At 39.5% G+C, this 144,179-nt stretch overlaps 3 protein-coding genes across 3 annotated transcripts in view; 2 read left to right on the forward strand and 1 right to left on the reverse strand.

The window, feature by feature from the left end:
- Positions 1–1,677, forward strand: part of CPED1 (cadherin like and PC-esterase domain containing 1) — a 313,542-nt gene extending 311,865 nt beyond the window's left edge. Inside the window, exon 23 of the mRNA XM_043463564.1 lies at positions 1–1,677. This exon is cut by the window's left edge and continues 355 nt beyond it. The gene's annotated coding sequence lies outside the window, so the exon portion shown is untranslated.
- A 23,253-nt stretch (positions 1,678–24,930) lies between these two features.
- WNT16 (Wnt family member 16) lies at positions 24,931–36,915 on the forward strand. Its single transcript, XM_043463565.1, has 4 exons — positions 24,931–25,353; positions 25,546–25,787; positions 27,574–27,860; positions 34,517–36,915. The coding sequence occupies exons 1-4, from the start codon at positions 24,944–24,946 to the stop codon at positions 34,979–34,981; spliced, it is 1,404 nt and encodes a 467-aa protein (XP_043319500.1). The 5' UTR covers positions 24,931–24,943; the 3' UTR covers positions 34,982–36,915.
- Positions 36,916–47,961: 11,046 nt separating this feature from the next.
- FAM3C (FAM3 metabolism regulating signaling molecule C) lies at positions 47,962–100,685 on the reverse strand. Its single transcript, XM_043463567.1, has 10 exons — positions 100,523–100,685; positions 83,540–83,594; positions 80,204–80,308; positions 71,774–71,803; positions 71,016–71,139; positions 61,922–61,980; positions 58,149–58,199; positions 55,931–56,015; positions 51,301–51,427; positions 47,962–50,443 (listed from the first exon to the last, which is right to left on the reverse strand). Exons 2-10 carry the CDS (start codon positions 83,550–83,552, stop codon positions 50,354–50,356), a joined length of 684 nt encoding a protein of 227 aa, XP_043319502.1. The 5' UTR covers positions 83,553–83,594; positions 100,523–100,685; the 3' UTR covers positions 47,962–50,353.
- Between the last annotated feature and the right edge of the window lie 43,494 nt (positions 100,686–144,179).

Below are 144,179 nucleotides of genomic sequence, written 5' to 3' on the forward strand. Positions count from 1 at the left end.
CACTGATGCACATTTAGCTAAAAAAAAAGTCATTACACTTTTTCCTACAGCTTTATAAAATCAGGATGTGCACTTGGAAATCAGTTGGTTTCAAGATGAAAGACAGAACTAGAAAAAGGTGACCTGAAATATAATCATAAACTAGATCCACTGCGGGCCGGTATTGCACTGTGATGATAAACAGAAATATAGACATTTGATAAGTGGGGGATAAGATCATGTTCTTGAGTATTGTGTTATCATCTTTAATGGTACCTTAATATTGAAAACGGTTTGAGGAATTACATTTTACCTGCCAGCTGGGATTGTGCTGTGCTTGTCCTTACCAGGAGAAAATGTGGCATAGATGAGGGTTTAGGCTTTGTGAATCTAATGCTTATGAAAACAGTTTCTTCCTAGATTTTTAAATCCTTTAACTGAAAGGAAAAGAACAGGAATGTTCCTCCAGGGAATTCTAAGAGATTCTATGAAAGAAATAGGAAGTATAATATTTTACAGTTAAAACACCAATGTATTTAACTTTGCACTCTTTCTACTTTTCATAAACATTCCCTCCTAGCCTGTCCATGAACTTGGATGGGTAAGTGAAGTCTGAGTTGATTAAGTATGTAATATTAAAGTGAGAAAAACAAGATACAGTTCCTTATGGGTTACTTTATTATGTTTCATTGACGATATTACTTAAGAAAAAAGCTTTTGTTTGCTATTAGAGCCCTATATAATTTAAGACTGTGATTATATTAATATTTTATGTAAATATTTTGCAAAGTATTAAGCATTCTCAACTGCATAGGCATTTATATCCAGAAAGCATTCATATATGTCCACAAATACTACTATGTTGCTAGTAAACATATTTTGATTTTCTTGAGAAAGTGTATCTAATCCAAATTTAGAATAGACATACAATTAGTTTTTATAAAACTGTGGCATATATGTATAGCATATCTAATCCTAGTAATTGAAAACTTTCTCTTCTATATTTTAAAATGGTAAATTTCTTTATTGTGCAAAAGCTTTGTTGTGAGATAACATCTCACAGTTACAATGACTCTTAAAGGATTATTTTTCTTTTGGGGAAAAAATACTGAGAGGGCTAATTCAGTGCTTAGCTGAAATTACCAAACGCACAAATACCTCAATTCCAATACTATACCAAAAACAAATCTATTTTGATTCATCAGTTCCTTAGTATGAATATAAACTTCCTTTAAATACTCTATTTTTATATATATTTTTATATGAAGGTAAACATAAATTTATATTTAACGGTCTTAAATTATATCTAAGCACAAATATCACTTGATATAAACAATTAATACCTGTGTCTAAAAACAGGTGATAAATTTTTTAAATGAGCGGTACAGAATTAACTTTTAAAATGAAATATTTTCTAGTATCTACAGTTATGTGTAAGCATCATTTTTTGGTTTTGAGTGCTTTTTTAATGATATAAAATGTTGCCAATTCATGTAGCTCCTCCATCCTGTTTTAATGTATTACATATTCTGTAACAGAATTATAGTCAGTGAATGTTTCTTATAATTTACTGCCAACCTAACTGTAATACACTTCTGACCGAAGTTAGCTTTGCATTTACCTCTTTACCATTGAAATAGTAGTGGATTTTAGAAACAACTGTAATAATACAATTAATAAATGTCTTACTAGTAATAATCCATGTTTGGAGAATATGCTTTATTTTCCTTTTTACTGGAGGTATACACCATATAGGAATTCCTTCCTAGCTCTGTTGGTAGAGAATCCGCTGGCGATGCAGGAGACCTGGTTACAATTCCTGGGTGGAAGAGATCTCCTGGAGAAGGAAATGGGAACCCACTCCAGTATTCTTGCCTGGATAATCCCATGGACAGAGCAGCTGATGGGGTTGCAAGAGTCAGACCTGACTTAGCGACTAAAGAACCACCACCATACACTAAAAATATCATCCTGTGGACTCAACTACTAAAGTATAGTTTAATAATATGACCATATACTTCCTTCCAACTCCAATATTCTATAAATTTTGATCATATATATAAATCCCTGCTCTACAATGACAAAGCTTTTGAATACAATACAGTGGTAAGTTTTGTCTGCAAGGCACTGAAATGCGAAGAATCATTTTAGTTAACTCTTTGATTGAAAAAGAAACACTTTTTACTTACCTTAAGCAAATAGGTGCATGTTTGTTTGTGCATGTGTATTTGTGTGTGTTTGACAAGTTCATAATTTGAATGAGAAAAATAGAGTAGGTATTTTAATGTATTTTTGAGGCAAAAGTTAAAGCTAAATGAATTATTTTTAGCAAGAACTGATTGGTATCCAATCTAAGCTAAAGAAAACATTTATAATATTAAAAGTCAAAAATAACTGCAATAGCATTCCCAAGCATCCTTGTTGACTGTGCATGTGTGTGTGTGTGTTTAAAGGCACAGTACACTATTTGCCAGCCATCCAAGTAAGCAAAGAGGATCCCCTAGGGACATGCAAACAAGACAGTTCACCATCAGCTTTACATTGGATCATTTAATCCTCTTCAAGTAGGTGCCTCTGTGCTGCAGTCTGCCCTACAGAACAATTCCCACTATGAAAGCACTGGATAAAATCACCAATTTTTGAGATGGAAATCGTTCTGGTAATGTTTATGGAGAAAAAATATAATGCTGTTCTGCACCTGAACTTTCTTTTTTTAGTTTCATCTCACTGAATGATTCCAAGAAGAAATACAGAAACTGGTCAAAAATTATGTAACCCAGTAAGAGTTATTTCAAAGCCACAATGCTTTGCTGGGAGAGGGTGCGTGGTGGGAGAGGGTGAACGGGAGTGGCTGGTGTCTAATACAGCAATGAGTTCAGAATGTAGAGAGATGATCAGGGCGAGGATCTTACTAAATATTATTTTATGAGCTCCTTAGTTTGAGCAAGTACTGAAAGAATCATCAGTATCTAAAGTTTTCTCTGCGAATTTTCATCTTATAAAAAAAAGACCAAAATGTCATCAAAATCAGTGACTAGGATTCAGTTCAGTCAGTTCAGTCGCTCAGTCATGTCCGACTCTCTGCAACCCCATGAACCGCCAGCACACCAAGCCTCCCTGTCCATCACCAACTCCCGGAGTCTAGCCAAACCCATGTCCATCGAGTTGGTGATGCCATCCAACCATCTCATGCTCTGTCGTCCCCTTCTCCTCCTGCCCCCAATCCCTCCCAGCATCAGGGTCTTTTCCAATAAGTCAGCTCTTCACATCAGGTGGCCAAAGTATTGGAGTTTCAGCTTCAACATCAGTCCCTCCAATGAACATCCAGGACTGATCTCCTTTAGGATGGACTGGTTGCATCTCCTTGCAGTCCAAGGGACTCTCAAGAGTCTTCTACAACACCACAGTTCAAAAGCATCAATTCATCAGCGCTCAGCTTTCTTTATAGTCCAACTCTCACATCCATACATGACCACTGGAAAAACCATAGCCTTGATTAGACGGACCTTTGTTGGCAAAGTAATGTCTGTGCTTTTTAAGATGCTGTCTAGGTTGGTCATAACTTTCCTTCCAAGGAGTAAGCATCTTTTAATTTCATGGCTGCAGTTACTATCTGCAGTGATTTTGGAGCCCAGAAAAATAAAGTCAACCACTGTTTCCACCGTTTCCCCATCTATCTGCCATTAAGTAGTGGGACCGGATGCCATGATCTTAGTTTTCTGAATGCCGAGTTTTAAGCCAACTTTTTCACTCTCCTCTTTCACTTTCATACTTAAAATGAACAAACAAGATTTTGAGTAAGTTCATACGGACTGATAACTTCAAAAACACGTATCCAAGTACAAAATGATATTACACTACAGCAGATTTTGACCAAAGCAAGGAGTAATTGCTCTGCCAATACTGCTGTATTGTTGTTTTAAAATATGTATATAAAGCTCAAATGATTTTGACTACTCTTCAAAACTAAGGCATTTTGAAAGATCAGTTCAACTTATGGAGATGAACCAAAAGCTGTCAGAAACCCCAAAGACGTACTAAAGACAGCAGGATACTGCCAGCCCTTACAAACTAGATTTTGTATTTGGCACAGCTTCCAGGCCTTCATACTGTCAAAGAGCCTTTTATCATGTTTTTATTGCTGGAGTAACTGTTATTATCAACTTCCATATTTCTTTCATGGTTCAGTCACTTGGTGTAGGGAGCTGTAGAACTTATTTTTTTCTAACTGATTCAGACCATACAGTCCCCTCCTGAAAATCATGCTCCATTTGTTTTCTTTATGTTTATTGAAATATAAAGAATTTGTTTTATAGCTCTATTAAATGTTGGACCACTATGCTTTAACATACTCAATACACAATCAAACTACAAATTCTTAAAACTTATGGAGAGTATTTACAATTTGTAAGTCTCTCTGCAGTGTAAATAAAGATAATTACTTAAACCCAGCTAATGGCAGGAGCAAAATGAAAGCAGCCATGATTAGAAAAAACACTATAAAAGGATCATCATATTTAGGTATATCAGGTTTTGAATTTGATTTATGCTGACTGGTATTTTCTCCCAAGTCCGTAGCACTCTCTGCAAAAAACTGTTTTCACTTAGTTTTTTAAAAGTCTTTTTTCCAACTCTTTGTGTAATATATCTGGGGGAAAACTACCTTTTAGATTAGGTTATGAGGAGACATTTAATATATCTAATCAAGTTATTTTCATAAGAAATGTTTGTGTAGGTTCTTATTATTTTTATTACATGCAAAAGTAATTCTTATAAAAATCATTAAAATGTTTAGATTTTTTTAAAAGCAAAGTGATTACAGTTGACCATAGGTACATCAGAATTCAGAAACAACATGGTGTCATAAGTATCAAATGTATTCAACTGATTCTCAACAACTTCATAGTGATTTTTCTTATTTTATGGTTGGCTGGTGAAATACATCAATTTGATGTGGCTTTTAATGCTAGTTTAAATGATTTAATGGTGATGGTATGTGATTTATTTACATATGTTATTCAATTGTATTTCCATCTTTTTAAATAATAAAATCTGTTCAAAATCTATAGATTAAAATCTTAGTCTATGGCATCAAGGTCAAAATTTTTATTTTATTTACAGTCTATAATTTAATTTTTTATTTGGCCTATAATTTGTCTGCTCTTAAAATTAAATTATTGATTCAAACATTAGAAAAAAAATTTAACATGAACATAAAATGGGCATATGTTGTAACATATGTTCAAACATATATCCACTAATCTCCACTTCGGTATAAGAGGTTGTTTGGTCTCCTGTAACTTTTCTTATGTTAACAGCTGAAGGTTTGGTATTCAAGACTCTTGACGTCAATACGTGCAATCAATACATGGAGATGAGAGGATGGTATAAAATGTCAGCACTGAAACCAGTATGGCTTATGTTTATGCATTAGGCCCATCATCATGAGACTTGGTCAGAAAAGGGGGCTACATAGAGAAGAGAGCTTCTTCCCACAATGGCTTCTGGGATGGATAAAAATTATGAACACCCTCTCCAGCTGTCTTTGACAGACTCTGGACATCTCTTCAAACCTCTTCTTAATACACAAGTCACTTGGAGGGTTTCATTCCTAAGGAAAAAATAAATAATAATTTTCAAACTTTATTGGACCAAAAATTATAACTTAGACTAACCAAGTAGCAACTGAATGTGCCTTTAATGATATCTTCTTATTTACAATCAGAAAAAATAGAAAGTGACCTCTAACCACCAATATAGTATAACCTCTGGAGAACTTGAAAGAGCAATCCATTTTTCAATTCATTTCTTTTTTTCACCTATGGCTTCGTTCACTCTACTGTTTATCCTTAGCTTTGCCTTTGAAATGGAATGTGTGTGTTATTTTATGCATGCATTTAGTATGTAATACAAGATACATTTTAAGACTTACACTTTTACTCTCTCCTCCTCACCTTAATTACATGTAACATGAAGCTTATGTTTTAATGGGCATGAGCACACCAGTTTTACAATATCATAAAAAGAGTTTATGAGCCTTTTGTTAAAAATTGGTGCCCATGTCATTGGCAAGGCATGAAATTATTTGCAGCTACTTCTTCTACTTATAAGATAAATTTGGTCTGAATTAAGAATCACACAGAAGGGAATTGAAACAATGCCTTTGTAGCCTAAAATGAGTTTAGTCATCAAATGACACAGATTTGGGTTCACCAGTTTCCATCACATGTGCATACCCCCTGGGGAGAACCTGGTCTCTGTCCATACTTGTCTCTAAAGAGTCCCCATTCCAATGTTCGCATTAGTTATGCAGAATCAATGGCATGTTTTTAAAAGGGTGTGGATACAACCTTAGCACAATTACTCCTGCCAAGAACAGGAATCATTTCAATAGGATGGAATTTCCGGGGCCTTGTTATTAGTAAACAACCAGAACTCTTTTGGCCACCTATTCTATCAATAAATGGAAATCTTCCATGAATTATTTATGGATTCTGAGATGAAGCTGATACAGACATTGTATCTCAAGTGTCCACTTCCCAGAAGGATGGGCAGTCTCAAGTGGGTGATTGGCCTAAGTAGTGTTTTTCTGTTACCTGGGGTCGTCATGAGCCTTTGAAGTACTGAGTTGCTGAAAGTCGATTTCTCTTCCAATGGAAGCTTCCCTGGGCAGCATCTTCAGTAAACTGTTATCAATTACAGTGAAAATAAATGCCTTCCCTTTCACTGAGCGCAGACTTGTTATCCTGTGTCTGCAGACATGAAAGCACAAACTTGGAGGCCAAAATCAAGCCTTCTCTGGTTTGTGTCTGGGCAGAGCACGTGTGTCAAATAAGGGATTCAGAAACAGGAATTCTGGATTATTTTAAACAAAAGTTCATACTGGAAAAAAATACACATATGTGTTCAAATATATGTGTCCTTGTGTGCGTACACATGCACACAAAATTAAATAGATAGCTGAGAGGTACCAAATATCGTATAAACGTATTCATTTCTTTAAAACTTTCCTCTTATTTTTGATTTATAACCTGTAGAAAACCTTTAGGATAGCAGGTTCTCCATCTCTGGAGGCCTCAGGCAGGTGCTCGTCCAGACACGTGGGGAATGCGACTGGAGGCGTCTGCCAAGCAGAGCCCTGAGGGGTGTGCAAGGGGAGGTTTCTGGCAGATGTCTCTCTCGGGAAGTGACAAGCGACCGAACTGCCAGAAGCGATCAGCAGAAGAAGATGCTAGCAAAGCTTGGAATCCATTAAGATGATAAAGTGAGCTTGGAGAAAAAGAACTGGGCAGCTCCAAGCTCTGTTGAGAATAAAAATGGATCACTAGGGCTCCCTGAGGGGAATTACTCTTTGTCGGGGATCCCTTGATGTGCCCTATCCCTCACCTCCTCCCCACTCTCCATCTCACATCTTCCTTAAGCTGCTCTGATCTTGCAGGTCTTTCCCACAGGTAAAGGTAGACATAGACGGGAGGGAGCGGGTAGCTTGACTGAATCCTGGGTCTTCACCGACGACTGGCTTGCAATGCAGGAGACACAGCAGAAGTGAGTTCGAACCCCCTGGGTTGGGAAGATCCCCTCGAGGCAGAAATAGCAACCCATTCCAGTATTCTTGCCTGAAAAATCCCATGGACAGAGGAGCCTGGCGGGCTATAGTCCATAGGGTTGCACAGAGTCGGACAGAACTAAGTAATGAGCAGGAGCAAGCTGGGGTGAGGTCAGGTTGCATAGAAGGCACTGGGAAGATCACAGTTCTACAGCTCATTAGGCCAAAATGGAACTGCCTCCTTCAGGTGGATTATTTTCCCCTTTTTGATACTTCCGCAGCGCCTATATTCAACTCTGTCATTGCACTACCACATAATGTAATAACTATCTATAATGTCCTATTTACATGCTCCCGCCACTAACCTGAGCTTATCAAGGCCTGGGATTAACTCTTCCTCATGTTTCTACCATGTAATTCCTAACACAGAGTTGGAGCTCAGCATATATTTCTCTCTCATCCTCCTTCCTCTGGCTACTGCCTCTCAGCTGAGATGTCATCTCCTCTGGAAATCCTCTTCTGATTCCCCAAATACTAGTCAAAGTGGGCTTTCTTAGTGTTTCCCCAGAGCTCTTGGCTTCACACCACCCCCATCTCAACATTTCTCTTTCTTTGTCTGTTTAATAATCTGTACCCACTGGAATATCAACCCCACAAGGAAGGAACTGAGTTTTTTGCTTGTTTGGTTGTGCTTATTTACTATTTCCTTTTAACTGTTTATTGAGATATAGTTTGAATGTGTTCATGTGTGCATAATAAATCACTTCAGTCATGTCTGACTCTGCGACCCTATGGACTGTAGGCCCCCAGGCTCCTCTGTCCATGGGATTCTCCAGGCAAGAATACCGGAGTGGGTTGCCATGCCCTCCTCCAGGGGATCTTCTGACCCAGGTATCAAACCCCCTACTCTAGTCCCCTGCATTGGCAGGTGGGTACTTCACCACTAGTGCCACCCAGGAAACCTGAGATATAGTTTACATACCATAAAATGTGTTCATTTCAAGTGTGCAATTCAATGGTTTTTAGTGAATTTACTTATTTGCAACCATCACTATAATCTAAACTTAGAACTTTTTTGTCCCCCTAAAAAGAAATACAGGGGTTTCTCTCCCCCCTTTTCTCTTCTCCACCCCAGCCTTAGACAACTGCTCATCTGCTTTGTGTATCTATAGATCAACCTGCCCTGAGTGTGTCCTGTGCATGGAGTCATACAATATGTGTTCTTTTGCAGCTGGCTTCTTTCATTTAGTATTTTTATCTTTGGGTTCTCAGTTTAGAAATAAATTGCATAGCACAGAAAAGACATTCAGTGAATTTTTCTAACATGAAAAAATAAATGCACTACCCAATTCTACCATTTTTTGGGAGTTAGAAATCATTCTCAAAATAGAACTCGTCCAAGAGGCTTTGACAAAGCATTATGTTAGAAATAGCGTTGAAAGTTGAAAGTATTAGTCGCTCAGTCAAGTCCGACTCTTTGCAACCCCATGGACTTAGCCTGCCAGGCTCCTCTGTTCATGGGATTCTCCAGGCAAGAATACTGGAGTGGGTTGCCATTCCCTTCTCCAGGGAATCTTCCCAACCCAGGGATCGAACCCATGTCTCCTGTGTCTCCTGCATTGCAGGTGGATTCTTTACTGCTGAGCCCCCTGGGAAGCCCAATAAATGGTGTTAGTGCTTCTTAAACCCCTTCTAGTTGTTGGTCTGTTCCCATGGAACCCCTTGAACTAAGGTAAGACCCAGAAGAGGGAGCTGGGGTAGGTGTGAGCCACACATGGAAGCTGTCCGCCTGGGCTCTGGGGGACGCTGTTAGGCACTCGGGGAGCTGCTGACCGTTGAGTGCCAGGCCTTAAGGTTTGCAGTCTGTGCAAGACAGAGGTGCTCCTGCCTTCTGTTTGCTGTCCCCTCTCATTGCTCATCTCAGCAGTTGCTTCCCTGCCTGTACCAAAACTCGAGAGGGTCTGATGAAATTATGCCCAGGTTCAATGAAACATGAGGGCCAATACCTCAAACCCTCACAAGGGTACTGAAGTTTTGAGAGAACAAAGTCAGACATTTTTAGTTGGGGAATTTCAGATATCAGCTAACCAGAAGTGGGGCTGTTGGAAGAAGTGAGGAACATCACATAACTATCTCAAAGATTCTGCCATTCCCAAGAACAGAGGAGACAAGAGACAGGCTTGTAGAGATGGCCTCACCCAGAGTTGTCTGCTACCTGGACCCTGGGGTATGTGGGAAGATGCCCCTTCCAGCGTGCATACCAGTGAGGCACGGCTTCTGATCTATAGAAAGATTTCTATTAACTTTCTTTTTCTACCGTGCTATTGTCAAATGCAATATTAATGTAGCATCAAAATTTACCATTTTTATGTCATAAATCTTCCTTTAATTTTATATATAATAAGTGCTTACAGATGCAAATCATGTTTGAATGGAAGGACATAATGCTTAAAAGAAGTATTGGCCATATTGTAGTAATTTTGCAAACAGCTGTTTCAAGTTAACATATATGTATTCCCAGTCTTGTGTATATGAGATACAAGTTAATGTCAACAGTACATTAACAATGCAACTGAATCTAATTATGGAATTGAAAGTGCTATGCATAGAGGGATAACATTTTTACTGAAAAGCATAGGTAGACATCTGTTTCTGGTGAGTTTCAAATAGGTACTTGCATCTTTTACACTCATCAATTCCATAATTTCTTGCAACAGTGGATTAACTAAAAGATTTGTCTGCATATTTTTTCCTAAAACTAGATGGCAGATATATTCTTCAGCAATTTAGTTTTGCGAGTGGCATTATATATGCCTTTTAAATATGCATATGGGAGGTGTAAAGAGGGCTGCAAATGATGCTCTTACTTCTGCACAGTTGATTGGAATTTAGGGCAAAAGGAAAGCTTCCTTGCTTTGTTACCAGATGGCTCCCCACTGTGTCGGCAATTCCTTATTTTACTAGATTCTTCTGTTGGAAATCCTTTCAGTTAGTGAAATCACTTACATTAACCTTCAGGGTCTCTTAAGATGCTAATATCCTTGGAACATTGGGGCTGTTAGACCCTTCAAGTATGAGTGATTTTATTCACACAGTTTTTCTCCCAGTCGCTAGCTAAACTCAATGCACTGGGTAAATAGAGGAATGGGGTATGATTTTGAGGGAAACCCCGTGGCAAAGAAGATTCCTCAGAGAAAAAAAATGTGCCTGAGGAGCAAGGGGCGTTGGCTGCCAATGTGCCCAAGTGTCACGCCAAGTTCACTTCTAAAAACTGAAATCTAAATCATGTATCCTTGATCAGCAAACTTGGAATATAGTACCTTTGTGGAACTGTTAAAGGAATTCAAATTTTTCACCTGGAAAGGTGAAGATTTCAGAGATGGCCTGATTGGGCTATTCCCATTACCTACCATTGTTTCCCATGTTATAAATTTAGCTTAGTCAGAAGACCTAGCTTGAAGACCCACATTTTTTCCCCTTCCAGCTCTTCATTTGCAGGTTTCCACTGCCCAAGGCAAACTAAAAATTGCTTAGCCAAGAATATAATGACAGTGGTCCTCTCAGCCGCCTAGAGCTTCCAAACAAACCCCTCCAGATCATTCAGATGATAAAGCAATGAAAGATTGTGCTTTTGTTTACACTGCATTTTTAAGCTGGAGGCCCAATGCATCCAAAGGCAGGCCATTTTTAGACGGTTGCCAAAGACGTATAGCATTGTTAAATGGAGACGATCACTCATCGGCTTAACTGTTGATGGAAACAAAAAGCTTATGTTCCTCCTTTATTGCTTAGAGGATTTGAATATCAGTGCAATCGGGCTATGATGCCAACTATCTCAGGGACTGCCAACAACAATTTGTCTCATCTGGTAAGTTGTGTCCTAAGTGTTTTATCCATTCTCATCGTTCTGTGCAGGTGCATTTTTCAGAGAGAGAAAATGAATTACTTAGTCAAGTGTACAATGACAGTAGTCCTCGCCCCCAGAGCTTCTACACAAACTCCTCCAGATCATTTATATGAGAACGTATGTTCATCAAGCTTCTAAGATGTGAATAGTCACTGGTAAACAAGGCAGATTAAAGAACACAGTGGTGAAATTCCATGTTGTAAAGGACTTTAAAGGATTTTAAAAATTTGACCGTGTATCTGGTCTCCAGAAAAGTAGGTATTTTAGTGGCCTGAGGGTAAACTACAAAAAACTTCTATTCTTCCCGTCTCTCCCCTGCAAATACAAAGCATAGCTGTTAGCCTAAACAGAGTATGCTCAACTTTGCAGTGTTTATTTCTACATTGCACTGAAAGATGACCACTGGCCAAAGTTTTCTTGGGGGAACAGGATTCAAACACTTAAACCACCAATTCTTGCAGTTCCAGAAAGATCAGGGTTGTTTTGTTTTGTTTTTTGGCTAGTACACCATTTGGGAAGGCAAGCCAGTTTTGGTCATCAGGTTACAAGAAGGAAAGAAAACTAAAAAGAGGGAGCAAGAGAACATGAGAATAAAGGAAAGAAAGGAATGGGAGCAAGAAAGAAAGAGGGGGTTTAGAAACCTTGTGAAGTGGTAGCAGATGTCATTTGGTGTCATGATTATCCGTCAGCCAAAATGCTCTAAAAGTTAACCACAAATTCAGCAAATGGAACTTAGAGGCTGTGCCACAAACAGGCAACAATGGGTCATCGTCTCCAATTGGAAGCTAACATTTTCAATTATCCAGATGTGTGTTTGATTTTATAGCCATTAGGTAACTGCATTGCTAACAATATACAGAGATGCTCTTAATCAGAGAGAGGCTAATTATAGTCGAAAAAGAAAAATGTCATATTTTTTACTGACTAATCTGATTAGTGGTACTTTTGAAAAGGACTAATCCTTTTCTTAGCTTAGTCTTCAGAATCATGAGAGTTTTCTTGTTTTGAGAATAAACCTAACCATGGTCACTCCTTTGCTAACTGTACTTCTTAACATTTCCTAGTAATAAAAATTGTCCTTTATTTTGAGTCAAGTGATTCCAGTGTGGAAGCTTAACCCTTTAAGTTACCAAGATATTTCAGTGAGGTCTTTATTAGATTTTCTGTACAAGGCTAGTCATACTGAAACAAACAAACCCACACAATATTTAAATGGCAAACCTCTCAAGTCCTCCCCTCTGCTAGACTGAAAAACATTAGCCAATATCACCAAAACAGGAGACTGGGATAGTCTTTTGGGGGGCTCCTGACTAGTCTAAGAGACAAGACAAACATACTGGTATTAAAGATTCGCTACCAAAACGACCCATTGAGATCACTCTAACAGAAAATCCAAAATCAGTAAGCCCTACCCATATGCTCAGAGCTAACTGACTACACCACTCGTAAGCCTGAGCATCTGAGGCAAGCTTCTATAATGACAGATAGAGACAAAACAGACTGAAGAAAGCAATAAGCAGGGGTAAGAAAATTGCAAATAATATCATTAATATACTATGTTAGACAGAATAATGGCCCCCCAAATATGTCCACATCTGTACTGGTTTTTCAGAGTTGTCATAACAAAATACCACAGAGTGCCTTAAAAACAGCAGAACTTTGTTCGCTCACAGTTTTGCAGACCAGAAATCCGAAAAAAAATGATGTCAGTAGGGCTAGAGTCCCAGTGCAGGCTCTAGAGGAGAATACTTCCTTGCCTCCAGCTTTTTTTTTTTTTTTTTAATATTTATTTATTTATTTTTGGCTGCATCAAATCTTAGCTGTGGCACATGAGATCTGCTTCTTTCTCATAGTGGTGCCCAGGCTTAGTTGCCCTGAAGCACACAGGATCTTAGTTGCCCAACCAGGGATTGAACCCGTGTCCCCTGCATTGGAATGTGGATTCTTAACCACTGAACCACCAGGGAAGTCCCCCTCCTCCAGCTGCTGGTGGCTCCAGATGTTCCCTGTCGCACTGCTCCAAGGTCCTCCTCTGTCTTCACACAGCCTCCTCCCTTTCCTCTTTGTCTTCTCTGCCATCTTTCATGAGGGCTCTTGTCATTGGGTTTGGGGCCCAACCAGATTACCCATGACAATATCATTTAAGATTCTGAATTTAATTACGTCTGCAAAGAAATATAATTCAGAAAAATCCAAATAAGATCATATTCACAGGTCCTGGGTATGAGGCAGTGGAGGTATTTTTTGGAGGGGACACCACTCAACCCACTGCAATGTTCTGAGTCTTAGGATGTATTTGTGTGTTACCTTACGTGACAAAAGAGATTTTGCAGGTGTAATTAAGGTCAGAATCTTGAAAGGGAGAGATATTCCTAGGTTTTCCACATGATCCCAACATAATCAGCAAAGTCCTTATGAGAGGGAGACAGGAGGGTCATAGTCAGGGAAGGAGGTCAGAGGTCATAGAACCAGAGGTCAGAGTGACTTGAGGCAGCCAAAGAATGCAGGCAGCCTCTAGAAGCTAGAAATGGCAAGAAAGAGATTTTCCCCTTGAGCCTTCAGAAGGAGCGCCACCCTGCTGACCCACAGATCAACCCTATAGACATCTGAGGAGATGTACTGTAATATAATGTATGCTCGGTTGCTTCAGTCATGTCCAACTCTTTGTGACCCCGTGGACTGTAGCCTGCAAGGCTCCTCTGTCCATGGAATTTTCCCAGTAAAGAATACTGGAGTGGGTTTCCATTTCCTCCTCCAGGGGATCTTCTTGATCCAGGGATGGAACTTGCATCTCCTGCATTGGTAGGCAGATTCTTTACCACTGAGCCACCAGGAAAGCCCCTGTAACATAATAAATAGATGTTATTTTAAGTCACTAAAATTGTGAGAATTTCTACAGCAGTAATAAGAAACTAATACATATACTAAAAATGGCAAGAAGATACCACACCCTTAAAATCACCACAGGATATTAATTAATTTTGAAATGAAACATGCAGAGAATGTAAAGACGATCTCTTGGAAATCACACACATGCACATATTCACATATCCACATGTATACTAGCAGAAATGAAAAATTCAATAGAAGCAAAAAATGATACAACTGAGAAACTCTCGTAGAAATCAGAGGGAAAAAAAGATATGACATTAGAACAGAGTAGTTACAAAATTTACAGAACCAGAAAGTTGCTCCAACCCTCACAAAATAAAAGTTCTAAAAAAGGAGAAAGGACACAGAGGAAAGAAAATCATCAATGAAACAATTTTAAAATGTTTTTCCTATAAAAACCTAATTTTCACATTGAGATGGTCTACTGAGAGTCTAGAGTAGGTGAAAAGACACCAAAATCTAGCCACACCATCATGAAATTTTCAAACATCATACAGAAAGAGATTTTAAAAGATATCAAAGGAAAAAATTAATTCATATACAAAAGGATCTGGAATTATAGTACATTCTGGTATTTTGATAGTAAAAATGGGAGCTAGAAAACAATGGACAAGTGTGTTCAAAATTCTGAAAGGAAATTATCCCTAACCTAGAATGTAATACTAGTCAAACTGCTAGAATGGGAAACAGCTATTCTAAGACAGGCAAGTTCTCATAAAGCTTAGTTTATCTCCCATTCACTCTTTCTTCGGAAGCTACAGGAGTATGTGCTCCCCTAGAATAGAGGAATATAACAATAATGGGAAATAGATAAGATTCAGAAACTGAGGTTTCTACAAAGACACAAGAAAAATGTGATCTCTGTGATGATGGTGAAGCAGATCACAGATGTGGAGGCAACCAATCCAGGTGGGGGCAGGTCACAGGACATGGGGACACACTGCCAAAAATATAGAACTGATGAAACTTCTGATTCATCTGGGGCTGCTCTGGTGGCTCAGTGGTAAAGAATCCGCCCCCAGTGCAGAAGCCGCAGGCGATTCAGTTTCAATTCCTGGGTCAAGAAGATCCCCTGGAGGAGGGCATGGTAACCCACTCCTGTATTCTTGCCTGGAGAATCCCATGGAAAGAGGAGGCTGATGGGCTACATTCCATAGGGTTCCAAAGAGTCAGACACTATTGAAGGGACTCAGCAAGCACACACATGCCCTGACTCATCTGAGGACATTTAGAAAATTGGGAGGCTTGGGGTTAGATTTGTGATAAGCACATAGAAGCCAGGAAAATAGGGGCCTTCCTCGGTGGTCCAGGGTTAAGTCTCGGGGCTTTCACTATAGGGGGTGAGAGTTAGATCCCTTGTCCAGGAACTAAGATCCCACAAGAGCAAGATATGGTCAAAAAACAAATTAAAAAAACGAAAGCAAAACAGGAAAATAGGGAGAAAAGGCAAGTAAAGAAAAGAAAGGAAATAATCATGGTATGCTACATAGCTTAGCATCAATAACATTATGTGCCACAATAATAGAAAAACTGACTGCTGATCTAACCACAATTTTTTGACATCTGTATTGGGAATATAAAGGCTACAAAAATATGTATGAGGGAGTAGGGCTGGGGAAACAGAGCAAATCCTCAACTTCCACAGTGGAAAGTTACAGACAATGCCTAAAATTTTCGAAATTAAGAAGTAACAGTACAAGGATGATACTTAACAAGTTGGAGCAAAATACCAAAAGAATTCAGCTAAAAGAGCTGAAAGTTATTATTCTTACAGAATGATATATGGCAAATGGGGAAGTAGGACACTGCTGTTTTTTTTTTGTTGTTGTTACAAGGCTTAGATAATTGTTTAATTATGTCATACAAATAATTTTTAAAAACAGGTAGTAGTGTGAGAATTTTAGTAGAAGGATGATTTTATTTAAGTTGTTTTGCAAAGTTCCCTTGATTTTCTATTGTACTATTTTGATTAGATTACACAATGATAGATATAGTTTAAATATGAGGAAAAGAAGCACAGAAAGATTACAAGAAAGAAAGAGTCCAAGAGGCTACTGAATAGAACTCAGTCAGAAAGGTAAATAATGCTGTGTGACCTTAATCTTTCTAAGTGGTTCTTCTGTTTTCTCTAGCTGTGAAATATATTTATGATTTTCAACTCCTTTCTTTTGCTTTGGAATTCCAAGTCAAGACACACCCTAAAGCAAACAATTAACAAAAATAACCCTCCATTATGTGTTATCAAATGACTTAAATTATCCTGAAAAAATATAGCTTATTTCTTTATATGCAATCATAAGCAGCTCTAACGTGTTTTGTCTGGTCTAAAGTTGTATGCAACTTATCAACAAACAATTATGCATATGAAATTATTCAAAATATTTCTTCAGCATTTTAATGAACATCCATCTACATCCATAGGACAATATAGTTTTCAAATTTATCCTCCCATGTTAAGCCTCCTGTTGATGACCCATTTTGTGACTTCTCCTCGTCTACCTTTCTAACCTTGTATTGATTACTGTAGACCACCCAACATGTTTCTAGGCCACTTCCCTGAGATGAAGACAACCTGTGAGGGACAATGAATTAATTTTACAGTTACCAATGGAAACTACAAGCCAAAAAATAAACCAAATAATTTGCTCTGAGGTTAAATAAGTGGAGGAGGATGGCCTTATTCAGGGACACTATGATTTTTGGTGAATTCATCCATCTGCTCCTCTGGGTTCGTCAGCACAATCAAGAGTGTCTTCCAAGAGCACAGGGGGCTAGGGCTGCAATGAGCGTTGTTGTGCCCCTGACTCACAGCTCCCTACATCGATGCTAATCATCACTGCATAGCTTGCCTTTTCTCAAAATACAGTCCACAGCCTTTATAGTTCTCCTGCCCATAGCTCCCATGAGAGTTCTTCATCTGCCTGGGCATCTATCTTGAGGGCTTGCAATGCTACATTTTACAGAAGGCAGCAGACTGATTATCCGCTGATTATCAGTAGGTAGAGAGCTGATTATCTTGCTCTCTCTGCCCCAGGAAGTGAAAACATCCTTCAAGTACCTGCACTCTCATTTCTTTCTTCCATGATGAGGAAATCTGTACCTTATTTCCTATCTCATGGTTACTCCTCCCCTGCAGAGAAAAGAGTGGCCAGTCAATTGGTCCCTGATACCACTGAGGTCCCTCCAAAGCAAGATAGCCCCACATGCTCTCTTCACAGGCCTGGTGGACATGCTTTGGGAGAGTGAGCTGCCCTCTCCACTTCCAGTGGCCTCCTGCCAGCCTCCTCTCTCAGGCCAGCTTCTCAGCGTGAGACTGGGTGGATCTATGGGCTCTGCCTTGCTATCTTCAATTCAGGGGGAAGGAATAGAAAACTTCACTTTGCATAATCAAAGCTCGACTAATAAACCTGATACTTTGCCCAAACTGGTTCTGTTCTCTGTGTGCATGCTTTATTCATCAGAACCCCTGGGGCAGGGAGAGGAGGGAAGTAGCAAAGGGGAAGATTCCAGAGCCGAACCCCACCCTGGACTGCCAACAATCACTCCAAGATTAAGATATGCTGAAGGCCAAATCAGTTCCTGAAGGAAAACTCCATTCTGCCGAAGCCTGCCATAACTCAGTTAACCTATAAGGCAAATATTAGCTCTCTCCCCAAAACAGCATTAAAAAGTGGCTCCACTGTGTTTGTCTGGTGCTGGTTTCGTGAGTGTGCCCCGGGGACTGCAGACAACACGCTGGTGCTAAAGTAGCAACTGGAATCCTTTACCCAGTCGGCTGGACTCAGGCTCTGTTCTGGCATGCAGCCCAGCATATCAATATTGTGGTTTTTAGCACATTTTGGAAGCTGCTTCCCTAAGCCATGTGACAACCCCAGAAGTTGGTCTGGCACCAGAAGACTTCATCAGATTGCGAACTTGAGAGCCCTCGAACCGGCTGTTTTTGTATTGATGCCTCCCTTCCCGTAATCACTAACAGAAGGTGAGAGGGCTGCAGTTGGAACACGCCTCGCACCTTCTCCGCCATCCGTGTTTATGTCTCTGAACGCTTGTAAATCTCCTGGGCTCTGAGCACTTGCCGACTGGAATAAAAGCCGTCTCTGGAGACAGCTCCAGTAAGAGTCGGAGTTATTAGCAGAGCTCAACAGACATACCTGGAAAGAGCACGTGGCAGGGCTACAGATTTGTCAGAAAGATTTAAGAGTATCCGTTTATTTACTGATTTTAACACTAGCAGAAACCGAAGCTGTGAATACTCTAGACCTAGCAATCTGGTGGTCCCCTTGGAAACTGTGCAAACCACGTGGCCCGCACTAATGCAGCGTCCTAGGTACAAATCATGGCGAATTTCCAATAGAAAAGTGGCAAATTAGTAGATGATATCAAAGCTGACAGTTTTCGACTTTATGCTTCACTTATTCCAGCATTAAAAGAGATGCTTTATCTATTAAAACAACAACCACACAACCAATATCAAGTATCTACTACACATTTGCCTGGTTGTAGGCATTGAGACGGATGCAAAACAAGTCCTTGTATTCTTTGATTTGAAGAGGTTTATAATCTAATTGGTGACTTACAATGAAGGCATGTTAAACCCTCAGAAAGCAGAAGTAAATTAAAGGATACATTTTCTGGTAGGTACCTCGGGTGAAGTAGAAGACAGAGAGGCTTTAATATGGTGAACTGTGGAAGGCTTCCTGAAGAAATGTGACATAAAGAATGGGTAGGTGGGCTTGGGAGGAAAGGGAAAAAATTCTAGGCATGGAGAGAGAGTGTTTCTCAAGTAATGGAAATAGAAACATGCAGACTTTGCTTGTGGAAAAGGGAAGAAAGAAGCTGGGCTGCCTAGAGGGAATAAGCATGAGGAAATAGAGTGAATTTAATAAAAAATGACAGCTATGGACAAATCCTGAGCGAAGGATTTTTAAAAGTCAAACCAAAGGGTTTAAAAGAGTAAATAAGAAGTCATTAAAGGTTTCAGTCCGGAAAGTGAACAAATGAAAGCTAAATTTAAATGTGATTCACCACTGGGTGAAGAAGAGTAAACACGAAATGATAACTGTCAGTTGACCAGACTTAACAAACCCACTTCCACACGCTGCCCATCATAATGAAGATAGTATCCAATGGTTAAATGTAGGAACAGCCTCCAATATACAGTTTCAGCATTTATTGATTTTTGACTGGCATTTTGTTGACAGCAGGATATTTATTACATCACAACAATTAAATGTATTATGCAGACCAACAGTTGGAATAAGATAGACACTGTCAGTTCTTTCTAAAACTACTTTTCCCTTGAAGTTTTTTCCCTTAAAGTTTGAGACGGCTCAATTTTAGTAAAAAAGAAAGGAAAAAAGAGAGAAAATTTATTTTTTTCCATTATAGACAGCCCAGTGCTCTCTCCATAAACAGTACTCCTTAAAAAAATAAAAGTCCAGATTTTCTGAAGTAGTTTTCATGATAACTTATTAAGGTCAATAACAATTCATTAATTGAGTTGCTTTGTTTTGCAGAATTCAGGAAAAAAAAAAAAATGAAAAGGGGTATGAAGAGATTTAACGTTCTCCACAGATTTCAGTTTTGACAAATAGTGACCAGTCCTGCTTGTCAAGGATCGTATTTTACTTTTATTCCCTCATTCTGAAAGACTGCATAACCAGTACAAAATATCATTAGAGATAAGCCACTTTCTAATAAACACTTAATGAGGTTTCTTCAATCTTAATTTCTAGGACAAGTAAACAAAAAAACCTTTTTTTTTTTTTACTTTCAAAGTTGTGAAAAATTTAAAAGCAAGACAAGAGAGCATCCTTCTCCACCCCTTGCCCCTTCTCCTGGTTTCATTACTCGTGTCGCCTCTGCTGCTCCAAGTCGGGCTTTTCAGGCCACCAAAGGGCAGCAGGACATCCAGAATGCCATTCCCCGCCCCCTCCTGAGAGCCAGTGGTCACAAGCCTGTGCTCCGATCCACACTGGTAGCATCCAGGTGGAATTTAAAATAGAATGGATGAGGACCCAGTTATGTCAAAAGTCACCTCTGCTCTTCTGTTCCATCATGGGAGTTAAGACCAGCTGGGGTGCTTCTGGTATCAGTTTCCAGTACATAAGTCTCTGTGATCTGCAGCAGAAATTCTTACAACAAGGCCCTTAGAAGTCTCGTTCTCTGATGGACTGCCAAAGGCAGAGTCCAAGGCATATCTGTTCAGGCAGACTTTTTGCTGAGTTTCTCAGGGACTGGGAAAAACAACCAGAAGGCACAGACTCCGCTGGGTTCAACAACTAATAATCTACAATTGTCCTGGGCGGGAGGTGGGATTTATTGCTATGTAGCTACTTCTCTTGGTTCAACTGGCCCGGCCGGTGAGATTCAGTTTCTCAGAAGAGCTTCTTTGAGTGAAGTATTTCCTCTGACTCTCCCTCCTACATCCTCTTTTCTAGAATGTAGCTAAAAACACCTTACTCCTGCTACAGAAACAAATCAAGTACTTCCTTGCTGCATCAAAAAACTACAGATGCTTCAGTAACCTGTGCAAACTTGGAATTACACTGTGCTTTGCTTAACGGCATTAATCAAATTTTAGATAGCTGGGCTCAGATCACGAGATGATATAATTGCAGCTCCCATTTTATGAACAATTAATGGCATTATCTTTATATCATTTCTAGAAAGCTTGCATAAGACAATAAGCACCATATTATACCCTGTTGACCAGTTAATATTGCATTCTCTCTCCCAATTACAAACCAAAAATAATAGATAGGAAATGAGACTCCTTCTCACTGCTAAAGAAATAAGCAATTTGAAACATGTAGTTGTGGATATGTTTGGATTCGACTCATCATTAACTTTATTCTTTAGCTTTAATTTAAAGCTAAAGAGAGCATAATCTCCACTAGTGATACTAGATATGAACCACTTCTAATTAATAAGAGGTACCAATTAGATTCTGAAGGAACCCTTTACCTTCATATTTCAAGATAAAGAAGATATCTGTAACTTTTTACATCTTCTAAAGTTTCATGTGACCTGATCAGATTACAAAAATTATATTATTATAAATTATAAATATGAAAATGATAATTTATATAATTATAAATTTAACATAAATTGTACATTTATATAATACATAATACTTCTGTCAATAATTAGTTTAAATTGAAATCCACAAGGAAAAGTGGAACTGAAGGTAAAAAATGGAAGGCAAAACACCCTAGCCTGTGCCATCCTAAGACCAGGGGCCCGTCTCTGTTTGCCAGACCCAATAGCTAAGGTTCCTCCTCCTAGGAGTGCAAATTCATTAGCAAAGCGAGTCCCTCGCACCCTCCCACACACAGGCATACACAATCACACATAACCCTCTCTCCAGCCCTGTGGGAACTCCAATTAGAGTTTTAGAACCGAAAGAGCTTTTCATCATTTTACAAGTGAGAAAACTGAGACTCAAAGTTGAAATTGACTGTGCAAGATGAAAACCTGCTGACTGGAAGCCCCATCACCCAACTCAGCCCCATGCTGTTTCCACTCTTTCCCCCAGTGCACACAATCCAAACAGCAAAAAGTGGGAAACAGAAAGACATCCACGCAGACCACCATTCACCTCTGAGAAACTGGACTTCGGGGAGACCTCCTCAGGAGGCCCACCTATCCATTGAGGGTTTTTTTTTTTTAATCTTCAGAGAACAGAACAACTCTTTTGACTGAGAGACCAGTGAACTGTGGTATAAAGATCACTGAAGAGGAATTCGGACCTTGAGACCAGATACCTGTGATTTGGTCCAAAAAAAAAAAAAGAGAGAGAGAGAGCAAGCAATCAGTACTTTTAAATCAGGTTCTGCAGCAGTATGGTGTGGTAGAAAGCGCAAAACTTCCAAAATCAGATCTATTTTTGACTCTACTATTTTCTAACTGAGTGGTCTTAAGCAAGTTTCTTCATCTCTCTAAGTTCATTTCTTTATCTATAAAATGAGTACCAACTTGAGGAGTTTGAATCTTTGTGTGGAGTGAGAAGAGAAAGACAGAGAGTTAAGAGAAAACCCAGGGTGGCGAGAGGGGCAAGGGGTGAGGAGATGTAGGGTCTCAGTGCATGAGAATTCGAGACGCCTGATGCAAAATAAGCACTTAAATGTCTGCTCATTGAATGATAAGCTTGATTCTTCAGTTGGACCAACTTCTAGAAATGTTTTCTTTGCTTTAAAGGTATGGACAGAATGATCCCTGAGGCCTCAGATTATACACAAGAGGTATAAGGCCCTGAAACTGTGTCTTGGACTTGAAAATAGTTGACCCAGTGACTCTAAGAATAGAATGCTGTGAGTGGCCCTCTCATGGTTTATCTGGATGCCTGGACAGTGCTTGACCACAAGAGTAGCAACAAAGGCAACATTCAAGTCACCCCGTTCCCAAACTAGATTAAGTAATCCCCCTGCGTGTTCCTGGCGCGCCATGTGTCCCTAGTGCGCTCACCACACTGGCTATGACCCCCTGCCTCTCTGTCAGTCTTGTCAATGGGGCTGTGAACTCCACTACTATTTAACTCAGTGTTATCTAGCCCCACTTTTTAACCCATAACAGAGGCTCAGTATATCTTTCTTAAAGAAAAAAATCCAGCAACTCCCTTAAAACATGTATCATAATTGGCTCGAAAAATCACCCTCAAGTATTCATGTTCTCCAATCCCTCAGTTCCCCTGCAGAGGAAGCCTCTTCTCTAATTACACCATCTCGGCCACTTAGGTATCTGCTCAGGATGTTCCTCACCACGTTAATCCCTTCAGTAAGTTGTGTTCAAAACCAGAATCTGGTGTACTGGGCCCCATGGCAGGGATTCAGCAGGGAGTGCTCCACGATGCCTCCTGGAGAGGCCCCCAGAATAAAGTGAGCTTGGATGAAGGCTCTGATTCTCAGAGAGGCCACTAGCCATTAGCCAAAATATTTCTGGATCCGTAACTGCACCCTATCATCAACTTGACTCTCTAAAAATTACAATGTGGCTTTAGGACCTGGTACATAGCGTTCACTCAATAAATATTTGTTGGATAAAGGAATGAATGGGAGAAGATGGGAATTTCAGTGAGTTTTTATTGTTCTGGGCCAATAGGATATACAGCAAATAAAATACTTTATTTGCTGATAGAGCAAATAAAGTAAATCTTTACTTTGAGTAAGTCTGGAATTTGGAACCTACTAAGCTGGGCTTCCCTGGTGGCTCAGATGGTGAAGAATCTGCTTCAAGCAGGAGACCTGGGTTCAAACCCTGGGTCAGGAAGATCCCCTGGAGAAGGGAATGGCTACCCACTCCAGTATTCTTGTCTGGAGAATTCCATGGAGAGAGGAGCCTGGTGGGCTAAAGCCCATAAGGTTACAAAGAGTCGGACATGACTGAATGACACACACACAAGTTGGTATAGCCTGAGATTTCATTAACATTTCAGAAGTCCTCTGAGGAGTAGGTGATGCCTCTCATACACATTTCCTGTTGCCAGTTAGGTGAGACAGAGTTTTCTGATATCACAGCTAAAAGCATGTGCCACCTGACTTCAGAGTTCTCCCCAGAGATCTTCTATCCTGGAAAACACTGGTTAGCTAATCTTTCTAAACTGCCAGGCACCAGAACATTCTCCTGCATCTGAACTCTTTGCCTCCAGAAGAGTAACTTGCTGGATTCTATGTTTTTCTTTATTAATAATCTCAAATTAATTTGTTTCAGACTTGTCTCTATGGCTGGTTTGTGCCTCTAAGGAAAGAGATCTTATCTTCAGAAATTCCCACAGTACTGGACACACAGTAGGTGTTTCATAAATAAGTTTCTAAAATTTGTCTTCAGTATGTCCAAATTCCCTGAGAAAGGCATAGTGTGCATTGAGGAGAACAGGACCGTCAATTTTTTTAGAACTCTCCAGACAGTTCTCACTCACATCCACTCTCTGCCCTCCGTCTCTGACAGTGCTCTCAAAGATCACAGAAAAAAAAGACAAATCGGCAAAATGAAATCACCTAACACAATTTAAATACGATAGATTATTAATAGATGCTAGGCTAGAATCTTCCCTTTTGATAAAAGTAAATGTCTGCACAGATGACGACAGATGTCAAGCTTGACAGTATTTCTCTCATTCTCGAGTCTGCTGACATGTTGAGACCTCAGTCAGGGTGTGGACAAGTCAACTTTTTGGTACCAACCCAGACTCAAAAAATTATTCTTCTGTGGGGTAAAGGAGAGGAAAGAAAGGTGAGCAGTGAGAATTTCCAGCCGCTCCACCCAGAGTGTAATTAATCCATATGCGACTGGGGTGGGTGGCTCTCTAACATCGCCCGTTCAACCCACACCTTCGCCCAGGTTTATTAAGACAGAAGCACCCCTATAGTCTTCGGCTTGTATCAATATTCCTCCCGCAGAGACCCACTCTCCGGAGACTGAGACGGGAGGAAAGGTCGGGAACACAGGGGTCTGGACCTGCTGTCAGGAAGCAGCGGGCCCGAGCGCCCCCCGCGGAGTCCGCTCTCAGCCAATGGGAGCCTGAAGTCCGGGGATGATGAGATGAGGGGCTGCTGCTGGGCCAATCAGGTTCCAGGCGCAGCCAGGGTGGGGGGAGGAGATGGGAGGAGAGGCCGGGGGCGATGGAGACAGAGCTACATCAACAGAAGTTTCTCACCTTGGAATGCGACGGACGCTCCCGCATCTCCTGCACATCTCCAACTTGGCGCCGGAGGAGGGCCCCAGGCTACTTTCTCAACTTCCTCACGCTGCTCCCCGCTCGCGAGGGGAAAGCTGCTTTGAACACCTACTACGGCTGGCCTTCTTTTTACGTTGTCTGCAGGGACAAGGGAGGCGAGGGACAACTTGGTGCGGGGGAACTGACCTGGCCTGGCCGGCCTCTGGGTGGGGAGGGTCGAAGAGGAGTGGCTGGGGCTGGGGGACTCCATGCGGGGGCCATGGACAGAGCAGCGCTCCTGGGACTGTCCCGCCTGTGCGCGCTGTGGGCAGCCGTGTTCGCGCTGTTCCCCTGCGGAGCCCAAGGAAACTGGATGTGAGTATGGGGGCAGCAGGGGCGCACGGGATTTGTGGCAAAAGGGGGTGCCCAGCCTCAGAGAACTCTCAGCTGGGGCGGGGGAGAAGGGGCGGGAGCCCTAGGGCGGGTGACCTAAATTTCGGGTAAACATCTGGGCATGGGGAGGAGAGCAGGGCAGCGGCTTACGCTAGGGGCGGCCGTGTCTTACAGGTGGTTGGGCATCGCCTCCTTTGGGGTTCCGGAGAAGCTGGGCTGTGCCAACTTGCCTCTGAACAGCCGCCAGAAGGAGCTGTGCAAGAAGAAACCGTACCTGCTGCCCAGCATCCGCGAGGGCGCCCGGCTGGGCATTCAGGAGTGCAGAAGCCAGTTCAGGCACGAGAGATGGAACTGCCTGGTGGCCGCCGCCGCCCCTCCGGGCGCCAGCCCTCTCTTTGGCTACGAGCTGAGCAGCGGTGAGTCCCGGGACTCTCGCGGCTGGAAGTTCCTGTAAACTAAACAGTGCTCGGACGGTCCCGTCGCTCTTTAAATTCCCCAGAGAGGTCCTTTAGTGGAAGGAAATTAGGGGGCGACGGAAGCCAGATCCGGGTGCAGGTGCGGTCCTGGGTGGGGGTGGGGTGACACCCCAGGTCCGGAGCGCAGCGCGTGGAAGTGTAGCTCTTCCTCCTTCCCGCGGCCCCCGGCTGGAGCTGGAAGAAAAACTCTGACGCTCCACCCCGCCGACCCCTCGGACCCCGTAGCGCCCCCCTACGTGGGGGACCAGCTGGAGAAACATGATGTCGGCTGCAGGGAATGCCGAGGCCGCATCTGCTTTGATTTAAGCAGCTCCGCTGCGCGCTGAGCCCTGGACAAGTGGCTAATTGCAGCGAAACCCCACGGTGGTTGGTTCCCGGGAACACCGCGTAGACGGAATAATGGCGATTTTAAAGGGACTTTCCCGGACAACCCTCGTGAGGCTAACTCGAGCACGACTTTGGTTTTCCCCTCTATTCCTTTCCTTCTACCCTTTCTCCTGTGCGCACATCCGAGGCGCGGGAATCCGCAGGGAAACAAAGTTCCACTCCCACGTGCCTAGCGACTTAGTAAGGATAAAGGTACAGAGGTGTCAGCAGATTCAAAGAATTTCAGAACCTGGGCTCTGAAAGATTCTTAGTCGTTTTTCATATTCATTTCCGTTCCCCTTCCACCTTTGACCCTTCCCCGCCGGGTCCCTACACTCACCGCCGCCAAACATCGCTTTTGCCCCGCTGCGCTTTGGCTGTCACACCCTTTCGAAAGAGAACCGACTCCCTGCAAAAAGAAAAAAAGAGAATGTGTTCTTCACAGTTGCTGAAATGTAGAGGCATCAGCTGTTGAAAAGGTTTATTGGACAACGGCGTGATAACGTTTCTACTTCAATCTGTACATCTCTAAGGACGGGGAAAGTCGCCTGCTGGGTCCCTTCTGGTCCATTTTACTAATATTTTAATAGGACTTCAATTTTCAAAAATTTTAGCTGGAAACCTATTGCAGATGTGTTATATACATAGTCAGTGTTCAACGGTTTTCCATAACAATTCTTTTTTTTTTGCTGATGACATTTCAATTATCTTTAATTGCCCTTAGTAGTGTGAGAGGATATAACATTGTATATAGGAATATGAATATAATATTTAACTTTCACATTAATATTGTTATTCAGTATATCATTAAAACATCTTTGATGTGAAAGTAAACTATAACGTTTATCTCCTAATTGCTTTAGTATTTGCTTAATTTTAGTTTGCATCTTGACATGTATTTTTTTTGTAGAAACAAAAGTGACACCAATTTTTCAGCCTGTGTTTTGTGATAATGTTTTAAGTTTAAAGAGAAAGGTAAGCGGGGCTCCTTGGGGCGTTGTCTTACTATTTACGGTGTCCATGCAAGAGATTTTGAATTCAATGTGTATTTGTTGTATTTTCATTGTCTATTAAGTGCTGAGCTGGGTGCTGACAGACATCTCAAATTGAAAATACAAACAGATGATTTTAGAGTATGAGGACAATTAATGACATACAATAAAGGAAAATCATGCTGAAAATTAATGTTGCTTTTTTAAAACATGAGAACAATATGAAATTGTCCTTTGTAAATGTGTACTCATGAAAGCATCCCTTGAGAAGTTGCTTTCCTGATAAGAGGGTAAGGAGGCGGCTTTGTTATGAACATAAGCAGAGAGTGGTATGGCTCATTCATTTAGCAACTTATTTCTTATTCTAGGCACCAAGGAAACGGCATTTATTTATGCTGTGATGGCTGCAGGCCTGGTGCATTCTGTGACCAGGTCATGCAGCGCAGGCAACATGACCGAGTGTTCCTGTGACACCACCTTGCAGAACGGCGGCTCAGCGAGTGAAGGCTGGCACTGGGGGGGCTGCTCCGATGATGTCCAGTATGGCATGTGGTTCAGCAGAAAGTTCCTAGATTTCCCCATCAGAAACACCACGGCAAAGGAAAGCAAAGTACTGTTAGCAATGAACCTACATAACAATGAAGCTGGAAGGCAGGTATGTATTAGAAAATGGAATAGAAATCCAGTGCCTTTAGGCATAATAGCACTAGGGTTACATTTCTGGATCAATCTGACCAAATAGTCGAATGATTTAAAAACTAAAACTCTTTCAGGCAAAAAAAAAAAATATATATATATATATATGAAATTTTTATTATATATGTATAACAGCAACTATATATATAAATATATTTTTTTTCTTTCATGAGCCTGTACTGACCACATTGATTTAGTTTAAGTTTCCATCTGATGTGACTTGAATCTTGTTATAGAATGTATTAATATATGTGATTGTATATTCGTATACCTAAAACGCCAATTATAAAATAATAGAAGTACTAGTGCCGACTGGGTCGTTTTATTCCACCCCTTTAGATGATTAGTTGTAGAAACCCAAATAAGACTTACAGTATCTGCCTTTCTAACGGGACCGAATCAAATTTCATTTTCTCAAATTTGAATTTGCATTATTGTTTTAAATATATTTTTTCAAATATATTTTTTCATTGGCAATGGCATCTTAAAGAAGTTATCAGTCTGTCCTTTGTCTAGCAAAATGTTCTCAAATACATTACAGAATACATAGCTCAATAATTTTTGTAAAAAACAAAATTTATTTAAAGGAAGTAGTTATTATAAAGCAATGTAGATTCATTGTAAAAACAGAAGTATCGATAAATGTAAAAAACTATAGATGTATTAAATATTTGGGTATTTTAAAATATAGATATATTAAAGTTTCAAGGAGAGGAAAATTTGAAGAACTACCATCTAATTAACCTTATAAATGAATTTTTAATACTAAATTTTCTTAAGAGGGAGTAATTTGTAGCTTAATTTAACTTTTATATACTTATTTTAATGAATATTGATGCAATAAGCTTTGAGTTCTACAGCATAGTTGAATTACTTGGCAATTCATAGTGACTTTCCAAAAACAGTTAAAACCTCTCTTAGGAATATATATTTCCTATTTTGTAATAATCTTTTCAGGATGGGAATATCACCACATATCCTATATTATTGTAAATATTCAATAACCTGCAACGGTCCCAAAGTAGTCGTTACAATCTGCCACATTCTCCTGCAATAAATTAAAGTAAGTTGCGGTATCTCTCAGGAATATTTAAAGTATATGTTGCATTTGTTTTACATTTTTGGAAAGTGAATAAATGGAACCCGCTTGGAATAGTTGCAAGTTTCTGCCAGTTTTCTTTACTTAACCACTTTGGTTTAAAATACTAAAACTGAAAACTCAATATATCACTATAACATTTCAAATTCAAATTTGAATATTCAGTTCAATTTGAATATTGATTCAAAATGGAAAATTAGGAAATAGGAAAATCAGTAAATAGCTATGTAAGCTTTTCACTTTTTTGTTTTGAAATTCTAAGTTATTTCACTAAAGTTACTCCTGCTGACACCATGTCTCTTCTTGATAAAGTCTTACATTTAAAAAGATTAAATGAATGAGTTTTCACTTCAGTTTAAATAATATCTAGTAAAGGAATTTTTATTATTTCTAACATATTGATGTAAAAGAGATTAGATGTAATTAACATGTGTTCTTTAAAGCTCTAGAGTTAAACTAGAGAAAAACTCCAGGTCAAATTAGTGTGTTTTAAAAACAAGAAAACAATTAAATGAATATTTATTGTCACCTTAGATCTTAAATCTTCTTTAGTCATTCTTTGAATAGCTGGGTAGAGACAAAAAAGACTTTAATCAGATCACAAAACTTGGAAATTCATTTGATAATTCATTCTTTTGAATAAAGTTGTCTCCAACCTTATGAAAAGTCCCAAAGTATTCTAAAATGTATTTTTATTAGTGATATTAGGCAGTTATTTAATCTTATTCCATCTTATGTGTTTTTTTTTTAATTAGGTAGTAATATTTGCCTCTAACTATTAACTTTGATCTGATCTATTTATATTCTGATTTTATTAAAAACATACAACTATTCAGCATCAATTTAAATCCACTGTTTGTTGGCAATAAAACAATCTCCTCACTTTACTGAGGTTTTTGCTATTTTTCTAATTATGAAGCAAAAATTCAGCTTATAGATATATATGCATTTTGGATAAATTTCAGTTTTTTCACTGAATCTCATTTTTTCCACATTGGTCAACATGGAATCTTAAAATATTACAAAATATTACCTGGATATTTTGAGGGTACTACATTGATGTTTTTGTTGGTCTTTTCTCATGAAGTATTACAATTCAAAACATTTTAATATTTTTCTTTCCATTGGTGGTCAAAAAAAAAAAAACCACCATCACCACCATTACCGCAGCAACAACAAAAATCAACCAGGTTTCCAAGATATTATCTAACATGGAAGAACAAACAACTGCATTTTCAATATTGGCCATTAGGATTTTAATCTAATAGGCATATTCTTCTGTGTAAGGTTTTGAGGTCTGCATTCAATTGAGTTGATTTTCCTCATCTCAAAATCCCAAGCTCCAAATGTAGGAACGCGTTCAGAGCAATGTGGGTACTGGCGCTTAGTAGTGCTGTGAGCAGAATAGATTATTTTCTAACCGCTGACCTTAAATACTCTAATTCCCACTTGGTTTCTGACACCATTCCTAAAGTTATGACTCCAAGAATAATGTTGCTGAATGGTGATTGGCTAACAGAATGATGTGATGTCTTCCAAGGGCAGAACTTCTGGGAATAATGTGACTTGGAATATTTATGGGTATTTCTTTTGGTGTGCTTAAAATATTTCCATTCTTCCCATGTCCACCTCATAAACTTTTAAGTTTCCCTACCCCATAATTTGTTTTATGATGAGTAACTCAAAAAAGTGGCATGGGCCCCACCCCCAAATTTCATTGACCTGTTTCAAGAATATTTATAAGTACTTGAATAACATGCAAATGTTTTGCTTTTCAGCAGATACAAATATATTTTTGAACTGAAAGGGACAAAATGGATCAGAGAAATAGGAATTCTGCATATAGTCATACAATTTATGTCACCGTTTTCATAAAAACTTAAAACAGATCATCTGATAGTGGACAAAATGAAATGTCACAAAATGTTCCATAATGGTTTTTTTTTTTTTGTCATTTCTGTGAAGTTTGGATAACGCAATATACTGGAAAACAGTCACCTCCAGCTGTGTTACCTCTGAGTCAAAGTTGTGGGGCCAGTCACTTCTTAGACCACTTCTCAAGCGGTTTCTATTTTTACATTAAGTGTTAATGATGCATCTTTCCTATTTCACTTCATCATAAATTTATCAAACCAAAACTTAACACAGGGAGCCCAGTAGATTAAATGCTACGCTCCTAATTGCTCTCCCCTAGTTTAAAAATATTATACCAAAATGTGCACATCTGTTTGCAATAGTTAATAAAACATTCCTCTGTTAATATCGTTATAAACCTTAACAACTCAACTAAGTAGAGAAAGGAATTTTCTCATAACCACACACAACTCATTCGCTTGCTATTCTCTTACTTTTCCTGTTAGAAAATCACTCTGCTATCATTGCAGCTCAGAATGGCTATTTGACATCAATTAAAACTCCCAGCTGAAAAACTTCAGAATATGTATTTTTGGAGTGTTTTGGAGTGTTCTTAAATATACTTGAATTTTCGACTTTCATTTTTCTTTGTTCTACCGAAATTATCCTGCTGCATATAAAGACTTCATATCATATATTTCCAGTTTTCCTTACGGAAGACAAATGTCTTAACCAGGCTATTAATTTTTCTGTCAAATTGGAATAATAAGCAGGTACATGTTCTTCATTAACTACCTACTATATGCAAGGGATTTTTTTCTTATTAAGCTAAATCAAGTAAAATAATTTATGAAAATGTGCTCTGAGGAACACTGAGCTCCGTAGAGTTAAATCCTGTGTGTATGTGTGTCTGCATGTTATCTGCTCTTGAACTCTGCATTTCATCAAATTCTCCTTGTGGTGATTGCATTGCTTTGTCTTATCTGTATTTGCCCAAGTTTCTTCCTTGGAGTCTTACAAAGGTATCATCATTTAAATTGTGTGTCACGTTATTTGTCTTTCTATTCTAGAATATAAATGTGAATAATATTCACATGTATAATAAAAATGCTTTCTTTTCTTATACTTATTTTTAAGGACAAAAGAGTAATGGAATTAAAAGATAGTAGAATAACATTCCTTAAAAATATCTTTGGAAAATTTAGTTAACTCCAGGTATTTAAAAGTATCTTGTTTTCTACGGCAGGAAACTCACCCCAAATTTCAGCACAAATTCAGCAGGTGTTATCCCCATATTCAAAATCAGTCTTCTCTTTTATCCTTCAAACCTGGGTGGTAGTGTGTCAGATTTGGACTTTGTGGGCTGAGGAATTGCGGGAAAACCTGCCAGATCAGAGTCTCCCAATATCATTGAGTTCCTAGCAGTGTCTCATTTGTTGAAGAAGTTGGTCTTTATTGCATCCTCTTGATGCAGTTTACCGATAGAAGAGAGTTAAAATGGTTCAAAAGTGTTTTGGTGAGCATCCGTTCTGTCCTCCATGCCTTGCAAATTGGCAACACCTTACATGATGCCTGAACTGCTTAATAAAAAGAAAAAGTGAGCTCCTCAGTCAAGAATCTGAGCAAGAAGCAGTCCTAAATCACAAGTGATGACTGTAACGAACGATGATCAGGTTTCAACGCATAAACTTACATTCTTAGATTTTTGGTTTTCTTTGGACAATTTGTTTTATGGCTACCTGGCATTGATTGAGCTCTCATTTTCTTACATCCTTCGGACACTTAAAATCTGAACAAAGTTGGCAGATCACAATATTTTAACATTTATTTGCCTGGAGATATTTTAAAGAATTGAAGGTTTTGTGAATATCAAATGCCATCAATTTAACTGAATCAGTTTGTGTACCATACTCTATGAATTGTTTTCATATTATTGAAAGATAAATTTTACTGAAGATAACAAGAAATAGACATATCTATTTGCTCCTTAGTTTTATAAATTCAAAAAATCATATGTGTTGCATTCTATAAAGGGCAATGTTTAAATGTTGTTTGGTTTATTATTTTAAACACTAATAAAAACTATTGAATATTACATAAATCAATACTATATGCTCTCATTCAAGTCTGCAAATATAATAAATTGTTTGAAATACTCTGTCTCATTAGATAGTACAGAAACTTTAGTTAATTTGTTAAGAAATGTAACATTCCACATACATGTCAATGTCAAGTGTGGTAGAAAATTGCTAAGTATAAACCCCTGTCATTTTGTATAGTTTTGATAAGAACTGTAAGTGGAATTTAAGCTGTGGGGTTTTTTCTTTCTTTGGAGGATTACACACATAACTTCTAAGTTATTGAATGAATAGATCATTTTTTATTTTACCCGGCATGTTGACAGAATGTCAACTCTCCAGTTAGTCCTAACAATTTATTAATCTGCTCTGCCATCCTCTGGGGATTGAAGGAAGTTACGCCGACTAGCCCGGTATGTAAGAAATTAGAATTCTAAAACTTCTGTTTTAGAAATCTCTGTATTGTTTTCGCTTGGTTAGCTCTATTTGAAATTTTATCTCATCTCTTCCTATACTTTCCTCCTCAGGGGAAGGGGCATTTATTTTGACATAAATGTGTGTCAGGCAGTGGGCTCTTACCGATGTATGTAATCTCATTTAATTCCTCAGTCTGAATAAAATAACTCAGCACTTAGAAGTGAAAAATCATATAAATATTATTCCTTTTCCATGTTAGAATGGTGCTACCTATCCGTCAAGAATAGGACATATGTTTTGAATTAATTTTCCAGAAGAGGGGGAAGAATTGGTTGGGAGCAGCCACACTCTCCAGCCTCATCTTTTTTGGACCAATTTAGGTTTCTCATGTGGTCTGTGACTAGGGGATAGCATGCCCCGCCTCCAAACCCCTGTGAATATAACTGGTTTTTGCAGTGATAAAAACCAAGCACACTCACTTTGGTAGATCTCATCCTCGGATGCTCTTGGAATCATCTGCGTAGCCTTGTAGAAGTCATTGCCTTGACCCCACCCTGACAAATTAAGTGAGAATCTCAGGGGTTATTTGTAAAGTTCCACAGGTATTTCTGCGTGTATACAAGTCACCCGAGGATCTTACAAAGATGTAGATTTTGATTCTGCAGGTTTGGTGGGGGGCTCAGAGTCTGCATGTCTGTGCTGGTGCTGTTGGTCCATGAACCACACTCCAAGTAGCAAGATGCTAAAATGAATGGTATCAGGAACATGGAGGCATGAATGAACATCCTCTGACACCCAAGATTAAGTGAGAGATTAGAAATAAAAGTAGCTTCCCTTTGTTATCTCAGCTCATCTCTGATGACATTATTAGCCTGGCCTGCAGTTTTAAACTAGAAAGGTTTGCTCTGTAGGGTCAAGAGAAGGACCAAACATTTGGGTTCTAAGCGATCCAAAAGATTTTTTAGGTCCAAAAACATCCTTATTTTAAAATTATTTTATTTTCTTATTTAATTAAAGTATTTTAAAAATCATTTTATTATTTTCATTGAAATATATAACCATTGCTTTTATATAGGAGGAAATAGAGTCAGATTAGGTGGGTGGTGCTTTTGTTGTTGGGTAAAACAGTTCATGAACGATGTTTCACTCAATTCCTGTTGGTTGCAGGCTGTCGCCAAGTTGATGTCTTTAGACTGCCGTTGTCACGGAGTTTCCGGCTCCTGTGCTGTGAAAACATGCTGGAAAACCATGTCTTCTTTTGAAAAGATTGGCCATCTGTTGAAGGATAAATATGAAAACAGTGTCCAAATCTCAGACAAAATAAAGAGGAAAATGCACAGGAGAGAAAAAGATCAGAGGAAAATACCAATCCGCAAGGATGATCTGCTCTACGTCAATAAGTCTCCCAATTACTGTGTTGAGGATAAGAAACTCGGGATTCCAGGGACTCAAGGCAGAGAGTGCAACCGCACGTCGGAGGGCGCCGATGGCTGCAACCTCCTCTGCTGTGGCCGAGGCTACAACACCCATGTGGTCAGGCACGTGGAGAGATGTGAATGCAAATTTATCTGGTGCTGTTATGTCCGCTGCAGGAGGTGTGAAAGCATGACTGATGTCCACACTTGCAAATAACCACTCCATCCAGCCTTGGGCAAGAGTCCTCCTTGACAGAAGTATAATGGGAATACCACCCAGAGGGTGCCTCCCACTGTGCAGAGCTGGGGAAGTTGACTCCTGCCTCCTCCTCAGAATTCCCAGATCCTCCAGCCTCTCACAGAGGTCCTCTTATCTGATATCTAATCACACACCAAGCATGTGGATTTCTTGGGATTCTGAAATGGAAAAAGTTTGGGTTCACATTTTGGTGGTTTAGGGAATATAAATTGAAATACAAGGAAGATCATCTGTCTCGTAAGGAAGAACGGAAAATAGTCTTCATGCCAAGAGACCTGGTCCATACTCAGGATAAGATCCTGGACTATGGAACTCAGTTATTTAACTCAGTAGTGGTGGGTGAATATTAGTCACTTTTTAAAACACCTATTGTAGCAACAAGGAACAGTAAACATGAATCTCATTTATTCTTTCAGCAGTTTTTTGTGAAGAAATAATAGTTTGTGCATTGAAACAGAAGATGGTGACAGGTTAACAGAAGTGGTAGATGCCTACTTAAACTTTCATTCATTTCAAAAGAAAGAATCTTCCTAAGTGATACAACATCTCTTAAAGCATGTTTATTAGAGTTATTTAGTGACAAAACAAAAGAAGCAAAATGTAAAAAGTAAAATGTATGATTTGGATTTTAAATGACTTTTAACCCAGAGAATTTATCTAGAAAAACATCAGGAAGGTATATAGCAACCTTTACCTTTCACTTTACACTCTTACTATAGATCAGTTTCCATTCTTAAAAACTCAGCCCTGAATTATTGGTGGAAGATGGGATTTTAAAAGCATATGGGACAATTGGAAGTAAAAATTTAAAGGGCTCTCATGCATTGTAAGGAAAAGCACACTTTAAATATGTAAAGACAGTGTTTTTTACAATACTTTGCTGGATTTTTTCTATTTTGTAAATACTGTATTTAATTATATGATATATATTGAAACTTAAGATATTTTTTGCCAAAGCCCAAGAGCTAAGGCAATAAAATTATCTCAGAAATAATATTAGCTTCTGTTTCCTTTCATACTATTGACTCTGACATTTTTTATACATTGCAGAAGTTCATTGAGCAGTTAGTTATATGGATGTGTATTTCCTGCCAAAATGGCAGTTTTATATGTTATAAATTAAAATATGCTGCAATATATTGATAATTGTGCTATTTCAGCAGTCAGATTAAGTTGAATTCTGTTTTTAATTAGTTATGTTTAACTTGTAAGGTTATTATAATAAATTATACAGTAAAAGGCTTAACTGGAAAAAGGATCTAAATCAGAATAATGATCAATTTGTGGATTTGATATCCTGGATATTTATTACATTGTGTTTAATGCTGCTTTTTCATGTGAATGTTGAATGGTCTTTTTTGTTTTAGTATTCGTGCATGTATATTCATCCTATTTTACAAGGTTCCTGGTAAAAATTACAGGGCTGTATTTAAGGTTGTATTTTAATGTAAATGCTGTTTTTTTAATGAATTGTTAAATATTTCAGTATCATATAGAAAAAAAATGATTTTCTAAGTTCAGAATGGACAAAGAAAGAATATTCTTTTTCTTAAAATAAGCTAAAGAAAATTTTCCCTGCTCACCCTAGTCTCATTCTATTTCCTTTCAATTAATTTACCAAGGCAGAGCAATAATTTGTGAAAAAGAGCAAACCATGGAAAATGACTCTGATCTAATATTAAAATCAAGGCTAAACATTTAACTGTGACCCTTAAAGTTTAACAAAATTACTATTTACTGAAAAAGAGACTCCAAAATGACAAATGAATGAATATAGTGCTTATTTAAAAGAGTGGTTTGCCATTCTTTAGCATCCACTGATTAGAGTAACCTGAATAATAGACATTTATTAGTATGCCTTCTTTTTTTTTTTTTGTTAAGTAAATATTTTATCTGCATTGAAAATAAGCACTCTCTTAAACGATGAAGGCTGCAGTTTCCATTAATGACCATTTCTTTCTATTGACTAGAAAACTTTTCATAATTACCTTAGGAACCAATCGTGAGAACAGGGGAGCCTTTAATTCACAAAAACATGATTACTATTCAGCCATTTCTGAAAAACTGGTGCCAACTCGACACTCCCACCCCTCTTCCCACCCCTGCATGCCTGAGTAATAACTTCCAACTCCCGAGCTGCGTCTTTGGGTTCTTTCCCTTCCCCCTGGCATCAGCTTGGAAGCCATCCGTGAACGTCTCACATGTCTATTTTACCAGCTGACAGCCTAGTTTTGGGCTATTCCCTTCACAGTCCCCATCATAGTACAGGTAGCATCATGGTGCTCTTGAAATAAATACGTGTTCTGGGACCCAAACAATTCTATCCAGTCCAGGCTGTTGTGGCTGCACTGTTTCTTGCGTTCATGCTACGTTGCTTCAGTTGTGTTGGACACTGTGCCCTACAGACTGCAGCCCGCTAGGCTCCTCTGTCCGTGGGATTCTCCAGGCAAGAATTCTGCAGCAGTCTGCCTTGTCCTCCTCCAGGGATCTTCCCCACCCTCCTCTTTTATGCCTCCTGCGTTGGCTGGCAGTTTCTTTACCACTAGCACCAACTTGGGCTCCTTATTTTGCAGGTAACAAAAAAAAAAAAAGCAACCCAAACTGACAAACATTAAAGGAAATATACTGATTCAGTGACTGGAAGGTATAGAGTTGTGATTGACTCAGGTTAAGTTTGGTCCAAAAGTTTGAACGTTCCCAGAGTTAAGATCTCTTCATCTCCAGCCTGGAGAAGCTGACTTCTACTGCAGGCTCTGCAGGGTTCTGTGCCAACTCCCCAAACCCTACTCTCAGCAGCTCCAGGCTCTCTGCTTTTCTCAGAAACATGGCTGGCACAGACATAACACTCTTCTGGGGCTTCCCTGATGGCCCAGTGATCAAGAAATCCCCTTGCAATTCAGCAGACACAAGAGGCGCTGGTTCGAAACCTCCGTGGGGAATATCTCCTGGAGAAGGAAATGGCAACCGCTCCAGTATTCTTGCTAGAAAAAAATCCCATGGACAGAGAAGACTGGCGGCCTACAGTCCATTCACTGGCAAAGGGTCAGACACGACTGAGCATTGGCACAGGCACTTCCCCATTCTAAGGAGAGAGGTTCTTTTTTTCGTTGCTCCAGCACACAAGAGAGAAAGCAAGCTTATTTCCCAGAATGCCCAGCAAAAGTCATCATTGACTTTGATTGGTTGCGGTGCCTATCCTTGAGCCAATCAGAATGGTCATTGGGAATTGGGTTTTGATGATAAATACACTGGTCATATTAAAGCAATTAAGACCCATGCTGGGAAATGGCTGTGGGGTTCATTCCAACTAAACCCACATAGTTTGAGAATAGGAAAGGGATGAATCCACAGAGAAAACCCAGGGTGCATATTACCATAAAGGGTCCTCTATGCCCAGACTCTCTCTCAGTTCTAGTCATGTGTTTAGGAAAGACTTTAATTTTCTGAAGTATAGTCAGTACTGGTGTGTTTGGTTTTACTTCAGATGTGGAACCAGAAAAGCTTTCCATCAAAATATTTGTTTATAGTCAATTTGGTGAGCTGCTGATACTTTTTACATCACCTTCCAAATTCCTCATCAAATACTGAGAATTAAACCTACCATTTGGAGCCAGTTAGTGATTGAGAACACTATAATCCACTTAGCTGTCTTGAGGGAAGAAAAATTCAAATCATATCTCCAGGAACCATATATATCCTGCAAAACAAGACTTTCTTAAGGAAAGTTGGCCAAGATGCCTTAATTTTTTTTTAAATTTCAGTTTCAGTGTAGAACAGATGTAATAATTCATAACATTTCTTGGAGTAGAATAATAAGGTAAACTGAGAAGGACAGATGGGTGGTCCAGCACGAAAGGAAAAACAGTGGGACACCAAGGACTCAATTATTTTGAAAAAGAAAATATTAGTAAACACTTAGATAGCACTTATTATGTACCAGACATTGTTCAAAATAAATTGTATATATTAAGACATTTGAGCCTCATGATAACTTCGTAAAATAGGTACCACTCTTGTAGTCCTCACTTTACAGAAAGAGACATAGTAATGGTGAGGTAAGTAGCTGGCCCAGGTCACACAGAACAGGCTGGCTTCAGAGACTGTTTCTTTAACCATCATATCATTATGGTGCCTCTCACAGCAACAAAATAGTCAGTGCAGAGTTTACAGTGTATCATTTAAAGAGTTTGGGGATTTGTAAATATAATGACAATTACAGGATGTTCCTCCCTGGTTTGATTATATAAACTTGGTTGAGAAGCTGGAGAGAAGTGATGGGAGAATTGAGGTCTTAGAATTCACCATGAAATGTAATTAAAATACACTGCCTCTTGATTTCTAAGCTCTAAGTGATTTAAACTTCCCTCTAGTTTAGATCCCAGTGTGGCTAACAGTTGGATTATGCTTCAAGAGCCTAACAATCATTCCAAAGGAAATGACTAGGGGTGAAGATCAAACTAATTTAGTGTGACATTAAATAAATACGTGCATCCTTTTCATTGTTGTGCTTACAGCCAATTGTTACATAAGGTGTTATTTTTAATAGATGGATGAAATTTACTGTTGGTAATGGTGTACATCCACATCCAAAGAAAAACCACTAGAGATGGTTTGCATGATTAAAATCCCTTGAAACAAAATCATGCTAGAAAAAGCAGCCTCGCCCACTGGTTGTAAAGGGAGAGTAATATTAAATGTGGACAAAGTCAACACAAAGTCTCACATGTGACTTTTAAATTTACAGAAAAAGTGAGAGGATCTGATTGGTGTATGAGAATTGGAAGAGCAGGGAGAAAGGGGAGTATAGGGCTGCCTGTTTCCTTCTGTTAAAATGCCATTCTGAACCCTTGGGTGATTCAAAGAGACTGAGAAGCTTTTTCTTCTGCGTGTCAGCAACAAATAGCTGTCCATGATCATGGCCCATATCCACTTGGCCATGTTTAACCAAGAAAGAGGAAGGGTGGTACCTGATAGCCCCTAATTCAGTCAGTCAGTCAGTCAGTCAGTTTAGACGCTCAGTCGTGTCTGACTCTTTGCGACCCCATGAATCTCAGCACACCAGGCCTCCCTGTCCATCACAAACTCCCGGAGTTTACTCAAACTCATGCCCACTGAGTCCGTGATGCCATCCAACCATCTCATCCTCTGTCGTCCCCTTCTCCTCCTGCCCCCAATCCCTCCCAGCAGCAGCGTCTTTTCCAATGAGTCAACTCTTCACATCAGGTGGCCAAAGTATTGGAATTTCAGCTTCAGCATCAAATTCTTCCAATGAACACCCAGGACTGATCCCTTTTAGGATGGACTGGTTGGATCTCCTTGCAGTCCAAGGGACTCTCAAGAATCTTCTCCAACACCACAGTTCAAAAGCATCAATTTTTCGGCTCTCAGCTTTCTTCACAATCCAACTCTCACATCCATACATGACCACTGGAAAAACCATAGCCTTGACTAGACAGACCTTTGTTGGCAAAGTAATGTCTCTGCTTTTTAATATGCTATCTAGGTTGGTCATAACTTTCCTTCCAAAGAGTAAGTGTCTTTTAATTTCATGGCTGCAATCACCATCTGCACTGATTTTGGAGCCCCCCAAAATAAAGTCTGACACTGTTTCCACTGTTCCCCATCTATTTCCCATGAAGTGATGGGACCAGATGCCATGATCTTAGTTTTCTGAATGTTGAGCTTTAAGCCAACTTTTTTTACTCTCTTCTTTCACTTTCATCAAGAGGCTTTTTAGTTCTTCTTCACTTTCTGCCATAAGGGTGGTGTCATCTGCGTATCTGAGGTTATTGATATTTCTCCCGGCAATCTTGATTCCAGCTTGTGCTTCCTCCAGCCCAGCGTTTCTCATGATATACTCTGCATATAAGTTAAATAAGCATGGTGACAATATACAAACTTGACGTACTCCTTTTCCTATTTGGAACCAGTCTGTTACTCCATGTCCAGTTTTAACTGTTGCTTCCTGACCTGCATACAGGTTTCTCAAGAGGTCGGTCAGGTGGTCTGGTATGCCCCATCTCTTGAAGAATTTTCCACAGTTTATTGTGATCCACACAGTCAAAGGCTTTGGCATAATCAATAAAGCAGAAATAGATGTTTTTCTGGAACTCTCTTGCTTTTTCGATGATCCAGCGGATATTGGCAATTTGATCTCTGGTTCCTCTGCCTTTTCTAAATCCAGCTTGAACATCTGGAAGTTCACGGTTCACGTATTGCTGAAGTCTGGCTTGGAGAATTTTGAGCATTACTTTACTAGCGTGTGAGATGAGTGTAATTGTGCGGTCATTTGATCATTATTTGACTTTCTTAGGGATTGGAATGAAAATTGACCTTTTCCAGTCCTGTGGCCACTGCTGAGTTTTCCAAATTTGCTGGCATATTGAGTGCAGCACTTTCACAGCATCATCTTTTAGGATTTGAAATAGCTCAACTGGAATTCCATCACCTCCACTAATTTTGTTCGTAGTGATGCTTTCTAAGGCCCACTTGACTTCACATTCCAGGATGTCTTTGATAAAAGAAGAATGGGCTTCCCACGTGGTGCTAGTTGTAAAGAACCCACCCGAATGCAAGAGTTATAAGAGACTCGGGTTCAAGTCCTGGGTTGAGCCAATCCCCTGTAGGAAGAAATGGCAACCCACTCCAGGATTGTTTCCTGTACAATCCCATGGACAGGGATTCTCTAAGCTTGGCAGGCTATAGTCCTCAGGGTCACAAAGAGTCAGACACTACTGAAGTGACTAAGCATGCTCGAGTGTAAAGGGGGGATATCACTAAATTTAACTGCATATTTAAACATACCTTGATGTCTTCATAAGCCAGGGAAAGATATAAATAAACAAAACGTAAGTCAGTAATTACCTTTTTATTTCTAGTACATCTACACTTTACTTTTTAAAAAATCTTTAAAAAATTTTGGCAGTTTTATTTTTATATTTTCTCCAGCTTTATTGAGACAAAATTGACATATAATTTTGGGTAAGCTTAAAGTTCTATCCATTTCAATTTGATCTCAAACTCTCTGGCACGTAACACATTTACACATTTTTGCTCTTCACAAGGCTCTATGCAAGCCAGACAAGAGGTAGCATATGGCATAATACCAAAAGGGGGGACTGAAAAGTGAATGCGACAAATCCCCTTTCACATTTCTGGTATGTAATAGATACAGGTTTAACACTTTTACAAGCTGAAAGATAAATTTCTAAGAAAAAATTCTCCCTTCTGCTAGTCTGAGCACTTTTTCTTCCCTCAAATGCCCAATTTATCATTCCTTGAGAAACTACATCTAAAATTCATTAACTAAATAAATATAGGAACTACTGTCTCAGAATTTTAATTGTCACAAACGCCTGTAACCATGCCCGTGACCCACTCTCCCAGGGCTCAAGAACTACAGGGAAATGTCTCCAGGGTATTTTCATAATGGGGTTTGTTTTTCTTAATAATGGGATTTTAACACTTCTTTGCAAGGTGTTAACAGTTCCATAAGAATTGGCTTTCAACTCCATTCCCAGGCCAAAGGTTTCTATGAGTCAGGTATCAGTTCATTTACTGATCTTAAATCTCAGGTCCTTACACTTGAGGGAGAACAGAATCTGGGAAAGGTGCACTCCCCTTGGTCAAGGGGACACAGCCTCATTCCTCACACCTCAGGAAATCCTCACTGTCAGCTCTTAACTACAACCCTCCGGGTACCATTTCCCCACGACTGAACATAATTCTAACTACTCCTCAGCATCATTTGCTTTCACATCTCTCCTCTGCTCCGAGCTTGACCTGGAGGCATTTTCTTTGAAATTCATTCTGTTCTTGTCGAACAAAGCAGACACTCCTCTAATAAAGTTCCCACTGCATGGGGGTACCAGAAACCAGTTGCCAGGTGGCCATCTCATCCCACTGGTGATGCAGAGGGCTAAGACAAGCAGGGAATTCCTGGCCCCAGCTAGTTCATCTGAAGAGGTGACATCTAAGCAGTAGCAACAGCACTTGTGTGGTAGGTAGACAAGCAAGGCTGTGTTTGAACACATGATGCATGGCTGAAAATGTGTCTGAGAGTCAAATGAATAAATTTCAAACAACAGACTTGTGAGCAAAGTGTTGATCCCAGAACCTACCCCCCCCCAAAAAAAAAAAAAGGTTTCAAGATTCCTTTCTTGTCCAGGAACTGCTGTGTGTGGTAGGAACCTTCACAAGAAGCCAATGCTGGGGTCAAGGGGGTCTGCCAGGTCTCAGCATCTCCTCTGACCTGATGACAGTTCCAGGAGATGAGTGGAGTGTTTGAAGGTTTTTGTGTATCCCGTCCTGGGGCTTCAGCAGACTGTCCTCTGCGACTCAGCTGCTGCCACAGGAAGGAATCAGAAAACATGCCTTGCCTCTGGCTGAAGTCACATAATTTCACATACTCATGGGGGCCAGCATGTGGAACTGTATCATGTGATCATCTGAAAGTAAAGTTGCATGGAAATACACAAAAGCTTAAGTTCTGCCTATGAAAGGCAGTTTGGTGTTGGTGTGGGTAGAGTGGAAGTGAAAGTGTTAGTTGCTCAGTTGTGTCCAACTCTTTGAGAGCCCACCAGGCTCCTCTGTCCATGGAATTCTCCAAGCAAGAATTCTGAGTGGGTAGCCATTCCTTTCTCTTGGGGAACCTTCCCAATTCAGGGATAGAACCCAGGTCTCCTGCATTGCAGGGAAATTCTTTACCATCTGAGCCACCAGGGAAGCCCTAGAGTGGAAGGGTAGGTAGTATATAGTCAGGAGTTTTGAGGTCAAGGAGAACCTCAGGTGAATAGCTGTGTCCTGTCTCATGATCTTGCTATCCTAGTCATTTAATTATTCCCTTCTGGCTTGGTCTGTACGGGCTGCTATAACCAAACACCACAAACTGGCTGGCTTATAAACAGCACGTATATTTCTTACAGTTCTGAAGACTGGGGAGTCCAAGATCAAGGTGACAACAGATTCAGTGTCTGGAAAGGTCTATGTCTTGATTCACAGATGACCATCTCCTCATTGTGTCCTCACATGACAGAGAAGCCCAGCCAAGGAGCTCTCTGGGGTCTGTTTTATAAGGACAATAATCCCATTTGTTAGGGCTCCACCCTCATGATTTAATCCCCTTCCAAAAGCCCCACCTTTAAATACCATCACATTGGGGATTAGGTTTCAACATGTGAATTCTGAGGGGACACAAATATTCATACCATAACACTTGATATGATCGGGTTGGAAAAAAAAAAAAAAAAAAGAGGCGGACTTAACTTTCCTCTATGGCTAAAACATGACTAGCATGTAGAGGACAGGGTCAACAGTAACAAACCTAGCAGCTTCATTTAAAGTATCACTGACTCTTTGAAACCCCATGGACTGCAGCATGCCAGGCTTCCCTGTCCATCACCAACTCCCGGAGCTTGCTCAAACTCATGTCCATTGAGTTGGTGATGCCATCCAACCATCTCATCCTCTGTCATCCTCTTCTCCTCCTGCCCTCAATTTTCCCCAGCATCAGGGTCTTTTCCCAATGAGTCGGATCTTCCCATCAGGTGGCCAAAGTATTGGAGCTTCAGCTTCAGCATCAGTCCTTCCAATGAATATTCAGGACTGATTTCCTTTATTATTGAGTGGTTGGATCTTCTTGCAGTCCAGGGGAATCTCAAGAGTCTTCTCTAACACCACAGTTCAAAAGCATCGATGCGTTGGCACTCAGCCTTCTTTATGGTCCACCTCTCACACCAGTACACTACTACTGGAAAAACCATAGCTTTGACTAGATGGACCCTTGTTGGCAAAGTAATGTCTCTGCTTTTTACTATGCTTTCTAGGTTTGTCATAGCTTTTCTTCCAAGGAGCAAGCATCTTTTAACTTCACAGCTGCGGTCACACTATGGGCTGATTATATGGAAACTAGGAGCTTACAATAAAGGGAATATCTTTTGCCAATTGAGTTTCAACTTGTTCTTTCAATAGTTGATGCACCCCAGTGACAGGCATGATTTCTATAGAGCTGAACACTGAGCTTAGCAATGGCAGCCCGATGTGCCTGTGAAGTAGCTGTATGTCTTGGCTGTGTTGTTTGCTTATAAACTACCTGTGGAACAAACCCCAGAGAAACCTCACTTCTGTTCCTAAATGAAGGGCTGACAGTTCCTATTCCTTTCTGAGCACTCTTACAATCTGGGACATTGTAGTGTTGAAAGTGTGTCCTTAATTCAGCTGCCCTTGGTACTCTAACCCTCCCTGGGGGAAGGCTCTGGGGCACGATGAAGATTTCACATGGGCTCTCACCAGGCTGGCTGCACCATCCTTTGCTGCTCCCGGATACTTCCAGGCTAGGTCTGCCTGCTTTTTGCTCCATCTAGTCTCTGGTAAAGAATCCGCTTGCCAATGCAGGAGATGTGGGTTCGATCCCTGGGTCGGGAAGATCTACTGGCGAAGGAAATGTCAACCCACTCCAGTATTCTTATATGGGAAACCCCATGGATAGAGCAGCCTGGTGGGCTACAGTCCACGGGGTTACAAGAGTCAGACACGACTTAGTGACTAAACCACAACAAGAATCCTTGATTTTACTGGAACCTCAAGAAAGGAGATGGGGGCAGGGAGAGGAACAATAGGAGAGGTTGAGGCCAGGTTAAATTGAGGAAGCTTTCAAACTGAATGCTCTATGACAATCTAGAGGGGTGGGATCCGATGGGAGATGGGAGGGAGGTTCAAGAGGGAGGGGACATATGTGTACCTATGGCTGATTCATGATGATGTATAAGCAGAAACCAATATTGTAAAGCAATTATTCTTTTTTTTTCTTTTTTAAATTATTTTTCCCCATCCTGAACCCCCCTCCCACCTCCCTTCCCATCCCATCCCTCAGGGTCATCCCAGTTCACCAACCCAGAGCATCCTGTCTCATGCACTGAACCTGGACTGGCTATCTATTTCACATATGATAATATACACGTTTCAATGCTATTCTCTCAAATCATCCCACCCTCGCCTTCTCCCACACAGTCCAAAAGTCTGTTCTTTACATCTGTGTCTCTTTTGCTGTCTCACATATAGGGTCCTCATTATCATCTTTCTAAATTCCATATATATGTGTTCATATATTGTACTGGTGTTTTCCTTTTTGACTTACTTCACTCTGAATAATAGGCTCCAGTTTCATCCACCTTATTAGAACTGATTCAAATGCATTCTTTTTGGTGGCTGAGTAATATTCCATTGTGTATATATATATACCATAGCTTCCTTATCCATTCATCTGCTGATGGGCATCTAGGTTGCATCCATGTCCTGGCTATTATAAACAGTGCTGCAATGAACATTGGGGTCTCTCAGATCTAGTTTCCTCGGTGTGTATGCCCAGCAGTTGGATTGCTGGGTCATATGGCAGTTCTATTTCCAGTTTTTTAAGGAATCTCCACACTGTTCTCCATAGTGGCTGTACTAGTTTGCATTCCCACCAACAGTGTGAGAGGGTTCCTTTTTCTCTGCACCCTCTCCAGCATTTATTGTTTGTAGACTTTTGGATAGCAGCCATTCTGACCAGCGTGAGATGGTACCTCATTGTGGTTTTGATTTGCATTTCTCTGATAATGAGTGACGTTGAGCATCTTTTCATGTGTTTGTTAGCCATCTGTATGTCTTCTTTGGAGAAATGTGTTTAGTTCTTTGACGCATTTTTTGATTGGGTCGCTTATTTTTCTGGAATTGAACTGCAGGAGTTGCTTGTATATTTTTGAGATTCTTTGTCAATTGCTTCATTTGCTATTATTTTCTCCCATTCTGAAGACTGTCTTTTCACCTTGCTTATAATTTCCTTCATTGTGCAAAAGATTTTAAGTTTAATTAGGTCCCATTTATTTTTTCTTTTATTTCCATTATTCTTGGAGGCAGGTCATAGAGGGTCCTGCTATGATTTACATCAGAGAGTGTTTTGCCTATGTTTTCCTCTAGGAGTTTTATAGTTTCTGGTCTTACATTTAAATCTTTAATCCACTTTGAGTTTATATTCGTGTATGGTGTGAGAAAGTGTTCTAGTTTCATTCTTTTACAAGTGGTTGACCAGTTTTCCCAGCACCACTTGTTAAAGAAATCATCTTTTCTCCATTGTACATTCTTACCTCCTTTGTCAAAGATAAGGTGTCCATAGGTGCGTGGATTTATCTCTGGGCTTTCTATTTTGTTCCATTGATCTATGTTTCTGTCTTTGTACCAGTACCACACTGTCTTGATGACTGTTGCTTTGGAGTATAGCCTGAAGTCAGGAAGGTTGATTCCTCCAGTTCCATTCTTCTTTCTCAAGATTGTTTTGGCTATTTGAGGTTTTTTGTATCTCCATACAAACTGCCAAATTATTTGTTCTAGTTCTCTGAAAAATACTGTTGGTAGCTTGATAGGGATTGCATTGAATCTATACATTGCTTTGGGTAGTATACTCATTTTCACTATATTGATTCTTCTGATCCATATTTCTCCATCTATTTGTGTCACCTTTGATTTCTTTCATCAGTGGCAATTATTCTTCAATTTAAAATAAGTAAATTAAAAAAAATCAAGGGAGCTTTGGGGGAAACAGAAATTAACTAGCTACTGGCATGTAACCATCAAAAACCAGGTATGCAACAGAAGAGTCACCCTGGGAACAGACAGCAAAGGAATGATTCTGAGGAATGTGTTAGAAAAAGTAAATTCTGGTACTTTATCCTACAACTCCTCGTTTACATGCACTTATTGCTGCTTTAGAAGGCCCAATTGAAGAGGCTGAGTGGCAAATCTTTTTCCTGATCAACACAAGCAATTTTTCCCCTTTCATGTTCATTTTTTAAAATATTCTAAATGCATTTCTACTTTCAACTGCTTTCCTAACTGAACACAGCACATTTCTCATTCTTTCATTTAAAAATGGGGTATGTCAACCAAATTGAATGAAACTATCATCTTTTTGGAGGGGTCACTTTATTTATAATATGTATAAACTAAGTATAAAGTGCATTTCAGGCTAAAGGCATTGAGCTTCATCTGGCAAAAAAAATTACAAAATATCAGATAATTCATTTCAAAATGAATACAACATAGAAAGAACAATGATAAATTTTAATCAAAGTCAGGAATATAAAGATTCTGGCTCAATTTTTCTTTAATTTCCCAGATAACACTTTTTTTCCTATGGTCATTGCTGTATTTTAACAGGCATATCATAATAAACTTGTCTTGCGACTGCATCTATGATTACAAATAAAAAATACACATCCAAGAGTCCTTAAATACCATTTAAAAGACCAAAGTGTCAATGCCAAATTTCTGATTTTAATGAAAATTCTGAACATTAGATGAGCATTGTTGCATTTACAATGCTGATTTTTAAAACCTATCTGAAAGTAAAATACAGTAAAATTATTGCTTTCAAAGTTATGTTGACATAAACCATACAAGACAGAATTGACATAATAGCAAACTACATGAAAGCAATTAAATAACCAATCTTTTGGCATTTTACACACCTCTATAAAGCTGTCATGTTAGTCCTTATCTTGAAACAGAAGTGTTGTCATCTAGATACTTAAATTCTATCCATGTTAAGATATATCCTGAGGATATTAGTGTGTTTAACCATAGGAATGACTTAAATTTTGCATGTTAAGCAGGACAATAAATGCTTGACAAACCTCAATGTGAAGTTCTGTAGGTATATTACTTTGCCAGATAATACAAAAAAGAAATTCACAATGCAAAACCAAGAATATTTATTCTCATTACTTAAAAAAGAAAAAGCCACACTTATTTCACAATCCCTGAAACTGTAAAATAGCTATTCTTTTAATTTACAGAATCAAGGGAAGTATTCGAAATGTTAAAATACACATGCTGAAAGTGATTTAGCGTATCAGCACCAAAAATCTGAAAAGTTTACAAAAATTGTTTAGATGTGTAAGGTGCATTGATTCACGAATTACATTCAATTTGAGGGAAGAAACAGTACCCCAAAACTCATTGATATTTAATAACTTCCAACTCAGTTTATAGCAAAATAAAAAACACTGCTTTTAGTTTTTCTTTATGTAAGGCATCTAAAATTTAGATCAAAAATTGAAGTGCTGCCTTTTACTGTGAGTGGCAGTTTGTTCATTACATTTTTTATGTTCCAGTTTAAGATACTGGAACACATATTTAATGCCCTAAAAATATTTTAAGAAACTTGAGTCATTTTGTGAACATCTGAAGCTAACAAAAAAGTTAGATTTCTTATATTTTTAGATAGAATTGGGTATGAAGTCACTGTGTATCAAATATTTCTTAACTGTTATCAGTCCTGATAACATTAGGACTTTTCTATTGATAAATAAATATGTTGTTATCTTTTCAGGCAAAAATTACTATTAGGAAGTCAGATGAAAGTAAATACAAAATCTCTGGGTTTACAATCTAAAATCATTGTGACATTAAAGCATGCCTCTTTCCAAACCACTTGGTCAAGGCTGAGAACAATTAAATAAGGAAAACTTAGGCCAGTAAGGTTCTAACTGTACTGACATGCTGTCCTGAATGACTTACTAAGGCTGGGGAAGGGACTTGGCCAGATTCCTCAGCTCTGGGGAGTTGCCCCCTCCTGCCTCACTCTGAATAGCTTATGCAAAATCAAGTTATTCACACTGCTAACACAAAATCCATCAAGCTACAGTCCTGAATGCCATCTACGTTTATATATTTACTTTGTACTGTGTACATTAAAGTGTACATTAAACAAACAATTCTGTTGTGCTTTTCATGTATTTGATATGTTTTCTTATTTTATTTATAGGTTTCTTGGGAAGGTAAGAGAAAGACTAAGGAAAAAAATACAACAGGGGAGTCAGACTGTAAAGTAACATTACACACACAACTATGCCCAATATCTTTTTAATTTAAAAGATACTATCATCAGAAGGCAATATACATATATATACGTAAAAGAAAACAAAGTCTGCTCCCTAAAATCCATATCATTCCATGATAGATTTTCACAGCGACTAGTATATATCAATATATTTTTCATATCTGTTCAGTTATCCATTGGTATGCTTTTAGAATTAAAAGATGCCATTAGCATCAAGGTCTGAACATTGTACCATTAGACAGATGTGCTTGAAAATGGTTCAGTGATTTGCTCATTATGATGACTATTTACAAAGACAGCTATTTACGTTAGCAATAAATAATTCTGATATCAAAAGAGATAATGGACATGCACACACCGAGATGGCTGCATGCTCTTAAAATATTTACATGTCGTTTTTCTGGTAGGGCTTTCCCATTGACAGTGAAAGTGTGCTCCCTTCAGTTTTCTCCATGTCAGTCTTGCTTCTGGGGAATGCATCCTTCCATTTCTACAACTTCAGGCCATCCTTCATATTTATTTGTGTCCTTATTGTTCTTTATGTGCTGTTGGAACACAACCACAGTATAGTACTTTAGCAAACTGCATATCTGCAATAACATAATTAAGCATACTCATTTCAGTAACACTTCTATCAACATATAAATTAGTGTTCAAGATATTAAATGAGAAAAGGGTCTGGCATATAGTGGCAGACCTTCAAAGAGGAGCGGAAAGAACAAAACACTGCAGATGGTCTTTAAAGATCCTTTGTAAGTCAAAAATAAGTTTACATTCTAATAAGTTTACAAGGATGTATCCTGCCTGAGGACAATCTTTGGATTAAACCTTCCAGCCAACTCTGTTATCTTAAAATGTAAATTATGGGAGTGGGTCTGGTAAGGTCTTTGCAGCCTCCAGACATTCTTTGGATTCATTGGAGAGTATATAACTCCATTGCTAATACTAGCAAAGGGGGTACTCTTTTGCCCCCTTCTGATGCCTATGTCAGAAGCTTTCTCTATCTCCTTTATACTTTAATAAAACTTTATTACACACACAAAAAAATAAATAAAGTATTTCTGTACTTCATTGATTCTAATATCAAAAGTTCAGCTAAAATTTTTAATAACCAACTTCCTAAAGGTCTTATGATACAAGTAATCATAGGCCAATGCATTGTCATGTAGGAAAAAAAATTTCATGTAGAATTTGACTATTTTTTAAATTTTAAAATTAAAATAGTGTCATGGTTATTTCAAATAATTGATTGCCAGGAACCTATGAAAAATATGGAAACATATTATGGAAACATACTTAATGTCTGCTTTATCTAAGTTGCAAATAACTGGGATAGGAATACGTACTGTACAGTTTCACACAATTGCTGTTGCCCATTAATTATGACGTCTGAGACACTAACCTGTTCAAAAGGGCTTTTTGTCTTAATGCCTTTTCCACCACAGAAGACCCAGTTGTCTCTGAAACCAAGATGAGTAATAGATGTACTCCCCAATTCAGCAATCAGCCGGCGGGCCTCATCATTGAGTCTTGAAGAAAGAGAAAAAGAATGGCACAATAAATGTAGTGTACTGTATGTAGTCTAAGGAATACTGATACACATACAGCATTTAACATACAACCATGAAATAAATGAGAAAATCCTGGCTTAAATAAGAGAACATAAAAAAATAAATTTTATCAGAGTAACATTCCTACTATTTGAATTCTTTAATGATGAAAGTTATGAAATCTAGCAAATAAGTTTCTAGCTTATGCAATTTAGAAGTACCTTTTAGGTGTCTTAATTTCATAACAACAGTTCATTTTCATCTACATTCCATCAAATAAAAATGGGAAACTGCAGTCTGTAGGTACCTATTCAGGTTAATATAAGATCTTAAGTAGTCAATATCTTCGTAAAATTAAAAATCACTTTGAATCTCCACTAAACTCTTTGTAAATTACATTTGAATAGAATTAAGTTAAATGCTAATAGAAATCTGGATGTTTCTAACACTATGTTTACTTATATCTAACTTCATAACAGTAATTTTTGCCTGAAGAGAAAATAACACGTTTATCAACAGGAAAGTCCTAATTACTGATTGGGACTGATAACATTTAAAAAATAATTTTATTTGACCCACAATGAGTTTATACTCAATTCTACATGAAAATATAAGAGATCTGACTTTTTTTGTTAACTTCAAATGTTCGCAAAATGACTCAAGTTTTTCAAATATTTTTAGGGCATTAAGTATTTTATGTGAAGTAGGTGAAACTGGCAAGGCAGTTCTCATGTAACTAACCTGAAGATAAACAGGAGATTTTATGTTAAAAAAAAAAAAAAAAGCTTCATGAACAGGACAGAGCTATATATGTCATTAGCTTTTCACAATTAGTCACATCCAGGGGGCAGTGAAGCTGTTTTAACCACAGCTTGGGCACTGCTGCCCTCCTGGGAAAGGTCATAAGAATCAGTGAGAAAATCAGGGGCAGCCCTAGAATACTTAGTCTTTCAGATTCATATCTATATCAAGTGATGCATTTATAACCAAGAGAAATTAAAATAAATGAAATGGCTGTGCAAAAGGACCAGTGAAGTCTCAGCCTCTGAAGATTCTGACACCTTCACACACAAGTACACGTACTTGCGTCTGGCTTTCTCCCCAAAGTGGGTCTGTAGCTGTGTTTCTTGTAATCATCCTTACATGAATTGCTATCACTTTCATTCATCTGCTTACTTGGTAAGCAATTTCTGTAGTAGATGGACATCCCCTGAAAGTATTGTCTGAACTGTTTTCTTGTTTCTGAACAGTGTTAGCATGTCATGGATCTGCAGACTATTACATTCCACTCTTTAGTTTATTCAAATGTTCTACCACTGGCCCCTTAATTAGAACATTTTACTGGAATCATCAGCAGTAGTAGTGAGTTTTGCTGCTTTATCTAGAATAAATGGTGCAGAACAGAGGTCGTGCTTACTGGGCAGCCTAGGGACAGCCTCCTGGAGGAAGGCCTACGGGCTTCAGTCAGTTACATCTAAGAAAAATCACAAATTACACCTCAGGGTGCAGGCTTCAGGGCTGCTTGTAAATAGCTGAATCTTAGGTTCACAAATGCCAAGAGATTGCTTCATACACAAAAAATGCCTTCATAGTAGGTGGTTATCCAAATGCAGGCCTGGCCCCTGCCAGAAGTACATGCAATTTTTTCTTATCTAAAAAAATTTTACAATTAAGAAATATAATGAAGGGCAGTCACTTTTCCTTCTGGATTTCCAAATTTCAGAAGTTGTTGTTTTGATCTGCATGAATAAACTAGCCAATCTAGCAGCAACATGAAACTGAGCTTTCCATTTTGATTCCGCTCATCTTTCCTTACTTTCCTTTGAGAATACCCTTAGGTCCTAAGCAGAAAAGGATTAATACAGCAGGGCTTAGAAAGGCCTAAGAGCAAGACTGGTCCTTGGCTGGCTCTGGAAGCTTGGATTTGGGGAGGCTCCCCCCATTCCCAGAACTGATCAGAATGGCTCTCGTGTGTATAAACTGTGCAAACAAAGTAGTTTATGCCGAACACCTCCTTTCTGGCTGGGAATCTGGAATCTGGGGATGTATGAGGCAGACGGTGCCTCAGGACCAGCTCCCAGTAAAAACCCTGGGCCGTGAGCTCCAGTCAGCTTCCCGGGTGGACAGCAGCCCCAGTGTCGTCACAATCTGTTGCCAGAGGAATTAAGCATGTTCTGTGTCACTCCGCTTGGGAGAGGACTCTTGGAAACTCAGGTCTGGTGCCCTGGTTCCCTCCAGACTCTGCTCTGAACTAGCTGCCCTTCGTGGATTCTGCTTTGGAACCTTTTGCTGTGACAAATCATAGCCCTGAGTGAGCAGGTCTATAAACTGAGTCCTGGATTCCTCCCAGTGAATAATCAAACCTGGGGGTGGGCTTGGGCACCCATGCCACATGTCCCTGTGTCTAGCTAACTACAAGTTTATAACCAGACAACTTCTCCAACAATTTCTGAAGTTTCCTAATCTGCTTATGTAGAATTTGGGAAGTTTTATTATTCTTTTTTGCTATCTTCTATGTAACTAAGTAAAAGATGATTTCATGGTTCAAAGAAAAGTTGAAAACCATGCAACACAGCCAATATTTTGAGTGCTTGACATAGCAGATGTCAAAATATTCCATTTCTTTAAAAGGCAGTGCAGTGTAACTAATACATTTACACACAGCATTAATTCTGGAGATATATAACTGGCTCTTGAACAACCTGGGCTTGAACTGCCAGAGTCCACTTCTATTCCATGATGGGTTCAAATTAAGAAAAGGAAGTGTACAAAAATACAAGGCAAACCATGCTACTAATAACAACATTTTTATTACTACTACCAGGAAGACCTGAGTGCTCAAAATGAGATGAGGTTCATAAAACTACTAAAGGCCACAGAGGGAAATTTTGCTACCAAGTATAAATAATGAAGGGATCCACTGTTTCAGAATGATAGGATATCGAGATCAAAACACAACTGTCTTTTCCAGGGAGGCAAACACTCTTTAATCAATATAAAAAGGGAACAGTGGCTCAGCAATGTTCATATTAAGTACTTTAAAGTAAATTTAAGCCTCAAGGCACACACGTCACACACTTAAATTCTTAAGGAACTTGTTAATATAATCTTCAAGGTAATGTGAGTTATTTTAGAAGCAACATGGAAAGTGAAGATGTTAATACGTTAAAAGTTAAATATTCCAGTTTTTAAAAAAAAAACAAGGAAAATTTTAAAAACAACAGTTCAATAAAACTAAACCTAACTCCTAGCAAAATTTTAGAATGGATTACAAGAAGGAGATCCTGTGAGTATTAAGGAAAGAATAAGAAAATAAAGAGAAAGAGTAGTAGGAAGGAGGCTGGATTAATAAAGCTAAGTAAACATCATCTCATACTTTCAGCTTTAAAAGCAGTTTGGGGGCAGTAAGCCAGGGTATTATAATTAGGATCATCCACCAATTTCAAGCAGGCATCTGACAGTCTCAGAAAATGAAATAATTAAACAGCAACTGGACAGTATGCCTATTAGAGCACACTAGAAACTGAAAAGTAGTTTCTGCAGCTGATTAATAGATGAATCCCTCAGAAGTGGTCTCCAGTTGGTGGCACACTGCCTGTAGTAACCATGTTTATCATTGAGGACTTAGATTTAGAAATCTGAATGACTCTGGAGAGAGTACAAAGCCCAGACAATGGAAATCTCATAGGACAAATGTCAGCATCAAGACCAAGTGGGCCAATAACAGCAAAATTAAATTTAACAAGGGTATATGAATATAAAGTCTTCATTCAGATTGAACAAAACCAAGTTCTGAATGGGGAGAAAGACCTGACTTGCCAGTGATTAAAAAAAAAACAAAACAAAAAAACCTCTGAGATCGAATGAAGAGATCTGAGAATTCAAGCTGAAACACTGTGATGTGGCAGACGGAAGAACAGGAGCGCGACGCTCGTCGTCGTGAACATTAACCGCAATTTCTCAAACATGGTGAGTGAGCACCTCCAAGGCACTCCGTACTGGCCAGACCGCTTCGGGAACACTATGTCCAACTCGGGGCTTCATTTTAGGAGGGACAATTATCATCTAGAGAATGCCCAAGAAATGCAACCAGGAGGGTAAAATGACGTAGAAACTTCACAGGATAAAAGATTAGAAGAGCCATTACAGTTTTAAAGGACTGGGGTTTCACAGGACAGACACACTTTGGGAAATGCCGTAAGAAAATGGTACTGAAGAATATTATTGTCAGAGAAAATAATTTACAGTTGTTAAAAACAGAACATAAAAGAGTATAACAAACTTTATGTACAATGTGATTCTAATTTCACAATCATAGATGAATGATAAATACACAGAAAGAAAAATTTTTAAAAGTAAACAGTGTTTATCTGAAAGTTGGATTACTTGACTGTTATATAAATTTTTTCATTGAAAATGTATTGCTTATGTTACTATATATTATAGATCTGCAAAGTTGTGTAAATTTTGAAATTTACATACTTGGTTGCACCATCATCATATGTTCCCATTAAGACTATTGTTCCATCTTGTATGGCCTTCAGAAACTCAATAAATGGGGCCACATCTGAAAAAAACCAAAAAGGGTTAAGTGTTTTTTTTTTTTAAATGACTAACCATCATGATAATTTTTTAGAACTTAACAGTACAAAAAATGAGGTGTTTGTAAATTGATAATTTCTAATGCAGAGAAACCAAAAGAGAGACAAATTTTGTGAACAGGATAAAAATTAAGTTTCACATCAACTTAAAATTTCCCAATTCTGATTCACCCTGTGTGTGTTTCGTATTGATACTCCAGGGGCTAAATGAAAAAGCCATAGTGTATTGAAGTACGACATGATTTCAAGTAAGAAATTTAGGAGACAGGAGAAAGGTTCATGGACTCCCTGAGTATATGTAAAGTTGTTTGCATAGATACTTTTCTAAAAAAGAGAATTTTTATTTACTGCACAAAAGGATCTGTAATTTAAAAAAATTATATAAATACGTACACAGCTGATCCTTGAACAACAGGGGTTTGAGCTCAGGAGTCCACTTATACACAGATTTGTTTTCAATAAATCCTACAGTACCATGTGATCCTCATTTAGTTGAATCTGAGGATGCAGAACTGCAGGCATGGAGGCCAATTATGGAACTTGAGCACCTGAAGATTACGGGCTATCTGTAGAGGGTCCTGGAACCAGTCCCCTGCAGATAACGTGGGACAAGTGTACATACATCCATAGTGATTTAAAGAATCTTCTGGGAATATCTACTTACTATAAACTAGGGGAAGAAATGTAAGCTAGTTATCACTAAAAGTCAAACTAATTAAGGCAAATACTGCAGTCACTACCTGCTTCGTCTGCAGTATTAAGATTCACAAAGGATTAAACCATGTCAGTGACTATAAACTGGTGATATCAAAGAGGCTGACTGGGAACTATCCATACAAATCATTCTACATCTTGAACTCCTTACAATGTCAGATTCCTAAGTGCCCAAGTCTAATACTACTTCAAAACTATTCAGTTTCTTTCTACAGCAAATATTACAAAGATTTCTCTAAAACTGCATTCTATCTTAAAATAATAGCATTTTTAATTCAGAAAAAAATGTAAAAGAGCAGCTAACAAATCACTTCCATTTAAATCCAAAGATGGCAGTAAACTGCAACTACTTCTAAATTTGAGGGCTATTTTTAGCAGTAGTTTGCTGACCTAAGATGAAATACCAGAGCTTCTGGTCACATGACTGATTTCAACAACAGTTTTGTCAGACGTTTTCCATGTAATAAATTTTGGTAGAACCAATTATTCCTTTAAAATCTAAAACTGATGGCACATTTAGAGTTGATACACGTTTTGATAAAATGAAAAGTTCTGATCTCATTTAAAAAATAAATAATACATGGCATCTCATCACAAGCTGAAGAAGTATTAGAAAAGCTCAATGGTCTGAGAACAAGATAAAATTGGGAAGCCTAACAACTGCTGGCTTCCAGGGAATTCATAAAGTGGATGAGGAGGTGCAGGGGAGAGCCTCAACTTAGAAAAGAATCAACAGTTAAATCAGTGTTGGCCTTCCTTCAGACTTGAGGAAGAAATCTCTCTCTTTCAGGCACCATCTTTGAGGTGCCAGGTCTTTCCCTCTGCAGGCTGGTGACTAATTTCCACCTGCTCCTTGGAACTGCCAAATTAGGAAGATTATCTGTGGACTGCTCTAAGTACAATAAACTGGAAAGAAAATTCTACTCCTTCTCTCAAATATTCATCTTTTTGAATGATAATCCTGGTTATGAACTTAGTTTTTGAGACTGAAAAATTTTATGCAAAAAAATCAATTCAGTATGGTAAACACGATTACACTGGTTAAGCCCTTCTTCAAACTACTTATTTTTTTTTTTTTTAGAAATTTCAGACAGAAACCCAACGCAGCCTAAAGCTTTCAATTAGTGGTCCTGCAGAAAACAGGACTAAGACTTTAACAAATCTCAAGTGTGATTATCACTGCTCTTAATTACACATCACCAATAATTTTTATAAAAAAGCGAAGTGTATGCAGTATGACTAATCATTTAAATATGAGCTGGACATTCAGTGAAAAGAAACAAAATGAAAACAAAATAGTACCATTATTTTCTCATCAATGAACTACATTATATTGGTATGATTCAGTGCCAGCAACGGAACAGTTATACGTAAATCATACTTACTTCCTCCCCACATGTCAAAATATCTGGTGTCTATTAGCTCTCCCGTTTTGCCTAAAAGAGATTGAATTCATAGCAAATTATGCAACTGAAATATACTCTACATTGTATAAGACATATGATCTTGTCCAATGTGAATCCATTAGCAGAGAATTATTATGACAAATATTTAGAATTTGAATTGCATGCATCTAAAATTTTTTTCTAAAAGGGTAATTTTTGAATAGGACTTCTCACTAATTTTGTAAGCTGAAGAGTAGCAAACAAAAATTCACTACTAACTTTAGATAATTCAAATTCAAAGTTATATATTTTTCATCCTTATATGTTACCATCTTCCCTTATTTAAAAACCCATAAAAACATAAACCTTAAAAAACAAAAACAAATGAATCCATGATATTTTCTGTTATTAAAGCAATCTTGCAAAAAAAAAAATGTATTTAATTTCCTTTTAAAAACCTTTTTTTTGCTATCAATTGGACAAATATGCATAGAATCTTTTATACATAGGAAAATGCAGAAACTAGAAACAAAAATATCTCTCATTGTGAAAACTATATAAATTATTTTCTACAGTATAAACTAGAGAAGGTGGCTGTGGATTCTCTTCTCCCCACACAGTTTGAGAGGGTGACTGTACCAAAAAGAGAAGTATGCAGCTGGGTCTCACTTCACAGGTTCATATTTTCAGATGTGCTTTTTCAAGAACACTTGAGATGTTCAAGATTCAGTGTGGACAATACTGAAAAATTACAACTGACTCTGACTCTTCATTCAGCCCCACACCCCATGCAACAGTCCACCACCGTCTGTCATTCTACACACCCGCATTCATGTCAGTCTATATCACGTTCAGTTCAGTTCAGTCGGTCAGTCGTGTCTGACGCTTTGCAACCCCATGGACCGCAGCACGCAAGGCCTCCCTGTCCATCACCAACTCCTGGAGTTTACTCAAACTCATGTCCATTGAGTCGGTGATGCCATCCAACCATCTCATCCTCTGTTATCCCCTTCTCCTCCTGCCCTCAATCTTTCCCAGCATCAGGGTCTTTTCTAATGACAAGGTCTTTGCATCAGGTAGCCAAAGTACTACAGTTTCAGCTTCAACATCAGTCCTTCCAATGAACACTCAGGACTGATTTCCTTTAGGATGGACTGGTTGGATCTCTTTGCAGTCCAAGGGACTCTCAATGGTCTTCTCCAACACCCCAGTTCAAAAACATCAATTCTTCAGTGCTCAGCTTTCTTTATAGTCCAACTCTCACATCCATACAAAACTACTGGAAAAATCACAGCCTTGACTACACAGACCTTTGTTGGCAAAGTAAGGTCTCTGCTTTTTAATATGCTGTTTAGGTTGGTCATAACTTTCCTTCCAAGGAGTAAATGTCTTTTAATTTCATGGCTGCAATCAACATCTGCACTGATTTTGGAGCCCCCAAAAATCAAGTCAGCCACCGTTTCCAGTTGCCACATCTATTTGTCATGAAGTAATGGGGCTGGATGTCATGATCTTTGTTTTCTGAGTGTTGAGCTTTAAGCCAACTTTTTCATTCCCCTCTTTCGCATTCATCAATAGGCTCTTTAGTTCTTCTTCACTTTCTGCCATAATGGTGGTGTCATCTGCAGATCTGAGATTACTGATATTTCTCCCAGCAATCTTGATTCCAGCTTGTGCTTCCTCCAGCCCAGCGTTTCTCATGATATACTCTGAATATAAGTTAAATAAGCAGAGTGACAATATACATCCTTGATGTATTCCTTTTCCTATTTGAAACCAGTCTGTCATTTCATGTCCAGTTCTAACTGTTGCTTCCTACCCTGCATACAGATTTCTGAAGAGGCAGATCAGGTGGTCTGCTATTCCCATCTCTTTCAGAATTTTCCACAGTTTATTGTGATCCACACAGTCAAAGGCTTTGGCATAGTCAGTAAAGCAGAAATAGATGTTTCTCTGGAACTCTCTTGTTTCTTTGATGATCCAGCGGATGTTGGCAATTTGATCTCTGGTTCCTCTGCCTTTTCTAAAACCAGCTTGTATATCTGGAAGTTCACGGTTCATGTATTGCTGAAGCATGGCTTGGAAAATTTTGAGCACTACTTTACTAGCATGAGAGATGAGTGCAATTGTGCAGCAGTTTGAGCATTCTTTGGCATTGCCTTTCCTTGAGATTGGAATGAAAACTGACCTTTTCCAGTCCTGTGGCCACTGCTGAGTTTTCCAAATTTGCTGGCATATTGAGTGCAGCACTTTCACAGCATCATCTTTCAGGATTTGAAACAGCTCAACTGGAATTCCATCACCTCCACTAGCTTTGTTTGTAGTGATGCTTCCTAAGGCCCACTTGACTTCACACTCCAGGATGTCTGGCTCTAGGTGAGTGATCACATCATTGTGATCATCTGGGTCATGAAGATCTTTTTTGTACAGTTCTTCTGTGTATTCTTGCCACCTCTTCTTAATATCTTCTGCTTCTGTTAGGTCCATACCATTTCTGTTCTTTATTGAGCCCATCTTTGCCTGAAATGCTCCCTTGGTATCTCTAACTTTCTTGAAGAGATCTCTAGTCTTTCCCATTCTATTGTTTTCCTCTATTTCTTTGCACTGATCACTGAGGAAGGCTTTCTTATCTCTCCTTGCTATTCTTTGGAACTCTATATTCAAATGGGAATATCTTTCTTTTTCTCCTTTGCTTTTCACTTCTCTTCTTTTCACAGCTATTTGTAAGGCCTCCTCAGACCGCCATGTTGCTTTTTTGCATTTCTTTTTCTTGGGGATGGTCTTGATTCCTGTCTCCTGTACACTGTCACGAACCTCTGTCCATATTTCTTCAGGCACTCTGTCTAACAGATCTAGTCCCTTAAATCTATTTCTTACTTCCACTGTATAATCATAAAGCATTTGATTTAGGTCATACCTGAATGGTCTAGTGGTTTTCCCCACTTTCTTCAATTTCAGTCTGAATTTGGCAATAAGGAGTTCATAGTCTGAGCCACAGTCAGCTCCCGGTCTTGTTTTTGCTGACTGTATAGAACTTCTCCATCTTTGGCTGCAAAGAATATAATCAATCTGATTTCGGTGTTGGCGGTCTGGTGATGTCCATGTGTAGAGTCTTCTCTTGTGTTGTTGGAAGAGGGCGTTTGCTATGACCAGTGCGTTCTCTTGGCAAACTCTATTAGCCTTTGCCCTGCTTCATTCTGTACTCCAAGGCCAAATTTGCCTGTTACTCCAGGTGTTTGACTTCCTACTTTTGCATTCCAGTCCCCTATAATGAAAAGGACATCTTTTTCGGGTGTTAGTTGCAAAAGGTTTATAGGTCTTCATAGAACCGTTCAACTTCAACTTCTTCAGTGTTACTGGTTGGGGCATAGACTTGGATTACCATGATATTGAATGTTTTGCCTTGGAAACGAACAGAGATCATTCTGATACATTACGTTAGGATTCCAATATCTGCAGCACGAATTCATCAATTGTTAGATAATGTTAGATTGGTTGTATCCTGACAATCTCATGGGAGGCTCTCTATACACTGCACAGCAAGCTGGATGCTTCCAAGAGAGCGTGATGTAAACACCAAAATGCAGTGTCTCATCTCTACTCATAGCTGATGTTGTGGGAGGATGGGGGGAGAGCTTTAATGTCAAGCTTGACTCTTTCTTACCTGATCTCTTGATATAAGAGTATATTTTATTTTGGGCCATATAAATATGCCTATATACCGCTATACCCTTATATTCACCATACCCATAAGGTAAAATAACTATTCTTACCATTTACCAAGGCAACATTGATTCCTCTTCCAACATTATTCTTAACACCACTCATTAAACTGAAGGGGGAAAAGTTAAGACAAATTTAGAATTAGATATTGCACATAAACATCCATTAGGGAAAGTCATTCATGCTAAAAAAATACAGTTGGGAATGTTATATATACACACAGCTGTTTAGTACTACAGTGGAGACTGAAAGGTCTCTAAGTCAGAGAAGACTGTCTAACACTGAATAATTTAAAAGCAACTTTAAGATCTCACAAACAGAAATATATATTAAAAAGTATTACAGTCAAAATACTAGACTCCTTCTTGCTGCCCTGCATCAGATTATGAAAGACCATTTTAGAAAACCTATCAAACACATGGACACTATGCTCACAGCCTGCACCATTCTCAAAGGAATAAAAAGGATAAACTCTAGTGTACTTTCTACAATGTTAATGTGACATGAAACAGAGGTGAGATGCTACCAAAATCTTTTATAACCTAAAAGCAAGAAGATTAACTTAATTGTGAACATTCTCTTAGTGATTACTGATGCAAAATTTCTCAATACCCAGAAGAAGGAATATTGTATTCATATAATTACAGCATTGAACCACAAGACTTGCAATGTCATTCTGTGGTAATCAGCCTCCACAGGCAGCTCACAGACCATTACATAAAGATAATAAATACTGTGAAATGGAAGGTACGAGCAAAATATTTGCTTGTTATCAGTTCAGTTTGTTGAATTAAAATTATTAAACTAAAAGTGTAGGTACCTTTTATTCTAAAAAATCACAGTGATGTAATGTTAAATGATTAAGAAGTGGTTTAAGGTGGTGGGGAAGTGAGTATGCATATATGTGAATACATACTCTGTACTCATACATGATACATCTATCCTTTATCCATCTATCAACAGATATTCAGACTTTCTATCTCTTACCTATTTGAAATAATTATATTCTCAACCAACAATGTAAGTTTATTATAAATTTTACTGACAGAAAGGATGTGAAGCACACAAATTTCACAAATAATAAAATACATACTTGATTATAAATTTCATGTAGCCACTGATTCTCACAGAATGTGTTATGATTTTCATGGAACTCATTTTACTTAACCTATGGTAGCAAGTGATGAATGAGTAAAATTCCAACACAAATGTTGGATGTTAGTTCATTTAAAGAATAAAACAAAGTCAGAAAAACTTGAAACAGTGAACAATAAAGACATATGCTAAAATTTCACTTGTCTGTCAATGATGTGAGTGATGTTTTTGTTGACTCACTGAAAGGCAACTTCCTCAACTTTTGTGCTGTTCCAAATACCTACAAACATAATATACTTTTAATTTTACTCTGGACAATGAACATTTTCTCCCTCATTTTCTTAAGTCTGGACCTTGAGTCAGCAAAATTTTTCTGTAAGGGGCCAGAAAGTAAATATCAAAAGCAAGCACTAAAAAACCTACACAAAGATATACACTCAATAAATAAAAAAGAAGTTTTTAAAAATGTTCACATAACTCACAGGAAGGCAGTAAAAGAAAACAGAAACAAAAAAGATAACAGAAAGTAATAAAACGGCAGGCTTAAGCCTGAGCACATCAATAATTATAATTATAAATAGTTCAAAAATATCCAATGAAGATAGAAATTGGGATGGTGGATTAAAATAGGACTCGACTACATGCTGTCTATCAGAAATAGGCAGAAACAATCCAGAAGTCTACAAACTAATGAATGGAAATGAAATTAGTGAAACTAAACAAAATGTGACGTATCTATACAATGGACTATCTTTCAGCCATAAAAAGAAGTGAAGTACTGATATATACTATAACATGGATGAACCCTGAAAACACGGTGCTTAGTGAAGAAGCTGATCACAAAAAAACCCCTACATATTATTTATATATACATAAAAAGTCCAAAACAGGCAAATCTATAGAGACAGAAAGTACACTCAGTAGTTACTTCAGGCTGCTGGGGGGAGGGCAGATGGAGTAGAGTGCAACAGGAAAGGAGCAGGACAACAGCTGAAGGACACAGCATGCCCTTCTGAGGTATGATAATGTTCTAAAACTAAGTGTGGTGATGGGTGCACACATCTGTGAATACACTAAAATCCAATGACTGTGTATTTTAACTGAATGTACGGTAAATGAGCTATATCTCAATAAAGCTGTTTAAACAAAAGCAAACAGGAATGGCTATATTAATATCAATTAAAATAGATTTCTGAGCAAAGAAAAACATCAGAGACAGAGAGGAGGTTTGCATAAAGATCAAAGGGTCAATCTAGCAAGAAGACATAGCCATCCCAAGTGTGTGTACCAAGCAATCAAGGTATAAAACATGTGAAGCAAACCTAGGTAGAACTGATAGGAGAAAAAGACAAATCTACAATTACAGTTGGACATGTCAATATCCCTCTCTCAACAGTTGAAAGACAGGAAATTAAAAAGAGTATACAAGAATTCAACAACAGCATTAACCATCAGGGTCTAATTGACATTTAAAGAATATTCTACTCGCTGACAAATATACATTCTTTCCAAGTACCCATTCTTCCAGCATATACTAAGAAAGACCATATCATGGGCCATAAAGCAAACCTCAACAAATTTAAAAGTACTGAAATCATATCAAATGTGTCTCCAACCACAATGAAATCAATAATAAAAGATAACAGGTAATTCTCCAAACATCTGGAAACTAAACAATATACTTCTAAATAATCTATGGGTCAAAGAAGCCTGAAGTGAAAAATTAAAAAACACACTGAAAATGCAGCTTATTAAAATTTGCGAGGCATAGCTAAACTGTGGTATATCCATAGAGTACTACTCAGAATTAAAATAGGAGCAAATTATTAATACGTAATAATATTTCAAGACCATTATGCTGAATGAAAAAAAAAAACCCAATCTCAAATGCTTACATATTATATGACTCTATTTATACAATATTCTCAAAACATCAAAGTCAGCGAAGTCATGTCTCTGCTTTTTAATACACTGTCTAGGTTTGTCATAGCTTTTCTTCTAAGGAGGAAGCATCTTTTAATTTTGTGGCTGCAGTCACTATCTGCAGTCATTTTGGAATGCAAGAAAATAAAATCTGTCACTACTTCCACTTTTTCCATTTCTATTTGCCAGGAAGTGACGGGACCAGATGCCATGATCATAGTTTTTTGAATATTGAGTTTCAAGCCAGCTTTTTCACTCTTCTTTTTGACCCTCATCAAGAAGTTCTTTGTACCTCTTCATTTCCTGCCATTAGAGTGATATTATCTGTGTATTTGAGGTTAACCTTGATTCCAGCTTGTGATTCATCCAGTCTGGCATTTTGCATGATGTACTCTGAATATAAGTTAAATAAGCAGGGTGACAATATACAGCCTTGAAGTACTCCTTTCCCAATTTTGAACCAGTCAGTTGTTCTGTGTCTGGTTCTAACTGCTGCTTCTTGACCTGCATACAGGTTTCTCAGGAGACAGGTAAGGTGGTCTATCTCTTGAAGAATTTTCCAGTTTGTTGTGATCCACACATTCAAAGGCTTTAGCATAGTCAATGAAGCAGAAGTAGGTGTTCTTCTGGAATTCCCTTGGTTTCTGCATGACCCAATGAATGTAGACAATTTGATCTCTGGTTCTTCTGCCTTTCCTAAACCCAGCTTGTACATCTGGAAGTTCTTGGTTCACAAACTGCTAAAGCCTAACTTGAAGGATTTTGAGCATTACTTTGCTAGCATGTGAAATAAGCACAATTGTACAATAGTTTGAACAGTCGTTGCATTGTCCTTCTTCAGGACTGTAATGAAAACTGACCTTTTCCAGTCCTGTGGCCACTGCCGAGTTCTCCAAATTTGCTGAAACACTGAGTGTAGCACATTACCAGCATCATCTTTTAGAATTGTAAATAGCTCAGCTGGAATTTCGTCACCTCCATTAGCTTTGTTTGTAGTAATGCTTCCTAAGGCTCACTTGACTTCGTACTCCGGGATGTGTGAGTGACCATACCATCATGCTTATCCAGGTCATTAAGACCTTTCTTGTATACCTCTTCTTTGTATTCTTGCCACCTCTTCTTAATCTCTTCTGCTTCTGTTAGGTCCTTACTGTTTCTGTCCTTTATCGTGCTCATCCTTGCATGAAATATTCCCTTGATATCTCCAATTTTCTTGAAGAGATCTCTAGTCCTAACTATAGACACACTGTACTAATTGCCAATTTCCATTCTGATACTGTACTGTAATTCCATAAGACCTAACCGTGGGGAAAATGGGTGAACAGCACATGGGATCTCTCTGTACTATCTTTGCAACTGCCTGCAATTTCTGTAATTGTTTCAAAACTGAAAAGTAAAAGAAAAACTCTACTCCAAGATCTATTGAAAAAGGAAAAGCATAAAATTTTAATTTGTAAAATCTTGGCGTCCCTGGTGGCTCAGGGAATGGTAAAGAATCTGCCTGCAATGCAGAGTTCCATCCCTGGGTCAGGAAGATTCCCTGGAGAGGAAACGGCAGCCCACTCCAGTATTCTTGCCTGGAGAATTCCATGAACAGAGGACCCTGGAGGGCTACAGTCCATGGGGACACAGAGTCGGACACGACTTAGTAGCATTTAACTATCTACTCATACTTGTGAATCTGCCTTCAAAATTTCACTTGTTCTGTAAAACTGAAAAAGTGAAAGTCAAAGTCAAAGTTGCTCAGTTGTGTCCAACTCTTTCTGATCCCAAGGACTATAGAGTCCATGGAATTCTCCAGGCCAGAATACTGGAGTGGGTAGCCTTTGCCTTCTCTAGGGGATCTTCCCAACCCAGGGATCAAACCCAGGTCTCCCACATTGCAGGCGAATTCTTTACCAGCTAAGCCACAAGGGAAGCCCAAGAATACTGGAGTGGGTAGCCTATCCCTTCTCCAGATCTTCCTGACCCAGGAATAGTTAAATAAAACATAGATCTTTCCTATATGTGTGCAAGACCAGGTTTGAAAGGTGGTCTGTAAGAGGTACCAAACAAGACTGTTGCATAAAAGAGGGAAGTTTCGAAGTACATTTGGTCTACTCCTTTTGCAAATGTGTTATAGCCATCATTAATGTGAAGAAGCCACAGCGATGACTAATTAACTGTTAAAGTAATAATTAAGCATCATGGTGTCTTCTTCAGGAGAGATCATTTGGAGTGTTCTGCTGTGTCTATCAGAGAGCAAAGAAAGGCAGCAAAGCTACATGGTGACATGGGCTTCCCACAAGAGGGCAGTAGCTTATCAAGTTAAAAACCAGACTTCAATCAGGGGAAACCTATAGCCAGCAAAGGACAAATCAGTAAAGATTTTAAATCTATACAGGTTAGTCACCCAGTACTAACACAAGCTGAAATACTTTCTTTCTCTTTCATGAATATGAAGGTTCCCCCCACCACTCCACATATGCAGGCAAATAGTTAAAGAAAATGATTATATCCTCTATAGACAGATTCTACACCTTCGAATACAGTTTTGTTTCAAATACCTACAACATGTTCCAGCTATTATGCCTTAAAATGGTTTAGAGAAGGGTTTAACAAACTATAGCCTACGGGTCAAATCTAGCCAGCTGACTGGCTGGCTGCTTTGTTTTCCCACTCAGGAGCTTAAAATGGTTCTTATATTTTTATATGGTTACATTTAAAATGATTACGTAAGTACCTACATCATATCCTTGATTTTATCTTTTGGTTCTCCCAGCCAAAAATCCTATCTTGTTCGTCAATGTGAAGGAAAAAAAAAACCCCCAAAATAGTCCACCACATAACTTCTGTACCAAACATTAAGATTATAATAAAAGATGAAGTATTATTCCCAATATCAACTTCCTATAAACTGAAATAAGAGTATATGCCTGAAATAAAAGCTAGATCTTGAATATAAGCAAACTCCTAGGGGTTCTCTAATACAAAAGAAAAAAAAGCTATAATTCCTGTATTATGTGACACCTCATATTTATACCTGGGATTTTCTAAATATTTCTAAATAATGAGAAGTTTGAAATCCATCTAATCTCCATAATATATCTTGACTGCATCTACTTGTCCTATAAACCATGACCATGACTCTGTTTTAATCTTTGTTTGTATTAGGGTTTCTAAATCTTAGTCTACAATATTATAGATTTGATAATTCATGAGGAAGGGCTGTCCTGTGCACTGTAGGAAATTTAAGAGCATCCTTGGTCTCTACAAGCAGCACCTCTGGAGCTGTGATGCCCCAAAATGTCTACAGACCTTGACAAGTTTCCCCTGGGGAGAAAACTGCCCCCACTGAGAAGCACTGATCTGGACTAGTAGTCTGCAAAATGAGTTTGCGTATACTTAGAGCATGTGTAGGAAAATATTAAAATTTCTACTTATGTATTCTTAGGATCCACTTACATATTTCAGTGAGCACACATGCAAACAAGTCTCTTGCCAATTGTGGGTGGCGGGGGGGCATTGAAAGGCTGTGCCAGCACCTGGGAAAGGCCAATTGCTGTCTACTTTTACTCCTCTCATCATTTTACTCAGCAGTCAGATCATTTTCTTCAATATAAATGAAGTGAAGACATGCCGGAGTTTGAAAACCTTCAACAACCTCTCAACACTCTCCGAAAAAGATCTCATCTCCTTTTCTGCACGGCCTGTAAGTTCCAATGAGCTGGCCATTATCCACTTCTCTCCAGCTCTTTCCCACCATGGGCCTTCAAGCGTGTTCCTCTGTCTGTTTAGAATGGTCTTCCCCTGGCAGTCTTCCTTCTTATCCTTTAATTCTCAGACTAAATATCACTATCTTAGAAAAACATTCCTTGACCCACTCAATCTAAAGTTGGACACCTTGATCTCATCTCACTGCCCCCATCAGTATCTGTCACACCCTGCTGCTCTGGGCAGTATGTGCAACAATTTCTAACTATTTATTTGCATTTATTTCTGAAATATCCTTCTCCCTACCAGACTGTATGTTCCATGAGAGCAGGAACTGTGCTCAGTAAATACCCGCTGAAGAAAAAGTGAATGGAATGAAAGATGCTAAGAAAATTCAGATTTATTTAAAATTTTTGTTGAAAAAATATTTCAATACAGAATTAGAACATACTGGAAAGAAAGCACTAGACTGAATTGTCCCTACCGGTTCTCCACTAGGGATCCCTGGTCAATAGTTTAATCCCCTTTCAAGGACTAGATTTCAGGGCCTGAGGCATAACTATAAAATCCCACCAATTATTCACTCTCTCACACGAATGGCAGAATGATTCCTGAAAAGCAGATGGACAGCTGGCCTGTCTTAGTTTTATGGTTAAACAAACTGAAATATAAATTCTACATGACACGCCCACTATGCTAGAACCAAATTCTCTGGCTCTGAGACAATACTTTTTTTTAATTTTTACCAGACTCCACTGCTTAATACACTTCTCTCTTCTTTTTAACTTATTATAATCTGTGAATAGACAACCTGCTATTATTTACTAGTTTGATATCTTCTTTGAATTAAACCTTACATGCTTCAAGGGGGCAGAGATATATGAAGATAGCCTGTTATGAATGGACTGGGCATTCTAAGAGAACTTTCTACTTATTATTCAGGATCAAATATCTGGCCCCTTTAGCCAAACAAGGTGAAAAGGGGGAATGGAACATTCTAAAGTAATGGGAAGGATGTTATTTAATGCAAAATCTACAAACTTCAAAAATCCATAGGCTTTCAATTCAGTAAAGCAAGACTGTTATGAGACATCAGAGGACGATGGATGAACAATGGATTATCATCTGCCTGAGAATAAAGGAAACCTTAGGATCACCTGGCTCAAGCTTTTAATTTTACAGTAAAAGTTTTATTCTAAGAGGCTAAATCCTACACATGGCTAACTGAAAAGAGAAGAAAGGATAAAAATGTTAGCGCTTCTATATTAAAAAGAAAAGACAAAAAGCTGGGAAATACTGCCCCATTTCCTCCTATCTGTAAAATTACCTCACTCTTTATATAATTAAATGGCACATATATTATTTTATTATATATTATATATATATTTATATAATATATATTATTATATATAATACATATTACTATATAATATATATTTATATATATTTTTTATTATATATTTATTATGTAAAGCCTATCATGTATCTAATTTTTCAGACAAGACCCGATTAGAAGCAACCAACAAAAAGCAGGGTTTGTGACTTCAGAGCTAGGAACTTAGAAATGATAATTAGAATAACTAGAAAATATGGCACACACTGTCCAGAGCATGTGTGATGGCAAGGGTGTGATGAATACTGATGGGGGTGAGTGAAGTGAGGGGGAGGTGTCCAACTTTAGACTGAGTGGGTCAAAAAACGTTTCTCTAATCCAAGAACTTCACAACAAGTGACACAGGAGTAGGAGACGAAAAAAGCCTAAAAGGTATACTTTGCAGAGCATCTCGATAAAGGAAACCATTCAGTTTAGTGGCAAGCAGTTCTGGGCCACGACGGACTTGAGGTTATTACTGGGCTATTTCACACTTCAGCAGGCAGCATTCAAACATTTAAAATGTGAGATGTTGGTTTGTAAGATAAAGCATTCATTATCTGGGGCAGTCTAGTTGACGAAAATAATCCTACTTGGACTTTCTGCAGTGACGGAAACGCCTTCTACCTGTGCTGCTGCACTGGGTAGCCACAAGCTGCATGTGGCTATTAGCACTTGAAATATGGCTGGTATGACTGAGGAAGTGAACTTTAATTTTAATTAATTTAAATGAATTAATTTTTCCCCTATTACTTAGGAACCAAAATTAAATAGCTATCTGTGTCTATGACTATCAGATGGGATCCAGAAAATTCATTCAGAGGAAATCTCTCATCAATACGTGAAGCTGGATAAATGCAGTGTTCTTACCGCAATCTAGTGCAGAATTTAAGAACTTTAAGACTCCTTAAATGAGTGGGGGAAATTGCAGGATGGAAACGGAAATCACTTTTCTTTAGTAAAGGTATGCTCAATACATTTTCAAAAGATCCAGTAAACTCAGGTTCAATTTGCTAAAATTTAATAGTGCTCCTTATACTTCCAAACTGATAAGCACTTACACATTGTCCTCCAGGCAGATTTTGGGTCCCACCACATTGGCTGCTCCACTTGCCATTTTAAAAGCAAAATGCTTCTCAGGGCAAGCTTTCGAGATTCCACATTTGTATCTGGGAGGTTTTGTAGCTTTGGAGAGAAAAAAAAAATTTTTTTTTCCAAAGAAAAAACTGTTAACAGATTCTGTGTTTAGTTTGCTTCAGATCTCAAACCACAAAGGGCATTATGCAAACACCAAGATATATATATATGTGTGTGTGTGTATACATATATATATATTTTTTTTAAACTACATGCTAGGTTTTTTATTTTCCTGAGAGTTTCAAAGAATCTCAAAAAAAAAGAAAGAAAGAAAAAGAAAACCACAAACAAACCAAACAGAACCTCCTAGGAAACAAACTAAAAATGAATATAAATGGAACAAGTAATATGATCGTCACTGAGGGCAAATATAATGTATCTAATTATTTTTAAGGTTTATTTTACAAATCCAGGATGTGGGAGGTGTAGGATTGTTACTCTCCATTTCCACTCCACATATGCCTGATGCATTACCAAATATCTGCTCACAAACTAAGTCTAACTAGGAATTTTCCTTTTACGTACTTTCTATTCTTAAAATACTGAAGCTAAAAAACATTAATGGAACAAAATATCCATTATAAATAAACACCCAAAATATTGAGCTGTCCAATCAAATAGTTTCCTTATAACAAGAGAAAAAGAATAAACTATATGCAAAATATTGAGAGGAAATACTTACAACGTACAACGGCATCCAATGCTGACCTTGCTAAGGAAAAAAAAAGTTATTTTTGTTAGAAAAAATAAGGCTATTGGCAAGTATCACTTTTAAACATGTATAGAGGTAATAGGTCTATTAAATGTGTTTGAATTATTACTTAGCATACAATAAATAAAACATGAATATTACTTTAGAGGAAAAGTGAGAAAGTAACTTTAGGCTACATAAATTACCACAAACAATCATGAGAAATTATGGGAGCATTATTTTATTACTGACAGAGCATTCTGCTTTTACCTTTACATTTTGTTTTTAGTTTTAGTTATTATAAATGTAAATCCCAATCATATTACTAGCTATAATTACCACACTGTACAAATGCCAGGCTGGATGAAGTACAAGCTAGAATCAAGATTGCCAGGAGAAATATCAATAACCTCAGATACACAGATGACACCACCCTTATGGTAGCAAGCAACAAAGAACTAAAGAGCCTCTTAAGGAAAGTGAAAGAGGAGAGTGAAAAAGTTGGCTTAAAACTCAATATCCAGAAAAGTAAGATCAAGGCATCAGGTCCCCTCACTTCATGGCAAATAGATGGGGAAACAATGGAAACAGTGACAGATTTTATTTTGGATGGCTTCAAAATCACTGCAGACAGTGACTGCAGCCATGAAATTAAAGACTCCTGCTCCTTGGAAGAAAAGCTATGACCAACCTAGACAGCATATTAAAAAGCAGAGACCTTACTTTGCCAACAAAGGTCTGTCTAGTCAAAGCTATGGTTTTTCCAGTAGTCATGTATGGAGTGAGAGTTGGACTATAAAGAAAGCTGAGTACCAAAGAATTGATGCTTTTGAACTGTGGTGTTGGAGAAGACTCTTGAGAGTCCCTTGGACTGCAAAGAGATCCAACCAGTCCATCCTAAAGGAAATCAGTCCTGAATATTCACTGGAAGGACGGATACTAAAGCTGAAACGCCAATTCTTTAGCCACCTGATGTGAAGAACCGACTCATTGGAAAAGACCCTGATGCTGGGAAAGACTGAAGGCGGGAGGAGAAGGGGACAACAGAGGATGAGATGGTTGGATGGCATCACCAATGTGATGGACATGAGTTTGAGTAGGCTCCAGGAGTCGGTGATGGACAGGGAAGCCTGGCATGTGCAGTCCGTGGGGTTGCAAAGAGTCGGACATGATTGAGCGACTGAACTAAACTGAACTGAACTGTCCATTCAATTGCCAAACTTGATAATCTTACAACTGGGAGTTTGTATCCTTTGAGCAACATCTCCTCATGACTTCCATCCTCTCCCAATTCTTGGTAACCACCATTTCACCTCTGTTTCTCTGAGCTAATCTTTTTTCCACATGTAAGTGATATCATGAAGTATTTCAAAGTTCCCTTTATATGGCCTCAAATATATATTTGGTGACTATTAGGGTATTTAAAAGTTGTTGCTGCTGTATGGTGTTGTATACATGTGCACACAAAGTCCTGGATAATATACATGAATCTATCTCAGAGGTTAGGCTGAGAGATTTGGTGGGAAGAACACAAGAGGGCCAGTGGTGGTAGGAAGGTTTAATTTCCCTAAAATTGCAATGTACTAGGTGTAATTAGGGGAAAAAAAAAAGGTCATTACTAAGAGGGTTTTTTTTTTTAATCATTTATCAGTTAAAGGAAGCCAGAATTTCCTGGTCAATCTTAACCTGAATGCAGTAGATCTTAACCTAGAAATCTACACTTAGAGCTTCTTAAAAGCACTAACATTTGATCCTAGCCCATGCTATATGTGCTAAGTTGCTTTAGTCGTGTTAGACTCTTTGAGACCCTATGGACTGGGGCCCTCCAGGTTCCTCTGTCCATGGGATTCTCCAGGCAAGAATACTGGAGCAGGTTGCTGTGACCTCCTCCAGGGGGTTTTCCTGACTCAGGGGTTGAACCCGAGTCTCTTGCATTGGCAGGCAGGTTCCTTACCACTGAAGCCACCTGAGAATACAATACAGATAATCAATAGTATTGTGGATAGCCATTTCCGGATGTGGCTAATAAGCATGTGGTGTCATAAATGCTTGCCAGCTGTCTGATTATAAATAGACATTTAGTTTTTAGTTCTGTACTGTTTCGGTAACTGAATTTCCTGTAAAAACCAGTTCTGAAAGAGAGAATAGAACAGAATGCTAAGACTAAAAATAATATGTAAATGTTTAAAAACAGGAAGATGACTAAGTAACTGAAGGTCATCAACTCTACAGAATACTCAGAATACTATGCACCACTGAAGTCATAAAGGCAATGCAGTCACATGGGAAAAGTTTAATGCATGGAATAAAGCAAAAGATAAACTTTATTTGTGAGTACTAAGAACACGCATGGATAAAGACAAAGACTTGAAGGAAATAAAAAACAATCAATTGGTAAATGAAGATGCTGGGGCTCATTTTTCAATTTCCTTAATTATATCATAAAAGGGAAAAATAAATTCTAGACATCATCTGGTCCAAAGCTCTCACTTCTGTAAATAAGAAAATGAAAACCAGAGAGAAACTAGCAACCAGTGATTAATAGCATGTAGACTAGAAAGTCTCAATTTCACTTAGACCTAAACAAACACATACTATCAGGCTCAGGTGTTAGAACACTGTTCAAATCAGGAATGCTTGTATACCTAACTTATGACAGAAAGATACGTGGAAGACAATGGGATCAGAACACAGGTAATATAACAGCTCATTCACATACATGGGGCACTCTGTCAAGTACTTTATCATGTACTTTGATTTGCTCATCACCTTGGGGCTTCCCTGGTGGTTAAAACATAAAGAATCTGTCTGCAGTTCAGGAGACCTGGGGGTTCAATCCCTGGGTTGGGAAGATCCCCTGGAGGAGGGAATAGCAACCCACTCCACTATTCTTGCCTGGAGAATTCCACGGACAGAGGAGCCAGGGGTTGCAAGGAGTCGGACACTACTGACCAACTAACACTAACACTTCTGTTTTAAAGAGAAAGAAACTGACATCAGATAGGTTCACCGATTGAATTTGTCCTATCCATAATCAGTCATTGATAAGAATCAGTTTTCAAAGCCATATCTCATTCGAGCACCCAAACTCATATTGCATCCCCCCCAGATGGGACTGTCTGAGGTCTAGTGATCACAGGAGGTACAAAATCCAGTGGTCCTTCGAGGAGCCGGAAGCCAGGATAGGGAGCTTTCAGGACCATTCTTTTGACTGCAGAGTGGAGAACAGACTCCAGAGGGTTCAAGATTCGAGATGAGTCCACAAGGACAGGGACGCTGCTAAAGTAATCCAGGAAAAAACAGGTAGCGGCTGAAACAAAGGTAGTGACTGTAGGTTTGAAAGTAGTCGACGGGCTCAGAACAACTAAGGTAGCAACACTGATGAGACTGCGGAACAGACCCGAAGAAGGCATGAAGGAAAGGGAGGAATCAAGTTTACTTCTCAGACATCCACCTTTAGAAGCATTCCTTCATCCATTCACATGAGCCAAAGGGAAAAAAAACATCATCTCTCACTCATGATGTTTGTTGTCTAGCGAGGAGATAGGGTGTGGGATGGGTGCTTGAGTTCCCTGTGGATCTGTTCATTTTAAGGTACTTTGAGATGATCTGGGTGGAAGTCTAAGAGCCAGCTGTAAATGAGACCGGGGACGAAGATATAAACTTGAAAACTGGCAAATGATGAGGTCGTGCAAAGAGAGGATTTAAAATGAGCAGAGGGCTGATGAGAGAAACCTTAGAGACATCAATAATCTGCTAACTTTCAAAGGAAGAGTGTGGCTGATGAAAAGGAGGTAGAAGGAAAATCACAGATGAGCCTCTAAAATGATCAAACTGGTTTGACTGAGAAACTTGAGAGAGATTAATAAATAAAGAATAATGTTATTCAATTTAAAAACTTTACTGGGACACAATCTGGAGTAAATGTTTCTTAATCATCAGACTTTTGAGCAAATAACTTTTGGGCAAATTACCTCCATTTAATTTGTGTAAGAGTAATGGGAGAAGATGCTCAAAGGAGGAAAAAAAAAACCTTTCTGAAAATCTTTTCAGATTAAAACTAATTTTATCCAATATGTATAAGCAAAAGCCCTCTATCTGGCCTTCAGTTCTGAGAATTTTTAACACCTGGAGGGTAAACAGATAAAATTTCATAAATCAAACAGGATGGTTATAGACAATGGACACAGCATACAAACACAAAAATACCTCCTTTTCTGCAACTTTAATTCCTCAAACTACTTTGATGGCTTTAATTCTTAAGGTCTTTCAATATACCCAGTTTTTCACTTCAAGGAAACAACAAACACTTCTGATTTGTTTTTTTCAGTGAATGTCTTTCAATGAGTCAGGCTAAATAAATCTAATATAATTGTTTTGTACTTTAGCTTTTAATAATAGCTCAAGTGATTTACATATGTATTATTTCAATGGTTTAAATTTAAAAGGTAAAAATAAATTAACTCAATAGAATAGTAAGGACTGACTGCAACAATATATGTAAAAATAATGTGGATTACTTTCAGCCCATTTTTGTTAAGTATCCTTTTTTAAGTAGAAAACTAATCCTGTATTAAGCCACAATCATAACTAAGACTTGTAGACTGTACCCACGTTGATGCCCTGGTGTGATACCGGATGGAATTTAAGATGCTACCAATGGGAAACTGAGTAAAGGGTATACAGAATCTCTCCATATTACTTCTTACAAATGCACAAGAATCTAAAATTATCTTAAAAAGTTTTGTTAAAGGTTGCTTAAAAACATCAATTTATATTTGCATATTCAACTAATTTTAGGCAAAATTTCATTTGTCTTTTCTAGAAATGTTTGTCTTATTTTTTTAAAACAGTACTATATAATCAAATATAAATTTATATAAACTATCAAGTAAGTTATTAAATCAACAAATTGACAAATGGGAAAAATTCACCACCCAAAGAGGCCCTCTAAAATACTGATTATAGAAACAATGTCAAGCTAAATTTAAGTTAGATGCTCAACAAATGACAAACACAACCACATCTCCATTTTTGCTCAATTATTCTGAAATGAGAATTAAAAATAACTGCACAAATTAAATTCTCACCAATTCAATAGATTGGAATCCAATAAGGTTGTGTAGATGGATACAGAGTACAACTTCAATTATGACAACAAAATAAACCATCTGCTCAAACAATGACTAAACTAAATAGCTAAAACACATACAATAAAAACTTGCAGGTTCCTAACATTAAGCGAAATGAAAATGAATAAAGACAACTGCCTTAGTTAAAGCAGCTCAGTGTTTTCACAGCTGATGATCAGCGGCTTGTCAACTAACACAGCTTTAAACAAATACTACTTTGAAAATGCTCTTTCTCTACACAAAAGTCCTAATCTTCAATTATCTACATTCATTTTCCATTCAATCAGCATGTACTATCTACAGGATCTGGTGCTATATGCCGGGTGAGTCAGCAAGACATTACTGCTCCCAACATTTGTTCTCCAGTAAGGAAAGCCAAATACATGATAAAGAATAAAAGAAAAGAAATTCTATAATTTATGGCAGAATAAAATCAGGTCAAATTGAGATATAAGTTCTAAGCATTAGAACTGACAGTTTAGAAAAAGGAGCAACACTCTTAACAGGGAAAACAAGGAGACTCAAATACCATTTCTCCCAAGAAAGGGCATTTGTGCGGTTTTGAAAAACGAGAACAATTAACAGATGAAGGGGAGAGAGAAAGAAAGATGTGTGGGTAAAGAATCAGCAGAGTCAAAGCTATGGTTTTTCCAGTAGTCATGTATGGATATGAGAGATGGGCCATAAGGAAGGCTGAGCACCAACAAATTGATGCTTTCGAACTGTGGTGCTGGAGAAGACCCTTGAGAGTCCTAAGGACAGTCAATCCTAAAGGAAGTCAACCCTGAATATTCATTGGCAGGACTGATACTGAAGCTCCAATACTTTGGCCACCTGATGCAAAGAGCCAACTCATTGGAAAAGACCCTGATGCTGGAAAAGATTGAAGGCAAAAGAAGAAAGGGAAGGCAGAAGTTGAGAGGATTAGAGAGCATCACCGACTCAACGGACATGAATTTGAGCAAATTCTAAGAGATAATGGAGGACAGAGGAGCTTCGCAGGCTACATACAGTTCATGGGGTTGCAAAGAGCTGGATATGACTTCGAGACTGAACAACAAGGAATCAGCATGAACAAAGGCCGAGGGTTTGTGTCTGTAGGTCACATGCACATGGATGTGGCAGGTGGGTAAGGGGAAGTACAGGTCAGGAAGATAGAAGTAGGCTGGGACTGAGTGCTATCCTGGTAGGGAGTTTAGGTTTTACTCTCCAGTAGCTGGAAATACTGAAGGTTCAAGAATGTTGAGAGAATCCCCATGGCAGTGTTGACACAGGCAGATATCAAAGATGAGAAATAGACACAGGAAAATCTCTGAGATGCCCAAATAAACCATCCAAACTAGAGATGATGATCCAAACCAGGGAAACACTGTGACCTCACCCAATTTCTTCTCTCTGAAAACAGTGGGTTTTTTCCCAAAGTAATTTTTCATTTGTACCAATGATCCCACTGCCGCGTTCTCTTAAGGATCCTCCTTTTCTGAATGTTCAGTCTCTTCCCGTTGATTTGTAATTCACTGACTTTTTACCCAAGGACTACAGACAAGCCAAAACCTCTCCATTACATCAAAAAGGAAAAAAAAAAAAATGTTCAACTTCCTTCGGCCTTGAGCTAGGATTCCATAACCATCTTCCTTTACCATAACCTTTCTTAGAAGAACTAGCTACAACACACTGTTTCCACAGCAACACTGAACAAGTCCTAAATGCCTTCCCTGTTTTCACCCCACCCTTCAATTGAAACCAGCTGTGCTCTCAAAGGAGCCAGGCTGGCCCTCTGCAGTAACAGAACACGGCCCAGAAGTCAAGACATGTCTCACTACACTTTGCAACAACTATTCTGTGCTTGATCCTGGATACCTCACCTATTTTTTCAGTACCAAAAAATGGATGGTTAGGAGGAAAATAACCAGCACATTAAGAAGAATGGTTCAAAGGGAGGATTTCATAAATTGATAAGATAAAACCTTAGACAAAGATGACTTGGGTGGAGAAGGACCACAGCTTAACTATGTGAGAGATTCAACAGGTAGAAGGAAGACCAATGGACTAAAATTACTTGGGAGTATAAAAGGTAGAATTCAGTGCAATACAAGGAAGCACTTTTAAGTAGTCATTGTAAGAAAAGTCACCTGAAAATGTATAAAAACAAATATGTACAGAAATTATGGACTACATGTCAGAACCGTCTAAAACCCAATATATATATAAACAAATATGTACAGAAATTAAGGACTATATGTCAGAACTGTCTAAAGTCCAATACCCAGTACATGGTCTCTGGATAGAAAGTCAGCCATCACCTGGAAGCTTGAAATGCAGACTCTCAGGCCCCATCCCAGACAGTGAAGCAGAACCTGCATTTATCAAGATTCCCTAGAGATTCTTCTGACATCAAAAAATTGGAAAAACAGTGGTTTAAGGGAGTCTTGAAACTAGGTGTGAGAGGGAGTGTATTAGGTCTTGGGGATCCCTTCCAAATACTAACTTATAGAAAGCAAAACTCATCCACTACTCCAGAGAGCTCAAGGCTGTTTCATCTGATCTCTGCCTACTAGGTTAAAACACTGTTTCTGTTTCACAGTCTGACCTTTCATTAGTAATTTTTTAATACTTTAAACAGTGCTCAGCCAAAGCGTATTCAAATATTTCAAATGTTAACTTATTTTATCAGCTCGAAAGATTTTGTTTAAAACTGAAGTAAGGCAGCTTATAGTGGGACATTTACAACACAGCATCAAATAAATTGGTAAAAAGAAAAATGTCGAAAAAATTGCAGAAAGAAAACAAGAGTAGGAAAAGCAAGATGGATGTCAACGGCTGGTATTTAAAATGTTTTATCATGATTCCTAATCACTTGCTAATTGAGGGTTAGAATTGGCTCCAAGTTTTTAAGCAGCCAATTCAAATATCTTCTAGAATGTGCATTTAAAATGCCATGATTAATATCCCTGCTGCTGTTGCTAAGTCACTTCAGTTGTGTCCAACTCTGTGCAACCCCATAGACGGCAGCCTGCCAGGCTCCCCCACCCCCTAGGCACACATAAAATAGGCCCCATTAAATACATTCAAAATGTTGAATAGAAGATTCATGCTTTATATCAAATTAATTGTAAGATTTTCTATTGCGTATTTTAGAATATTCTAATGAACAGCACTTACCAATATAATTACATTTTCTTTTCTAGACAGACTAAACAGCAGAGTGACTCAATGTTGATAACTCATAAAAATTTAAAGACAATCTCATCACAAATGAAATTCAAGGGGGAAAAAAATAAAAACTTACCAAATAGATTTCCTAAACTTGCATCCATTTTTATTTCAAATACTTGAGAAATAACATAGAATGTCAGTAAAAATACTGCCACAGCAACCACCAACTTTGCAGCACCTATATAGAGGGCAGAAACAATTAAACATGAACTTAGAAGCCCACAGAACTTTGTATTACGCATTACCACAAAAAAGTATAAGTGTATATTAAAACTTCCTAAGACTATTAAATATCTAATAACACTTATTATTGGATTTTAATTTTACTTGAGTTACAACAAAAAGTGTACCAACAGTCAATGTGATTGACTTGCTAATCAAGGAAGTAAGAGATTGGCTAGCAACCTAGACACAGGACTGTTTAAAGTCATCTGCTTAGTTTTCACATGTAAAAAAAAATGACCTGCTATCAACTTCTGACTGACTACACAAAAGTTTCATGACTAGTGGAATACCAACACCAAGTATGTGGGATGACTCACTTCCAGTGCTTTTCAATTATAAAGGGCAGTGCTGGACGCAGAGGACGCAAGAACACTGAACCTTCTGGAAACACTAAGGCGACAGACGGGATGTCCACTCGGCAGGGAGTTCTCAAGTGAACTGTAAAGTGTTCACTGTCCTCACCAACCCACGTATCTCGTGGAGCACACAAGTACTCCTGGCATGGTGAACAATAATATCTCCACTCACACTTAACACCGAAGTTTAAGACGTGCCTTCCCCACTCCTGCAGGACTTAATTCAGCACCTACTTCATTTGCTTCATAAAATGGTTACATGGCAAGCTTTGTGAACACTCTGAGCCTTCCATACCTATCTTTCACCATTTCTGAGTGCCTTACAAACAGCACTGCTACTAACTAACTGCTTAATATGAATCATCACTTGTCTTTCTCCTCCACAGCTAGGCAAATCTTGGCAAGTGAAAGTATGAGAAAGGAACAGAAGCGAAAATGACTGGAAAGAAACAGCATCTTCTTACTCTTAGAATTTCAGAGACATCTCATTAGGTTACTCAGAAACAATATTAATATTTGTCTGTATAATCTCCATTCCCCTCTCAGGTTACTAAAAATTTCATACACTGATGTGAAGGATCAGCAGTCCTTGAGGAAACAAAGTCCCCAACCGAGGCAAATGCCCAAGATTACCGCTCTCTTAGCAGCAGCACAAAAACAGGAGCCCAGGGTCCAGACACAGCCCAGCACTTTGTCACTAACACCAAAGCACCACATTCTTCGGAGAAACTAGCCAAACTCAACTTAATGGGTGAGGAAGAGGTAAAAAGAGCTGTGTTCATTCTAATTTTACACACCTGAAATGACTGGGAATGCATCCTTACAGGGGAGGGAAGTGAATGAACTGATGGTAATCAGAAGGGCTTATGACACTCCATAAACATAGAAATGAGATGGCAAGGAGGAAGCCTACCTACTAATCAGTTCCCATCCCTGCCTCCTAAGCTTTACCTTCTCCCCCTCCCAAAACTGCCTCCTGTTTTGAAGACTGACTACGGGTCATCTATGTGAGGAAGTAAAATTCCACTGGGCTTTCAACTTTTCCCTCACGGGGTCTAGCAGAGTGCCTTGAACATACTCTCAACATATGTAATACTCTCAACATATGTTTGCTAAACAGATGCATGATTAACAGGTGGCATGTTTCTTCCTGATCATTTAAGACCAAGGGCTGGAAGATTATATGTCACGTGATGGTCTAAACATCTCATTTTCTAAGCATCAGGGGCATGTGCAAATAATCTTTCCCCATTCCTTAAAGTAGATATATGAAACCTTGGCTGTTCACAACTGAAATATTAGAACGATTAAAACACCAAGTTCACAATATACGAACATTCTAGACTAAATTCCATACCAAACTAAACATAAGCCTACGTTAAACAAACTATCTACATCATATTTATATATACATACATAAATATAATACATATACACACACCATTTACTGAGAGCCTACTACAGAGCTAAATGCTTTATAAGCACAGTTATCATTTGCACAGCCTTTCAAGATACTGTTTTCATTTTACAAATAAGGAAACCAAGGTGAAAAATCTAGATCACTTGCCTATGTGACTAAGGTCACATAACTAGTTAGCGACAGAACTTAATTTTAAATCAAGACCTACCCAATTATAAGAAACCATTAAGGGAGCTAGGAGAAAACAAAAGCTCTAAGAGACAGAGAAGTTGGAGGTGGAGAAACTAACTGGTAAGAGAATAAGCAGAAGATCCCTGAGAGAGGCAGGCAGGCGAACACCAGCAGCACCTCCATGATGACACAGTTATGGACCTTCTATTGCAGAGGGGCTCCTCCAGAGCGGTCACCGTCCACCTCTGGACTTGGAAGGGCCTACCCACAGCACACCACAGTTCCCACTCCACCCACGAGAATCCCCCTTCCTTCCAGCCATGGATTGCTCTAGTCCAAGAGTGTCCCTGTTTTTCATAAACCAAGAAACATAAACTTGAGATATTTACTAATGTCTCACTGTAAGAATAATGGCTATAAGGACATTTCAAAGCAACCAGGATCTTTTTCTTTTTTAATTAGAAGAGATTAATTAGTCTAAAATCAATAAACTAATAGCTAATCTTCCTATTCCTTCATTAACAGGAGTCCCCTTGAGACCAATACTAGGAAGCATGCCAAACATAAAATCAGCATTCAGTGAATAATTATGCATCAATTAACCTTGTATTATTTGTCAGAATCAGAAAAATGGACCAAATGACAAAGTTAATTTCAACTAGAATGAATGCAGAATTATATGAGAAAGAGAAACTTGCTTTATTCTGGGCTTAAATAATGTACTTTTAGACCCATACTCTTAGAGATGTTCCAGTAAGAATATTTTGTTTATTGATGAGATAATAATCAAAAGAAAGACTATCTTGATTCTGAGAAATGACAAGGTCTCTCCTAGGATGGACATACACTACTTAGTGGAAATGTCTATGTAAAATGTGAATGTCTTCTATGGCAGTGGCTGTGATGGGGTGCACATACACACACACATATACATAAAACTAGGCAAACAAGCTTAATGTATAAGGACATAAACATTAAAAAACCCAACTTAAAATATTTAGCATAAATAATTTCAACAAAAGTACCCCCCCAAAACTTATACAGAATCCACTAAACATTCCATTTGTGATTTGCCAACTACCTGAAAAGGTAAAAAGGCTAAATAATGATTTAGTTTGTTATATTCAGTTGCACTCAATATAGAAAATGATTATTTTTTTATAATCTCATTCAATCATTACAAAACAAACAGGTTACACAAGAAGCAAAATCATTCCTACTGAACTAAGTATCTTACCTGCTACCCTCATGTTTGGTTTTTCAGTCTCCGGCACTTTTCATTCAATACGCTCCTAAAGTCAAAAGAAAAGGCAAATATCATTAGGTCTAGAATGAGACTTCCTCCCTGGATTGAGTTTAATTTGGAGTGAGTGTGCGTGCGTGCTAAGTCGCTTCAGTCATGTCCAACTCTTTGTTACCTCATGGACTGTAGTCCTCCAGGCTCCTCTGTCCATGGGACTCTCCAGGGAAGAATACTGGAGTGGGTTGCCATGCCCTCCTCCAGGAGATCTTCCTGCCCCAAGGACTGAACCTCAGTCTCTTATGCCTCCTGCATTGGCAGGCAGGTTCTTTACCACAGCGCCACCTGGGAAGCCCTTGGAGTGTATACATTAAACTAAATAGATGTCATGATATTTCTAAGTATTCTACCAATGTTAAAATTTAATGGAAAAAACCTTAGCACTGGGCCTGTCTCCTTCCACTGGACCATAAAAGCTCCTGAGAGGAGGGTGTATCTAAAATTGCTCCCTAACTGAAGGATCGCTGAAAAACCTGCCATCAGGCATGTGGACAGAAGATAATGCCTTGTTGTTTTCAGTGATTACCCATCTGTAACAAACTTTTGATATTTAGTTCCAAACCTTCAGTTTTCAGTTGAGATCCAAAGAACTTAAGCTGCTTATCTAGTCAGGGACAAATTACTTGAGAAATGGGGCAAGGATTTATGTCTGCTCGCTCCTGCTCCAGGGCTCACTCCAGTATATGATCCCATTTCATTTTTAGTAGGACACAGTTCAGGTGTCACTATGATAAGCACTTATAGGAAAGGCACCTTATCTTAGTACCAGGGTCCTCTTCCTCTTCATGTTTTCAATATAAGTTTGTGGAAGAACATATTTAGACATATAGAACTGCCATTTTAAATATCCCCAGCAATTATGATTATCGACAGTGTACATTATACATCAAATAAACAAACTATAATTTTATATTATCCTAATAACAACAGAAGTAGGTACTGAAAAAAAAAATCTGTGTATAGGTTTGTGTGTTTCTCCCCTAAGAAGTAACTCAAGATAGGCAAAAAATTTTTTTTAAAAATTAGGAAAGCAAGTATATGAGTTTGATAGGAAATCCGTGCTCAAGGTCAGCTAGACACCTTCCACAGTTTACTCAATCTCTTGTACAGGAAAGGAATTCAAAAGATAATTTTGATTAATGAAGCACACCCATAAAAAATATATATTTCTTCATTTTAGATTGTATTTTAACCCAGATGTTTCAGTGTTACTGTCTGATCATGTAATTCATAGAATGGCTCAAATATCCCTGAAGGACGCTGAAAGGAAGTGAAACATCCAGTTTCCTTATTCACCAATAAGGAATTCTCTGGGATGGGGATGGTGAGCATAAAAAAAGAACCAGTGTTTCTTATGTGAATTCACTTCCTTCTGCTCAATCTACCCTGAAGAAAATATCAACATTTATACTAGTACTGAACTGAGCATTATTGATTTCTTTTCCTTTATGAGTTATCTGAACACCTTCTATATAATAGGAAAAGTCAATGTTATATATCTGTTTAAACAACTTACTTAGCCACAGGCCAGGAAAACATTAAAAGGAAACAGATACAAGTAGCCACAAGCCACCACATAAAAGCAGGGGGTGGGGAAACTTGGCTTCTCAAATGAAAACCCCAACTAGTTATAAATCCTCTTTTGACTTCCAGCAAGATACAACACTATGTTCACAACACACACACTAATACTGCAAAATATCCTCACTCTTCTCTGAATGTGGCCTGGGATAATTTCTACGGAGTATGATAAGCAGTTGAGCAGAAGACACCTGCTGTTCTATTTCTTGGTTTCCATTACCTGCCAAGGAGGTCACACCTGTACATTACAATCACTGCCTCATGTACTGCCCCTCATTTGGTCTGCCTAACCAGCCTGCTTCTAAACTTCCCACTAGTAAAACCACAATATAAGCAACTACGATAGTCTAGCTGAATTCATGTTTTCCATTGAATTTCTCAGAGAATAACATTTAATAAAATCTCTAAAACCTCATAAAATCTCAGCCACAAACACATTTTTAGTTTGCTTACGAAGCAAATTAATGATGCAAGAGTGTAGATTGGCATAAGGAAAGAATACTGAAAATATTTGAGAGCAAATCAAGGAGCATCTGTTTACAATGTGCTAATTCCAAACCATTCCTAACTTGTCTTCTTAGAAGGACATTAAAAATAAACAAAACATTTACACAGAATTGTCCCGGGGGAGGAACATCTTAATGGAGTCTGGTATATATCTCAGGCTGAATCTCCAACAATCAAATGCAGGTAAAACAGATCCAGAGAAAATGAACAACACATCAAAAGGGGGAACAGGGCCTCTGCTAGAAATTCAGAGCTCTTTAATTCAGAGTAAGAGGTGAGAATTTTATAACTGTTCTTACATACTCATTAAAAAGTAGAGATAGAAAAATTAGAGCCATTTACCAAAACAGGAATATGGGTGGGAGGAGAGTATTTTTAAAGATTTTAAAAAAAAAATAGTATATTTGTGAAATACATTTTTCTCTCCCCCCTGCCACCCAAAAGTGTAGTCTAGGTCAAAACAAGTTCCCGTGTATTAGATCAATGATTACCCATATCATCGGTTGCTAATGTGTAAAGTGCATAACAATTAGAGTCCACTGCAGGCAGGGCCACTATGCTTGCTCTGACCAATGAAACATCATTCTGGATAAACACTAATTAAGTAAGTAACCTAGACTGAAGGAGGGCGCCTGAATTAGGATTTCTGATTGACACACCACATTTCTTCAAATTTCTTGTAATTTAAACATTTCATTTAGCCCAACCATCTACTTTGGTTTAATTTATGGAGTTTTGCTAAAATCAAGCCTAAATAAACAGACCTTGTCTAAGAATCAGTCAACTGTAGGATGATGGATAAAAACACAGGTCAAATGATACTGTCACTCTTTCCTTGAGAAGTGAACTCAAGCTACATCCGGTGAATTAGAAGAGCACCATTCTACATCAACAAAATAAGCCATAGGAACAATTATTCACCATCTGTGTAAGGCTGTGCCAGTTAGCAAAAACTAGGTAATAAGGCAAACAGCTGAGTAAGTCACACACATTCTTATTTCATGTAATCTTCCCAATAGCCCTACAGCATTATAGATGAAGTCAAGAGATATGTTCAAGGTCATATAAAAGGTAAGAAAGAAGCTGATACTATAAACAATTCCACCTCCCTTTCACCCCAGCAGCTCTCTGACATGCTCTAAGAAGCTTGTTGACAAAATTCCATGCCAATCAATCTGGCTTTTGCAAATTGCTCTGGGAATCACTAATCCCTGCTGCCAACTAGCCACTCTAGGGCTCTGATGGTTTGTCAAAATGACTAAGCCTGTGTATTAGAACACTCCATGTAAGACAGAAAGGCCACAGGAGAATGAAGTATACCAACAAACAACAATCACTTAATTAAACCAGAAGAAAATACTACCAATTATATACCAAAAGTATAAAGAAACTACCGCTCCATTCAATCCACTTTTAACTCAGTTATGGCCAAATGGCAATATAAGGAAACAAAATTTGTGACCCCAAAGGTCTCTTTGGTGTGTTAATTATTTCCAGTTGGAAACAGTCAAGGGCAAAAGATCCTGATCTTCCCCCTTTGCTGCCTGAAGAATTTACAGGGGGTCTATTCAGAAGGAGCTATTACCATATATAACAGTAGTATGAACCAGATGCATAGATAGGGAGGAACTCAGCAAAATCTGCTTGCTAAAATTCCTCTAGGTATCCCATTGTCACTGCAAGGCCCAGAAAACATTTACCAAACATTTGCTCTTCTGCCTCCAAAGGAACTGGCCCTTCCTCCCCTTTGAAATCCCAAACCACTACCCCTCATATTCCTTCTGTCTTTAGCTGAAGATAGTATTTAAAGTGAGAGCTTCCACCATTTTGGCAACTCAGTTTTCCCTGATCTCCACCATGTATACATGTTATTAAACTTCTGATTTTCTGTTAATTCGTTTCATGTTAATTTTAGACCAGCCAAAAGAAACTAAAAGGGTAGAGGAAAATGCTTCCTCCCAGATGGCAATTTTAAATGAATCAACTGAGAATCAATAGACGATTCTAATATCCATGTGAACTGAGGCTTTTCAAGAAGGCGAAGTCTAAAAAATAGATTTGAAGTACATTTAGGCCTTGTGATGGCTAATTTATGTGTCCACTCCACTGGGCCACTGGGTGCCCAGACACTGTACTTGGTTAAACATTCAGGGTCTGTCTCTGAGAATCTTACTGGATGAGATTACCATTCAGTTCAGTTCAGTCGCTCAGTCGTGTCCGACTCTTTGTGACCCCATGAATCGCAGCACGCCAGGGCTCTCTGTCCATCACCAACTCCCGCAGTCCACCCAAACTCATGTCCATCGAGTCGGTGATGCCACCCAACTATCTCATCCTCAGTCGTCCCCTTCTCCTCCTGCCCCCAATCCCTCCCAGCATCAGGGTCTTTTCCAGTGAGTCAACTCCTTGCATGAGGTGGCCAAAGTATTGGAATTTCAGCTTCAGCATCAGTCCTTCCAATGAACACCCAGGACTGATCTCCTTTAGGATGGACTGGTTGGATCTCCTTGCAGTCCAAGGGACTCTCAAGAGTCTTCTCCAACACCACAGTTCAAAAGCATCAATTTTTTTTTTCGGCGTTCAGTTTTCTTCACAGTCCAACTCTCACATCCATATATGACCACTGGAAAAATCATAGCCTTGACTAGACGGACCTTTGTTGGCAAAGTAATGTTTCTGTTTTTTAATATGCTATCTAGGTTGTTTATACCTTTCCTTCCAAGGATTAAGTGTCTTTTCATTTCATGGCTGCAATCACCATCTGCAATGATTTTGGAGCCCAAAAAATTAAGTCTGACACTGTTTCCACTGTTTCCCCATCTATTTCCCATGAAGTGATGGGACCAGATGCCATGATCTTAGTTTTCTGAATGTTGAGCTTTAAGCCAACTTTTTCACTCTCTTCTTTCACTATCATCAAGAGGCTTTTTAGGTTCCTCTTCACTTTCTGCCATAAGGATGGTGTCATCTGCCTATCTGAGGTTATTGATATTTCTCCCGGCAATCTTGATTCCAGCTTGTGCTTCTTCTAGCCCAGCGTTTCTCATGATGTACTCTGCATATTAGAGATACCAAGGGAACATTTCAGGCAAAGATGGGCTCAATAAAGGACAGAAAAGTTATGGACCTAACAGAAGCAGAAGATATTAAGAGGTGGCAAGAATACTCAGAAAAACTGTACAAAAAAGATCTTCATGACCCAGATGATCACAATGGTGTGATCACTACCTAGAGCCAGACATCCTGGAGTGTGAAGTCAAGTGGGTCTTAGAAAGCATCACTACAAACAAAGCTAGTGAAGGTGATGGAATTCCAGTTGAGCTGTTTCAAATCCTGAAAGATGATGCTGTGAAAGTGCTGCACTCAATATGCCAGCAAATTTGGAAAACTCAGCAGTGGCCACAGGACTGGAAAAGGTCCGTTTTCATCCCAATCCCATAGAAAGGCAATCCCAAAGAATGCTCAAACGACCGCACAATTGCACTCATCTCACATGCTAGTAAAGTAATGCTCAAAATTCTCCAAGCCAGGCTTCAGCAATACGTGAACTGTGAGCTTCCAGATGTTCAAGCTGGTTTTAGAAAAGGCAGAGGAACCAGAGATCAAATTGCCAACATCCACTGGATCATAGAAAAAGCAAGAGAGTTCCAGAAAAACATCTATTTCTGCTTTATTGACTATGTCAAAGCCTTTGACTGTGTGGATCACCATAAACTGTGGAAAATTATGAATGAGATGGGAATACCAGACCACGTGACCTGCCTCTTAAGAAACCTATATGCAGGTCAGAAAGCAACAGTTAGAAATGGACATGGAACAACAGACTGGTTCCAAATAGGAAAAGGCGATTAGCATTAGAGTAAAACAATTTGCCTTCCCCAAGTGAGTGAGCCTTGTTCAATCAGTTGGGAGATCCGAAGAGAACAAAAAGTACTGAATAGAGCAGCATTCACTCTTTCTGCCTACAGTCTTCAAGCTAGGATATCGATCTTCAGTTTCAGTTCAGTCACTCAGTTGTGTCCAACTCTTTGCGACCCCATGGACCACAGCACACCAGGCTTCCCTGTGCATCATCAACTCCCGGAGCTTGCTCAAACTCATGTCCATCGAGTTGGTGATGCCATCCAACCATCTCATCCTCTGTTGTCCCCTTCTCCTCCTGCTCTCAATCTTTCCCAGCATCAGAGTCTTTTCCAATGAGTCAGTACTTTGCATCAGGTGGCTAAAGTATTGGAGTTTCAGCTTCAGCATCAGTCCTTCCAATGAATATTCAGGTCTTCACCTGCCTCCAGATTTGGACTGAAACTTACACCACTGAATTCTCCCGGCTCTCAGGCCTGTGGCCTCAGACTGGAACCATATCACTGGCTCTCCTGGGTCTCCTGTCTGCCGACTGCAGATCCTGCAACCTCTCAGCCTCCACAACTGCACAAGCCGATTCCTTCTGATAGTTACTTATCTTAGGTAGGTAGATACGTGAGCTTCCCAGGTGGTGCAGAGGTAAAGAACACATCTGCAAGTACAGGAGACTTGAGTTCAGTTCCTGGGTCGGAAAGATCCCCTGGAGGAAGGCACGGCAAGCCAGTCCAGTGTTCTTGCCTGGAGAATCCCATGGAAAGAGGAGTCGGGTGGGTTACACTCCACAGGGTCTCAAAGAGTCAGACATGACTGAGCAATTGAGTATACACACATAAGGTAGATATTAACAGACAGGTAGATAGATAGATGGACAGATGGTCTCCTATTGGTTCTGTTTCTCTGGAGAACCCAGATCCCCTCAAGATCAGAATGTAATAGATGAAATTTTTAGTCCCAGAGCAGTAAAAGAGGAAAATGACACAATGCTGAAATCTAAAGAATGTTACAGCTAAAAGTCACAAGGGGAAGTTATTCTAATGTTTACAAATAAAAGTATGGTATTTAAAGAAAAGTATTTGCAAAAAATACTTGTATTTATGTAAATAAAACAGAGCAAGTGTTGGCAACTTTCTGTAAAAGGGCCAGAGGGTAAATAAAATGCTTTAGTTCTGTGGACCACAGTCAGAGTGAAAGTGTGAGTCCCTCAGTCAGGTCCGACTCTTTGCAACCCCATGCAATGTTGCCGGCCAGGCTCCTCCGTCCTTGGGATTCTCCAGGCAAGAATACAGGAGTGGGTTGCCATTCCCTTCTCCAGGGGATCTTCTGGACCCAGGGATCACAGCCGGGTCTCCCCCATTGCAGGCAGATTCTTTACCAGCTGAGCCACCAGCGGACCACAGAGTCTCTTCAAACCTACTCTGCTCTGTGGCTGTAACTGGAGAGCAGTTGTTCACAATACTGAAACAAATGGGCCCAGTTGTGTTATAAAAAAAAAAATTACTAATTAAAAATTTCACATTATAAGCTATTAAGTCTGCTTTTGCTTTTTTTCTTTTCAATCACTTAAAAATACAAAAGCCAATCTTAGCTCGTGACCCATTAGACCCATCAGTCATAATTTGCCACCTGAGGTAAAGGAATAAAAAATGAAATTGAAATTTAAAAATCTTTTAAAATAGAGGAATTAAAAACCTTCCTGACCATGCTCTAATATTCCAACATTTCTTGGGGGACTACTTGCAGGATATACAATTCCCATACGGCTTCTATGGGACCTCTGAGAAGTACCAGTAGAGAAGTAGGACAGATCAAACAATCCTGAATTCTGTGTTCCATCTGTGTTCACCACACATTTTCACAATCAACTGCTCTCCACATAAGAAGCATCTACCCAACGAGAAGCAACATCACACATCCTCTTCAAAAGAAAGGAAGGCGTCTTTCCTTTCCTACAGACGAAGCTGTCCACCTACAGTAAAGACAGGAATAAATCTATAGAATCTGGAATGTTTTTCAAAGGATCCCAGGAGACATTAAAAAAATGGAGAAAAATTAATCTCATTATATCTCCTTTCATTAACTGTAAGAATGATGGTGAGGAGAGCTTAACTGCTTTGGTAAGTGTTTAAAAGTGACTGCTTTTGTGTGTGTGTGTGTGATGGACTTAAAAAGGGTGAAGGGATATGGGTAACTGTGTCTGATCAATTTTTTAAATTTCAAATATTTAGTTTTAAGGAACCGTTGCTTTAACAGAAAGCTGTCACTATATCAGGTGCAGACTGTTCTCAAGTACTCGTCTCATCCAGATGTCACTGTGCACACATCTTCACCAAGAGGGATACATTCTTAAAATAACAAAATGGAGAGCGTGAGAAGGTTGTATTCATTTAAAAGAATCTTAACATTCAAACACTCCGTATGATATGTGAGTTGCTATCACCATAAGTATTGTGAATTTAATAGAATTTGCTGTTTTCTGTTAAGCCACAGAAAAAAAAAAACCCAATTACTACCTTGAAAGTAGTTTAGTTCTCACAGGAGACTCTGATACAGAATCCTAGAGAATGGATGTTTCTAAAATCTACCATTTTAATACACACACGTGTCAAGACACCTAAGTGGAAGTATGACCTGAAAATGATTAAAGGGAAAATTTTAGACGTCTGCATTACAACTGGAAAAGTATCCTAGGTTTTTAAATGATCAAACTAATCTTACTAGAAGGAAAAAGAAAAGAAAAAAGAGCTAAAAACAAAGTATTTGGGAAGGAAAGGAGGACATCTGTATAATTCTACAGTGCCAAGAATATATTCACTTTTTCCAAAGATCATTGAGGAAAATGTAAGTGTATCCACTCTCCTGCAAAATGGCCTTCAAAAAGATGAGACTACAAAGCAACAGACCAAACACTTTAAAATAATGATTCAATAGATCCAATAAGTGAGTTTCTTTAGAAGGAAATGGTAATGTTCTACTGAAAACCTCAAGAAGAGAGGGATACAAATGATCTAATCCTGGATTTAAAAGTTTTCTGAACTATCATCATATGGTTTTACTTATTTTCTTAATAGCACACATTGAAATTACATTAAAAAGAGAATTAGTATCTAACTGGGCCTCAGAAACAGAATTAAAAGCATACTATGTAAAAGCACAAATGAGCCAGAGGGCACCCCTCTCCCTGAAATATTCTGGATGCACTCAGCTTTCCTGCACAGTCCACCCACCATAAATTGCTACCCTTTGCTTTTATTTGCTTCTTCTGGCAGTGCCTGGACAAAGTAACACTTTAAAGATACCCCATCTGATCTGCAGTAGCTGGATAAAACTCCATTCTTTTAAGAATGAGTCGAGACAAACTATAACTGTCATCCCGTCTTGTCCCTCCAGTTAAAAACCAGTTACAAGCAGTCGTGCTAACCATGCAACTGCCCTGCCTGTCCTGACTCGGCCCCAGTGACGAGCGGAGGGAAGGAGGGGGAACAGAGCCTGCCAGACCACACACACCACCCTCTAAGCGCAAAACTATTTCAACACTGTTCATCCAACACCGAGAATTCCACAGAACAACTCCTTCCACCAACATCAATCAGCTAGAGACCTAAAATTCTTTCCTCTTCAGATAGTTGAGACATTAGATATCTGAAATACTGCAGTTGATCAACAAGCATTTAACCATGTTTTCTGTAAATACTCCAAGTGATTAGACACTAAGTGGACACGTATCCCCCTCCCCCCCACCCCAAATCTAAGCAGCTTTCTACAGACAAAAAATATTCCATTTGCCAAAATGATGCCACTGAAGGAAGCACCATAGCAGGAGGGGCTGTTCTTCACTGAATTCTCATTGGTGAAGAAAGATTCATTTTAACCTCTGTTTTAACCTATTCTCTCTTTCAGGCCCCAGTGTTCCACTGCAGTGTTTCTTTTGAAGTTGGTAGCCAGAGTTCTGGTTCATTGTGATCCACTGAGAAATGGGCTTTCCTGGTAGCTCAGCTGGAAAAGAATCTGCCTGCAATGCAGGACACCCCGGTTCGATTCCTGGGTCAGGAAGATCCCCTTGGAGAAAGGATAGGCTACCTACTCCAGTATTCGTGGGCTTCCCTGGTAGCTCAGATGTAAAGACTCCGCTTGCAATGCAGGAGACCTGGGTTCGATCCCTAGGATGGGAAGATTCCCTGGAAAAAGGAATGGCTACCCACTGCAGTATTCTTGCCTGGAGAATTCCATGGACAGAGGAGCCTGGCAGGACAGTCCATGGGGTCGTAAAGAGTCAGACATGACTGAGAGACCTTCACTAAGAAATGGAGTATTTCTTGTCACATCAGTAAACAAGAATGTCTCAGTCACAGAGATCCCAGCCCTCCAATGTGAGTTCCTAAGCCCTAAGGGCACTCAGGAAAGAGAATGCCTGTGATCTAGCAGCAATCAAACTATAGCCCCTCCCTACAGTGAGTCCCAAGAAAGTTCAAGATGTGGAAAACACAGGATACTGGACCCAGATAGCTGAGATACATATGAAAGGAATGATTTCAGTGAGCCCAGACTCTTGCAATAAATTCCTTGAGTTATCTGGCTTCCTTTAATTAACAATAATCTTTTGATGTTCGGACTACCTGTCCCTTGTTACAAAACTTCTATATAACCTGTCCCTTGCCCCCCCCCACCAGAGCAGTTCTCATAGGGCCACTTGAGATGCAGTCTCCTGGGCTTAAAGTCCTAAAAATTCCACCAAGTAAAACATAACCCTCAACTTTTAGCTTGTGACTATTTTTTTAAGTCAACACCAAACTTGGTGCTGACACCGATTACTACACAATATCCTAAAACTACTCAACACAGGATAATAGGTGGCTGGTATATACGCATGTAACTGGCTAGCTGGCATCAGGGGTTATGAACTCTCTAACAGAAGAAAGGGTGACAAAAAAGAACTCAAATGAGGAAGCCACACCAATGTCACTGTGGCGTACAGTACAAATTTTAATGGACTGCACAAAATGGACATCACTAAAGTACACAGAAGCTTAAAAATAAGATTTCTGAACTGATCTGCAACACCCACATATAAAAGACTGGAAACGGGTACGCTGAAAACAACATGGGGCCAGACTAGAGTGCGTTACACTCTGATACAGTTACATTGCATTTTAAAACAAAGTCATCAGTGTCATCTTCATTACAAACACATGTCAAGTACAGGCATCGTATGTTAAACTCTATTATAAACAAATTTTACCAAGTATAAGGTCTAAAGGACTGTTCCATTATAATTCTTTTAACCCATGGCTTCATTATAACCCTTCACTGTAACAAGAGGGGCTTGTGGTTTCCCAAGCACCTCACATTCTACTTTACCGATTCTAAGATGCACACTATCTCCTTTCTTTTAACAAGTCTTAAATCAGGATGAGGTTTACAACCACATTTCTTCCTCTTATTAGTTTATAAAATAATGGTGTACCTTACAAACAGCTTAGATTCAATGAAATACCATATCTGGTTCCTTGAAGTCCAAACAATAAAATAGCCCACATCATGTGCACACAGGGCTTCCCTGGCGGCTCGGCAGTAAAGAATTCACCTGCCCATGCAGGAGAACTTGGCTTCAGTCCCTGGGTCGGGAAGATCCCCTGGAGAAGGAAATGGCAGCCCACCCCAGTATTCTTGCCTGGAGAATCCCCGTGGACCGAGGAGCCTGGTGGGCTACAGTCCATGGGGTCACAAAGAGTCAGACACAACTTAGCGACTAAACAACATCATCCTGGGCACCACAATTACTGGTAGGCTTGTTATTGGGTTGGTCAAAAAGTTTATCAGGGTTTTTCTGTAACATCTTACGAAAAAATCCAAATGAACTTTTTGGCCAACCCAATACAAGGCACATTCCTGAGCCCAGAATCTCTTGGACAGAGGATTAAAACTCCTGCATGGTTAATAAACTCCCCAGGTGACCCTCAGTCAAGCTCAGATGTGAGAACTTCGGCCCAACAGTACATCAATCCAAACACACAGAGAAGTCTAGAGTAGGGCTGGGGAGTCAGTCAGATCTAGGCCAAAAAAGCCCAAAGGTAAAATTCACAAGACAAGAATCTTCATTCTTTCCTTAACAATGGAAATCAGCTAGACTCTGGGCCAGGTCTCCCGTGAGAGTCAGGGAGAGAAGGGCAGCGAATAAACCTGGAAACACTGTGCTGAGGAACAGAGCAAAGAGAACTCCTGTCTGCAGCGCTTACAACAGAGTGTAAAATTAGAATCATCCCAATATTTCTTGCAGTCTTCCTCTCTACCAAATCAGAATTTTGCTTAAAAATTCATAATCCAACTGAAGAAATGAAGTGGGGATCAGATTTCTGTGACTAAGAGTACAAACATATCCCGAACAGAAAACAGGACAAAATGACATTTGTTCTGTCAGCTCCTGCAGAGTTCCACAATTGCTGACTAAATGGCTGTAATGTAACCTACTTTAATCTTACACTATACCATCCAAGAGGAGAAAGAGAGATGGATGAATGGATTGACAGACACAAGGGGAAGGAGGGAGGGAGAGAGATTATCAATAGCCAAAATAAAACTAAATACATTTTAACTATAAGTTGAACATAAGTAAAGAAGTGTCTAGTTCACAAATCGCTACAAAAAGAGACAGGAGAAAGGTACAAATTTCCATACAGTATAACTATCTTCATTTCCTATAATTCCAGTATTTTACACTGTATCAGATGGGATGTTACAGGTACCTATTCTGAATGTTTTAGAAGTCCTCTATATATTCCCTTCATTTATACAGTCTTTAAGTTAGTCTTCTGAATTTCACTGCACTAGGGCAGACATAATTCTGTTAGTCAAATTTACTTATGTGAAGAAATGGAGGAGCAAAGAGATTCCATCTGCCCAAAGGCCTGGAGAGTGTATCATTTCTATCACAAAATCAAGAATGCAAGTTAGCAGCCATTTGCAAAGAACAGATAGTAAGAAGCTTCTAGTGTGAAATTTTCTGAACCAATTAAAAATTCATTTTCTGTCAATCACAGGTCCTTCAAGACACATTTAATGATCACCTAACTGCAGATAGCACAGTGGTAAAGAATCCCCTGCCAAAGCAGGAAACAATAGGAGACACAGGTTGGATCCTGGGTCAGGAAGATCCCCTGGAGGAAAAAATGGCAACCTACTCCAGTATTCTTGCCTGGGAAATCCCATAAACAGAGGAGCTTAATGGGCTACAGTTCACGAGGTCACAAAGAGCTGGACAGGACTGAAGCACCTTAGCATAGCATAGTGCATGGATAGCTAGGCAGTAGATCTGATAACCATGATTACTACCTAAACAAGCCATGCAGAACTCATAATGAAAATCAACTCAGACTCACAGCTACAAACATCCATATAACTTTTTCTTACTAGCACACAAAAACTCATGAGGGTCCATCAATGGATGAAATACTAAACAAAACGTGGTATGTACCTACACATGGAATATTATTCAGCCACAGAAAGGAACAAAATGCTGATACAGGTTACAACATGGATGAACCTTTAAAACATAAGAAGTAAAAGAAGCTAGACACAAAGATCACCTATCTTATGACTATTTACATGGAATATTCAGAACAGATAAATCTGTAGCTAAAGCAGACTAGTGGTTGCCACAGGTTGGGGAATGGGGAGTAATTGCTTAATGAACATTAGGTTTCCTTTTGGGGTGATGAAAATGTAGAATTAAAAAGATGTGTTGGTGGGAATGCAAACTAGTGTAGCCACTATGGAGAACAGTGTGGAGATTCCTTAAAAAACTGGAAATAGAACTGCCATATGACCCAGCAATCCCACTGCTGGGCATACACACCAAGGAAACCAGAATTGAAAGAGACACATGTACCCCAATGTTCATCGCAGCACTGTTTACAACAGCTAGGACATAGAAGGAACCTAGATGTCCATCAGCAAACGAATGGATAAGAAAGCTGTGGTACATATACACAATGGAATATTACTCAGCTATTAAAAACAATGCATTTGAATCAGTTCTAATAAGGTGGATGAAACTGGAGCCTATTATACAGAGTGAAGTAAGTCAGAAAGAAAAACACCATACAGTATATTAACACATATTTATGGAATTTAGAAAGATGGTAACGATGACCCTATATGTGAAACAGCAAAAGAAACACAGGTGTAAAGAACAGACTTTTGGACTCTGTGGCAGACGGCAAAGGTGGGATGATTTAAGAGAATAGCATTGAAACATGTATATTACCATATGTGAAACAGATCGTCAGTCCAGGTTCCATGCATGAGACAGGGTGCTCGGGGCTGGTGCACTGGGATGATCCTGAGGGATGGGATGGGAAGGGAGGTGGGAGGGGGGTTCAGGATGGGGAACACATGTACACCCATGGTGGATTCATGTCAATGTATGGTAAGAACCACTACAATAGTGTAATTAGCCTCCAATTAAAATAAATTAATTAATTTAAAAAAAAAAAGATGTGATGACCTCCCAATACTATGAATGCACTAAATGTCATGGAATTGTACACCTAAAAATAGTAAATTTTACGTTATGTAGATTAAATTTAATTGTTAAAGGCAACTGAAAAACTCACCACAGTGAAGCTAGAAAAATAAAGAACAGATGAAAATTAATTAGATTAGAAATAAGGGAGGTATAAGTAATAAAAACAGCTTGAATCAAATAAACAGGCCAGTGAGGAAGACAATGGAAGAATACTGATGGGTGAAACTGTGGAAACTTATAGAGATAGTGGAACATAATTTTCTCCCCTGAGAAAATATCAGCTGACTCTATTTTAAGAGCAGAATAAAATTCACAAAACCTTTTCAAGTTTAAAGAGCTTGGGAGTCATGTGCAATCACCCCAATCAGATTAAGGAAATTAGGCAAAATATGATATTAAATAAGTTGGTCAATGCCCTCTATTGGGCAATGAACTAATTGCAGAATTACTGCTTAGAATCCCAATTTTCTGATCCCAAGTTCAGGAACTCTTCTGGACTAAGTTTAAGCCAAATGTTTGCTATTTACTAAATTCTCAGCTAAGTGCCTTTCTGTAATACATAAGACCAAAATCTCTTACTTCTTAGGTCTTGGACCTTTCAGCTTTGAGAAAGGAGTTATAAAAGTAAAGAGTGGGGGGTGGGGAAGACTCACTACCTCAGAGAAAGTAAAGTAGCTTTGAGAGCCAAGGTTGCCCTATTCACAGTATCCATGTTACCTATAATTACCAGCAGGCACAAATAAGTACTCTGGTATGTCTAATTATGAATATACAAGTTTTCAAATGCTGAGGCTGACCATTTAAGACTTAAAATATGTGATTAAATAAAAGTCAGACTCTTCTGATGCCCCACAAGGACTACTTATCACCATTCAACAACAATCTCTTTATCCTCTGACATTCTCTCCAATGATATTTTCCTTTTTAAGGTATCTTCATTAATTACAAAAAGATTTAGCTACTTAGTAATTCTTTTTAAAATTGTAACAGCTATTAAGTTTATTTAAAACGTCACTTTAACCTACTGGTGCTCAGTCTTACTTTGACTCCCTTTTAAATAGAAGATCCCTCCATTGGGGTCTTGGGGAGGAACCTGACCTGTGTCCTTTTTTGAAGCCTCATTTACAGGTGATTCTGAGAGATCTCCCAGGAGAGTATCACTGCATCAAACTCTCTTTATTTCTTGCTATCAAGAAAAATGAGTTTAGAAAACATTACACAGACTAAAGCTTCTCACACCTGTATAAAGTGGGGGGCAGAGACCCTGTGATTTAATTAGTAAACTGCCAAAGAACTTGAGACTGACAGCCTTTAAAAAGAGGTATAGTTAATGATATGGATATGACCACAACCAGTTGCTGATTCTGCCAATCTCTTGCTGGTGTTAATAACTTGAATTTTCTAAGTTAAATGGAGATCCCATTGTATTCAATAATGCACTGTATGAATAACATTAAGGTCTCCCCCAAACCTATAAAATTTGACAGGATATCACTAGCCCTGAAAGGTAAATAAGCGTTCAAGGGGTCTGGGATCTCCTGCTAGTCTCTATCTTTTTGAACCTAACCTCTAGGGGAGTTCATATTTTCTGAGTAAAATTGGGAAAATACACAAATGGACCTACTCTATGGGTCGTTAAGAAATAAATGTGCATCTGAAAGCAGCTGGCACAGCGCCTAGTAAGCAATTGTATTCATATTCTTTTTGGCCAAATAGAAAGAAACAAAGAAAAGGTTCTGTGAATTAAACAGTCTTGTATGATAAAAAATTTAAAAAAAAAAAAAAGAATGATGAAAACAAAAAAATTACAGCTGGAGATCTTAAACGTCAGTCCATCACTCATTATTTAGATCTAGGGTCACAAATTGTAACATATTGTAGAAACTGTGGGCTTAGCGGCAAACAAGTGGGAAAAAAAGCAAAGAAAAAAGAAAAGTACATCCATCCGTGTTACTGAATACCAATGGGCTGGATAGGTTTAAAAAATAAAAAGTACCTCCAGCTCAGAAGACAGTAAAACTTTACAACTGAGCCAAGGTCTCCCTCCACAGAGTTCTAATGCAACATCCAACTCCATCCCCGCCTCTTTAGAGCACTCGGCCCCATTTCCGACCCGAGCTGGAGACCGAGCGCCGGACACGCGCCCCAGGTGCCAGCCCCAGGCCGGAGCGCCAGGTGCAGGCGCCGCCCCGCCCTCCGCGGAGCCCGGAGACTCGCCGCCCGGCTGAGGATACCCACGCGGCGGCGGCGGCCTGGACCCCCAGCCCACCACGCTCCGGTACCCCGCTCCTGTCGCGCCCTGCCCCCGGTGGGACGCTCCCCGACCACCCGGCCGGCGATCGCGGGGTTAGCGGAGGATGAAGGTGAAGGTGGGTGCCCGGCTCCCCCCAGCCTCCCTCCAGCCTCCCAGCCTTCGGCCGCGGCTCTGTCCGCCTCCCCGTCCGTCTCACCGGCCTCCCGCCCGCCTCTGCGCCGCGCGCGCCCGCTTTCCGGCCTCCCTGCGGTCAGTCTTGCCGGAGGCCGACGGGAGCCGCCGCCGCCGCCTCCCGCTGGCTCCTCCGCTTCCTCCCGGGTTCCTCCGGCTTCCCCTCACCCTTTCGAGTGGCCAGGAGGAAGCCAGCTCGCCGCTGGGCCGCCTCCCCCGCTTCCCCGGCGCAACCAATGGGCCCCCGCCTCCGGGAAGCCGCGCCCGCCCCCTGGCGGTGGAGGACCGAGCTGGCGCCGTGCAGGCCTGAGGAAGGGCCGGAGAGCAAAGGGAGGGCTCTGCGGCCCCGCCCCTGTCCGCGCCGGGCTGTCTGGACCTGCCACGTGGGAGTGGAGGGGCGGCGGCCGTCCGCACCCCTGGACAGGGCAGAAGTGTCACTGCCTCTCCCCGCCCTCCCGCGTCCCCTAGCCTGCCTTCAGTCACACTTCCGTAATCCCCGCCTTAAAGGAAGAAATTTTGAAATAATCTGTCCTATTTTAGAGATCCATCAGCTAGCGTATTCGAGATGATCGTTATTTCCTCCTGACTCCTTCCAAACTAGCTCACCTATGGCAAAGATACTACCTGACGAGCACTAGAACGCTGGTAACCTTAAATGTTGGACTCAAGGAGAAAGGCAGTTCTTGTATTTTGCACCTCACTTTCGTTTAATGTATTTAGCAACATAACAGAGATGTTTATCTCCTGTACACATCTTTTCGTTAACTGGGAGGTCAGACCAAAACCTGCAAACGTAAAATTGTTTCTTAATTCCGATCCATATTCCCAAATAATAATAACTATAACGCTTCTTAGCAGTATTAGGTAGAATATCAGGACAATACATGATTGTAGAAATTAAATTGCATTAAAGAAATAATAGAGTTTAATCATAGTATTCTACCAAGTCTTAACATACCTGGAAAAATAGAAAATACAGAACTTAAATAATAGCTATGAATTTGGAAGTTTGTGTTCCATCCTAGGATGAAGAAGCAATAAATGCATTTAGAGCCTTCTTTGCTTGCACCTTGCTGGGCCTTCGGGAATGTGTTCTCATTTAATGCTCACAACTCAGACTGAAGTGAAGGATAATAGATGTGTTTGCTTTAACAGATTAAAAAAACCAAGACTACAAAGTTGAGTTTAAATCACTTGTTTGAAAATATAAGGGAGTAAGTTGTGAAGTTGGAATTCTAGCCTGGTCCATCTAGCCTCAAAGAAATAAGGCACTTCGTTTCTTATGATACAAAAATACAACATGTACACACCTTCCCTTGATCCCTAGGTCCCACTGAGAGAATTTCAGTTCAGTTCAGTCGCTCAGTCGTGTCCGACTCTTTGTGACCCCATGAACCGCAGCACTCATGGCCTCTCTGTCCATCACCAACTCCTGGAGTCCAACCAAACCCACGTCCATTGTGTCAGTGATGCCATCCAACCATCTCATCCTCTTTTGCCCCCGTCTCCTCCTGCCCTCAATCTTTCCCACCATTAGGATCTTTTCAAATGAGTCAGCTCTCCGCATCAGGTGGCCAAAGAGAGAATTTAGACACCTCTTGATTAGAGAGGTCAGGCCATATTTGTGAAAAAAAGCTTTTTGCTCCATAATCAAATTGGCCTGTTTGGAAAGGACATATGGCATAGTATTATAGCATGACACTTGAAACAATTTCTGGATTGAACGTGTGCTGAATAACCAATGACCATAATATATAGCTTCAAACCCTTCAGTAGGTAATGAAATGAATAATAGTGGGTCACAATCGACATTTTGTTATTGATTCACTGAAATAGAACCAAAAAAATCAGAGTTCCTAGCACAACTTGAAAATACATACTGTTTCATGAAATATTTGTACAATATTAAGTGTAGGTGAGTAGGTTACACCATCCTGGTCTACAATGTAAATTATATCTTTTCATATGGATTGCATTGTTTAAAAGTTGATAAATCATTTCTTTAGCACAGCTGTTAATCAACTGTGTTTTTACCTACTGTTTTACTTGGCAAGAGGCAGGAAAGCAGGAAAAATAGTCAGGATTAATGATAAAGTTAATAAGACTACACAAAACTGTGGCTCTGAGAGGCTTAATCCAAACAAATGTTTTTGTGTTACATTATAATAATACATTACGTTATAATAATAGGTAATGATAATTCACATTTTTATGATAATTTTTATTTTGAAAGCCAATGTTTATTATGTATTTGCTATGTTCCAGGCTCTTTCCTAAACTCTTTATATATATTTACTCATTTAATCCTCACAATAATCCTATTATACCTAAATCCTAACTACCAAGGAGAAAAGTGCATAACAGAAAGGGAATGTTGTCCAGGATCCTGTGTTCATATGTGACAGGGCCAAGATTCAAACCCCCATGCCCAAAATTTCAAGCCTCAAAACTCACCTTTGTCTATGCTTGGAAAAGAAAATTCATTCCCTCTTCAATGGCTGCAAGGTTTTACATAAAACTGTAGCTTATACTGTATGTACAATTTCCCACATAAGAATTACATAATATTGCAAAAGGTTAAGCTTGATGCAAAGCCTCAGAATATTAATTGGACCCATTCTCAAGCAGAATATTTCATTTGGCATCAGTTATCTGTATATGCGGGCTTCCCAGGTGGCTCAGTGGTAAAGATTCAGTCTGCCAATGAAGGAATTGCAGGTTCGATCCCTGGATTGGGAAGATCCCTGGAGAAGGAAATGGCAACCCACTCCAATATTCTTGCCTGGAAAATCCCATGGACAGAGGAGCCTGATGGGCTACAATCCATGGGGTCGCAAAAAGAGACAGACACAAGTTAGTGACTAAACAACAACAACGATCTGTATACGGAGTAGAGATTGCCTGCAAATACAGCAACCAATGATTCCTCCCATTTCCGTAAATTCCTGCCATGTTTACCATCAAGATGTAGAATCTGTGACCCTCCTCTGGAAACTGGGCTGGCCCTGGGACTTGTTTTAACCCATAGAATGCAGCTGAAATGATGCTGGGTAACTTCCCTTGAATGGCCTTGAAGCTTCCATTATTTTTAGGATCCTGTCACCACATAAAGAAACTCAGATCAGGCTATTGAATGAGAAGAAACTCCGTGGAGAGAAAGAGAGGCCTGGTTAGGGCCAAACCATCCAACCACTCAGCTGAGTCAGCAGATGAGTGAAGTCATCTGCGTGGTCCAGCCTGAGTGGAGCTCCTTGCTGAATGCACCAGGAATGACCCCAAACAACAACATGTGGGAACCACCCCGTCCAAACCAGCCAGCCCACACAGTCTTGAGAAATCACTGTTGCTGCTATCAGTTGCTAAGTTCCTGGTAGTCTTTTTTTTTTTTTTTTTTTAATGTAGTAATAGGTCCCTGAAACATGGAGGGAAAGGTTTGTAAAAAAAAAAAACAAAAAATAAAAATAAACACATACATAAATGCAAGCTGCCTAGTCCTAGGAGAGGGATTACATTAAAATATTAGAGCATGCTCATATTGGATTGTCACCCCAAACTTGTAGAGGGATGGCCAGAAACTCTACAAGCTTTTAAAGACTATCACGTGGGGGAAAAACACAGAGGTAGAATAATAAAAGCAAAAAATAATAAAAAGTGTCAAATGCGATACCTACACACTGAGTTAAATACCACATTCAGACGTGGCTTAGAAAGTGTTGTTCAGAATAGTCACAAAAATGTGTATTTAGAACGCTCAAACCGAGCTTCTCTGGTGGCTGAGTGGTAAAGAATCCGCCTGCCAATGCAGGAGAAACAGGTCAGGGAGGATCCCACATGCCGGTTGTTGCTATTGTTGGTCGCAAACACACACACTGAGTCTGTGCCCTAGAGCCCGGGAACTGCAACCATTGAGCCCACCTGCCGCAGCTACTGGGTCCTGAGTGCCCTAGGGCCCATGCTCTGCAACGCGAGAAGCCAGCAGAGAAGCCCACGCCCCTCAACTAAGAGTAGTCCCCACTTGCCGCAACTGGAGAAAAGCCCAGACAGCAATGAAAACCCAGAACAGCCATAAATAAATATACAATTAAAAAAAAAAAAAAAGACCCAAACCTCTCAAACTTCCTCCAGCCTGTGGGTAAAATCCACAAGACACGCGTGTTCCTCCTCTCATCCCACCAACTCCTTTCCCCCTAAGTGGGACCGGCCATCCGTTGGAGCCAGGTTTACTCCTAGGTGTCTCTGTAAAGAAGCCAAATTTCCCGACTTCTCTTTTTCACAGCCTGTGTTGGCCTAGTGAGTGACATGGACTTTTGCCTAAATGCCTCACCCTAAACTCCCCTCCTTTCCTTTCCTTAGATACATTTACCCTTTTAAGCTTTTTTAAGTGTACCTCTGGTGATTTTAAGTACATTCACATTGTTGTGTAACCAGCACAGTCTTCCACCTCCAGAACTCTTTTCATTTTGAAAAACTGAAACTCTGTACCCATTGAACAATAACTCCACATCCTCCTATCTCTCTCTGGTCCATTGCAACTCTTCTGTATTCTGTTTCTATGAGTCTGATCACTTTAAAACCTTATATAAGCAAAATAGTATCATTTAAAAAGCTGGCATGCCCACAGATTTTGAGACACTGCATTTGATCCATAGGGCTTCCCTGGTGGCTCAGATCCTAAACAATCTGCCTGCAGTGCAGGAGATCCAGGTTCGATTCCTGGATTGGAAGATCCCTTGAAGAAGGAAGTGGCTACCCATTCCAGTATTCTTGCTTGGAGAATCCCATGGACAGAGGAGCCTGGTGGACTGTCTTCATTTTGTGTAGGTGATGTACATTTGATACATAAGAAACACCATCTATACAAAATGAGCTGTTTAATTTACCATGAAACATATGTAAAATACAATGCAATCATTATAACAAATGTATTTTTACATAAAGAAGGACTCTAGTTTTCCATCTATTACTACTTTTCTAGCAACATGTAAGAAAATTATAGATACCATAAAATTTTGAATTTTTTAATGATGTCTTTATTCTACTCCCTAGGAAGTTCTGGTTTGAACTAGGTCTTTTAATAGCTCTTTCAGTGTGGGAAAATTTGGCACTTTTGTCTTGGTTATAAATCATATTAAATAATATACTGAATATGGTAACCCACATCTAAAATATGTGATGGACTCATGACTGCCAAAAAACTTTCTCTTACCCTGAAAGTATGTACAAGTGTGTATTGTAAACAATTATTAAGATTATTAGTGGTTCTTCAGAAAAATAGCTTATTATTCTGTCTTATAAAGTATTACTGGCTAGAAAAACTTCTGACTCAGCATCATAATCTAAAAAATACTTTTTTAAAGTCTAATATGGCAAGGTTACCTATTTGTACTGCCAAGTAAAAATACAGAAGTCAGAAATCAACTTAAACACACACACACACACACACACACACATACACACCCCCCACATATCTTACATGAACATGATACACATGTCTATGAGATATTTTTAAAATATATTTATCAGACCTTGGGAGAAAATAATTTTTTTACAGCCACAGAGAAAATGGAAAAATGTGACTGCACCCCTAACATTCATATAATTCTAAGTAAATGAATGAATAATCCTCATATTAAGTCATCTAAAAACACTTCTAAGTCTCATTAAAAAAAAAATGTCCACCAGAAAAATCCTCTGAGAATAAGGAACTAAATTAATACTGAGCAAATTTTATATTTTCCTAAAACATAATTGCTTCAGTCTGTAACTTCAATATTTGATTAAGAACCGAATAAAAAAATCCTTTAGTCCAAGCACGAAAGGATTCACTGTGACTGTGGTATTTTTATTAAGCATTAAGATCTCTAGTTTCCATTAAATTGAAATGCATTGTTTGCTCTGATTTGAGCCAAGCCACAGGAATATGGGTAACAAAATATCAACCAATGGTTAGTATTGCATTAAGACCTGTTTTCTAGTGGATTTAGTGGTCACTAAAGATAATTCAGCAACACTCCAGGAGGCCAAAAATCCCATGTAACTACAGGATGTCTACAGACATACAAGTAGCAAACCAAGCAGAATAAAATGAAATAAAACCTACTCCATGCATTGTTGCCATTTTTGTGTGTTCTTTTTGTAGAAGATTCCAAAAGATGAGAGTCCTCATCTTTTGAGATGGTTAGGGAGCATCACCGACTCAGTGGACATGAATTTGAGCAAACTCTGGGAGATAGAGGACAGGGAAGCCTGACGTGTTACAGTCCATGGAGTCGCAAAGAGTCAGATATGACTTAGCAACTGAACGACAACACGTGCTCTCTTAAATTCGTTGAACCTTTTCCCTAACGTGTACTACTTCAACATCACCTATCCACAGAATAAGTTAGAAATGTTAGAATCCCAGACGATGCCACTGACTTTCAAATCCTCCAGCCTGTGTGATCTGTGCAAGGTTGTATGTGCCAAAAGCCTTTCCTTGGCACACCTGTGACATAGATAGGGAAGGGAATCTATCTACTTACCCAAGTGAACATGGTACAAGTTCATGAACTTGATATAATTTTAGGTCATTTTCTATTGCAGTTTCTTCAGTCCCGAACCCCCCACCCACCCACCCAAATATGTTACATCTGAGCTATTCTGAACTTGTATCCTGATTAAGTATCAAAGGACACTTATGAGTCCCTAACCTCCTCATTTCTTGCACTTTTATTTTGAAATGTTTCTTGTAGAATTGCTGCGGCCTCAGTGAGGTTTGGTACATATTTTTAAGTGTAATTTATTTACCCAGAGAAGTTCTGCTCAAATATAGCATCTGGTATTTTGTAGAGTTCTATCCAATAGTCAAAATTTCCATCTCTATTCATGAAGCAAAAGCCAGGGAAATTGCTCACTTCACTTTGAAAAGGACAGGAGTGGGGGATTTAACCTTCAGTTTCTATCAGGTTCAGTTCAGTTCAGTCGCTCAGTTGTGTCCGACTCTTTGCATCCTCATGGACTGCAGCACGCCAGGCTTCCCTGTCCATCACCAACTCCCAGAGCTCACTCAAACTCATGTCCATAGAGTCAGTGATGCCATCCAACCATCTCATCCTCTGTCGTCCCCTTCTCCTCCTGCCTTCAATCTTTCCCAGTATCAGGGTCTTTTCCAAGGAGTCAGTTCTTCATGTCAGGTGGCCAAAGTATTGGAGTTTCAGCTTCAGCATCAGTCCTTCCAATGAACACCCAGGACTGATTTCCTTAGGATTTAGTCTCCATAGATTCCAAAATAAAATCACCTTCCTAAATTCCCTTTCTCTTCTGTACCTCCAGGACACCCCTCCCTGACCCCATCATTGAGATGGGGTAGTTGGGTTGGATTTGGAGTCAGACAGATGAATTTATTAATAGTTGCTGACTCTGTCTGTCACTAGCTGCTAAGTGACCTTAGGCAAGTTGCTTCCTCTGTCAAAGCCACTTTCCACCCCATAAGTGAAAACAATAGCCATTCCCTGACAAAGTTTGCATTTTTGTTTGTTTAGTAGTGGAAAATATTTAGTATGGTTTTTAGTATAGGAGATAAAACTCATTTGCCATATATGGTCTCAGAGAATTCTTAAATGCCCCACTGTCCCACTTATCTGATTGCAATACTTTGAGGAGATCGCTTTTAAGTTCCCAGGGCTTCCCAGGTGCCGCTAGTGGTAAAGAGCCTGCCTGCCAATGCAGGAGACATAAGAGATGCATGTTCGATTCCTGGGTTGGGAAGATCCCCTGGAGAAGAACATGGCAACCCACTCCAGTTTGCTTGCCTGGACAATCCCATGGACAGAGGAGCCTGGCAGGCTACAGCCCATAGGGTCGCATGGAGTCAGACAATTGAAGTGGTTTAGCACGCAGCATATGTGCTTATCAGTTCAGACTGCCAATTGTCCTGGAACTTTGCATGGCCTTAGTTTGGTTCTCCCTGAAACTCTTGGGACTCATCTTTTCAAGCCTCTGTTGTTATTTTCTGTACTACTGCTTCACGTACAGCTTTTCTGACTCATAGGAGATGACACCTTGTATCTCCTCACCCCCTTGCCACTATCCAACCCAGCAGAACGGTCATCTCTCCATCACCAACGATAGACCTAAGTAGTTAAGCTCATCGCAGGTCTATTTAACTTCCTCCAGAAATCCAGAGGCCACATGGCTTGTCATTAGCTGTCTGTACCTCTATCTTAACCTAAATTACTTACTCTCTCAAATCCTTAATTCATCTGCCAAATTTTCTCTCTCAGTTCTTTACTGGAGACATAACTTTATTTCTTATGTAATCACTATTGTACCTGCTCTGCAATCTTGTCCGTTTTTGGTGTTTGTTGCTGTTGTTTTACTTTTTGGCCACACCTGGCAGCATATGGGATCTAAGTTGCGTAACTGGGATAGAACCCGCACCTCCTACCTTGGAAGGCAGAATCTTAATCACTGGACCTGGGAAGTCTCTGCCTTTTGTTTTGTTTTGATGGAAGATATTTTTACATGTTGAGGTATAAGGAAGTCATTCTGGCTTATACATGTGTTGGCTTGAACTTTATGCTGCCTAGAATAGCCTGTCTTCTGTTCTGTTGAACATGCATTGCTCATCTACTGTAACCATTAAAGAAAAGAATGTATTTAAAAATCAAAATAGAATAACTTCAATTCAGGCATTCAAAATGGAGCCAGGTGCCCATTGTGGATGTGAGTTCAGCCATGTTCCTACATCACTGAGAACATGAATTTTCCAAACTGTATCAAGGACATCACCAGCTGTTCTCAAAATTATATCTGCCAATAGTCACCAGCTACAACCTTAAGGTCTCAAGGTCTCCCTTTGTAACCAAGCAACTGTCTCAGACCCCCACCAATCCTTACTTAATAAGCACTCTTACTTCTTGCCAGCTCCAATTATAACTCTTGTAAGTAACTGTAACCTTGTGATTTTTGCCTTTACAACTCTCCCTGCTACCCAATTTGCAGTCTGATAGAACACTAACGTGCTTCTTGAATCTGTATCTCCTGGGCTGTAGCTCTCAGTTTGGCTAGAATAAAATACTTTTCTATTCTTATTATAGATTATTTACTGATTATCTCCATCCACAGTTTGTTCATTTGTTTGTTGTTGTTTAGTTCTATCATATCTCTCTGAAAACCTCTCATACAAGGTGGGTCATTTTCCCTACCAAAGGGCTTAACATATAATCCATTTCAGAGGCTTCTTATTGGGCATTTTAGTGCACTTCCCAAAGCAAGAACTGAGTATACCCAGTATCAAAATAATGACAAGCAAACAAAAGATTTCCCCAAATATTTTATTAAGTCTCAGAATTACTTTGCTGTATTGGATAACTAAGTCTTCTGAGAGATTTTGAATAACTTTTACTTTCAAGAGAATACACACTGCCTGGCAAACACTAACCTATTATCTACTGCTATAATTATATCATTTCAAGAATGTTATATAAATGGAATCATATGGTATCTAGCCTTTTGGAACTGGCTTTTTCACTCAGCTTAATGCCCTTGAGATTCACCAATTTGTTATCCTTAAGGATAGGTGGATGGCATCACCAACTCAATGGATATGAGTTTGAGCAAGCTCCAGGAGTTGGTGATGGACGGGGAAGTCTGGCATGCTGCAGTCCTTGGGGTCGCAAAGAAATGGACACGAATGAGTGACTGAACTAACTAACTAACTAAAGATAGGATAGGTGGGGGCAGAGACATAAGGGGGGCAGAGACATATGGAGGCCAGTGTGGTTAAAAAAGGGCAGTCTGAGGAATCCTTGTAGCAGAAGAGTTTTGTTTCTTGACTGAAGTGTTAGATACATGAACCAACACAGGTGACCAAATTACATAAACTAAATACACACACAAGGGATTATCATTAAAATTGGGGAAATCCGAATAAGATCAGGTATCCACACTGATACCCTGGTTGTGACATTGCACTAAGATTTTGTAAGATGTTACCATTTGATTTTACCAACTGGGTAGGGGGTACACCAGCTCTCTCCTTTATTTCTTACTACTACATGTGAATCTAAAATGATCTCAAAATAAAAGGTTTTAGAATACACATGAGTCATTTAGACAGCATTCTTGAAAAATCATGTAATTTGAATGTCAGTTTTTGAAAGAGCTGGAAGAATTTTGCACCTGTCGTTTTAAAGATTTCAAGTAGTACACATTATGTGAGGTGCCTAGGGCAATTGTATCTTTAGCTTCTGAGATAAAAATGGTTCTACTATTATACACAGACATCATGGAGATGAATTCGACAAACACCCCACGGGAAAGATGAACATGTTAGTTTCCTAGGGCTGCCCGTAACAAATGACCAAAACCTAGGTGGTTTAACCACAGAAATTGATTATCTCACAGTTCCAGAGGCTGGAATTCAGAAATCAGGGCCAACAGGGTTGAGCTCGCTCTGAAGGATCCAGGGGAGAATTCCTTTCTTCTTTCAGCTTCTAGTGGCTTCCGGTATTCCTTGGCTTGTGAATGTATCGGTCTAATCAATGTGTCTATCTTCACCTGTCCCTTTCTTTTTTTTTCCCTGTGTTTTCTCTTCTGTGTCTTATAAGGATACTTGTCTTTGGGTTTAGGGCCGAATAATTCAGTATGTTCTTATCTCAAGATCCTTAATTTATTAGGTTGGTGCAAAAGTAATTGTAGCTGGTGCAAAAGTCAACCACAATTATGTTTGTACCTCAATTGCTTTTGCTTTTGCATCAGTCTAATAAGACATTTACAAAGGAACTTTTTCCAGACTTTTCCCAAATAACTCACCTTCGTAAGTGCACGGGTTGTTTGGGATGTGGATATATTTTCAGGGGGGCACCATTCAACCTATGAGCCATAGTTAACTTATCCATTCATTCTTTGAAGAATATTCCTTGAGCTCCTAATAGGAATGTAACATTATCCTAGGAAAGATGATCCATGTACCATGGTATCTGTGAATAACTTGTAGTCACATTATAGGGAGAACACTTGCCAAAGCTTAACAACAGTAGTTCAAGAAGTGCATAAATACAAATGAGAAGAGGAATCAAGTACAAGAGATTCAAGAAAGCTAGTCCATTGTAAACTGGCATTAGGTAGATTTCTCATGAACTATATGAAATAAATAAAAATAGCTTAAGTGAGTGAAAGTCACTCAGTTGTGTCCAACTCTTTGTGACCCCATGGACTATACAGTCCATGGAATTCTGCAGGCCAGAATACTGGAGTGGGTACCCTTTCCCTTCTCCAGGGGATTTTCCCAACCCAGGGATTGAACCCAGGTCTCCTGCATTGCAGTTGGATTCTTTACCAGCTGAGCCACGGGGGAAGCCCAAGAATACTGGAGTGGGTAGCTTTTCCCTTCTCCAGAGGATCCTCCTAACCCAGGAATTGAACCAGGGTCTCCTGCATTGCAGGAGGATTCTTTCCCAACTGAGCTATCAGAGAAGCCCAAATAGCTTAAACTGGGCCTTAAAGGGCAGTGGGCTTCATTTCAGGGTTGAAGAAAAATGTGGGCAAAAGTATTGTGGTAGAAATGACCTCAGTACCCAAATGTAAGTATGAAGGAGGTAAAATTAATGAGGGGAAATGGCTGATATTGAGGGAAGTTTTACATTGAGGTTAGATCTCAAAGGATTGTGAATGTAATAAAGGAAGTTTATGATAAGGGAGAACCATGGATGTTTCTTGAAAGAGGGTGACAGTGATTGATTTTATTTGTGAGACTCTGCCAGGAAAGTGCCCCAAATGAGAGTAGCTGGGAGCTTTGGCATGAAACTCACAAGAAGAGACAAAGTTCTGAGCTTACCTGGCAAAGGTGGGAATCAAAAGAAACTGAAGGTTATGGAAGATACCCAAGGCAGGCTTTACAGGGGACCACTCAGGCACATAGAGCCTCTATTAGTCAGGGTTCTCCCAGAAACAGAGCCAATAGGATAATATATGTAACTGGCTCATGTTTTTATGGAGGCTAAGTCCCCAAATCTGCAGGGTGAGCTGGCCAGCTAGGCACCCAGAAGAGCCACTAGTGTATTTCCGGGCCCAAGGCCAGAAGATTTAAGCCCTGGGCAGAACCTGAAGGCAGAAAAATGCTGCTTTCCCAGTTTGGAGGCAGTCAAGCAAGATGAAACCTCTTACTCAGTGAAGGGTTAACCTTTTGTTCTAACCAAATTTCAACCTAGTGGATAAAACCCATTTACATCAGAGAGGGCAATCTGCTTTACTCCTATCTACAGATTACAGTGGGGCTTCCCAGGTGGCACACTGGTAAAGACTTGAAAGAGACACTAGAGACATGGGTTTGATTCTTGGGTTAGGAGGATCCTCCGGAGAAGGAAATGGCAACCCACTCCAGTATTCTTGCCTGGAAAATTCCATAGATGGAGGAGCCTTGCAGGCTATAGCCCATGGAGTTGCGAAGAGTCAGACATGACTGAGCACACACACAGAGATTTGAATGTTAATTTCTTTTTCTTTTTCTTTTTTTTGGCTGGGTTGGCTTTCCATTGTGGAGAGAGGGTGTTTCTCTAGTTGCAACTAAGCCCCGTGTTGCCCCGTGACATGTGGGCTCTTGGGCTTCCCTGCTGGTTCACTGGTAAAGAATCTGCCTGCCAATGCAGGAGACACAGGTTCAATCCCTGGGTCGGGAAGATACCTGGAGAAGGAAATGGCAACCCACTCCAGTATGCTTGCCTGGACAATCCCATGGACAGAGGAGCCTGGTGGGCTATAGTCCAGGGGGTCACAAAAGAGTCAGACACGACTTAGATACAAAATAAAAACACAGTGTTGGATCTTAGTTCCTCGACCAGGGATTGAAATGGTTTCCCTGCATGGGCCCACTGGACCACCAGGGAAATCCCTTAAATATTAATTTCATCCTAAAACACTCTCATGCTAACACCCAGAATAATGTTTCATCAAATATCTGGGCACCCAACTGACCCAGTCAAATTGACATGCTCAATATATACGACTAAGCATCATAGGGCCCCACAGTCACAAGGACCTGCTTGCAATTTAATGCTCTGTGGTCACTGTCTTTAAATTCTTTTTTTGTTTGTTTATAATTTTTTTAATTTATTTATTTTAATTGGAGGCTAATTACTTTACAATATTGTATTGGTTTTGCCATACATTGACATGAATCTGCCATGGGTGTACATGTGTTCCCCATCCTGAACCCCCTCCCACCTCCCTCCCCATCCCATCCCTCAGGGTCATCCCAGTGCACCAGCCCCGAGCACCCTGTCTCATGCATCAAACCTGGACTGGAGATTCGTTTCACATATGGTAATATACATGTTTCAATGCCATTCTCCCAAACCATCCCACCCTCGCCCTCTCCCACAGAGTCCAAAAGACTGTTCTATACATCTGTGTCTCTTTTGCTGTCTTGCATACAGGGTTATCGTTACCATCTTCCTAAATTCCATATATATGCGTTAGTATGCTGTATTGGTTTTTTTCTTTCTGACTTGCTTCTCTCTGAATAATAGGCTCCAGTTTCATCCACCTCATTAGAACTGATTCAAATATATTCTTTTTAATGGCAGAGTAATACTCCATTGTGTATATGTACCACAGCTTTCTTATCCATTTGTCTGCTGATGGACATCTAGGTTCCTTCCAGGTCCTGCCTATTATAAACAGTGCTGTGATGAACATTGGGGTACACATGTCTCTTTTAATTCTGGTTTCCTCAGTGTGGCTTCTTAACGATTTTATCTTTGAATCTGTGTTTTGTAAGTGAAATCTGACGGGGCAAGGAAGCAAGTTTCACTTGTAATACCACCCACGTCCCCAAGCCTCCTTATTGCCCCAGAGTGGATTTTCTCCCACCAGACTTACCCCTACCCTTGGCGGCCTAGGCTGTACCTAGCTTTCTCGTCCTGCCCTGGCAAAGTGATCACTACACCCTCTGCCCCAGTGGGGCCTCCTGCTGGCACAGAGAGCATTACATATGCGTATGCGTGCTCCACCACATCTCACAGGGGGCCTGGAGGCCCAGCCCCTAGCTGGCAGGGGCATGGTGATTTCAGTGGGCAGCCCCACTGGAGCAAGCTCTCTCATTCCTCCAATTCAGGCCCTAAGCGTGTCCTGGCACAGAGGCTACAATCTCATGGGTCATCGTCCACTGAGGATTTGGGCAGAGGGCTTCCCTCATCTCAACTGGGGCCTGGAATGTGATCCAGCAGCTAATGGGACAGTGGACCTGGCTGCTAGTAGTCAAGAGCCAGGGCCCAAGTGACCCTATGTTGAGGGAGTGCTTCATTGAATCACAAATGAAAATAACACCAGGACAGAGAGAAAGAGAAAGACTTCTTAGTTCCTTTCAGAGTAGCTTTTTTTTGCTTTTTGAACAAGGCACAACTTTTTTATTTTGCACAAATGATGTTGTAGGTTGAGAAATACCATAAATAGAGACCAGACAACCTTCAGGATTGAATGGATGTGAAAACTTGCAAAGATGAAATGTACCAAGATTATGATTTTAGATGACAGAGAAGTTGGAAAGCTCTGTTGCCAGAATTTACCAGTTAGAAATGAAGCTAATCCGAGAGGAAGGCGATCAGACACGTTAGGTATTGGGTTGTCCACAAAGTTCATTCGGTTTTTCCATCTTTTTGGCCAACCCAATATATTGCAATGTGAACTTGAGTGGATGGTAAGCCTCCAGGGCTGAGATTTGGGACACTTCTTGCTAAGTGGTCCTTGATAGGTTCCTTGTTCTTGGCTCTCAAGCTGTGGTAACCTTTCCTAACCTGGGCACCCCTCCTTCCACGAAATCTTCTCATCTCCCAACTTCCCCAAAGCTCCTCTTTGCATGAGGCGCAGCGAAGCCGATTTAGCTTAGAAGAGGTCGTGTGTGGGCATCTCAGGAATGAGGGGAAAGCTTAAGCGGCTGCTGTGACATCTGTCTGTTACTGTAAAGCACTTCAGATTTGACAACGCGCTAACATGTTTGTTACCACACACATGTTTAAATTTGAGCTGGACTCTAGAGTAATCAGTGCCTTAATCAGAAATAGACAAGCTTGGAGTTACCTGTTCACATTTATGAAAGGTAGTTCCCTAGAAGCAGCTGTACTGCAAAGATGACAGATGTGTTTATTTCCCATCAACACCAAAGACTTTGCTGATCAGTACAACAAATCTTATAAACTGTATTCACTCATTGGCAGAATTAGTGGCTCTGTGACATATGTATTAGAAGAAACATTTTGGGCCATTCCATTCCCATTGTATGAACAAGATATAAGGCTCTAGTAACTTGTATTCTGGGCTTCCTGGGTGGCGCTAGAGGTCAAGAACCTGCCTGCCAGTGCAGGAGACATGAGAGATGTGGGTTCGATTCCTGGGTTGGGAAGAGCCTCTGAAGGAGGAAATGGCAACTCACCCCAGTATTCTTGCCTGGAGAATCCCACCGACAGAGGAGCCTCATGGGGTATATAGGGTCACAAAGAGTCAGACCCAATTGAAGTGACTGAGTACACACGCATACAACTTGTATTCTGAAAGATGGTCCCTAAAGTTACCGCCTCTAGAATGTTTCTGTCTCCAGAATTTTGTGTCAGAATCAAATGAATCTCTTAAGCAAGTTGTGTTCATACTGCTTCAGAGTACAGAGAACTGATATTTCACAGAGTTTATAGAAGCGTTTGTGTCAACAGTTTTATCTTGTTTTGTGCCCATGTCGCTAATAAATCTTTGTTTAATAAATGTATATATGGCAGATTTCGGTCTAAGGCTCACTTTCATTATGCACTGTTGACAAATTTGTAGATATTAGCCTTCAATCACCTGTCTTGGCAACTATCAGTAACTATAACAGATAATCTAAATGATGTAATGAGCAAATTGGCTTAAGACAGGCTTAAACCCTTCATAAACTCATGTATCAGCCACATGCAGACATTCAAGGGACACAGGTTATCCAGTTGGATTTCATGAGTCCAGAGTCTAATGGAAATTTGTGAAGAGAGCTTCAAAAAGAAAAGGCTGAGAATCTTTCAAAACTGAAAAATTAAAGGAAAGGAATGAGTCATCTTGGTTTTGAAAAGATCTTTTCAGCAATGTCAAAGCACAAATATCTAGAAAGAAGAAAAAGGGGAAATGACAAAAAAGAATCTTAATTTCCTGGAGATGTTGATCTTTGTAAAGAAAAAAAAAAAGTAGAGAGAGAGACACACACATGGAGATTTAAAAAAAATGTATCAGGAGAGTCCAGAAATACTCTGTAAAATCAAGTTGTCCTCTTTCTTAGTTCCTTTCCTTGTCAAATTCTTTGCCTCTCTGTACAGATGAGTATCTGATGAAAACCATAGATCTTTTTCCCTTGAAAAAATATTGAAAGAAATTGTACAGGTGCTTAGCCCAACAAAGGGACCACCTGCTCTGTAAGCAGCAATCAAGCATTTTCTGAGAACTTGTGGTTTCCTTTGACTTCTTTCAATCTCCTTAGAAGGAAGTTATGGTTTAAAAATGGCATTTTCCCTGTTTGACATGCCTATCATTTCAGAAGATATAGGGACCTCCTGAAGCCCATCCATAAACATCAGACTGCAGTCACCTGCACAACTCTCTCAATTACCAACAGACTGCTAAGCAAATCACCCCACTGGCCAGATTTCCCACTGTATATCCTACTTCCTTTCCAGGTTCCAATGAGCATCCTTGAGGTAAGATGAATTTGGTGGACTGGAAGTAAGACTGCTTCTCATATAACACTCTTAAAATACTTCTCCACAACTTACAGTGCAAAGGATATCATGTTCAGAATTTCATTTTATAGAGTTAACATTTTATGAAAGCTTCATAAAGGCCATACTGCAAAGGCTAAGTGGTTGGTTATTAACACACATTTGACCGATTGTATTGAAAAAAATATTACTAAGCATACCTGATATGTTTAGGTTTGGTTTAATCATTTTGATAAGCCTCCAGACTATTAAAAGTCAATCCTTGACATCTTTGTATGTTTTGCATAGTCACTTTCCATTGTCAAGGTTCAGTGACCTTAAATAGGCACTGGAGTTACATTTAATAAGTTATACTTCAACTCTCTATTGCTCTTAACATGTCCTTTAAGGAAAAACAAAAGGAGAATGTAGATAGAAAGACACAATCTGACAATAACCCCCCCCCCGCCCCCCAGCACACACCACCATTAAAATCTAGATCCTGAGGCTCATTCTACCACAGTTAACTTCTGCTTCCTCCATAGATCCCATCCATCATTTCCCTCTGTGAATCCCATACATATTGCCACCACCATAAACCAACCTTTAGGCTATTTTTACTCCCTGCTTCTTCTGATCTAGGCAGGAGAAGAAAAAATTCTTTCATCCTGCGCAACTTCTGAGCAAGTTTTATTATAATATGATAAAATGACTTCGTTAAGAGGCTAAGAGAAAAATTGAAATAAAGAAAAGTAACAGAGAAACAGTCAGGGAATGGGTGTCACAGAGTAAAATGGCAGATTTTAAAGCAAGCAAATAAAGAGCTTCCCCTGGTGGTCAGTGGTGAAGAAGCCACCTACCAATGCAGGAGACATGCGTTTGATCGCTGATCAGGGAAGATCCCACAGGCCTCAGAGCAACTAAGACTGGGTACTACAACTACTGAGTTCCTGCCCTAGAGGCCAGGTGCCACAACTGTTGAGCCCCTGTGTCACAACTACTGAAGCCTGCATGCCCTAGAGCTGGTGCTCAGCAACAAGAAAAGTTAGCACAGTGAAAAACTTGTGCACCGCAACTAGAGAATATCCCACTGTTCACAACCAGAGAAAGCCCGCCTCTGATGTCTTTGTGTTGTCCCCATAGCTAGACAAGGTAGGTGAGTCAGTGGAGATCTCTGTCCCTCCAGGAGCCTGCTTTTTCATTTTCTTTTTGAATTGATGCTCTTGTCTGTCACCCGGCACTGGGCTGGTCTCCAACTGTGTGTAACTCTCACTTTCCTAAGAGCTCTGTGCCAACTGATAAAGAAATCTTCTACCAGGTGACTTTAGACTGCCTTGGCTTTCCCCCACCTTTTCTTCTTTACTATAACTACATCTAAATGTTTTTACCTTATTTTAGTGATTTCTCCCTCTCAATACCAAAATATTTCTCCTACATGAAAATTAATCCAGAGCTTAGGAAGAGAAGGAGCCCTTGTTTAGGAAGACTGTCAGACATTAAGATGAGCTCAGCTTTCCAGGATGTAGCTTCTTCACTACTTACCTAGGAAAATATCTTGGCCTAATCTTTTGGCAGCCACATGGCTTCTGGTGATGCCATCTTTTTGAAAGACTATCTCTCGCCTGTCAATTTTCTTTCCAAGTACTGATACCCTAAAGCATTTCCACTGAGTTCTGGTTTCAAATTTCATATATGTTACTTTATCTTAGTTGGTCTGTGATATATTTGTGATCAATCAATATACCCACACCCAGTAAGCACCTAACCTATCTTCCCAGATGCTGGTTGATGACACCTTTTTCAGAAGTGGTTTATTATTCTACTAGGATGGGTTTTTCTGTTTCTTCATCTTCTTTGTCTTTTCCATTTGGGCTCCCCATGGTCTTTAAGCAAATTGTTAAATGTTAGCAAGAGAAAGTTCTTTTAGTTACCCTAATAATGCCTGTGAGAATTCATTTACTGAATATATGTTTATTTGATATCTATTTGTACCAAGTACAGCTGAAGCAATTGGGAATTCGGAGAAGAACATGTAAAAATCAAAGTCCTCAAAAAGCTTACAATATGATGGGGGAAGATTTGAGGTAAGAGGGGACTTGAGATCGTAATTTTCAAGGCAGGAAATTTTGATCAACTTTGCAAGTTCAAGAGCAGAGGCCAAAGCCAACACCTGAAGGAAATGTAATAGAAAAGGAAGGAGAAAGGATAGCTCAGGGAGGGACAAGCCTTCCAGTCACTCCAGGAAAGCGAACTTGGCATTGACTGAAGTGTACCCTCAGGAAATAGTGAATATGAGTTTGTATCAGCCTCTAATACAACTCTATTTGCCATCATTAGAATTTTTTTAAAAGGTAATCAATTAAGTAAAATCTATGTATCTTCCTACTCATCATAGATCAAAATTGAGAGATTACACAATATCAGAAAATAATAGATTTTTAGAAATAAAAAGAAATGGAGATTGCTATCTCACAGCATCTGTGCACTTAAAAGATGGAATTAAGTTTAAAGCATATAATCAATCAGAAGGTTACTCAAATCATGAACTATGCTAATTTATTATAATTGCTTAAAGCTATGTTTTGTTTTGTTTTTTTCCTATTTCCACATGGGAGAAATTTTAAAGGAAGGAGAATAAGAAAGGTTAATAACATCTACTTTTTCCTTTTAATTATGTCTTTCAATTGACTATTAATATATTTCAATAAATATGTTTAACTCCTGATCCCATAATTCATGAGGAAGTGAATGAGATGAATGAGATGAATTCATCTTTGTCAATAGGATCTGGAAAATAGACATATTGGACCTGACCTAACTCTCATTTTATACAATCTGTACAGGATTAACCAAACACACCTATATCACTAAGACTTTGAACAAAGTAAAGATATGTTAATATTTATATTCTTGATAGTTTCTCATGTTTCAACAGTTTTTGTTGTCAATTATGCATGTGAAGTTTGTTTCGAAGTTCAACAGAAATGAAAGGGGGTAAACTTTTATCCTCCAATTTAAAAGCTAATTAATTTTTGTAGGTTGTATATTTTTCATTCCTATTTACTAGATTCATCATTATAGTTATACAATATTGGCTCTCTTCCTAAAAGCATTTGCTTAGGGAAATACTTGGCATTTACTTATGGAAGTAAAGTAAATCTTCTGTTTTCTTGCTCTAATTGTTTATTTACTCACCATAACTTGCGGGCTTCCTGGGTAGCTCAGCTGGTAAAGAATCCACCTGCAATGTAGGAGACCCGGTTTGATTCCTGGGTTGGGAAGATCCCCTGGAGAAGGGATAGGCTCCACTCCAGTATCTTGGGCTTCCCTGGTAGCTCAGACGGTCAAGAATCTGTCTGCAATATGGGAGACCTGTGTCTGATCCCTGGATTGGGAAGATCCCCGGAGGATGGCATGGCAACCCACTCCAGTATTCTTGCCTGGAGAATCCCCATGGCAGAAGAGCTACAGTCTACGGTCTACAGTCCATGCGTTGCAAAGAGTCAGACATGACTGAGCAACTAAGCTCCATAACTTGCACCAACCTAAAGGAACCCCGCATGTGCATGATGACCAGGTAGCCACCTAGGAGAGTTTATTTGGCTAATTCAGTGCACAAGCAGGTTTTTCCACTTAGATTCTCTCTAAACAGTGTGGAACCCACACCATTCTCAATAAAGTACTTCGCCATACAACCACACATTGATGTCTGTATACATGAAATATGGTAAAGAGAAGATAAAGCTTGAGAACCAAAGGAGAACTTTAATTTTGAAGAGAAAAAGAGGAAAAAATAAGGGGTTATAGATTGGATGGGTATGCAGGTTTGGTGTTTGGTGGAGGAACAATCAGGCATTTATCAATTGCTTTCACTTAATGCTAAGAGAAGAATTACAAATTGTGTTTACATGTGTTATCCATCTAACCTCTGCCTCCATCTTCACATCACCTTCTTCTTTGTGTCTGCCTTCTTCTCTGTATGTCTCTTATAAGGATACTCATCATTGACTTTTGAGCCTAATTGGATAGATAATTGGATATTTGATTTCCTCATCTCAAGATCCTTAATCATATCTGCAAAACTCTTTTTCCAAATAAGGTAACATTCACAGATTCTGGGAATTAGGTCTTGGATGTATCATTTTGGGAGCTTCCATTCAACCCTCTAAACTTTAATATCTATTCAAGTTTTTGTTTCACAGATATACCTTGAACTTTCCATTAAGTATCTTAGAGTCAAATTTTAAATTAAAAATTCTAATCTACAGTAAAGATTTGCTTTTCATGGAGTAACAGACTCCGCACCTTAGACTCTTGGCAGTTGTCAATGACTGCTCTCAATTTTGTGGATGCTGTACTTTAGCTTTTTTTTTCTTTTAAGGGTCAATTTTTTAAAAATTAAAAAAAAATATATAGACCTGTAGTCTCTGTGTTTACTGATGCTCTTAGTACTCCCAGGGAGGAGCACACAGTGACCACCTTAGCTAGTTTTCAGGTTTGTTTGGCCCGTGACCTTGAGTTTTTATTTTGTCAGAAAACATTTTTGACAAACTTGGCACAGTCTAGAGTTCAAATGCAATTTAAAAATAACAAATTTTTCTTACAGATATTGTCACCACTAACTTAAATTTTCAACTCTTTTTGCTAGTTTTTTTGGTATATGAAACTCATCCCACCCAGAACACATACACACACACACACACACTCACACACATAAACACACACATACACACACAAACATACGCATACACACATAGACACATATATACACACATACACTCATCAGTCAGTTCAGTTCAGTCACTCAGTCGTGTCCGACTCTCTGTGACCCCATGAATTGCAGCACGCGAGGCCTCCCTGTCCATCACCAACTCCCGGAATTTACTCAAACTCATGCCCATCGAGTCGGTGACGCCATCCAACCATCTCATCCTCTGTCGTCCCCTTCTCCTCCTGCCCCCAATTCCTCCCAGCATCAGGGTCTTTTCCATTGAGTCAACTCTTCTCATGGGGTGGCCAAAGTACTGGAGTTTCAGCCTCAGCATCAGTTCTTGCAATGAACACTCAGGACTGATTTACTTTAGGATGGACTGGTTGGATCTCCTTGCAGTCCAAGGGACTCTCAAGAGTCTTCTCCAACACCATAGTTCAAAAGCATCAATTCTTCAGCGCTCAGCTTTCTTCACAGTCCAACTCTCACATCCATACACGACCACTGGAAAAACCATAGCCTTGACCAGACGGACCTTTGTTGGCAAAGTAATGCCTCTGCTTTTTAATATGCTATCTAGGTTGGTCATAACTTTCCTTCCAAGGAGTAAGCGTCTTTTCATTTCATGGCTGCAATTACCATCTGCAGTGATTAAAAATAAAGCCAGGCTTCAGCAATGCGTGAACTGTGAACTTCCAGATGTTCAAGCTGGTTTTAGAAAAGGCAGAGGAACCAGAGATCAAATTGCCAACATCCACTGGATCATCGAAAAAGCAAGAGAGTTCCAGAAAAACATCTACTTCTGCTTTATTGACTATGCCAAAGCCTTCGACTGTGTGGATCACAATAAACTGTGGAAAATTCTGAAAGAGACGGGAATACCAGACCACCTGACCTGCCTCTAGAGAAGCCTATATGCAGGTGAGGAAGCAACAGTTAGAACTGGACATGGACCAACAGACTGGTTCCAAATAGGAAAAAGAGTACATCAAGGCTGTATACTGTCACCCTGCTTATTTAACTTCTATGCAGAGTACATCATGAGAAATGCTGGGCTGAAAGAAGCACAAGCTGGAATCAAGATTGCCAGGAGAAATATCAATAACCTCAGATATGCAGATGACACCACATATACCCACATAAATGCACAGCACACACATAAATGCAAACACATACACACACACATATACACAGAATTCAGTTTTCAATGTCATTCTTTTATTGATACACTAGTTTGGTTGTTTTAATTTAGTATCAGTTTTCCCAACTGTTCAAGACAAAACTCATTAAAATACAGGATACTTCCTACAATACTAAGAATTAAATCAATATTTAGTTCATTTGAGTAAGTAAATTCTGTTTGAAGCTGAGCCAAATTTTATTTTTTCTTTTAAAACAGTTGTCTTGTTTTCTCATTTGCTTAGTTTTCTATGTATTCATAATTAATTCATTCTCAAACTTTCCTAGAGAAGTGTGAATCTCTGATCAATATTGTACATCACATTAGATAATGTATCAATTCTCATTTTTTAAACTAGAATCTCCATTTCTGCCACCTATGCCATCTATGCTTCTGCCCTAGGTTGCTGTGGTTCTGTTTACTTCCCCACCATCCTCAAGATTCTAATGAGGTGTTTCAAAAGAGCATTTCTCCTGCTTCTGCACTGTCTTCTCGTCTGTCTTTGCTTTGATCTCTGCCTCTCTAGCAGATTTTCCTTAGGTGCCTGAGTACCCTTGGCTGTGGGCTTATTTAACGGCAGGCCATGGAAATGCTGACTGGGAGCCTGAAGTGTAGCTGTGGTGTTCCAGACTAAGAAATTCTGTTCCAGATTGACTAATACACTATGATAATCACAGAATGTTTGCTTTTCATAATCTATACACATTTCATTTCCATTCTAACCAAACTCCTGTACAAAGTTCACATAGTCAGCAAAGTCAGGTACTTTTCTATCTCCCTGACTTCGTTTCTTCCTCTTCCCTGTTTACTTGGCCCCAGGTGTATTGACCTTCTTGCTGTCCCTCAACCAGCCAGGCTGGCTCCTGCCACAGGGTCTGTGCACATACTCTTATCTCTACCTGGCATTTTCTTCCCTCAGATCTTTGCTTTATCTCATCATTCAGTTTTCTGCTCGGTTTTCAATAGGGAGTCTTTGCCTGACCTACCACTTAAGAACTCACTAGTTCCTTACTCTGTTTTCTTCATGGTACTAATAGTAAGTTTATAGTACTTATTTGTTTGCTCGTTTTTTGTTTATCTGCTATAAGAATTTAAGCTCCACTTAGCCTGGTTCAATCACCATTTTCTTAGGACATAGAATAGTGCCATAAACCAAGTGTTGTTGTTGTTTAGTCCCTAAATTGTGTCCGACTCTCTGTGACCCCAAGGACTGTAGCCTGTCAGGCTTCCCTGTCCTCTACTATCTCCCAGAGTTTGCTCAAATTCATGTCCATTGAGTCGGTGATGTTATCTATCCATTTCATTCTCTGCTGCCTCCTTCCCCTTCTGCCGTCAACCTTTCCCAGCATCAGGGTCTTTTCCAAAGAGTCTGCTCTTCACAACAGGTGGCCAAACTATTGAAGCTTCAGCTTCAGTATCAGTCCTTCCAATGAATATCCACAGTTGATTTCCTTTAGAATTGACTGGTTTGACCTCCTTGCAACCCAAGGGATTCTCAAGAGTCTTCTCCAGCACTACAGTTCAAAAGCATCAATTCTTTGGTGCTCAGCATCAATTCTTCTTCTTTGGTCCAACTCTCACATCCACACATGACTATTGGAAAAACCACAGCTTTGACTAGACAGACCTTTGTCGGCAAAGTGATGTCTCTACTTTTTGATATAGTGTCTAAGTTTGTCATTGCTTTTCTTCCAAGGAGCAAGCATCTCTTAATTTCATGGCTGCAGTCACTGTTTATGATGATTTTGGAGCCCCAAGAAAATAAAATATGTCACTGCTTCCACTTCCCCTCTCTGGATCACAATTTTGTAGTAGTGAAGGGGCTTGCCTAACTCAATGAAGCTATGAATCATGCCCTGTAGGGCCACCTAAGACAGATGGGTCATAGTGAAGAATTCTGACAGAACATGGTCCACTGGAGATGGAATACACCAAGTGGCACTCAATAAATATTTGTCCAAAGAATCATTAAAGAAAAGACTACCATGACTAACGTAACATCTTCCCTGGAGGATAAGCACATAAACAAAGAAAGTACAGTTGGAGATGACAACACAATTGCTATTCAAACACTTCATTCTAAATTTCCAGGTTAAATACCCTTTAAAGTGCTTTTCTCTCATGAGAGGCCATCCTCATCAGCATGGAAGCTATATGTAGAAAATTGCCCTTACAATGGAAGTAGTGTACAATTTCTGACTAAGGCCAAAAATAACAAAACATAAGTGAGCATCATTTGCAATATATACCATGGGTTATATTGCAACTTACTTAACCAAGATTATAAAGCTGTTTTAAGCATGAAAAAGGCAATTAAATTAATTCCCATGATAAATAAATTAGTTATTCATAAAAACTTTGGTTTTCATCTATGCTGTGAAATTGTCTCTATTAATTAAACCAAGTAATTAGAGATTTAAAAAACTAGCATACATTTTTAGTCTTTACATAATCCAAAGTAAACAGCTAAAAGGCTATGCCATTAAAATTTGAAGCACAGAACTCCTTAAAAGAAAGTGATTTTTTGCTAGATGAGATTTTTTTAAAAATCTATTAAACCTAATCAATTCTGAGCTGATTATTATCACCATTTGGGAAGAAACAGAAAAATTCTTGCAAAACTGTGGGTAGACCTATATTTTCCCCCAACCTACGCTCTTTTTCTTTTTGTCCCAGAGGAGCTGTTAACGATCACTCTGAATGTATAAAAGCACAGAATTTTATCTCTATCAAATTTTACCACCTTCTGTTGAAGTGATAGGTAGGAACACATCCAGTGACAGAAATGAGTTGTGCAAATCCAAGGTAAATTGCACATTACCATACCCACCCTGCAGTGGATGTGAAGGGGTTAAATAATAATCCTGCCATGAGGGAAGACTTGATTGTTTCAGAAATAGAAATAGAGCATCATGGTCGTGCATTCCATTTTCACCCCAGAATTTTCAATCTGTAAGTGACCTTTCCTATAAATGGATCCTATTCTATCTTACCCTAACTCCTTAACTCAGCAACAGGGAATGCCATCCAGAGAGGGGAACAAAAATGTAGGAGACAGTGCTCAAAAAAGAGACAGAGCTTCAGGACTGAGCCAAGAGAAATATTAGACATATGAGAGCCACTTCCTAGACACTTGCTAGTGGGCACGTATGAACTTTCTTGACACTCAAGTTCCTTCTTAGTAAAACTGGGATAATATAACCTACTGCATCATGTTGGCAGGATTAAACAAGAGAATGGGGAACTTTTGTTTTTGGTCATGCAGCATCTCACCTTTGAGGCTCCGCTTCTTTACTACTACCTGTGATTTTGGAGGGCTGTCAATCATAGGACCCCACCCTGTAATGTCAAGTAGGGGCATATTATCAAGGCTAGGGTGACCATAATCTCTTTCCAGAAATTTGATTTTTGAATAGAGACACATTGAGAAGTGTGCCTTCTAGGAGAATTGTTGCTACTTAGATCTTGGGAGGCATTCTATTTCCTGCCCTTTCTAAGACCTGATTTTTCAACTTTTGCTTTGTTTTGTTTGATTGTTAGGAGCACTGTTCTTGCTTAAATGGCCATGTCATGGTCTATTACGTGTGTGTGTGAGACAGAGAGAGAGAAGTCGCTTCAGTCATGTCTGATTCTTTGCCTCCCTAGGGACCATAGCCCACCAGGATCCTCTGTACATGGGATTCTCTAGGCAAGAAAACTAGAGAGGGTTGCCGTGACCTCTTCCAGGGGATATTCTGGACCCAGTGATCGAAGCCATGTCTCATTATGTCTCCTGCACTAGCAAGCGGAATCTTTACCACTGGCGCCACCTGGAAAGTTTGCCATTGTCTGTTGCTTGTAACCAAAGAACAGAATATAAAGTTCTTAGCACATTAGTTTAGTAAATGCTTAAAAATAATTTTTATTATTACATCAAAAGTTTTGGTGCTCAGGGTAGAAAAAGAATCAGCTAAGCCATTCTAACTGCAGAATGCTGTCAATAAGGCTTTAAAAAGTATTTTTCTATTGTGAGCTACTACAGTTCTCTCTGAGCTTCCCTTGTGGCTCAGCGGGTAAAGAATCCATCTGCAATTCAGGAGACCTGGGTTCGATTCCTGGGTTGGGAAGATCCCCTGGAGAAGGGAACAGCTACCCACTCCAGTATTCTGGCCTGGAGAATTCCATGGACTGTATAGTCCATGGGGTCTCAAAGAGTTGGACACTACTGAGCAACTTTCACTTTCATAGTTCTCTCAGAAAATTAGCATGATAAAGCAGAAAGAATGTTGGACTAGGGGTTAGGTGACTGGGTTCTAGTCTTGGGTCATCTACCAGCTCATTTCATGACTTTTGAAAGTCACCCAGCTTCTCTACATGTTTCTTCATCTATAGAGTAAGAGTATTAGTCTGAATGATCTCCAAGGGGCATTCTAATTCTACATTGGGTTGGTTTCACAATTAACTATAATATCAAGCACATTTTTTTGAGAAATCAATAAGTTGACCAATCACAGCAAGGTGATTTGACACATATATATATAATGAAAGGATTCCTCCCATCAAGTTAGTTAACACATCCACCCATCACCTTATATATTTACATTTTTTGTTATGTGAGAACAATAATTCTACTCTGTTAACAAGTTTCAATCATGTAGTACAGTGTTTTCGGTAGTTACCTTGTTAAACATTTGAATCACAGACATTATTCATCTTATAACAGAATGTTGGTACCCCTTTGCCATCCTCTCTCTATCTCCCCCATCCCTAGCTTCTGGCAACCACTTTTCTACTCCCTGTTTCTATGCGTTTGACTTTTTTTAAAAAAAAGATTCTACATGTACGTTTATGATAATCAATACATGCAAACAATCTAAATGTCCATCAGAAGAGGAATGGATAAAGAAGATACGGCACATATTTACAATAGAATATTACTAAGCCATTAAAAAGAATTTGCAGCAACATAAATGGACCTAGAGATTGTCATACTGAGTGAAGTAAGTCAGACAGAGAAAGAGAAATACTGTATGGTATAGCTTATACACAGAATCTAAAAAGAAATGATACAAGTGAAGTGAGTTACTGAACAGAAACAGATTCACAGACTTAGAAAAAGAATTTATGGTTACCAGGGGGAAGGTTGGGATACTGCCCACCTAGAACATCTGCTCTGCAACAAGAGGAGCCACCACAATCAGAAACATATGAACCTCAAAGAAGAGTAGCCCTTGATCAAAGCAACTAAGTGAAAGCCCATGAGCAGCAGTGAAGACCCAACACAACCACAAAATAAAATGCACAGATAATTTTTAAAAAGTATTTTTGTTTGGCATAGCCCCACTTGTTTATTTTTACTGTTTTTGTCTTTGGTATCAAATTAAAAAGACCAAAGGTAGGCTTGAAATTAGTTCTACTGTGTCAAGAGCTAGGCAGAGCCTGGACCAGGGATAGAGAACAATTCAGGGAAAAAGTAAGGCGGGTTCAGGCAGGCTAGATGACGCGTTAGCTCATCATCATTAATCCCTGGGGTATAGGTGTGTTGGTCTAGGGCTAAAAACTGACAGTGGGATAAGGTGCAACTTACCCTTGGTCCTTTATCTGACGTGATTGAGGTTTCTGTCCCTGATTCCAAATCTCATGCTTAGATAAAGATCTAGACTGACCGGGAGTTTGTCCACAGGGAGAAAATGGTTTCACAATTTATTCATTCAGCTTACCTCGCCTGCCTTTCTGGGTCACCTTTCCCTCCAACCCAAGCAGTTGGCTTAGATCACCATCTATGTTCTGGAGGAAGGAAGGTCTCTCCTCCTCCCCAAGTCTTCCTGATCTCCTATTCCACATCATTTCTGCTCCCTCTTAATCCCTGCTTATGCTCTTAGCTCTTGCAACTGTCACCTTCGCCCTGAATCACACCATATAACGTCGCTGCTCTGCCTCTTATATTCACTGAAGCATCCGTAACACAGGGCTGTCCTATGTAACAGCCATCTACACAGGCTTTGAGGATAATGGGGCCATATGAACATTCATTTATTCCACTCAGCACGTAGAGTTTAGCACCATCTATCTTCTAAACATTTTTCTAGATGCTGAGTATTGAACAATGAGACAAAAATCCGTGTCTCTATGTTGCCTCTATTTCACTTGAGACCCCCCAAATAAGTAATTTTTAAAACCCTATCCAAAGGAAAAAAAAAAAAAAAAACCCCAAAACAAAACCGTATCAAGGTTTCAATTCACTTACTTCATTAAAGAAGTGATTTCAATACTATTTAAGAATCCAGAGGGGAAATTGGGCTCGATTTCTTTAAAGAGTGGCTTATTCTTTCCCACTGCCCTATGTTTCTCTAAAGAATGAAAGAAGAAAGAAAAGAGGGAGGAGAGAGAAGTCAATATGACAGAGATTCCTAATGTAACTGGACTACTCCAAGGAACTTTCCAGTTCTGACACATTGATGAGTGGGGGAGAAAGGCACCCCTCACAAAATTCAGAAAAGAAAAGTGTCTGTGGATATAGTCTAACCTTGGGGCAATTTGTTCCAGGTTTTCAATCTCCTACAAGAAGTGTAGTCTGACATATCCCCCCATTAGTACTATGTGGAACCTTCCTCCAGAGTGAAGTTTCTTTCCATCTTCTCTATTGAAAATCCTCTACCACATGTTGCACTAATAAATGGTTTTTATTACTAATGATAGCTCTTTTCTCTCAGTTCCCAACTCATGATTAATGTTTTTAGTGAATGTCCTTCCTTTTAATTAACATAGTAATTTACAGAGGTGAACTTTTTTCTGTGTTATAGTTTACACAGGTAGCCTTGAATCTTATACATTTCATAATATATGGTACAAAAAAAAAGAGGTTCTCTGACCAGGTAAAGAGAGTTCTCCAAGCCCCTCTCAATCACACATGTCACTTTTCCTCAAGATCCACAGACATCCTCACCAAAACAATGTTCTCACTTGCTCTTCCTTTCCCTAGTCTTTTCTTACCTTCTACTTAAATCTTTTTTCTAAGGCCTCTTTTCTAGTTGCAGGACTCCTACCTCTTTATCTCCCCTGGCTTCCAAGGAAAAATTTTTCTTTTACATCCTTAATTACTGAGCATTTTGTCTTTATCATGTCAATTATTCTAATTCTGACTGAGCTCCAGGGCCTGCCTTCATATAAGTAAACGATTCTGAACAAAAAAGTCATAATTCATCCAGCTGTCCTATATTATGAAAGCAAGTTTGAGTCATCTTTTTCTACAGCAAATTTTCGTTCCTGTTACAAATGCATTGTAGCCAAAGGGAATAACAGTGGGAAGGTTTTGGCATGAGGAAAGATGGGTTTGGGATAGATGAATCTAAAATTTCAGAAGATTTTGGGGGTGATGGACATTTGCCTAGAGCAGTAGGAATGGAGAACAAGAGATATGGGAGTTTTTCAGCTGCAGATGGATAAATTTTCTATTTGTGGCTCGAGGGGGAGGGAGATATGGGAATTAAAAGAGAGGACACTTTACCTACAAGTTTTAGAAATGCTTAAATACAGACACAGAAAAGAGAACCTACTTGATTCTCGCATCCTAAAGACCACATATGGGTGGAATCAATGCAAAATGTACACAAATAAAACCAATTAAATTTGATATATTTTGGAAGAGCCATTTTGACTGACATTACATGTGGAAAAGAGGCCAGAAATTTCATTCATACATTCAGTGCAAACACAATCTGAGATTTGACTTCTAAAACTGCTATTATTTTAGACCACTCTCCTGCAGTTACCCTCTCTCTAACAGTGTAATCTTCTTCCACAGTATTTTATGGGGAGTAAATGAAGCATTTCTAACACTGTAATGAAATAATCTACTGGTGGGCTTCCCTTGTGGCTCAGATGGTAAAGAACCTGCTTGTATTGCAGGAGACCTGGGTTTGATCCCTGGGCAGGGAAAATCCCCTGGAGAAAGAAATGGCAACCCACACCAATAGTCTTACCTGGAGAATGCCATGGACAGAGGAGCCTGGAGAACTATAGTCCACGGGGTCACAAAGAGTTGGACACAACTGAGCGACTAACACACACAGGACAGACATTAATGAACTGGTTTGCCAGGATACATTTTATCTGGCCATGTTAAGGCACAGATTTTACTTCTATAAAGTATCTATTCTATATACTTCTTTCAGTAATTCAAGGGAAAAGCTATGTTCCTTCTTCTCCTCCTCTATAGAGATCTTCTTAAGAGAATAAATGTAGTTTAAAAAATTTGAGTTATTAAAGTTAGGAGACCAGTGTGGATATAGGTAATGATATGAAAAAAGTGAAAGTGTTAGTTGCTCAGTCATGTCTGACTCTTTGCCACCCCATGATTATAGATCGCCAGGCTCCTCTGTCCAAGGGATTCTCCAGGCAAGAATACTGGAGTGGGCTGCCATTTCCTTCTGCAGGGATCTTCCTGACCCAGAGATCGAACCCGAGTCTTCCTCATTGCAGGCAGATTCTTTACTGTCTGAGCCACCAAGGAAGCCCCAGGTAATGATAATTGTGTGGAAGGATCGGGGTGAGAATCCTCGGAAACCACCCCAAGGCTGAGTTTTTCTTCCCTTCCTTTCTCAGCTGTCTGGGTTCCTGAGAAGGATGCAGAGCAAACAAAGGCCCAGGGCCCACAGCAGTTCTGAGGTCACAAGTCGTCCCAGCCTTGGTAGGCACTCCAGATCTGTAGGAACTGAGGCTGAGGAAGGAGCCCACCCTCCTGAGACCTCAAGATCTGTGGGAGGATAATGGCTGGTGGGGAGGGGGGGCGGGTGGGAGGTGAGGGGAGAACTGTCACAAAGCAAGGGCTTTGGACTCCTTGTCATCTCCTCTGAAAGCCCTAGAGTAGGCAAGTTGCTGCATTGCTACAGAAAATCCCAAAATCTGTAGCACAGCCTCTTCTGAGAGCGAGAGCTCTGATAGACAATGTTTGTAACATTAAAAAGCAAAAAAATTCTATGTTCAGGTCATACCGGGCAGAATGCATCACCTGCCCAGGGAAGCAAAACACATAGTTTTACTTCCTCATCCCTCCCCAGACAGACTGCCATTGCCAAGCCTTTTGACACTCCCTTTTTGGCACTGTGCCAACCCCACATTATTTCCCCAAGATAATATAAACTGGAGCATGAAGTCCCGAGGGCCCTGTTGCTTTGATAGGAGAAGAAAGCAGCAATCTGGGGCCTCATTTTCCTTGGTTGTACACTGAAATCATTGGCCTGGATTATTTGTAAGGTCTTCTTCAGTCCCTGCCTTCTACAAAAGATAGCAAAAAGAAGTTTCCTAAATAAGTGTTTCATTTATAATATACTGGAGTTCATGAAACAAGACAAGAGGCCATTTGATGACTAATTTGTTCATGGGAGACATCCATTGGGATAATTAGATCCCCAAGTAGAGTTTGGGGCCTCATTTAACCTTTTGGCTGTCTAGCAGTATCAAAATAACTGTTAATTGTCAAATGTTTTCTCACACTTTTCTATACACTTAGCCATCACTGCTCTAGTGTATGAGAAATTTCTTGCTGTGAAATATGCTCAGTTCGCCTGGGCATAGCTCATTGCTTGAATAATGTATATCATGTTTTTGAAAGTGGAGTTGGAAGGGGAGGTTTCCACAATTGGGAAGTGGTCTTAGTCTGGAGCTGAATGTCCAGCTCCAGAATTTTCAGTCCAGTGGTTTTCCTATGTGACACTTAGAACAGCAGGAAGAGTTTTAGGTCAAAACCTCCAGAATCAGCATTAGTTAGTAATTTCTAAATTTTTCTGTGTTCAGAGGTCACCTGGTGGCTCAGAGGGTAAAGAATCCACTTGCAATGTGGGAGATCCAGGTTCAATTCCTGGGTCAGGATGATCTCCTGGAGAAGGGAAAGGCTACCCACTCCAGTATTCTTGCCTGGAGAATTCCATGGACAGAGAAGTCTGATTGGCTACATTTCATGGGGTTGCAAAGACTCGGACATGGTGAGCAACTAAGCATGCAAGCTTGGGAATCTTTAAAAGTACTGACACTGGGTTTCCTCCATCCATCAGACACTATGCCTTAAAGAATATGGGATGAAGCTTGGGTGTTAGGAGTCTTAAAATCTCCCCAGGAGAGTCCAGTGTGAAACATAGTGTGGGGATTGCTGGCATTCGTTCACTCTCTTGTTAAGTTAGTATAGTGAGCTGATTTGACTTCTCTGCCATATATTTCCTGCAATGATGGGCCTATAGCAATGCAGTCAAGACGAAGGGCACTTACATTGGTCCTTCCAACTTTCTAATCTTGCTCTATCTTTTTTTGGCTCTGTGCATCCTCAGACTGGCCAATTAATTTTGTTTACTTTCAGTCTTCTCATTTATCTGATGAAGATAACATGCTTGCCTCACTGGATTGTTCTGAGGATTAGATAGGCTTGGAACGTTTGGGAAAACTGCTTTGCACTGAGTCTAGGATCCAAAACTTGATGCATTCTAGCCATCATTCTATTTTCTTAGAATTTTGCATCTATGTTTCTTATTTATTTATTAAAAAAAAAAAGTCTTTGAGCCTTTTCAGTATTTGACCTGAAACAAGTCTCCCTTTACTTATTATCTAAAGATTTCATAATGAGTATGCATTTCTTTTCTATTACATAATTAATTTTTGAAAAGGGAAAAAAGATATCCCTTTCTTCTACCACTATGACTCTCCTCTCCTTCGTCATTTTCCCTTCTTTTCTTTTGTCCAATGAAATGGGAGTTATTTTGTGACAGAACTGTCCAACTGCAATCACAAGTGTTGGTGGATCAGTCATGTCCAACTCTTTGCGACCCCAGGGACTGTAGCCCACCAGACTTTTCTGTTCACAGAATTCCCCAGGCAAGAATACTGGAGTGGGTTGTCATTCCCTTCTCCAGAGGAACTTTCCAACCCAGGGATCGAACTCAGGTCTCCTGCATTGCAGGCAGATTCAAACTAGCATACATTTTCATTGTCTTTATAGCATATATATAAAGCCTCTTGATGAAAGTGAAAGAGGAGAGTGAAAAAGTTGGCTTAAAGCTCAACATTCAGAAAACTAAGATCATGGCAACCGGTCCCATAACTTCATGGCAAATAGATGGGCAAACAGTGGAAACAGTGTCAGACTTTATTTTTGGGGGCTCCAAAATCACTGCAGATGGTGACTGCAGCCATGAAATTAAAAGACACTTACTCCTTGGAAGGAAAGTTATGAACAACCTAGACAGCATATTAAAAAGCAGAGACATTACTTTGCCAACAAAGGTCCGTCTAGTCAAGGCTATGAGTTTTCCAGTGGTCATGTATGGATGTGAGAGTTGGACTGTGAAGAAAGCTGAGCACCAAAAAATTGATGCTTTTGAACTGTGGTGTTGGAGAAGACTCTTGAGAGTCCCTTGGACTGCAAGGAGATCCAACCAGTCCATCCTGAAGGAGATCAGTCCTGGGTGTTCATTGGAAGGACTGATGTTGAAGCTGAAACTCCAATACTTTGGCCACCTGATGCGAAGAGGACTCACTGGAAAAGACCCTGATGCTGGGAGGGATTGGGGGCAGGAGGAGAAGGGTACAACAGAGGATGAGATGGCTGGATGGCATCACCAACTCGTATGAGTAAACTCCGGGAGTTGGTGATGGACAGGGAGGCCTGGCGTGCTGCGATTCGTGGGGTCTCAAAGAGTCAGACACGACTGAGTGACTGAACTGAACTGAACTGAACTGATAGCATCTTTTACAAACCTAAGTCAGTAGAAGGTAATGAACAAAAATTTTAAGGAATTTTATTGGTCTCCTGGGTAATAGAGGAGACACTTCTGGAATTCATAGTGCCTTTTGCTGGGCTTTTGATGATTCATACAACTTAAGTCACAAGGGTGATACCACAATGAGAACTAATGTGTACTTTTAACGGTTGATATGATCACTGTTAAATACCCAACAATTTTATCACCGACCCCTCACAGCAGGCCTAACTCTAAAGTCACAATGCATAATGCAGTAATAGTACCCTGATGTAAAATAGTAAAATTCTGTTTTCACCTGTTATTTCCTTTTGATTTTTAAAAATTATTAAACCGATATGAAAAAGACATCACATATGCCTGGTCCATTTTGAGCAAAAACACAAGGTTTTGAGGATGTGAGGTGGGGTAGACAGATGTGCTGATTTAGAAGGCTGAATGAGGACTTCCCTGGTGATCCAGTGGTTAGGACTCCACTCTCCACACTTCCAGTGCAGCGATGCAGGTTAGATCCTTGATCAGGGAACTAAGATCCTGTATGTCATGCATTGTGGGCAGCAGCAATAGAAAAGAATGGATGGAGTTTTAGGCAACGATTGTACCAAAGCCTATGGTGCACCCCAAGCTTCCCTTTGGGGATCCTTGGTGTTGAACCTGAATCCTGAAATACAGGTCCCATCAGTCTGTAGGATTCCTTTCACTACTCAGTTTATTGCTTCTGACTGACAGCAGCCTCAACAGCTTACCCTTGCATGCCACACTAATATTACCACTTTTCATAATGTGAAATAGGAGAAAATACTGCTTGCATAGTATTGTTTTTTTTTCAGTAAACTTTATATCATTATAATTAAGGTTTCTTTGGGCACAAATTTGGATGATTCTGATAGAGAACAAAAATGAAGAATTCTCGACCATTTCAAAAAGTCAGCCAATTTTAAGACAGTCTTTTTAATCATAAAGGAAAACAAAATTAAAGTTTGTTGTCCAAATTATATGATAGAGGGATGACTCTGCAGTACATTATAGTATCAAAAAACCTGGGCTTTCTCAGCTTGGGAGGGCTATTATTATCATAACAGTAGAATGATTCATTTAGGTAAAAAAAAATCCCATTTTAGGATATCCTTGAAAAAATAAAATTAATATAAATCCACTCATGGATTAGGGCATATTTGGTATGCTTTGATCTGCAAATAGTATCTTTTACACCAATAAGAAATTGCAGTCTTCTTCCTTTTTTGTAAGTTTTTGTGTTGCTACATTTAATTTGAACTTTACTTCAACCTTAGAAATAAATTGGTAGAAAGAAATGTGATTAAGGTGCGCACTGAAATAAGTAGGGCAGAAATCCAAATCAAGGTTAAAGTAAAAGAATTTGATGGTTCAGGGAATAGGATGTGGTAGAAATAGGAAGACTGTGGGAAGATTATTCAGAAGCCAGAATTTGGGTTCAAACAATAAAATTTTAGGACAACCTTAAGATTTTTAAATAAGAAACTGAAGGTCATGAAAGATTGTAGATGATCGATCAAAAATAGAATGAAAGTGTGTCTTTCAGCAATAATACCTTCACCAGACAAAGTCTCCACCCTCATATCTGGGTGGGTTTCCCAGGTGGCATCAGTGGTAAAGAACCCACCTGCCAACACAGGAGACATAAGAGATGTAAGTTCGATCCCCGGGTAAAGATCCCCTGTAGGAGGGCATGGCAACCCACTCCAGTACTCTTTGTCTGGGAATTCCACGGACAGAGGAGCCTGGCGGGCTGCAGTCCCTAGAGTTACAAAGAGCCGGACACGACTGAGCACAGTAGCACATATCTGGGTAAGTCTCCCTAATACTAATCCTGCTACTGAGATGAACTTTTAAAAAGGAATCTGGAAACACCAATGTTCCCTTTTGATACCAAAGGACTGACTAGTTCCAAATATTTCCTCTTACTGCCTTTAACCACTGCCTTATCCACCTCATCTCCAGTTCCTGCTCTGCCATGCCCTCTTCTTTCAGAAAGACTTCTCTTCTTGTATTTTGCAATATACAGACTAATTTTCTCCAAAAGAGTGAACAAAAAATTGAAGCAAGATTTAAGTCTTCATCATTGTTCTTCAGGACAAAACACAGTGCTTTGAACTTGTTAGTGATTAAATATGGGTTAAGTAAAGTAAAAAAACTGCCTAAGAGAAAAGAACTGAAATTAATCCAGAAGTAGAGGGAAAAAACCCAGACAACCAAATTAACTTACATAAGACTCTCACTGGGCCAGGGGAAAATTGTAGTTACAAACATCTACAGACAAGGTCTCTGCCAGAATCCAGAAGGATTTGCTCTCCAACCTCTCCAAAGTGTTTGTTAGCTGTTATTCTGAGGATATGCAAGGACATGGTGGGTTTTTGGAGCCACTTGAGTAACACCATCTTAACCCCCTGTCATTTTGTCAGGACAACAACTAACAAACACTGTCTTAACTTTAATTCTCCTTCTTTATCCTCATTCTGTTTTGCTTCTTTTTAGATATTTTGGTTTGCGGTCACCATAAAAATTCTTTGAAGATGGTGAATGGACAAAAGAACACCTATCTCCTTCCTAAGACCACACTACAATGATGGTAAGGGATAAGAATACTCAAAAAAGGATGGCAAAGAAAAATAAATACTCAAAAGACAAGGGAGTGGACATCCATGGCTGGGAAATTTCAGTAAATGTTTGGCTGAGGGAAAGGAGGGTGCAGTAGTAACTGAATTAAGGGGCAGAGGAAACTGTTTAGGAGGAGAAGAGCACATAGTTATGAGCACATATTTGTTCCAAAGAACTTTGATGAGGTCAAGGATCCTTGAATGTGAGAGAGTGAGTTGCCATAAAGAGAGGGATGGATGGAAAGTCCATGCATTGAAGAGCAGCTGGCCTGCCCCTTCCGTCCCCCTTCCTTCCCTGGTTCCATTGCTAAGGGTTCGCTCAGTGTCTCTAGCTGCTTGTTCCCCGGCAGGAGCTCAAATGCTTCTGCTCGGGAGAAATGGAATGTAAGTGCTTCTCAGGAGCACTACAGTTCTACTCTCCATGCAGCAGCAGAAAGAGGCTCATCGTCTCACACCCCCAAACAAGACAATAAAGAGATTCTCTACTCCCAACAGTTTAGGAGAAAAAAAAAATCCTGGAATTGAGTCTCGTTGGATTTACTTGTGATGCTTGTTATTTCTGAATAAATCACTGTGGCCAGGGGGAGTTAACCAGATGATTAAATGGACCTGGGTTCTATGGGGCAGGTCAGAGATGATTCCACAGTAAAAATAATGAGTTACGTTATAAGAAAAGGATTCTGGGGAGGCAATAAACTATCCTCTCCATCATTCCCAGGATAAAGTCCCCCAGTGGAATGGGGCCCTCATTGTAGTTATTGATCTGGCTGTAGGTGGCCTGGTATGAAAGAGAAAGTTGCTCAGTCGTATCCGACTGCAGTCCATGGAATTCCCCAGGTCAGAATACTGGAGTGGGTAGCCTTTCCTTCTCCAGGGGATCTTTCCAACCCAGGGATTGAACCCAGGTCTCCCGCATTGCAGGTGGATTCTTTACCAGCTGAGCCACAAGGGAAGCCGAAGGCACAAGGGAAGTCTGACTTGGTATGAGCCAGACTCAAGTCCTGGGCCAACCCAAATGGGACCAGATTTGCACATGGTATAAAACGTTACAGTATATGCATCATGAATTATCTCTGACTGCTTTCCTCAGGAGTCAGTAACCAAAAAATGTTTTATATGGAGTTTTCTGCTTTTAAATATTTCCAGAAAAGATTCCTTAAACCTTCTCAGTAGCCTGCTCCAGCTCAGCCACCATCAGGAAATTTCCCTTGCACTCTTAATTTGCTCTAGTTCTTCTATTCTGCCCATAATATCTCTTAAATGTAGCTGGACAACATTCTTCATATAATAAACAATACATGCTTGGAGATAATTGTAAAATTTTCTCCTAGGATAAATGATTTTTGTCTTTAACCACAATATTTTATTTTCCAAACCTTTCATCATCTTTGTGGGTCTCCTCTGAACTGCCTCCAACTTTTCTGCATTTGTCTCAAGCTGTAGAGTCCAACACTGAATATAATAACCTAGGGAGATTCCCACAACAAAGTAAATGCAATTGCTTAGGGAAATAGAATATTTTTTGCATAGCACTTCATAGTTTTAAAAAGATTTTCCCAGACACTATTATGTCATTTGAGGCATAAAGTTCGGTGTATCCTCCTTCTCAACTCTGACGGTTGATGTGGGTCTACACTGAGTGAGGGCCAGATTGGGAAAGCTCAGAGTTCTAGTTTGGGGTCTGTTTGAAGTCCAACGTGGTTCTGAGGCTGCATCAAAATTTCCTGTTTCTTTATGCATCCCTTGGACCAGAAACAATCTTGAAAGTGAAAGTGAAGTCTCTCAGTCATGTCTGACTCTCTGCGACCCTGTGGATTGTAGCCCACCAGGCTCCTCTGTCCATGGGATTCTCCAGGCAAGGATACTGGAGTGGGTTGCCATTATCTTGAGGATGAGATAAATTACAGGAGCTTTCCATGGTTGAATGAGCACTTTCAATAGAACTTTTCCGCGATGATGAAATGTCTGTGCTATTCACTCACACATGGCTAGTGCAACTGAGGAGCAGAATTTTTCCTTTTATTTAACCTTAACATTTAAATCCAAATTTGAATAGTGACCTGTGGCTGGTGGCAAGCGCTGACCATCCCTAAGTCTTGATTTAAACTAAACTGGTTTCTGAGATAAAAGCATGAGATGCTTTGGTGGATCTTCACCATTTAGGAAGAATTTGATGGGTGAAAAGCATCTTAGTGGAATCCCAGTGTTTTCCCATCATGTTCCTTTTTATGAATTTGGGCTTCCCTGATAGCTCAGTTGGTAAAGAATCTGCCTGCAATGCAGGAGATCCTGGTTCAACTCCTCGGTTGGGAAGATCTGCTGGAGAAGGGATACGCTACCCGCTCCAGTATTCCTGGGCTTTCCTTGTGGCTTAGTTGGTAAAGAATCTGCCTGCAATGAGAGAGACCTGGGTTCGATCCCTGGGTTGAGAAGATTCCCTGGAGAAGGGAAAGGCTACCCACTCCAGTATTCTGGCCTGGAGAATTCCATGGACTGTAGTCAGACATGACTGAGCAACTTTCACTTTCACTTGCTTTTACTTTTCAGAAATAGATTATTAGATACTTAGCTCTTTGCCTTGAACAATACCTATATTCTCGAATAAATTTACATAAGCATAGCAACAAAACCATGGGGCGCCTAGATGTGAATAAGCATGTTTGGACAAAGAAATCATGAGAGGCTGAGTTCTAACCACCCATCTGAGACCCAGACCAATACTGCTAAGCCTTCAGCCAGCATAACATTTCATTTATGCATGACACATTTATTGGCATAAAAAGGTTATATTAAAGTATATACATAACATGAAACTTGACCAGTTCAGTTAAACTTTAGTCACATCTTTGGGTTGCATTTCTTGCTGAGTTTAGCTTTTAAAGCATCTCAAAAACCAGGAGTAAGCAAACTAGAAAGAAGTACTGAGGTTGGAAACTCCCCGCCGTAGAGAGCTTTGATCTTCTATGCCTCCCCTCCGCCCCCTTTCTGGGCCCTGATAACCACAGATAAATACAGTTTTATTTCCTTTTCAAAATAAAGCAGCCTCATTTATGTATGTATAAATGCGTACAGGTGTGCTAAGTCACTTTAGTCGTGTCCGACTTAATTCCAATATCTCCAGCCATTGACTCATATCTCTGCTTCATTTCATAACAAAATTTGATAAAAGAGTTCTCTAGAGTCAATGACTCTACCTTCTCACTTTCTATTCTCAACCTTTGACACATGAGAATTAAGATTTTATTTGGAAAAATGTGCATTTTTAAATTTTTTGCCTTTTTTCTTTTAAAAAAACAAAACTGTACATCGACAGGAATCATTTAATAACTTTCTTCTTATTTATTGATCAACTTATAAAAGGAAGTAAATGTTTCTAATCAGAAATGCATATTAAAAACAAAGGTAAAATAACAGGAAGAAATGAAAACATACGCATTCTTCACAGGAAGGTGTGGCAGAGTTGGACCATCTAACATATTAGACAAATGATGTTTGCCTGTCTGTCTGTTCGTGGGGACCAGATAGACCCTTCTGTCACCTTATATAAATACAACAAAAGATCCTTTTCTTTGTGCCCCATAGGGGCCCTTCCTACTAGTTTGTGTTCTTCAGAGCCTTTCCTAAGGAATTTTAGCCTTTCCTGAGGAACTCGGATCAAAATTATTTTTTTGTGTAATAATTGAAATGAACTAACACTTTCATCTCCTTCACTGTTTCTGTACCTATCACACCTCCTTCAACTATTAACTAATTAATGTTGTATATATTTTTCCATAATTTTCTTCTAGTTGTTATTGTTCAGTCACGGTCATGTCCGACTCTTTGCAACCCCATGGACTGCAGCAGACCAGGATCCTCTGTCCTCCACTATCTCCCAGAGTTTGCTCAAATTCATGTCCATTGAATTGGTGGTGCTATCTAACCATCTCATCCCTGTGCATATTGGACACTGTCTGACCTGCGGGGTTCATCTTCCAGTGTCATATCTTTTTGCTTTTTCATACTGTTCATGGGGTTCTTGAGGCAAGAATACTGGAGTGATTTGCCAGGCCTCCTCCAGTGGACCATGATTTGTCAGAACTCTTCACTAGGACCCGACCATCTTGGGTAACCCTGCATGGCATGGCTCATAGCTTCATTGAGTTCTATAAGCCCCTTCACCATGACAAGGTTATGATCCATGAAGGGTTCTTTCTCCTATAATTGCATACAATCACATAAGAATGGAGTGGGCATTGTTTTTCACAGAATCATTTTAGTTTTAAATATTAGTATCATTTTGTATCTACCTCTCTGATTTTGATATTCTCTTTTGGGTGGAAATATAACAGAAACTGACATGATTTTAATTTGATCTTTTTAATGACTGAATAATGGCTGGACGGGCCGTGAGGAGATACCCCACGTCCAAGGTCAGAGAATCCCCAGTAAGACGGTAGTCGCTGGAGCGGCTGTGAGGAGATACCCTATATCCAAGGGCAAAGAAGAAGCTCTGGCAAGACTGTTGTGTTTATAAAAAATGTGATGACTGTTGCTTTCTCCTCTAATCAAATGCAGTTTTAAAATGCATTCAGGTTTCTTATCAACAACTAAGCTTTAAGCCTCTTGGAGGGCACAAACAGAACCTTGTGCACTCCAGGACCCAGGAGAAAGGAGCAGTGACCCCACAAGAGACTGACCCAGACTTGCCTGTGAGTGTCCAGGAGTCTCCAGTGGAGGCGTGGGTCGGCGGTGGCCTGCTGCAGGGTTAGGAACACTGAGTGTAGCAGTCCATGCCTGGGAGGTCATCATTATCTGCATTACCTCCACCATAGTTTGGCCCCAGGTAAATACCAGGGAGGGAACACAGCTCCACCCATCAACAGAAACTTGGATTAACGATTTACTGAGCTTGGCCCTGCCCATCAGAACAAGACCCAGTTTCCCTCTTAGTCAGTCTCTTCAACAGGAAGCTTCCATAAGCCTCTTATCTTTCTCCATCATAGGACAGACAGACTGAAAACCACAATCACAGAAAACCAACCAATCTAATCACATGGACCACAGCCTTGTCTAACTCAATGAAACTATGAACCACCCAAGACATACGGGTCATGGTGGAGAGTTGTGACAAAATGTGATCTATTGGAGAAGGGAATGGCAAACCACTTCAGTATTCTTGCCTTAAGAACCCCATGAACAGTATGAAAAGGCAAAAAGATAGGACACTGAAAGATGAACTCCCCAGGTTGGTAGGTGCCCAATATGCTACTGGAGATCAGCGGAGAAATAACTCCAGGAAGAATGAAGAGACAGAGCCAAAGCAAAAACAACACCCAGTTGTGGATGAGACTGGTGACAGAAGTAAGTCCAATGCTGTAAAGAGCAATATTGCATAGAAACCTTGAAGTCAGGTCCAGGAATCAAGGCAAATTGGAAGTGGTCAAATAGGAGATGGCAAGCATGAACGCTGACATTTTAAAAATCAGCGAACTAAAATGGACTGGAATGGGTGAATTTAAATCAGATGACCATTATATCTACTACTGTGAACAAAAACCCTTAGAAGAAATGGAGTAGCCATCATAGTCAGCAAGAGAGTCTGAAATGCAGTACTTGGACGCAATCTCCAAAATGACAGAATGATCTCTGTTCGTTTCCAAGGTGAACCTTCAATATCACGGTAATCCAAGTCTAGGCCCTGACCAGCAATAATGAAGAAGCTGAAATTGAACAGTTCTATGAATACCTACAAGACCTTCTAGAATTAACACCCCAAAAAGATGTCCTTTTCATTATAGGGGACTGGAATGCAAAAGTAGGAAGTCAAGAAACACCTGGAGTAACAGGCAAATTTGTCCTTGGAGTACAGAATGAAGCAGGGCAAAGGATAATAGAGTTCTGCCAAGAGAATGCTCTGGTCATAGCAAACACCCTCTTCCAACAACACAAGAGAAGACTCAATGCATGGACATCACCAGATGGTCAACACTGAAATCAGATTGATTATATTCTTTGCAGCCAAAGATGGAGAAGCTCTATACATTCAGCAAAAACAAGACAGCGGGTGGACTGGGGCTCAGATCATGAAGACTTAAATTGAAGAAAGTAGGGAAAACCACTGGACCTTTCAGGTATGACCTAAATCAAATCCCTTACGATTATACAGTGGAAGTGAGAAATAGATTTAAGGGACTAGATCTGATAGACAGAGTGCCTGATGAACTATGGGCAGAGATTCGTGACATTGTACAGGAGACAGGGATCAAGACCATCCCCAAGAAAAAAAATGCAATAAAGCAAAATGGCTGTCTGAGGAGGCCTTACAAATAGCTGTGAAAAGAAGAGAAGTGAAAAGCAAAGGAGAAAAGGAAAGATATTCCCATTTGAATGCAGAGTTCCAAAGAATAGAAAGAAGAGATAAGAAAGCCTTCCTCAATGATCAATGCAAAGAAATAGAGGAAAACAATAGAATGGGAAAGAGTAGAGATCTCTTCAGGAAAATTAGAGATGCCAAGGGAACATTTCAGGCAAAGATGGGCTCAATAAAGGACAGAAATGGTATGGACCTAACAGAAGCAGAAGATATTGATAAGAGGTGGCAAGAATACACAGAGGAACTGTGGAAAAAACATCTTCATGACCCAGATAATCACAATGGTTTGATCACTCACCAAGAGCCAGACATCCTGGAGTGTGAAGTCAAGTGGGCCTTAGGAAGCATCACTACGAACAAAGCTAGTGAAGGTGATGGAATTC

The sequence above is a fragment of the Cervus canadensis genome, chromosome 3, assembly GCF_019320065.1.
Source record: "Cervus canadensis isolate Bull #8, Minnesota chromosome 3, ASM1932006v1, whole genome shotgun sequence".
Classification (NCBI taxonomy): Eukaryota; Metazoa; Chordata; class Mammalia; order Artiodactyla; family Cervidae; genus Cervus; species Cervus canadensis.

Excerpts from the sequence above, each read along its gene's own strand:
- WNT16 (XM_043463565.1), top strand. The coding sequence starts at position 24,944 with ATGGAGACAGAGCTACATCAACAGAAGTTTCTCACCTTGGAATGCGAC. Across the intron at positions 25,788-27,573 it reads TGGCTACGAGCTGAGCAGCG|GCACCAAGGAAACGGCATTT; the intron begins GTGAGTCCCGGG and ends TTCTTATTCTAG. Across the intron at positions 27,861-34,516 it reads ACAATGAAGCTGGAAGGCAG|GCTGTCGCCAAGTTGATGTC; the intron begins GTATGTATTAGA and ends TGTTGGTTGCAG.
- FAM3C (XM_043463567.1), bottom strand. Across the intron at positions 51,428-55,930 it reads TATGATGATGGTGCAACCAA|ACTCAATGATGAGGCCCGCC; the intron begins GTATGTAAATTT and ends TCTTTCTTCAAG. Across the intron at positions 50,444-51,300 it reads CAAAAAGCCCTTTTGAACAG|CACATAAAGAACAATAAGGA; the intron begins GTTAGTGTCTCA and ends GTGTTCCAACAG.